Source organism: Rhipicephalus microplus, chromosome 3 (genome assembly GCF_043290135.1).
Source record: "Rhipicephalus microplus isolate Deutch F79 chromosome 3, USDA_Rmic, whole genome shotgun sequence".
Classification (NCBI taxonomy): Eukaryota; Metazoa; Arthropoda; class Arachnida; order Ixodida; family Ixodidae; genus Rhipicephalus; species Rhipicephalus microplus.
Genome location: NC_134702.1, coordinates 159,044,543 through 159,171,077, shown reverse-complemented (window position 1 = coordinate 159,171,077; position 126,535 = coordinate 159,044,543). Strand labels below are relative to the sequence as shown.

General features: G+C 45.7%; 2 protein-coding genes across 2 annotated transcripts; one reads left to right on the top strand and one right to left on the bottom strand.

The window, feature by feature from the left end:
- Positions 1-9,140: 9,140 nt before the first annotated feature.
- Positions 9,141-10,360, bottom strand: LOC142803409 (uncharacterized). The gene is made up of 2 exons (XM_075888530.1): positions 10,053-10,360; positions 9,141-9,745 (listed from the first exon to the last, which is right to left on the bottom strand). The coding sequence occupies exons 1-2, from the start codon at positions 10,203-10,205 to the stop codon at positions 9,173-9,175; spliced, it is 726 nt and encodes a 241-aa protein (XP_075744645.1). The 5' UTR covers positions 10,206-10,360; the 3' UTR covers positions 9,141-9,172.
- Positions 10,361-59,298: 48,938 nt separating this feature from the next.
- Positions 59,299-120,145, top strand: LOC119170003 (LisH and WD40 domain-containing Lis-1). The gene is made up of 12 exons (XM_037421018.2): positions 59,299-59,427; positions 60,370-60,531; positions 69,317-69,395; positions 75,227-75,301; positions 75,752-75,958; positions 80,473-80,569; positions 86,836-86,907; positions 87,709-87,811; positions 88,766-88,862; positions 102,858-103,118; positions 115,377-115,533; positions 119,763-120,145. Exons 2-12 carry the CDS (start codon positions 60,494-60,496, stop codon positions 119,834-119,836), a joined length of 1,260 nt encoding a protein of 419 aa, XP_037276915.1. The 5' UTR covers positions 59,299-59,427; positions 60,370-60,493; the 3' UTR covers positions 119,837-120,145.
- Positions 120,146-126,535: the final 6,390 nt, after the last annotated feature.

Here is a 126,535-nt window from a genome sequence, read left to right as displayed (position 1 = left end):
GTTGTATCATTTTTCCCCCTTCTGACACATTTCCCTCCCACATTTATTTGATTGTTAATAGTCTGGGTGTAGTGCTAGTCAAGTTACTGTGTGTTGCTGTGTGACCGGTGGCTGACTGCATTCAAGGGGCCGGTGTGCCTTGTCAGTGTTCATGAGTGAGCTATACGAGGGGCCTTCTGCTTATGTTGTGTAACCTCACATGCGCCGTCTTCCTGTCTCTGCATAACCCGTCTTCGATGTGCACGTTCCTGTGTTGTTTAGCGCTTTAACAGCGCACACATTTTCGTTAGAAACTGCAGCGGGGCTCAGAGTTGTTTAGCCCGACACGTGGCGGATTAAGGATGTCACTTTGTTTTCAGGCATCTTTAAAGTGTGTACGATGCTGCTATGGCTAACTTTGTCCTTGTACTTTAGCGATACCTGGAAGCCTGAGTGCTTCCTTTTTTTTTCTTATTAATTTTCTGTGAACTTCGCTATTATTTAAGCAGTTTTACCTTTGCTCTTCACCCTTTGTGAAAGAGTCTACAACAAACCCATTCCTCTCCTTTAGTTTCTTTTTTCTCCCTCTTCGAGGCAAGTTGTTAAACGGACCTTTTTTGCTCCATTTTGCTGAACTGTGCATATTGTAAACACATTGTTTCACAGTGTCATTGCAGCCCTGTGCTTCCACTAAAAAGTCTTCATGCTGACCGCATCTTTGCGCGATTGCTTTATTCCATGTGTCAACATTTGTGAGCTCTTTCTATATTTTTACATGTGACATTTACATTGGCCGGCATTTGGAAGTTTTCTGTTACGGAAGCACGGTTCCTTAGTCCTCGTCGTTTGAGCGCCTCCCATGTAGGTTGTTGGCGCCGTGTTGAGCTGATCGCCACGGCAATAACTGTTTGTGAGACTATGTTGCTTTTGTCAGACAAGGTTCGCTTTACTTAACACAAGCCCATTATGCAAGGTTCTTGAAAAGATTGAGTGGTGGGCGAAGTCATTGTGGAATGAAGTGTAGAAAAAAAATCGGGAACAGGAGATAAAAAGTGTGTGGCATTACCCTGCCTCCTGTTCCTGGTCTTTCAGTGCTTCATTTCATGAAGTCATTGGAAGGATGTGCCTGCCGTTGCATTTATGCTGGTTAAAGGAGTTGCGAGGTGCTTTTGTGGCTCTTTCTTTTCCTTCATTCACATAGAGACTCGATGCTCTCCGAGCATTCATAGCGATGCACCGCTTGTGAGCTTGCGGCTCACAAGCGTTTCAAGCTGTGCCTCTGCCCATATATAGCGACTGCGGCATTCATAGAGCACTCGCTTGGGAATGTGCGGTTCACAACATATCTCGGGTTTCCTGTCCACTGAATGTGCACGTACTGGAGCTTTGTGCAGAAAAGAGTTCTTAAAAGGAATAACTTTTCCAGTAAAAAAATTTTAATCGAATTTTATTGCCTTCGATCATGAAAGTCTGCACAAATACGGCTTGTGTCTAGTATAGCGAGAGAATAATTTTGTTTGACAAAATAGTGAATGAAGGAAATAGTGAGTGGAACGGTTTTTCTGCAGTTCATCTAACTACACCGCAATTGAAAGCACCACAAAAGTTGCAGTTCCACAAGTACCTCCGTGACCGTTTTTCGCAGCAACTCTGTTCAGCTCGAAAGATTGACAAATGCGTGCCGGTAAGCGAGCGGTTAAACTGCAAACCAGGTCCATATGTAAAAAGAAAATGGCCATGCCAGTCGGAAAATGTGCCAGATGAGAGGCCTTTGTGGGACAGATGCACAGCTGAAAGGGTGCGCCACTATCTATCCTCTTGCCAGCTGATAGTAGCAGTCAACATTGCAGAGAATTCAGCTTTGTTGCTTCCAGCTTGCACAATCCAAGTACAAGTTGCAGTTGACTGCCATTGTTGATGAAGACCTTACTTGAGCGAGAACATTCGTTTTAAGCATTCTCGTCCACGCGGTGGGTGGAAACTGAAGGAAAAGCGGTCAAAGTTCGGCCCGTGTCGCTTTTTGTTGAAAAAGTCTGTTCTCCGAACCAGGCTCTACAGTTCCTTTTTGAAAGTGAGCGTTTCTTCACAGCACATGCTGAGGGACGTGTTAGGCTAGCTCAGATGCTGAAACGTAAACCTTGTAGCTCATTCGTGCATGGCTATGTGTAAACTCTTAGATGAGGTTTAGGTATTAGGGGCTCTTTTTACATCTCAATCCATCGCCTGACGTGCTGCCAACTTGTGGGCAAGGAGTGTGTGCGTGGCCCTAAGCTGATTTGCACTTATTTTTTTTAATGTATCGAGAACCGAGAATGATAAACAAAACGCCATGGCTGATAACAGGTTGATCCTTTAGACGTTTGCATGTAGTAGCACGTTTCTCCTTCCCACTGTTATGATGCCTCCCTCCCCCTTCTTTTTTCACGTTATTTACATGTAGTTGTTGAGTATTAGCAGTTACATGCAGCTGGGCTATATTTTCTTGTTGTTTGAATAGATCCTAGCATTCCATGTGTTTCATAGAGAACAACCTAGCCAGACTGTTGTACAAAATGAGTCAGCTTGTAAGGTAGCCATTGTTAAAAAAAATAAAATGTTGCATCACTGCTGATGTGTTGCCTGTTTTACAAGGCCATGACTGAAATGGAGTGGACCTTTGCCTCATTAGAACATGACTGCAATGTGCAATATGCCCTACACACAAGTCGTTCATGTGTGCATTATGCATTGTTCAACAAGAAAAGCCCGATTCTTAAAAATTCGGGAGATCCCACGCCTATACGAAGCAGGCAGTCAGTAGTTCTATACTGCATTTTTTTATATTCTCAGCCAAGCGATTTTCTTTAAGGAGTAGTTGTGGGCACATGCCAACTACACTTACGTCTACAGTCTGACATCGGTATCAGCACTCATGTTAGAGCACAGATGTCTGCGTTATTGAAAAGATGTGCTCTTTACGGTGTGGTGAGGTGAATGACACAACCTTCATTAGCGTATTGCTGCATTGTCCAGGAACACATGGAATATTGCTTGCTGAATTTTAGGAAGATGCATTGTCCAGGAACACATGGAATATTGCTTGCTGAATTTTAGGAAGATAGGTGTAAGGTTTATTAGACTGCTATAAAATCAGAGCCAGCACTAAAACCACAATTGCCGTCAACTCGACGCGTTAAAGGATCACTGACATTAAATTTACGTATGTGAAGACTTTTGCATTCACAAGTAATACGACCCTCCAGTTCTGATCGGCGACCTAAAGCGCAACTGAGGGATGAATAACTACATTTTATTGATAGATATTGCCGATACTAACACGATTCAAAATGGCTGGCAAACCAACCGTTTTTAGCGCTTCTTCGCGGTCACCTCCAGATCGCACCCCAGCCGACTACTTCCCACAGAAAGGAGCGAGGCGAGGCTGATCCTTTAACAGTTCGTCTGCACATTGTCATGCCTTGTCACCAGCATAGCATGCAGTCAAAAGGGTCTACTGGTGGTTAGTACATCAGTCTGAAGCTTAGAATTGTCTTGAATAATTTTTGCTTCTATAAAACCTTTGCAAATCGATTCAAAAATAGACGCTGTATCCAGCAGCAACGACGAGGTGCCTGGGTATGCACGCTTTGGCTATGCTTGCTGATTGGCGAGTTTCGGTGTGCACAGCATTATGAATATGCGAAGAGGTTTATGGAATATTGGTACAGACAATGCACACCAGCAGAGAAATAGGATAAGTCTGATTTTTACAATAACAATTCTGTGCTTGCCAGGTTTTTCTTCGTGCCTCTAGAGAGAACTCTGGCGCTAGTGTTTATGGGAGCTGCAACACATGGCACTTCAGCGAGAATGGGAATGATGGGTGGTACACGGATTTGTCTAATCTTCGTACTTCCGGCTGCGCATGTGTTCGTGTGGCTTGGAGCTGTTCTGTCATGAAACAAAAATCTGCGAATGTTCAACGGTTACGTTTCACCACCTTAAAGCTTACCACGTCAAATTGGGTCACAAAATTCAAAAGGGTTCATTCTTTCCTTTTTAATAAAACCAAAACACAGCAAAAAACGAAACCGCAAGTGCGATTCGCCCCCCACAAGTACGAAGACCAGGCAAATCCGTGTACTACCCACCATTCTTATAGTCGCTGAACAATCGCAGCCAGAGTTCCCTCTAGTTAATTTTGGGAAACTCTGTGAGATGGCCCAACGTATCCAGCCTCTCACAGTTACAGCAGGCGAAATCCGGTATCACAAGAGCAGGAAGAAGTGTATGGGCAAACTAAAATTCACTGTTAACGATAGCTGCGTGTTGCTCGTTGGCAATTATATTTTCGCATTCGCTACTCCACGTAGCGAATGTGTAACTTGTGGTACTCCACTTAGCGAATGGTAGCTTGTGGTAATGTAGGCGTGTACTACAGTACACACCTATGTCTAATGAAACGACACACTCGCTGCGCTTTTTTTTGCGCTTCTATCATGACTGCAGCTTGCAACAATGCCTCAACACGCCGACTGAGGAACACGCATCGAATCATGCTCTTTTGTTTTGTCAATCTTTTATTGGTGGCTTGAGTCTTGTAATTTCATGAAATCGTTTGAAGTGTAACGACGAAGATCAGACATGAAGAATGAAAGCATTTCCAGGCGTCGGTGCTAGTTGGCGCCATGATAAGAACACCTGGATTGTCCAAGTCGTCGCTACTTGCGCATCGTCACTCTGGATGGTATGTGCCACACCGACACAACACAGTAGTGTCAATGTCCTGATGTGCTAAAAGCCCCCTTTGAACTTTCTCAGGCTCTGCCCTCGAAATAAAATAACTTCTAGGTGACGTATGCCACTCAAGATTGTCCAAAAATACTTGTGCATACCGAGAAATCGAACAAAGGACACATATCACGCTTACCGACAATTATGTCGAGGGAAGTATAAGGGATGTCACAGAAGTAAGTGTAATGTAAATGAGAAGAAAAAAAAGTGTACTTGCCGCTGGCAGGGAACGAACCTGCGGCCTTCAAATAACTCGGTAAGCTACGGTGCTAATCATCCCTCCGTAAAGATTGTCTAACAAAGAAAATGAGCCCTTAAAATTTACTTTCTTTCCTTCACTCGTACCAAGGTCTCCTTGATGCGGACTCGGTGCATTCAGGTAGTATATGAGGGATTATTGGCCAGCTGCCACCTCGGAAGATCACATGTCACGCAAGGCCAACAAGCAAAAAGACTGCTCAACACATGCTATAATGGCTACTGGCGGAGCTGACCGAAACTCTCACATTTAAAACATTTAAATGCGCATGTGCCCCATATAGAGAGTATGAAAGAATGACCGCCGCCGTAGCTCAGTGGTAGTGTCGGACGCGTCATTTAAAGGTTATCTACTGTTCAGTTTACACCTACCTTCATAAGTGGAATCAGTGAATGACAAGTAACAATGAAAGGCTAAATAATGTCCAATAGTTTGTTTCTATTGCCAGACCAGCTCTGGGTAAGTAAGTTTAGGACACTGCATTGAAATTTAATAATAATACCTTCAAACTTTCTCAGCTGACTATTGATTGATTGATTTGTAGGGTTTAACATCCCAACACCACCATATGCAGCTGACTATGCTGAGGCTTCCATGGAAATAGGAGGTGCTAATATTCTGTTCATTTAGTTATAGTTTCCATCATATCCATAAAGATTACTAACTTTTTTATCTGATCCCATCTATATGTTCTACTTCTGGCAGTACCGAAATTATATGACCATCAAGCGATGCTCGTACTAAAGAATCGGCAAATTCATGTAATTGTAACCCGCTGCGATTTGGGACTCGCTATAATTTCAAGAGTTTCAGCTGTGGTAGTACTAATGTGTGGAAACTCGCTAGGAATTGTGACTGCTTTCTACTACTTCATTTTCAAGCACAATATCTTCGTCCTCCACTAAGTTTGCTTACACGCAACGCATAAGAGCCTCCTCAAGGGACTGTCTAGCGATCGGAAAAATTTCCCCACATATCGCTTATCTTGCTTGAAAACATATATTACGCTTAAAACTGCACATTATGCAGTTTTGGTAGCTTTCCCTGGTAACAAACAGTAATTTTAGCTTTTTTTTCTGCATGTTGAAAAAGGCACTCAGTGGTGCTGCTGGCACCCCTTTCGCCTGCCTGCCTACCACAAAAAGATGAGAGCGTGCAGCTCGGAAAAAAAGGTGCAGCTCGCAAAAAAAAAATGTAACACATCTAAACGCACCTAAAAAACTGCAAGAACATCCTCTTCTCAGAAGCACTTTTCCTGTTCGTTTCAATCGTACGCTTGGCACCAGTGGAACCACTGCAGTTTGTTTCACAACGCCCGCATACGCGTTGCTAGAATACACGAGATTTTCCACTGACTGCGGTGCTTTTTTAGGCTAACTAAACAAAAGCTTGAAAGAGCACAGTAATATTTTATTTGACAGTTTACAAGCTTTAAACTAATAATATGATAATCGTTTGATTATTAGAGAACCCTTAATTCAGCCTTCAAAAACTACATGTGGTTCTACTTTTCGATTTTCACCAGTACAACTAATTTCATTGCATGCAGTAACTGGTGTTTGTGGGCGTCTTCACACCAATAGAAGATCACAGAACGTAGGTTGCAAAATACTGTTTTAAAAGCGTCTACGCACTTTCCAGAGAAACAGCTGCAGGGATGGACATTTCAGACAATCTGCATTCTATTTCAACACAAAACGTAACAACAATAATGCACGTTACACAGTCCCAAAAGTCCTTACTGCATCATTCGAGACCCTCCATGAGCATCTATTAAAGCTGCATAGGCACAGTAACCTGCAACTTATGTCATGGCTGAAAGGCTTGGTCTCGAAGTCCTCAGCATTTTACTTCTACGTTGGAAGTTCTGCAAAATGGCCTCGTCATTTTTCATTGGAGGAGTCTTTGAATCATCTTCAGGGAACACTTGGATGAAGCTTGCATTCAAATTCAAATACCAGCCTAATAGAGACATGCATGATGTTGAGATCCAGAAAGTTGTACCTGCGAAATCTTTTCTCTAAACAATCCATTTCGAACTTTCTCAGGAGCTCGTGGTTAAATCCAAGGTCTTCGAGGCAATGCGTGAAAAGCTTAACCAATGACTCTGTACTTAGTCGAGAAGCACTGTGACTCTCCCATGAGAGAATTCCATTATTGAACTTCTACTGCTCCAACATGCGTCGCCACTGCACAATGCTTCAGAGGCATTCCACTCGGCACAGTAATAATGATGTTGAAGTCTACAGTGCCATACGAAGCAGCTGTCCTTTTCTAAGAGACTCAACATTGATAATCTTCCATCAGTTTTCAACGATCTTTAGGAAGTCTGCAGTTACAGTTTCGTGCTGTAAGTTATAGCACTTAGCATATGCTCATAAAGCAGCTGTCATAGATCGATTGAACACTTTCAGGGCAAGTCTAACATTCTGCCTCTGCAATTCAGGGATGTTCCATGCAGGGAATTTTTCCCTTTCTTAGAGAATTTTCGCCTGTCATTTTGAGCCAGATAGAGAAAGGGAATCTTTGTGATATCGTAGGGCATTTCAGGAATGGTTTTAATTCTCCTATGATGACCAATAATTGGTGGTCACAGTGCACCTTGATCTGCTGTAATCGGTTTTGGGCACATGCACCCCACAAGCACAGCCCTTCGAATTTGTTTTTGATAACTACGCGGAGTGATTTCTAGTTCACTGTTGGCGTTAGACTTATAGCCCACAATGCGGAGTGTACTAACAGTAAATGAAATTAACAAAGTCATGCTTTTGTTGTGTGGCAGTAGAGGGACTAGTCATAATTTCAAAAATTGCCGGTATGTAAGACACGTGTAATTATAGTGTATGTGGATGGCGGCGGAAATTATTACTGTCGTGAAAGGAAATATGTTGGGAATTTCGTAAATATTTTCAGAGAAAAATCCCCAATACAGGGAATTTTCAGGTCTCTGAATGGGAATTCTTTGGCGTAGTACGGAACATCGCTGCTTGGCATGCGGGAAGTGTTGAGAGCTCTTACTGAGAGCAGTGGAGCAGTTTTTGCAAGTTATTTTGCTCCTTTGCCGGAAGGTGATAGAGGGTTTTGAATGATGATGAATAAACTTTATTTCCGTATCCGGCATCTTTGTGGTCCGGGCTAGAACGCACAAGGAGGTACCAGGAGACCTTGTCTTTGTACAGCCTCCCTGGCCTGCTGGATAGCCCATTTTTGGTCTTGAACCTCCGAGCTGAGCAGCACAAGCCGCCACTGCTCCCGGAGGACCTCAGGAGAACTTGTTAGTGATGCAGTAAGGATTTTTTGGTTGCTCAGCAGGTCCGTATCAGAAGGAGAAAACATGCACATTCTTTAGTTCTTTTGGTCAATCTACTTGTTCTGGACATATTTTAACAGGTGAACAGGATAAATAACAAAAAAAAGGAGGACGTGTCGGTTCTGATGGGTGTGGTGTGAGCTGCTGCTGGCTTTTGATGAAGTTTCAAAAAAAGACATTATTGTGAGATTTATAGGATTGTCTGCGATAAAAGCAACAATGCAAAGAGCTAAATTTTCGAGCTTATTCATGATGGTCCGGGGGGGGGGGGGGGGGCACTGTGATGCTGTTCAACATTGATTTTAGCAATTGGCAAAATGTGAAAACATTTTCTTGAGATAAAAGAAGGATTTGCATCCTAAATACATGTGCTGTCGGCTGCATTTGAAGTGTTACTGGCAACGCCGACAATCCTGCCACCTTTGTAATCCAAATACAGTTGTGTATATATTTGATTCATGATGAGTATCACAGATTTCTCGTGATCCTACACTGTGGTCACGAGCTTTTTCACATACAGCATAAATGAACTGACCAGCTGTTCAGCTGCCAGATTCACAACAGAAATGCAAGCAGCATACCCTTCTGATTGTTGACCCAAGAGGCATTTTCAAACCTCTTTAGTTCATTAAGTAACAATAGGCGTGAGGAGTGATAATATATAAAACACTCAAAAATACCTGAAAGTCTGAAGAGTAGTGGGGTGACATGCTTAAAAGTAGGGAGCATGAATTGTTTCCTTAGAAAAATACAAGCATTACGCCGCTCTTTATTTTGTATTTCTTGATTCAATGCGCCCTCAAGAATAGAGACCACGGCCTTTAGTATGTCCTTCATCTTGTCCTAAACCTTCAAGATGTCTCATCCAATTGCTCAACAGCTTCCAGAAAACGCGCCAAGCACCGCATGTCATTCACCGTTTCTGGAATGTCTATGCCATCAATTTTGGTCACCTTGACATATTCAAAGAACAGACTTAAAGAAAGGTCCTTTGTGATTTTTACAGATTTTCTGATTGCAGGTGCATCGTCGACAATGAGGTTGAGAAAGAGTACACAGTCATGCTGTGTAGCAACTGTCCAGAATTTCGAAGCCTTCATACGAGGGAGGCAGTTCAAGAGTGCCTTAAAAGTATCAACTTTGTTATTTCGCTCTTCCTCGTTATGCATCGCAATGGACTGGTCGATGGCATCTTGGAGCACAGCTGCTTCTCGACGAGTTTTCTTTTCATCCGAGGCCTCCTGAGATGCAGTTGCAGCACGGGCAGAAGGATAAGTGGGACAGTTTGGCAATATTCGGCTTGGAACTGCGTCAGGTCGAAGACGTGTCAGCTTCAGCTTTGCATCAATTACTTTGCCGGTCCTTGTATCCGTGTAGCTTGTCGTGTTTACCATGTCGGACGGTTTGAAGTGGCGTTCGCATACCTGGGACATTGAAAAAGACATTAAAATAACGTACTGTTTCAAATTCAAAAGCAGTATCTCATGCTCGTGGCAGCAAAGCGATGGGCACTTCGCATATTCCCCGAAAAATTCAGTGGTGCCCAATTTCACCTGTACTGTGCCACTTCGTATTGGCTTAAAATCTGACAGCGCAAGAGCATATTGGCTATACAAGTATTCTAATCAATCTAGAGTAGGTGCGCTCGTTACCTCGCACATTAATCCACGAGGTGTTATTCATTGCAGAGGAAGTGTAGTCAACGGCACTTGTAAGAAAGGTTAGCCTTACCACCGATCGCTTTCCTGGTGTGAAGTCCGTACGACGAATGGCTTTGATCCACTGAGTTTTTCTGGCTGGGTCCAAGGGGAACGTGAACACGCGCACACATTTTCCACCATCATAGTTCCCGCGACACTTCGGTACGCAGCAATGCCCAGGCATCACCACAGCTCGCTCACTCGACGCACACACTTTCAGTCTCGCTCTCAGTCATACCATCGTTAATAAATACATACACAGTCTTGCCGATGCTCCTACCACACAGAAAAATGCAACAAATAATGCAACAAAGCAACAACTTGAAAGATTTGACTACTGTCACAACAACCGCGAGGCCACTGATGTCTATTTTCATACAGATATGTGTGAACATGGAGCACTGCAATAAGAGAAAAAAGTATATATATATATATATATATATATATATATATATATATATATATATATATATATATATATATATCATCGAATGCGTAATCCAAGGCTCGGATGCTGCCCACGACAAGTTATCTTTTCACCCACTTTTCTTCATATTTACATTACAATTTGGTCTAATATCTTCCCCTATACTTTCCTTGGCATTGTTGTCTGTTAGATCTCATTAATATTGTGTAAAAACACGGAAAAACGAGCCCTTAGGTATACACTTCTTTCCTTATTCACTATAACTATAAGCGCCAGGAGGGTATCTGGCGTCGACTACCCGTGCCTGTATATTCATGCACGTATCTCTACCCCACACAATTGATCCGCATTTCTCGCATTGTGTGTCAATAGCCACGCTCAGTCATATTCTCTGGGGCTGCAGGGAGTATCCCTTTCTCCCGATCTCCTGGCCACTTTGTCACCAGAGGGGTGGGAGGTGGTTTCGCCTCCACCTGCCTGACAGTTCAGCTCCAGGCCATACAGAGAGCAGACGAGGTGGCCACCAGGTTTAGCCTGGCGGATCACCTACCTCCTTAAATCCCACACCGATAAAGCTGCGTTCTCTCTTTCTCGCCACGCACTCCACGTGCCGACCACAAAATTGTATTCTTCAAAGAAAAACGTGTCCCACAGTTTTGTAATTATTAATGTAATCCTTGTATATAATTTACTGATATGTAAATGATTACATCTTGCGTGTATACAAGCGTTTATAATTGCATCGATATGTGAATAATAAATATCGTGTATATAAGTATATATACAATTAGCCCTACATCAACGTGTAGTCTTTATATGATGTGTGGGCAAATGTCTTGCGGTTTTACCGTTAAGCATAGCAGCTTCGCCCCACTCATCATCACTCACTTTGTAGAGATGGCGGATAATGTCGGGATTTTTTTTTTTTTTCGAAAGGTTTTTAGGGTGTATGTTTGCTTAAGTCCGTGTAGTATGCCTACGAAAAGGAGTAATCCTGCTTGTTAAGCCCTTTACGTTGGGTGTATGGGTGTGAGCTATAGAGGAGGCGCTGGTTATAGGCACCAAGAAGCACACATATATATATATATACGTGTAATATGGTTTACCGTGTATAGCAACGCAAAAGTCGCAATGTTCGTCCTTTTAGACTTCGATCACAATGTTGACATGGCTCAAGATCTACGCGTCTTATATCATTCTCACATCCGTGCATTGCTAATCATGACCGAACCAGATCAGTATTGTCAAAATCTATTGGCTGCCCTCTGCAGCTTGGGTATTCGGGATTGTGTGATTCGATCTAGATCAGGCCTGATCGCGATCGGATGTGACTGTGTGACAACATGCTCTGAAGCCTCAAGCTTCGCCTTCACTTGCAGATGTCAACCACAGCCCACGGCTAGGCTACCACGGCTGTTTCAGCTGTCCGCAAGCACCGCTTTCGCTCCTTTGCATCGCACATTTGCCACACGTCGCGCTCGGCGTGCTCCGAGCATCGTCCGAATTTAACAGGACCGCGGCTAAGTACAACAGAATTAACAAGAGTGCACTAACATTTTCTTTGTGTGGTCAATTTATGCAGTCAGTCAATCTTTGTACACAATAAGTGTTTTTATTGCGTGATATATTCCTCGTTTCATTACCCAGCAAGAGCTTTAGCGGACGTTTTAGCACAGTGGCTACCTGCCATTTACCACTGTGTGCATAGGTTGCTTGGGCCAGATGAGGACTAACTGAAACAGCTTTCCATAAAATTTTACGTGCTCACAAGAAATGCTATTTGGTATCAATTGACATCCTTTTTTATGCCAAGGTTGCTTATCTTTTATTTGGCCCACTGCCAAATTTTAAAGGGGGTTCACTTATTAAATGTACCGTTTTTCGGCAACTACCGAAAGGAATGTAACCATATTCAACGGTATTGATGTAGATACTCGTAGGTGACATCTTAACTAAAAAATATATTACATTTTTCAGAAAGCTTTTGTAAAAAAAAATACTGCTTGCAAACGCCCCAGTGGGTGCGTATTTTTTTCTATAGCTTCGCTTTTTACGAAATCAACAATTTTGTTGTAGCTCACGCATGCAAAGTTTCATCGAAATCGATTCAATAGTTTTTTAACAAAAGGTACATTGCAGTTGAAAAAGTTACAGAAAACACAAAACGCAAGTTTACGTGTGCATACTGCTTACGCTAGAGGGCGCGTGGCGCACTTCGGCGCGGCCATTAAACCACTTGGAGCGGCCACTCGACGTCGGGCTCCACACGTTTGTTCCTCAGAGTGCAATGAATTTTTAGTGTCAAATGTGCAAATTTAGTTTTGCGAGTGAGGGTTTACCCAACCATACCATTTTAGCAAAGTGACGATCCAGGAACAAACAAGTGGAACGTGGATTCGCGTATACGTCGACCCTACACTGAAGAGGAGTATTCTTTTCAGCTAAAACTACGTGGACACAGTTCTTTCTCATTTGTCTATCAAGTGGAACGCAATATGTAACTTTTTTGACACTTCAATTTTACTCCCAGATAAAATTTTCTCTCAAAAGAAGTACCTCTTACTAAGCGGAACTTATGTGCGACCAGATTAAGAGTGCAGCAAACCGGTTGCAAAAAGGTTAGTCACGGTACAAGAAAGTCAGTAACTGTTACAGTTGCTACCATGCAGTTTTCTTGCAGCTACTGACTTTTCCGTTTTTCTTAAGAATGCCGTAAATGTAGACAGCACTCGCCGACCACCATTGCAGCTATCACCGACCCGTCTTCGGTTAAGCGCACAGAGATAGCACCCAACACCACCTTTCCATCACCGCTTATGCGGTATAGCGGTCTTACTTGAAGGGGCCCGGTGAACAAATTATAATGTGTTTCGTCCACCGAGTCGGAAAATATTAAGACTATGGACGAAGGGGGTAAAACGAGGCTGAATTTATTCGTATTAAATATTGAAGCTGTAGGCAGCGTGGGTTTCATCGGAGGCTGCATGGTGGGCAGCGTTGTATCCATCGTCGTCATTCACAGACAACTAGACAAATGTTATGTCGATAACATAACCAGCAGCCCACGTCACGCTTTCGCATAGCATGCCTTGAAGACATTCGTCCAGCGTCGTGAAGAATGGCAACGTCTCAAGACGCCTAATCACCTCCACAGTGATGTGGATCATGACAGAAAACAACGCGCCTTGTATGGTCTTCATGCCTTTGGCACACTCACTGCCAACAGATGATATGATGTCTTTCGTGGTCTTCTCGACGTCACGAGTCACGTTGTCTGCGTACTCCAGCTTCTTCAACTTGTCGACCAATGCTTTCAAAAACTTCGTCTTCGCGGAGTTGTAGAGTGGCTCCATGTCGGACTGCTCTTGTGGCCGCGCAACCCCAGATCCAGCGCAAGTCAGCTGCTGGGTCTTTTCTTCGGGTTTCTCGACGACCTTTGGGCCAGGATCAGAAGTGGTTGTTGGAGAAGCTGTGTTTGGGTTTTCACCTGGATCCGATGGCGTCCATTTTATCTTCTTGACCTCGCCAACACGATCGCATTGCGGATCACTTGCCTCTTTCCTGTTCCTCTTCTTTTCGAGGCTTGAGCCTGGTGCCCTAGTGACATCAGACCTTACGGTGTTCACTTCGGTGATGACGACGTTGCCAATGTTGATGATGATGGAGGGAGCCGTGAGCCTTCCGAGCTGCGGCATGATGGCGTGGCAGGAGCTAGACGAGTGGCTCTCGCCGGATGCTAGAGCTCGAACTCTCGCGTGACTCACGACATCAGACTCCTTGCTGTCGCTCGGCCGTTGACCAGCCCCGGCGAGCTAAGGCGACGCTCGCCAAAACGACCCGCACATGGATACGGGCTGATGCTGATGCTGATGACCTCAGATGGATGGCGCTCACCGACAGAGGGGGATGGGCCAAGAACTGGGCGGCAGGATACTTAAATGAAACTAAAGTGAAATTAAAGCCAATCTGAAAATTTAGTTTAGAGATAACACCACCAATAAACAAAAATGTTTGCTGAGCAAGCGGTCAAACTATCTCTTGTTTTTGAGAGACATCGCTACGAATTATAAACTAAAGAGCTGAAAAGGTTAAAGTTTACTATTACGGTAATCTTTTAGTTGCGTTGATGTAATCAAACACAGTGGAGCATATATCCCTGTGGCAGTAACCAAATGAAGTGCCGCCAAGTGATAAAAGTACTGGTAGATTCGTCGCTTGTGATTTAATGCACGCACCAACCTCTTGCTCGCTTGCTCGAACCTATGTTTTGGCTCGTACCCACTATGAATTGGCTATTGAACTGGTGGCTAATATAATGGGCGAAAAGGATTTAGAGCTTTTTGATGAAGAAAAAAAGAACTATTCTATCATCTATATATAGGGTATATAAATTTAGACAATCATAACGTTACGTAAGGAAGGTACGCAAACATTAATTGAAATGAATAAATATATGAGAATTCCAAAGAACTTCTTGGCACGCACCAGCAAATTGTTTTGTCATTTACCCGGAGTCGAGCATCCCTCTTATGCAGTGCACTTACGACTGATTCCAACGTAAGCCAACGTTTATTACCCAGATTGACCTCTGAACATTTCCCATAGATTTCACGAAAAGCCCTGCATTAACTTTTTAATGTCATTATTAAGTTTGTGCAGCTACAACAGTCTAAAGATAACTCGATCCGTGACCCATTTTCTGAATCTTATGACAATAAACAGCATCATATTAGCAGCCATGATGATCTCTTTCTTACATTTCCCCTGGAGTAATAGGCGGGTAACATGGTGGTGGATAGCAAAACGGCGTGTCGTCAGATGCGGTACTTCCGGTTCGAGGCCTATAGGATTTCGCGGCTTCATAGGAGTGTGCTGTTCAGTGTAATCGGGGAGGAAACACGCGTTCTTGTTGGGCACATTTGTTGCAAGTTGTCAAGTTGGATTGTTTCGTGAATGGATACAATATATGAATTTCGCATTTTACAGAACGAAGCGGGAAGTGGAAATGGGCAAACACGGCAACAGTGAGAGGCGGGTCTCGAGCACAGTTTGCGATGGAGGAGGAGGAGGAGGAAGAAACTTTATTCAGAAAAAAAATTTTTTTTTGAAATGCAGGCAGTTTGGTCGGGTTCTCAGTCCAGGGCTCCGCTGGCACGAGCGGCTCGCTGGACCTGGTCAAGCAAAGCTATTTGGCTCTGCTTGTCCTCGTCCGCAAGCCATGCCTCCCACTGCCTGTGAAGCATGTGTGGTTGCTTCGTGATGTGTGGGCTGTCGATGTGTGTGGGCCTCTGGGTGCACTCCCATGTTATGTGGCTGAGTGTTGGTACTTGTGAACACCACGGACAGGTGTCTTTATATCTTGCGGGATATATTCTACTTAGATGGTACAAATTGGGAAAGCTATTGGTTTGTATTCGTCTCCAATCCCTGCTTTGCTGGCTATCCAAGTCCTTATGTGGAAGCCCATATTCCTTTCGTTGTTTCCTTTGTTGGAGGAGGATGTCACGCGAATTGGAGAGAGGTTCAACGTCGTGGCCTGCCGCCGCTCGGTTGGTGATGCCTCGAGCTATACGGTCTGCCACGACGTTCCCCTCCAAACCTTCGTGAGCAGGACACCATACAATGTGATGGTCTCCTGTTATGGGTTTATTCAAAAATTTATACGCTATTTTAGGTAGCGTTCCTCGGAGAAACATTCGGCATGCCGCCTGTGAATCGGAGAGCACAACCACTGATTCTCCCCTGATTTCTGCGTTGGATATGGCTATGGCTATTGCTGCCGCCTCTGCCACTCGTGTGAAACAAGTTTTAACCGACGCCATTGTGGTGTGATTTTGTGCTACAATTGCCACTACATGTGACCCTCTGCTCGCTTTACTTACGTCTGTAAAGATGGCTTCTGAGCTATTCTGAAATGCTTTGCGTAAGGAGTCTGCTCTCGCTTTCCTCCTTCCTGCGTGATACGTCGGATGCATATTTCTGGGAATAGGCGCTACAGTTAAATGTGTGCGTTTTTCCGCATCTATTAGCACCGTTTCCTCGTCACAATATAACGGTCGCAATGTATATCCCATCTTTTCCAGAATTCTTCTCCCATGATAGCTTGAATTGAGCCTTTCCTTTTGAGATAAAAGCACCGCATTCGCATACTCCTCAAAGGTATTGTATATGCCCAATTTCTCTACCCTCTCGGTTTTGGCATTTTCCGGAATCCCCAATGCTGCTTTGAATGCTTTCCTTATTATTGTGTTTATTTGCTTTGTCTCCTGGTTTGTCATTGTCTGGTACGGTAGCGCGTACGTAACTCGGCTGATCACAAATGCATGAACGAGTGCAATGGTTTCTTTCTCCTCTAGTCCCATTTCGCTATTTGCTATCCGCCTGATCATCCGGGCCACATTCGCCGTTGTTCCCCGTAGCCTTTGTAGTGTGTGTGACGTTCCCGAATTTCCTTGTATCCACATGCCAAGCACGCGTATTACATCTGCCTCCCTGATTTGTCTCCCATCCAGCAGTACTGCTACCGGTATTAAGTCCTTTTTCTTTGCGTATCTTGCCCTAATTCTAACCATTTCAGTTTTTTCCGGCGAGCATTGCATTCCTGCAGCTGTCACGAAAGCTTGTATTTTATCTACTGCCTCCTGGAGGGCGTTTTCTTTGTCCGCATAAGAGCCACCCTTTGTCCATAAGGTGACATCGTCTGCGTAAAGAGCTGCTCCTAGACCTTTTATATTTTCCAGCTCACATGCGAGCTTTCTCAGGCCGATATTAAATAGTATCGGGGATAGCATGGCTCCCTGGGGGGTGCCTCTATTTGGGTAGTCGAAGGTTTCAGATGTAACCGAGCCTAAAGAAATGGTAGCTTTCCAGCTTGTCAGAAATGACCGGACATACTCATATATTCGTTGGCCGCAGTTAATCGATTCGAGGCCTTCCATTATCACCTTGTGTGATATTGTATCGAATGCTTTCTTGATATCTAGTGCTAGTACGAATTCGTCGCTTGAACCTCTGTTTGGGTTCATGACGTCATTTTGCAACAGCAGGAAAACATCCTGGGCCGATACATGTGGTCGGAAACCGAACATATTCACCGGTAGCAGACCCTCTCTCTCTACATAGTCTGTCAATCTAGTCAATATTGTTTTTTCAAAAAGCTTACCCAAGCATGAGGTAAGGGAGATTGGTCGGAGGTTCTTAATATCTCTTGGTTTCCCTGGTTTTGGTATTAACATGATGTTTGAGTCCTTCCATTCTACTGGAAGGTTTCCTCCATCTACCCATACCTTTTCATTAAAGAAATCCGTGATTCGTCGAAGGGCCGCATCACTCAAATTTCTAAGCATAGAGTTTGTTATTTTGTCTCGTCCTGGGGCGGTATTCTTTTTGAAAGACTGGGCCGCCGCATAAACCTCTTCAAATGTTATGGGAGCGTCTAACTCTGGTTGTTCTTTTCCTGCATATTTGCCATGTACCACTTCACATGCGTCTTGTCCGACATATAATTTCTTGACTTCGTAGATAAGTGCGTCATCGTTACCTTTAAATTCATTCTCCAGAATTCTTAAAGCCCTGTTCGTCATTGTTTTTGTTGCCCCTGGATCGATCATACTCCTCAGGATGTGCCAGGTCTTTTTGGTTCCTAACGTCCCTCTAAGTGAGTTACTAAATTGCCTCCAGTTACTTTTATTTAGTTGACGTGCGTAGTCATTGGCTTCCTGTGACAACTGAGCTATCCTTATCTTCAATTTGCGATTAAGCTTTTGCTTCCGCCATCGCTTTGTGAGGCTTCTCCGCGCGTCCCACAAATGTAGCAGGTGCTTGTCGACTGCTGGGATTTCCACGCTTGTTTCTATTTCCTTTGTCACTTTCCTGTGTGCCTCCTTTATCTGTGTCACCCAGTTACCTAAATCTATTATTTCCCCTTGGTCTCCTACGTTCTCCCTAAATTTGTTCCAATCAGATATTGTCGCTTTCCCCATTCTTCTTGTCGTGGCGGCATTAATAGTTATTCCGAGAATGTAGTGGTCGCTGCCCAAGTTTTCTCCGAGGTGCGCCCATGAGACGTTTCCTTCAGAATTTGTAAACGTTAAGTCCGGTGACGTGTCTTTTGTTAAGCTATTCCCGACCCGTGTCGGTAGGTCTGGTTGTGTAAGTTGGCAGAGATCATACCGTTCAACAAGGTCTACAAGGAGTTTGCCCTTAGGGCTGTCCTGCTTATATCCCCAATTTCTGTGTGGCGCATTAAAATCCCCCATGATAACTAACCTGTCTTTCTCTTTCAATAAACCCATCGCATGTGCTATAATGTTCTCAAAGTCGGCTCGTCTCTCCTTAGGTGGGCTATATATATTGACCCCCACTGTTTTTGGTCCTCCACGTTTTTTGGGCCACACTGTTATTATCTGGTGTTGCACTGCCTCATTGCTCACGTAGCTGACACTCAATGCGATATCTTTTTTGGTAAATGTCGCCACTTGTGGGTACTTTGGGTTAACATGTCTTATGTACCCTCTCAGATTTATCTGAAATTTGCCTACTTCCTGAAGGCAGATTATATCAGGAGGGATTGGAGATGCTCCAATAAATTGTTTGAAATTTTCAAGTTTTGTTCTCAATGAGCAGCAGTTCCACTGCCATATTTCCGTTTGCTCGGTCTTTTTATTGTTACGGTGTCTAGCCATGATTGGTATTCTCGGAATCTGTTATTCCACTTTCTTTAGGTTGTCTGGTGGGGGCACCCGGGGTCTGACAAGATCTCTTGCGAGGATTCTGCGCCTGACTCATGTCGCTTATGGTGCGTTCCATCTGGCCTAGTTTGGCAAAAACAAGTTGAATTTGTTGAACTAGGAACGCTATCGGCGGTGTTTGTGGTGGTTGCGTTGCCACGGGCTGCGCAACGGGCTGCGAGACAACAGGTGTGCTCGCCGGGCTTTGTGTGTTGCTCGACTGGTTTAGTAGTGACTCCAGGCGCGCCATTCGAGACTTAACCTCCTGTAGTTCTGTTCTAAGTTGTCTGTTTTCAGCTACTACCCGCTTGTATTCTGGGTGTTCTGTGATTGTTGGTGTAACGGGTTTATGTTTGGTAGTGGGAGATACGGCTTGCGCATAGCTTACCGCGTCCGCCTGTGGGTTGCTATGTGCAGGACACGCCCCCGGTGGCTTGCTTCTCGGAAGGGCTTGCGCGTTCGGATTGTCCTGGGAGATTGCTCTCGGCGTCGAAGTCGACTTTGGATGCCGCTGTCCTGGTTGTCCTGTCTCCACGGCACGGTTTTTCGACGGCGTGCGGGTTCTGGAACGGCTCTTTCGGGTCCCGCCTCGTCCGTACTCCCATTCTGATTCCTCTTCCTCCGACTGAAACCAGCGAGGGGCTGGCTTGTGTGGTTTTTTGGGTGGTTTCGCTGCTTGCTTGCGAATAGGCTTGAGGCGTTTCAGACAACTGCGGTCTCCAGTGATATGGTTTCCCGTGCAAATTGCGCATGTCGGAGTGCAATTATGGTTTACTTCGGGGTTGCGCATTCCACAGGTATGGCACACGGGTGAGTCTGGCTGCGGACACACGTCGGTGCGGTGGCCAACCGCCCCACACGCCCGGCAGAATTGGACGGTGTTACGAAAAGGAATACACTCCTTCTCACCTCCTCTGTAGTAAACATATCTTGGTAGAATGTCCCCGAAGAAAGTCAAGACGGCACTCTGAGAGTCTCCCAACATCCGAGCGTCGACCAGCGTCACGCTCTGGGTGCGAAAACGGATGCTCGCTTTGATGGTCTCAGACGAGGTGTGCGGCTCTATACCGTGAATAACACCTTTTTTGGTTCCTTCACCTGCCGTAACGTAGACGTTGACCGGGTGTGGTCTTCCGTTGATATTCAAAGACGTGACGCCTCTCATCGCCATCGCGACGGTCGTGTCTGGAGTCGACGCTAGCGCAATGTTGGACCCCGGTCGGATGCGGAGAATAAACTGATCCCACCTGACTTTTCCTTGGCAAGCCTCCACTATAGCGTCGGAGATCGCTTGGGTGGTCACATTCTTCAGAGGCAGTCCCTGGTGAGGTCGGAAGACTACTTTCAGATCGTCCTTGGGTAGTGCTGGGGCCTCCGTCTTGTAGGTCGACCCCGGCGCTTTGGCTGGTTGTCCGTCGTAGGTCTGCTGCCTGCGGAGAAGTCCCCTCCTTGTTGAAATTTCCGCTCCTTCGCCTGTTTCTTCTTCGCTCTGAGCGATTGGGATATTTGCCATCCCTCCTCTGTGCGGTCGGTCTCCGTTGGGGCGGAAAAATCTGCGGCGGCGTGCGTGGACGCCGCGTTGCAGTTCCCAGGCAGTGCTGCTTCATCCCGGTTTTGCGTGGCAAAGTCCATGACTTCTTCACCCAAACCTGGTTCGGATTGTCGTACGGACGCTGTTTGCGACTCCCCGGTCGAGTCCATAGCCGTCAGCAACCGCGGCAACGCCGTGGTTGTCGTCTTCGGGCGAGCGTCTCCCGGCGTCGCGCCGCCGCTCCTCTACTGGACGCTAGAGGTAGCGAAGGCTGCACACGGGCGAACGAAGAAGTGGCCGTAAAAACAAGAAAAATGGTCCGATTTCAGTGAAACTGGAGTCCACCGATACCGGAGCATCTCCCCTACACGCCTGTGGCAATTTCTGGAAGATTAAAGGGTTGAACCATACAGAAAAGACAAGAACATACGGAGCTCGATGTGCACGCGTCTGCACTCATCGGCATCCCAGCAGCGTCTCCAGTTTGCGATGGTACATATGTGTACGGTTATGCTCTAAAGCACGCAGTGATATTTTGCAGGATTAGCATTTTCCAGCACACATGGGGGCTATACCTCTGGATCACTCACACGTATATGAACCCATGGTGCCAAATCTCAACATGCGTACGTTCCCTGGTCGCTTAGAGACTTCCAGCAAAAGCACATGTATTCAGCCCGATTCATGTACTTACATTGCGCCAATGCCTTGTACTTTCATTGCATATATTACATTGCGTGGTGTCTGGTAAACTTGTGGAAACTGCATATATATAGCACATAGAAGGTCAACAGACCAAAACGGCCGCCCGCTTAGTACACCGGGTGTCAAACGATCGGCGCTGCTTTTGAAGAAATGAGCGAGTTGCATGGTATGGCGTCAGTATTTCAGAGACTACATTGCCATTACCTTTAAAAACATTTCGAAGATGTCGAGTGCGCAGAATTTCGCATGGATACAAGTACAATGTTCGAGTATGCGAGGGAACAACACGTCACGTAAAGTGAGATTTAGGCTTGTAATACAAAAGCGGAAAAAGTGCTAGATTTCGGACTTTAAAAAAGAAATGTTTTACTACTACCATTCACCATTTCGAACCAGGGGTGTTATCTGTGCAACAACAAAAAAGTCACAGATTTGCCGCAAAGGCGAAGGAATGAACGCGATAGCAACAAATTGGAAGGTCACGCGAAGAATGGCAAGCAGACCGAAACGTGCGCCGCGTTTCTCATGCACAAATGGTGTACAAAACTTACTCACAGAGTCGCAGGTACAGATGAACGTGAATAAGCGTCTCAGTTGTTACTTAGGTGTGTCTGAAAAGCGCCCCCTTTTCGCAAACGGAGACTGTGCAGTGATTGCAGTGACCTTTGTGCACCCGGTAACTACAACAGAATTGTTCCGGTGAAAGCCCAAGACGTAGATTCTCCCCACCCGACATAGGCATGCACACGAAACTTCCTCACAGAGTCGCAGGTACAGATAAACGCGAATAAGCATCTCAGTTGTTACTTAGGTGTTGTTGCGAATCCCAGGGTGCCGAGTCGTATCCCACCTCCGGTTGACGAAGGAAGAAGCAGGACGTTGGAGGATGCGAAAAACAGAACAGGGTTTAAGCATGAGGTTATGAGTTCGCAAACCACGAACGTGGTGGTTGAACCGCTACACAGTTCAGAGCCATCACAAACTACGAACGTGGTGGTTGAACCTTTACTTGGTCCAGAGCGACGTCCCGCACTCAGCGGCGTCCTTATAAGCCCTGTCGGGCTCCTCCTTCTTGCGGGGAACACCAATCACACACACACAACCGGTGCAAGGTACGAGCAGGCACGGCGCACGTGAACATCCAATTTCGAGTCAAGATCACTGCACTTAAAGGTGGCGCCAGAGAGGCTCTTGCTCGTCGTGTATGTCGCTGTTCGAGGGGTCCCAAGCTTCGGACAGCAGACATCAAACGGTCCGCCAATCTGTCCGCTCAATTAGCAGGGCACTTTGTGGCGGCGGTCGCCGTTTCTTCAAAGGAATATGCTGTCTTTGTTGTCCCCTCTGGAACGACTTACAGCTTCGTGGCGACATGATGTCTCATCCGCCGGCTAGCCGGGACAATACCTGGCGGGCATAGACAAGCGGCGAGTCGGCTACTTCTTTGAGGATTAAAAGAGCGCCGCTCCTCGACGCTGGTTCCAAGAAAACCTGGGTTCCAGGCGGGGGAACGCGGCCCGGCTACACTTCTCAGCGACAGCATGGCGCCTACCGATGACGGTCATAACAGCTTCCCCCTCGCCAGATGAGTCACGGAGGGCAGCGGTCAACACTGCTGCTCGCAGGGACGACGAAAGGGTCAGTGGTTGAATGCCAGGAGCTGGCCTTCGCTTGTGGCATGGTCCGGGTGATTGCCGAATCTTCGACACCGTTTCTGAAACTGGACCACATGCACGAGCAAGCACTCGGCCCCCTTCGAACAAACCAAGCTAAAAGAGGGATGACAAACCAATTTTAATTACTAGCTTTAACAAGAGCTCACTCTCAGAACTCTCAGGACTCACTTGAGCTGAAAAACCAGACGTGCTCCCTTACAAATTTACATGATAAGATGCACGACAAAAAAAAACTAAAATATCAATTTTAATACACCAAGAGCACTCCAGAATGGTTTAGAAAGAGCGGCTGAGCGCGTCCGCGTTTCCATTCAATTTGCCTTTTTTATACTTAATATCAAAATGATATTGCTGAAGAATCAAGCTCCACCTCAAAAGGCGACTGTTCTTCGATGTCGCAGTTTTCAGCCAGGTAAGGGGACAATGGTCTGTTTCTACTGTAAATTTAGCACCTCCGAGGTAACACTGCAACTTATGAATGGCCCACACAATGCAAGCGCACTCCTTTTCTGAAGCGCAGTACGCCATCTCACGAGAACTCAATTTCCGGCTCAAATAGAGCACGGGATGTTCTTTACCATCGTCATCCTTCTGACATAGAACGGCTCCTAGACCTCGATCGCTAGCATCACATTGGACCGTGAATTCGCGGTCGTAATCAGGAGCTTTCAAGACCGGACGGCTGATCAATGCTGCCTTCAGTTTTAAGAAGGCAGTTTCTTTCTTTTCATCCCAGGCCACCTTCGTAGGCTCTGTCCCGCGGAGAGCATCGGTCAAAGGGCTTGCCAACGTGGAATAATCTCGGATGTAATGATTGTAGTAGCCTGTGAGTCCTAGAAACGCCCTGACGTCGGTCTTTGTTATTGGCCGGGGATAGTCAGCTACTGCTGAGATCTTTAGCTCGCAGGGTTTCCTGAAACCTTGTCCTACGTTGTGACCTAAGTAGTCGACGGTTGCTCTCGCAAGACAACACTTCTCAGCCTTTACGGTAAGCCCTGCTTGACGCAACCGGCCGAGCACCTCCCTTAAATGCATCAAATGATCCACCCAAGCATCGGAGAATACCGCGATGTCATCCAAGTAAGGTACAGCAAAAGCCTCGCAGCCCCTTAAAACCTTGTCCATAAGGCGGGAAAAACAAAACGGAGCATTTTTGAGACCGAAGCTCATCATAGTGGGTTGATAGCTGCCCGCGGGAGTAATGAAAGCCGCGTATCGGCTGGCTCGCTCAGTGAGCGGCACTTGCCAGTAACCTCGAGTAAGGTCCAACGTAGTCACGTAAGCTGCTCGACTAACCTGTTCCACTCTCTCTTCAATGTTCGGAATCGGATACACCTGATCCCTTGGTGAGAGCATTTAACTTTCGATAGTCAACTACAGGTCTCGGGTCTTTGCCCGGAGCTTCTACCAAGATCATTGGGGAAGCATATTCGCTCTCCGAGGGTTTAATTACTCCTAATTCCAGCATGCGCTTTACTTCTTTATCAAGAATATCTTTCTGTCGTGGAGATAAACGATAACAATTGGACTTCACGGGTTCCTCGGAAGTCAACTCAATGTCGTGCTCAGTCAAATCAGTCCGACCCGGCTTGTCAACAAAGCAGTCGTCAAACTCTCCTATCAGCTCGCAAAGATCCGAAAGCTGGGATTCTTTTAGTTCCTTTCTTTGCTTAGATTTACTAAGGAGTTCTTTAGCGCTGCCTTTCCCTCCGTTTAGACAAACAAAGTTGTCCTCCATCTCTTCAGGAAGATTCAGGGTCATATTCACCACAGCCTCTCTTTGCACATAAGGCTTCATTAGGTTGCAATGATAAATGCGTACCTCTTTACGTCTACCTGGAATTTTCACTGCGTAGTTGGTCATAGATAGCTTTGCAACTACTTCCGCAGGCCCTTCCCACTGTACTTCGAGCCTGTTCTGCCTTGACGCTTTTAACAACATGACCCGGTCCCCTATATTGAAAGTTCGTTGACGAGCTGTTCTATCATAGTAAACTTTTGATCGGGCCTGGGCTGACTTCATGCTGACCTCCACAAGTTCTTTGGCTTTATATAGCCGCTCCAGTAGATTGAGAATGAACTCTACCACGGTCGCATCTTCTCCGTGTCCTTCCCACGCTTCGCGCACCATTCTCAAAGGTGAGCGCAATGACCTACCGTACACCAACTCGGCGGGGCTAAAACCAGTGGATTCGTGGGGTACCGTCCGCAAAGCAAAAAGTGCCGCTGGGAGGCATGCATCCCAGTCTCGTTTGTTCTCGTAACACAATCCTCGAAGGACGCGCTTCAGGACGGAATGCCATCTTTCTACGCTATTGCTCTGAGGGTGATGAATAGAGCTGTGCACTATTTTTATGCCACATCTTTCGAAAAAAGAGGTCATGAGGACACTAGTGAATACGCTGCCCTGGTCACTCTGTATCTCTGTAGGAAACCCTACTCGCGAAAAGACGGACAACAGGGAATCCACAACACTCTGTGACGTAACCTCACGCAGTGCCACTGCCTCAGGAAATTTAGTGGCTGGGCATAACATAGTTAGAATGTAACGACATCCTGTCTTTGTCACAGGGAGTGGTCCCACTATATCGATCACTAACCGTTGAAACGGCTCGGTAATGATCGGCACTAACACCATAGGTGCTTTACACTTATCCTGTGCCTTTCCAACTCGCTGGCATGTGTCGCACGACCGCACAAAATTTTCCACGTCTTTGAAACAGCCAGGCCAGTAATACTCTTGTAATAGCCTCAGCTTAGTTTTTCTGTGTCCTAGGTGACACGACCACGAACTGCCATGTGAAAGTTTCAGCAGATCTGCGCGATATTTCTGGGGAACGACTAGTTGGTCTCGTTCCACTCCGCGCTTATCCCTGTATGAGCGATACAACACGCCATTCTTCAGATGGAAAGAAATATTTTTCCTGGCCTGTTTACTAGTTCTTTGGCGCTCTCTAATCTCCTGAATGGTGGCATCTTCTAACTGTTCAGTGGCCAAGTTATCCCCGTTCGCACTCAGAAGTAAAGTAAAGCTATTTGATGCTGGTGGCAGTAACGCACACTCAAGTTCATTATCACGAGATTCCTTCTCCGGCTGACCGATCTCTGGTGCCTCGCTGCCACGGTTGCCTGAAATGTCTTCCTCTGTTTGCACCACTGTTACGTCATGCGCTTGCTCAGTGTTATTTGGCTCCGAGGATAGCTGAGTTGCTAATTTTCGCACCTTAGAACGGGTTAATGCTTGAACTACCCTGTCACCGAAGAGAATGCCCTTCTCTCGCAATAACATATCCGACTTGTTTGAGAACAAGTACGGATAAAATTTAGGGAGTTTTTCTGATACTGCTGCCTCAGTTGTTAGTTTACCAAAGGGGCCCTCAATTACAACGGTTGCGACAGGCAAGCATACGCTCTGCTCTTCCACCACCTGGCGGATCCACGAGCACTGTCCTGTGTAGTCGGATGGTGACACATACGACGGGTGGACAACATCCATTGTTGCTGCCGAGTCACGCAGCACTTTGCATGGCTTTCCATTCACCACCAGGTCATGCATGTAAGGCTCCAGTAACCTCATGTTTTCTTCGCAGTCACTGACAAATGAAAATGCCATCTTTTCCTTTCGGCAGTTCGCGGCTATGTGACCAGTCTCATTACACTTGAAGCAAGCGAACGGTTTCTTAATCTCAAAAGCATTTTTCGCTTTTCCCGCGTTTTGCCCTTTTTCGCCAGTTTCACCATCGTCCTTATTTTGAAATTTGTTAGAAGAAACACTTCTTTCCCCTTTTTCATGTCGAGAGCTCGAAAAATGTTTTACGTAACCTTTACTTGAATTTGGCTTGGAATTGTGGGCTCCATCTGCACCCAGGTTATTGCTAAAATATCGTCGCGACGCATACTCCTCCACGAGTTCAGCAGCTTTCGTCGCAGAACTTATGTCACCCCGGTCCAGTAACCAGTTTTTTTCCTGCTCTGGGAGACAATTCAAAAACTGTTCTAATAGAATTCTCTCTACTACAGCGTTCTTGTCACTGTATGACTCTGTGCTCTTAAGCCATTCTGTCAAATTCGCTCTCATTTTGTACAAAAAGTCGGGATAGCTCTCACTTTTAGATTTTCTAGCGCCCCTAAATCTTTGTCTAAAGGCCTCTGCGCAAAGTCTATACTTTCTTAGAAGGCAAGCCTTGACCTTCTCATAGTTGTCTGCGTCCTCCTTGCTGAGTCGCGCAACAACCTCTGCTGCCTCGCAGGGCAGAACCGTGAGTAGCCTTTGGGGCCAGGTGTCCTGCTCAAACGACATTTTCTCGCACATCCGTTCGAAATTTGCCAGGTACAGACCAATATCCCCTGACACCACGTATGGCTGGATGTACTTAGACATCTTGAACTCTGCCTCCCTGTTGGGAAGAGCTATCATTTCCTGGGGACTGCTACCCGACCTCTTCCCCAACTCGAGTTCTAGTTTACGCATCTCGATTTCATGCGCTTGTCTTTGTGTTTCACGCTCTCGGTCTAAGCGACGTTCCTCTCTCTCAGATTCCCGTCTTTTTGTTTCACGCTCTCTTTCGCGCTCACGCCTCTCTTCCTCCTCCCTCTGCTGTCTCTGTCTCTGACTGATGAGGTCCCATGCTTCACTGAGCTCCTCATCCTCAGCCCCCAAATCATTAATGACTTGTATGATTATGGGTTTCCGTGCCAAACCCTTTGTATTGATCCCCGATTCCTCACACAACAGCAACAAGTCCGGCTTCTGCAGCTCCCGTAAGTTCATGATCGTACTGAGTGCTCGCTACTTCCAAAAAAAAACTTTCCGAAACGGCGAAACTGAGTCTTTCGGCAAAGTTAACTACCAGTTCTAAAATTTAATCCTCTTTTAGAACCTGGTTCACTCAAAGGAAAAGCCAAGCACTCACCCATACGTGATCCATGTCTCGAGCCAACTGCTTCTCTTGGGCCGACTGTTGTTGTCACTTGTAGCTTCGAATCCCAGCGCTGCCAACCAGTTGTTGGGAATCCCACCGCTGCCACCAGTTGTTGCGAATCCCAGGGTGCCGAGTCGTATCCCACCTCCGGTTGACGAAGGAAGAAGCAGGACGTTGGAGGATGCGAAAAACAGAACAGGGTTTAAGCATGAGGTTATGAGTTCGCAAACCACGAACGTGGTGGTTGAACCGCTACACAGTTCAGAGCCATCACAAACTACGAACGTGGTGGTTGAACCTTTACTTGGTCCAGAGCGACGTCCCGCACTCAGCGGCGTCCTTATAAGCCCTGTCGGGCTCCTCCTTCTTGCGGGGAACACCAATCACACACACACAACCGGTGCAAGGTACGAGCAGGCACGGCGCACGTGAACATCCAATTTCGAGTCAAGATCACTGCACTTAAAGGTGGCGCCAGAGAGGCTCTTGCTCGTCGTGTATGTCGCTGTTCGAGGGGTCCCAAGCTTCGGACAGCAGACATCAAACGGTCCGCCAATCTGTCCGCTCAATTAGCAGGGCACTTTGTGGCGGCGGTCGCCGTTTCTTCAAAGGAATATGCTGTCTTTGTTGTCCCCTCTGGAACGACTTACAGCTTCGTGGCGACATGATGTCTCATCCGCCGGCTAGCCGGGACAATACCTGGCGGGCATAGACAAGCGGCGAGTCGGCTACTTCTTTGAGGATTAAAAGAGCGCCGCTCCTCGACGCTGGTTCCAAGAAAACCTGGGTTCCAGGCGGGGGAACGCGGCCCGGCTACACTTCTCAGCGACAGCATGGCGCCTACCGATGACGGTCATAACAGTGTGTCTGAAAAGCACCCCCTTTTCGCAAACGGAGACTGTGCAGTGATTGCAGTGACCTTTGTGCACCCAGTAACTAGAACAAAACTGTTCCGGAAAAAGCCCAAGTTGTACAATTCTCCCCACCAAACATAGGTGTGCACACGAAACTTACAGAGTCGCAGGTACAGATGAACGCGAATAAGCGTCTCAGTTGTTACTTAGGTGTGTCTGAAAAGCGCCCCCTTTTCGCAAACGGAGACTGTGCAGTGTTTGCAGTGACCTTTGTGCACCCGGTAACTACAACAGAATCATTCCGGGGAAAGCCCAAGACGTACGATTCTCCCCAACAGAGGCGTACACACGTGTGAGCGTCCAACACCCCCCCCCCCCTCCCCGTCCCCGGCGGCTCTTCGCGGGGCAAAGTACGCGTGAGAAATGAGAGCGCGCTGCCACCGCGTCGTGATGCTCTGGCGACGCGCGCTCATTGGGCTATCTCGCTGGTAGTGATGAAAACAAGTTCCCCGAGGTGGCCATTGTCAGTGTTAAGCGGTAGATATTAATAGCTTGCCGTTTGGGTGTCAATAGAGGTACTCTTTCGTGGCTTAGTGGCTAATGCTGATTGATATGTGGGGTTTAACGTCCCAAAACCACCATATGATTATGAGAGACGCCGTAGTGGAGGGCTCCGGAAATTTCGACCACCTGGGGTTCTTTAACGTGCACTCAAATCTGAGCACACGGGCCTACAACATTTCCGCCTCCATCGGAAATGCAGCCGCCGCAGCCGGGATTCGAACCCGCGACTGGTCAGCAGCCGAGTGCCTTAGCCACTAGACCGCCGCGGCGGGGCTAGTGGCTAATGCCTAGCACTCATAAGCAAGATGCCTGACATTCGATTCCGCGCTCTGGAGTCTTTTTTTTTTCTGGATAATTTTTCTTTCTTGCGTTTTTATATATATATAGATACGTATACATATACGATGAATGACGTAGACGACGGCGGAATAATCTAGCCGAGAGTGTCCATATAATTCATATCGCAATAAAAGTACAAAAAGCATTTGTAACAAGAAAACAATTTCTATGGATATTTGAACACGCTATAAATGTGATGTAATTTTTAATACCTCACAAAACATCCGCAAATACACCCTTTGCTGCGGAACAACAGGCATGTGTTCGGAGAGGTAGAGAAAAAAGTTTTATTTTTAAAACCCAAGTCCGTGCCTGATACATGTGTGAGGTTTAACCTCCCTTAATTTGGTTAGTATATGGTTCTGGAGAATTGCCCACGTTTCGCCCAGATTCACAACCCAGTCCTCCTATGTATACGTTAGACAGGAGTGATTGGCGTTGTGGCATACTGATTCTGGGGCAGTGCCATTACGTGTGGGATACAGGCGGTATGGAACCGCACTCTAAGCAATGAGGTGCTTCTGTCCTGACCGTGATTTTTTTAGAGGAGTGTTTGTGTGATGGCTTGCATTATGTCTCGTATTTCTAATATTATGGGTTTTAGCTTGTACGTAAGCGCGTCCAGAAGAGAAGCTGATGGTGACATAAGGGGCAGATTGGTGGTATCGTGTCCCGACCACGAGCGAGCTCTGTCTGAGGGGCGCGGAGGCGAAGAACTTCGCCTCGGCGTTTTCAGGACCCTAGATTTGGAAGAGTTAGAGATGAGAGTTAATTAATGGAGAGTATCTTAGTAACCTGCAATTCTATTATGACATTGCCTTGATGAGTAACTCAAAGGACAAATTACAGCTCATGATTACAGAACTGGACACAAAAAGCAGAAAAGTTGGCCTGATAATTATTATGCACAAAGCTTATGTAATGTGCAACAGTCTGCAGAAAACAGCACTTCGCTATATGTGGAGAGATGCTTGAAATTGTAAAGGAATATGTTTATTTAGGACAGGTAGGAACCACGGAGCCAAACCATGAGAGTGAAATAACTAGAAGAACAAGGATGGGGTGGATCACATTTGGCAAGTATTCTCAAACCATGAATGTTAATTTTCCACTAATCCTCAAGAAGAAGGTATATAACAGCTGTATCTTGCACCACTGAGCAGAAACCTGAAGGCTTACAAAGAGGGCTTAGCTTAAATTGAGGACGACGCAGCGAGTGATGGAAACGAAAACGATAAGTGCAACTTTAAGGTAAAAAGCCGAGCGAGACTTCAACATAGAAGGACGCGTGTTTTTGCGCTTTCGTCCTAACCCTCTATTCTCGCTCCACGCTTTTAGTGCGCATGGCGCCTGAGAGAGGCAACCAGAAGAAAACGCCGCTGCAGGATGCCATCGTGGCAGCTTCGGTATCGTCATCAGTGCCAACCCAGCAGCAGCAGACACAATCCAAGCCGGCACGCTCTAAGAAAACCCAGCCGCAGAAGGCTAGCAGCCATCACACTGTCACCATCTCCCCGGCTTCGAGCGAAGCGAAGGTGCACACCAACGCTTCCTAGTCTCCTGCCATGGCTGTGGCTTCATGCAAGGGATACCCCCCTGGCAGCAACACCTCCTCATCTCGTCTTTCAGCCACTGCGGCCGCCGAGCAAACGGTGCCCGCCCCCAGCGCGTGCATGCCACCAAGCCCGTCTCCGCGCTCCGATGGCCCCCACGTCGTTGGCGACCTTCCTCCGAGTGAATGTGCGGCCACCATCATCTCTCGGCCTATCGGCAAGAATGGCAACCTTCTGGCTGCGTCGAGGGATGCGATCACCGTCTTCCTCTGGGGGTTCCCAGCCACCCAGTGAGTGCGGTTGAATTTCCGGCGCAACTTCGTTGTGGTTGTTATGATCGGCCTGCTTGGCTTGACGCCGCTTTGTCGCATGAAACATTGTGGCTGAGCCTACGCTGATTTCTTCCGAGTCAGTGTTCCCAGAGATGCACTAAGAGTGGCGACAACTGAGAAATCGTTCTTCAAGTTATCCCAGGTCGTCGGTGCCCCTCGTAAAACCCTTTGGACACGCCTGACCGACTGACAGATTAGGAAGAGTTGTTAGCCATCGAGGTGACTTGCTTTGTCGTCAAGGAGCCCCGGGCAAAGGGCCCAGCGTCTGAGAACCATGTGCGGATGTATTTCCCACGTTCTCCGTGGCGCCTTGAACCGCTGTTTCCACAATTTGTGGTCTTCCTGGCGGCGCGTAGCCATCAATGCAACAGACTGTGAAATTGACTTCCAGGTAAGACTCAACGTCTTCGTGCTGTGCTGTGTCGTGCGCGTTGTGCAATGTTTTCTCCCTCGCCATAGGCTAAACTGGGCGTGCCTCTTCCCCCCTTTCGTGGGTTGAGAAAGAGGCGGTGTTTCACCTTCCCTTTTTGGGGGTGGAGGGGAAGATGAGAAACTTAATTCATTGGGCTGTCCTGGCCTCCATTGTTTTTTTTTCCTCCAGGGAATCCTGGGAAGGCCAGGACATAAAATGCGAGCGCCGAGGTGCTCTCACAAGCTCCCAGAAGCTCCCATCACGCTTCCTTCGAGAGCTTCTATGATGCTACCACCATCATGCAACACGCTACCTGTAAATAATGTAAATAAAAATTACTGTTAACAGCTCCGGGCTCCTCTCCTCGACATATCTCCCTGAGACTCTGGTTGGCTCCGGGGGCAGACCCCTGACTACATCATGGTCGACACCCACCCTACCGCCGATCTTACCGCCCTACTGCAGGTTGGGACGATCTGCGAGACCAAGGTTCGGGCCAAACAACTCAACCTGAACACCTGCGTTGGCGTGGCTTTCGGAGTGGACGCAAACGATCACCTTTGAGGACCTCGCCGACAACATGGCGTCACCTGTACCACTCGTGTCTGGTGCCCGAAGAGGCAACTGCCTCACACTCACCTTCGTGGGTATACCATCGTCCCGCCGGATATACTGTTTTATATAGGCAGGGCGCCCTGTTCGACCTCGCCTGCCCCGGCCCCTGCAGTGCGCCCGTTGCGGCCGCTTCGAGCACGCAACCGCCACCTGCTCACGAGGCGAACGGTACTTGCGCTGCGACATCAAGCACGCCACAGGATCCTGTGCAGCACACCCTCACTGCATAAACTTTCATTGGAAACATCCCGCAGCCGAGCCGCGCTGCCCGTCCTGGCAACTCCAAGGCCACGGTCATCGTGGCCTCAATCCGACGGCATCGTGACTCACCGCCAACCCTGGAGCACGCTAAGATCCCTGTCAGTAGCGCTACCATAATCAAGGGACGCTACTTCCGAGATGTGCTCGTCGGTACCGGCAACACGACCTCGGAGGCTGCACCTCGTCGTACAATGAGTGCACCCGTCGTCCCCACTACAGCGACGACAGCCTCACGCTCATGCACACCTCAGCCGGCCCCTACCGTCGTCAATAAGCGCTCGACGACGACGCAGACACCATGCGCTTTTTCACAACCATCGGTTCCTGCCGCCGTCCTGCAGGAGTACGACGACTAAGCCCACTTCCTCGACCTCGCGGGAACCTGACAACACAACCAGGAATAACATCTTGACCGGTCTTGCTTCAGGACTTCGTATGGCTCTCAGGGCCTTCCCGATTGGCGCCCACGAGCGCAATCTTTGTGTTGTGCCCCTGCTCGCCTTCGAGCACATGGCTCATCGGTTTGGCCTCTCAAGTGAGCTCTCCCCGGACGAACGGGGCGCACTTCGTGAGTTAGTCTTTAACCCGTGTTCAAACATGCACATCACTGTTACCCCGGCTGTCTCGGTGGTTTTCTCGGTCATCTGCGTGTGGCGTGCGAGTGTTTTCGCGCGCGTATGTGTGGCAGATCGAATGCGCCACTTTCTTTTTTTTTCATACCCTTCTTTCACCTTTTTTCTTTTGTCCCTTTATTTCCCATTGCCCCATCCCATGCGCGGTGATATGGAGGTGCCCTCCATTGAGAGGCAGTAACGACAGCGTGCTTATTTCTTCCCTTTTCCCATTAAGAACCTCTACGTGCAACTATATAAAAGACAAGAAGAGAACAGAGGGGGCCTGGTAACGAACCGGGGTTAATAATGTAATACTTGAAATCAACAAAGTTAGGTGGGCCGATTAGAATAAAAAGTTTGCAGGTATAATGTGGAAAACGGAAAACACAAGACCGAGTTGATTGGCGGATCATGGGAAAGACCTTTGCCTTCAGTGGGCGTAGTCAGGCTGACGATGATATTTCAAAAAATGTGGAGCTCACTTAGACTCACTCATGAATTATTCAAAAGTAATGACATATGTCATACTTCCGTGAAAATTTGGTTATAAGTAGACGACAACGACCACTGCTCTCCACTAGGCCCAGACGCACAGCGCTCAGGCGTACGCGTTTATACGGATAGAGCAGGCGCTTGAAGTGCCTTTGATAACTCGCAATGAAATGCTTCCTATTGAAACTGAGTAAAATTTATTCGCACAGAAAGTCTACAGCAAACAAAAGATGAAATTAAAGGTCCTTGTGGTGGTCGGCCCGACCTTGGGCCTGTTGCACGGTGGTGGCGAAGACGGCCATATTATGGTTTCAGTGTACTAGATAGTACACTCTACTACGGTCCCTAGAATATTCTAGGGACCATAGCCATTCGCAATACCCACGGCCTATACACTCCGTGTGGGACCTATAGGGGGTGCAGACCCGCTCGCTGGATTCCGTGCTGACTGATAGTGACCTCGCGATCTCCGACCACAGGGCAGCCCTGGCCAACTGGGTTGGTCCTATACGCTATCTCCTGACGCTGGTCCTCTACGACGACGACCGCGTAGCTCTGGCCGACTGGATTATACCAACGCCATCTCCTGTCGCCGACAAGAGCTCTCGCCAGTGCTGCCCCGTCCTCACACTCCTGCAACCGTGTCCATCTTTCTGTCTTCTCACTTCCGTCGCTCCCTGTCCCTGCGCCTCGCTCTCTCCTTCCTCTCTCTCTAACTCTCTACCTTTTAATCCTATCCTTTTATTCCCTTCTCTACCCATTTTCCTCGTGAGCTACTGTTGAGGTGTCCTCCTCCTGAGAGACAGTTACGGGGCTCACTTTTCTCTTCATTTATAATCACTTCAGCTATAGGGGGTGCCTTGAAAGGCGCGCGCAGCGCCGCTTGTGGTGTGGTAGGTGCGCAACGTTGAGAGTCGGAGCAGACAGCAGCGCCTAATTGCTTTGATATCTGTGGTGGCACAAGCGCCCGTGGCCGGCGGATTAGTGCGTGCTTCGAGCACCTTCCTTGGTGTTCGAGCAGAATTTAAAGATATCGCAGGGGGAAAATCTTCCGCGATGCCACCTTGAATAAATGGGAAAACCTTCACGAAAGTGGACACGTTTTTTTGTTTTTTGTTTTTTTTTGCATTAGTGAGTGCTTTGCTGCCCGTCGCCAGGAATGCCGGCTAAACGCGTGTGTCGGGTGTACGTAATGCATGAGGCTTAATTGCTGCACAACTATCGCGGCAAGCTGTCATTCTTTCGAACTTAGATTATTATCAGTGCTTGCCCACTGCCCACGTACTTGCAAAATACTCGGAGCGTTTAGAAATATCGATGGCTCCACGGCCACGCGTCTTGGAAACTGACTTGCTCATTTGTTCCGGCGTCGTGCAACGGCGATTTTCAGCCACTGAGTCTCGCGAAGTGCGTTGCTTGAAAATGTCGCGGCATCATCGTCGCTCATCATGATCATAGTCTTTACCTCGCCGCTCGCGCAGCTCATGCTAAGAGCTTGATGCGCGCGCGAGAAAGAAAACGCGAGATTTAGTCCAGAGAGGACGGCGCATGCCCCATTCCGTCTTTCGCTTCACCCTGTAGCGTGCTGACGACGACGGCACAGTCACTTCGTCCACCGTCACGTGTCTCTCATTCAATATAACCTCTTGCGTTGTTTATGTTGCTTTCCGAAACAAACACCGACATGCACGTCCGTCGCTACTGCTTTTGCAAAGCATCGTTTCTTACCGTATATAGTTCTGCTATACTCTACGCCCTGCATCATTTCTTCCTAACAAGCAGATTGTCTAACCGTCAAAGAAAAAGGCTTTTGAATGAACCGAATCCGAAAGATGTAATTCAATTTATTTCTTCCGGCGGTTATTTCCTTTGAAGCTACAGCACTTAGTTTTAGACAAAGGAGCGTTCGTGATGCCATATGCGATTTGCTAGGCGAGATGAAACGAAATGAATTGTAAGGTCATGTAAGTGAAACTTATTCTTCAGCGAAATTACGTTTTTTTCGTGAATTAAGCTAATTACTTATTTAGAAAATGATCTATTGCTAAATATCTTGAGATTTATTCATTTATATAACAAAGTCATTTATATAACATTTATATAACTGTCCATTTCATGGCCGATCCCCCATGGTGCATTGCGCCTGTTTAATAAGGACCAACCAACCAACCAACTGACGTGCTAGCTTGATCCTATCGAGTGCACATACGCTGCTGGGTGGCTACTTGAGTTTACGGTAAAATGTTACGTAATTCAGTTCGCCCCTTCACAGATGGATCAACTCAGGTAATCACTAATTGACCTCGCATTGCATTCCTCAGAACTGTGAACGGTACACGGCAAGGTAGTAATTATTAAGGTTCACTAAAATATCAGATCAGCCTTGATCTGAAATAAAACTTCTTGCATGCGTTTCTTTTCTCACCAGCTCTATGGCAGCGAGAACATCACGCAAGATCATCGCTCCTGCAGAGGGTGTGTCAGACCAATTCAAGCACGCATCGGCAGAGGAAATGGGAACTAAACACTTTTTACGTCCCACAGCCGTGATCCACTTATTTTGCTGCCCAATAAAGCTGGAACAAGTCGAGAAACTATGAAATTTCGTTCTCACAGGACACGGCGTGTACCTGTTGGTACAATTGACTACGCAGCAGTTCATGATTCAGATAAACTACGTGCTAGCGAGCGTTAGGGGAGTGTTTCGTTTTGCTCGGGCTCTCAACGTTTGTCTTCTCTGGCGCGCCACCAGTCTCAGTGCACGGAGTCTATAGGTGGCACTCCGTGCAATCTAAGATCGCTGCGGAGGGATGATCAACCCGTGAACTCGCATAGGAAAATATGGGACGCGCAGACGTTCTCCCCGTGCCGCCTTCACCGGGTGAACGCTTGATCGTCAATTGAATGGATATCGAACCGAAGTACTTTCCCAAACTATAGGAACTGCTTAATGTTGGCTATACCTCATTTCTTGCCGCAGTGCGAAGGGTGTTGGTGTCAGCTGATCGTCCGTGTATCAACGATGCTTTACGTAACCCTGTACGTACGTGGTACAGAAAACAGTGCAAACTGAAATTCACGCATGAAACGAACGGCACTCCGACATCATTAGTGTTGAACCTGTCTGGCGGCATTTGCCGCAGTACAGTAGGCCACTATATAGTAGCGCGCCGTTGCGGCTGCACAGGACCAAATGTCTAACGTAGCGATGTTTTGCAAACATATTACGCCATCGTCATTACTAGCGCTGTAAGCACCATGCAGCTGCTTTTTCAACGGAACACAAGCATTTAACTTCCCATTAAGAAGCGCTTGTGACACAGCCATGATCAGACTCCAGCAGTGCGCAATTCCCTGCACTTGCATGTTGCAGGTTCCATCAGCGCGATTGAAACAAGGATATCGAAACGAATACATGCGTGCTCTTTTCGCAGCGTCAAAATTGTGAGAATTTGTAGAACAACAACATCGTTCGGACGGCTCCGGTGAAGTGTAGGAGAAGTTAACATGAACTGTAGTCGTAACTGCACGTATCGTTGTTCTAACCATTTCACTTCTCTGGTCAAGCTCTAGCATATTGGCGGCATGCGGCGTTTTGTAATACTCACTGTAATTGGGCTACATGCAATGCACAAGAAAAACTATTTATTTATTTTGAGTTCGCTGAAGCATATTATACAACAATTACAATCAAAGTGACTTACGGGCGTGAAAAAAAAAAACATGAACTCAGAACAGGACGGCAAGTGCAACTCGCTGCTCGTGAGATAGTAGCTCATCGTCGCTGTCACTCTCAGCGCGTTGACAACCATACGTCCAGTGAAAAATCCTCAACGTCAAGGCAATTTTTTTGAACATCACTGCTGATCGAATATCAAAGCACATAGAGAAGACTAACCTATTCCCGTACAACATGGTAGGTTTTAGACCACACCTATCTACTCAGGACGTCATGAAAATGCTGAAGCATCACATCATAGATCAGGAGACAAAAGACGTTAGAGCTATTCTCGGTCTGGATCTTGAAAAGGCCTTTGACAATGTCTCACACTCACACATACTTGCCTCCATCTCTTCTCTCAACTTAGGAGCCAACTTTCACAAGTTCACCAGCTAATTCCTCAGGAATAGAAAAGCCACTATACAGCTTGGGGATCTCAAGTCTGAGCCCTACGATCTCGGTTCTTTCAGCACCCCGCAGGGCTCAGTCGTCTCCCCACTGCTTTTTAACATTGCAATGTGTGGCCTTGCTGCAAAGATCTCAAACCAAGAAGGCGTAGTTCGCCATCTACGCGGACGACATCACCATATGGAGTGTCGGTGGCTCGGTGTTGACCGGTTGTGTCCTCGCGATCTCCTACGACAGCGTAGCTGTGGCCGACTGGGTTGGTCCTACGCCACCTCCTGCCACCGTTCCCCTACGACGACGACATCGGAGCTCTGGCCGACTGGATTAGCCCTAAGCCATCTTCTGTCGCCGACAAGAGCTCTCGCCAATGGTACCCCGTCCTGGGACTCCGCCAACCGTGTCCATCTTTCCTAGCTGTATTCTCCTCAATTCCGTCGCTCCCTGTCTCGGCGCCTCCCTCTCTCTCTACCTTTTAATCCTATCATTTTATTCCCTTCTCTACCCCCCCTTTCCCTCGTGAGCTACTGCTGAGGTGTCCTCCCCCTGAGAGACAGTTACGGGGCTCACTTTTCTCTTCTTTTGATTCAACACAATTGGGTTGACGATGCAGCCTTCAGCGAGAGCACCAGACCAATGCTTTCCAATCGTTACCGTCGCGCACGGAAACGGCTCACCACAGTCTCCAACATCAAAAGTCACCAGAGGTGTCGTTCTCTTCTCGGAAATGTATCCTTTCATCGCGGAGGAGTTCAGCAGCACGGTGTCGAAAGCAAACAGCGATGTTGCGACTCGAAGCCTTCTCGGGGAAGCTCTCGTGGGCTTCGAAAACCCCTCGCGATGGCACGCTGAATGCTGCGCACGCAGCATTCAGCGTGACATCTCTGAAAATAAAAAAATACTTCCTTGCAATCATTAATGTGTCTGTGTAACCCCCTTAATAGTAACAAAATCGTTCAATCCTTGTTTATAAGTACCACTACGTCCCATGAAAGTTTACTGCGTAGTTGTTATTACTCATTACCTTTCTTTTGTCTGTGTATAAAAATTACATGTTTCACTTATCTTACCCAAGTTCGAGTATCTGAATATATACGTCTGAACAATGCCTAACCTTCCTTACTATATCCGCAATGTTTAGCATCTCGTATCCTGGTTCAATGCCTTGTTCTATTGTTTTGCTACATGTGCTATTGTTGCCTTGTGCTATCGTTTGGATACTGTGCCATTTTGTATCGCATCATTGGACCCTATTCTAGCCTTTGGCTATGGGTCCAAACAGTTTTTTGAAGTATCATTTCGGAATTGAAAATAAAGTCAAATGAAATGAACCGTGACGACATACACTCACTGTAGGAGGAACTTCTAAAACCTTTCGTCATCCGCGAACACAACGATTTCATAAAAATGCAGATTCACAGACAACAAGCCTATCAAAGGTGTGTTTTGCCGACGGGGCATCGACGGCGAGCCCACATTGCCATAGCAACCATTTCAAAAAAAGCGCGTAACTTCTGCCACACTTTTTTCTCTGTCGCTTGGATAGCGAGGGCCCCTCCCCAGTTTTCCTTCCTCCATGTACTGGCTAGTGTGCTGAGCGCGGGCTAGGAGATGGACCCGCAGCTGATGACTGCCGGCGGCTCCCGCATGGTGCGCTGCTGCGCAAGTGGGCAAGAGGATTCCTGCGCACTGGCGCGAAAGTAGAATGAGTTTGATCTACAAAGGCAAGGGAGAAAGGGACAAGGCGAGCTCTTACAGGCCGATTACAGTCACGTCAGTGCTCTATAGATTTGCTATACAAGCCATCAAAGCCGAGTTGTTGAAGTGGGTTGAAAGTAACGGTATTTTAGGGGAACTGCAAAATGGATTTAGGCCAGGTCGACGCTTGGAAGACAATCTTTTCGTCATAACTCAGACCATCGAAATTTCGGCAGCACAGGGCAGACCAACATGGCTACTGTTTCTGGACATAAAGGGTGCCTATGACGACGTGGACAGGGGATTGCTGTGGCATATACTGGAAGAGGAGGGGATTGGGTCGGAATTCGTAGGGCTGCTAAGGGCAATATATGAGGGTAACAAGGCACACATTACATGGGAAGGGCGTACATACACAGAGCCCGTGTACATTCGAAGAGGTTTAAAACAGGGGTGCCCTCTTTCGCCATTGCTGTTCACACTGTACATTAGAGGAATGGAAAGACGACTATAGAGGAGAGTGGATTGGGCTTTGATTTGTCACACCGAAGCAATGGAGTGTTAGTGGAGCAACGGATTCCGGGATTGATGTACGCAGACGATATAGTGCTGCTGGCGGATAATGCGGAAGAACTTCAAAAACTGGCTGACATTTGTGGTGATGAGGCAACGTACCTAGGCTTACATTTTAACCCACAGAAATCTGGAGTCATGGTGTTCAACGAGGAAGCTCATGTAGCACCAATAAGGATACAACAGGAAGCCATACCATTAGTAAATAAGTACAAATACTTGGGGATCTGGCTTAATGAAGGAAAAGGCTACCTGAATGCTCATGAAGAACACCTCAAACTGAAAGGGAGACGAAATGCAGCAGTAATGAAACGTAGAGCACTTTGGGGACACAATAAGTACGGGGTAGTACGAGGCATCTGGAAAGGGGTAATGGTGCCGGCGCTCACGTTCTCTAATGCCGTATTATGCTTAAAGTCAGATATCCTGTCGGGGCTGGAAATTAACCAAAAGGCAGTCGGCAGGTTAGCTCTGGGAGCTCACAGTAAGACTACAAACGAGGCTGTACAAGGCGATATGGGTTGGGCTTCATTTGAGGCGAGGGAAGCACAAAGTAAAATACGGTTGAGGAGCGACTTTCGACATTTAGATGAGAAGAACTGGGCAGCCAGAGTGCACAAATACCTGTACCTGAAAAGTGTGGACACCAAATGGCGGAAGAGGACGCGAAAGCTGGCGACTAAATATAACTTGACTGCGGCAAATAAGCAAGGGGGGCCAGTTAAAAAGCAAGTGAGGGAAACAGAGACGCTCATGTGGAAAGAGAGGATGGAAAAGAAGGGATCGCTGGGAATCTACAAGGCAAGCAAACAAGAGATCCGGAAAGAGAACTTTTATGACGACAATAAAGGTAGTGTGTTGCTCTTTGAGGCGCGGGCTGGCTGCTTGAGAACTCTAACTTACAGGAGCAAATATTCGTCACAGGATGAGACATGTGTTGGATGTGGCATAAATAAAGAAACAATCGACCACATAGTCATGGAATGTCAAAAGATTCAGCCGGATAGAAATGGGGGGAAGGTCACACTTCCTGAGGCGCTGGGCTTCGCGGTTGATGGAAGCATTAACTGGTCAGCAGTAGGTATTACTAAGCAGCGGCTGGAGTATTGGTGGAGGAAAAAAGAGAAGTCGATAAAATAACATCCCAGCCAAGAGTAGCGGCTGGGCAAAATTAAAAAGACATCCGAGTTGAGGGACAGAATTTAAACTCGAACTATTAAGGTAGGCTAGATGGCGCATGCCGTCACCCCGATTCAAAGGGGAGGCCTTTAATCATCATCATCATCATCATTTGCGTTCAATCCTTGCGCTCCGCAAGCGCTGCGAAGCTTTCAGGAGGCCGAGCCGCACGAGGCCTACTTTCATTCTTTTGTATTTTTGGAGTGTTCTTTAAAAAAGCTTTGTTGTATAAGAATCACTCCATTGCTTTCACAGTATTGGAAATTTGCAATACCGAATGAAGATCATTTCGTGACATACTTTTCGCCATCCGCTACCACCTGCAAAAGAAAACAAAACAAAGAAAACAAAATGGCAGATCCCACGTAACTTGGGAATCAATGTTGTGCAAAGCATGCTGATGGAAGGTGACTGTTGTAATTTTTATTAAGCGAAAAATTAGGGAGTGGCGCTAAATATATGCAAAATTTTGAATAGCCAACATTGGAACCAGAATATCCGTTTCGCGATTATTAGTCCCTTTTTCAAAATATTTCGGAGACCTGGCGTGGCTCTGTAGTAGAATACTTGATTTCCACGCAGATTGCTTGGTTTCAATTCCTCTGCTGGGACACAAATGTTTATTATTTGCATTCGTAGGGTCAACGTTGCCAATGCCACCTTTTTCTTAATGCTCACGCATTGAAAAAAAAGAAAGGCGTGGCGTGAAGGGTTTGATGGCGCACGTGACGGGATCGTGAAATTATTCATGTCAGCACCAGCGATTCATATTCATCAAACCATCTTACCCGTCCACACTAATTTTGGTGTACCCTAAGTTAAGGGGGGTACATCATAAACTTACTTACAGCGCAACACCAGAAAAATACTGGACAGGGAAGGAGCAAAAGAGAAAGAAAAGACGACGCTGACTCACAACAACTCTAGCCAAGGTTCGCCAAGGCTCTAGCCGTTGAAGCTTGCTCTCGGGGTGTGGCCAAGAATTAAGTAGCTGTTGTTGGTTAATTGGTCTACCATCGTTTCTTATACTGCAATAGTTGTTTGATCAGTGTTTTTTGTGCAGTTCAGACAAGACAAGATGCCCTTATCTTCGCCAGGGCCAGGGACTTTTTTTTGGTCTGCTTCTACGGATCCAAAGGAGGTGCCAGTGGATCTTTTTTTGAGCAACGGAATATCATCGGTTCCAGTGGCTCTAGTCCCGAACAATGACGGCATCATTCGAATGAAAAACCCGAAGATCATTCAGGCGGAATTACGGTCAGTGACGGCCCAATACCAGTCCATAACGGAGGTTCGCCAGTTCGGCAGAGGAGGTATACTGTGCTTTTCGCAGGACCAGTCCTGTGTCCTAGATCTGCTAAAGTGCTCAACGTTTGCATCCCAGCCGGTGAGCGCGTTCATACCTTCTCATTTAGCATGTACCCGAGGTCTAGTGCGTGGCGTCGATGCCAATATGCCACCCTCCGAAGTACTAGAGCTGTTTTCGCCAGCAGGTGCTATTTCTGTCTATCGGTGTGGACGGGTGGTTGATAACAAGAAAATACCAACTGAGTCTGTAATTGTGACCTTTGCGGGATCAGTCCTACCATCAGAAATTAAGGCTTGGCCTTTAATTTACAGAGTAGAGCCGCTCTCTGCTCGTCCGCTCCAATGCATAAAGTGCTGGCGTTATGGTCACACAATGAAAGGTTGTAGGTCAGCGGTCAGGTGTAAGGTATGCGGGGAAGGTCACAATTCTAGCGACTGTCTGAGTGATAAAGAAAAGTGTTGCCTATGTAGCGAAGCTCATGCGGCCGATAGCTCTATTTGTTCGGCAAAGGTACGTGAACTGCAAATTCTAGAGATAGTAGAACGAAGACGGTGTTCACGGAAGGAAGCAGCACTTGAAATACAAGCACGAACACAAGGCTACGCCGGTGTTACAGCTCGTAATATGCCAACAATGGAAGCACTCTCTGTCCCTATTGCGGAAGCGATTGAGAAGGCAGTGGAGAAGGCAATGGAGCGCATCGCTTGGAATATTTGTGAGTCCTTGGCCCAGATTCTATCGGACCAGATGGCTCAAATGTTGGGTACAGCGGAAAACAACCACAGTGCACCACGTAACATTAGTGACTCCTCGGAGTTTGCAAAGGAGTATGACTCTGCTACGCCACATCAGACTACGGAAGCCCTTCACATTCGTGACTCCCCTAAAATTTCAAAGAAGTATGGCTCCGATACGCCACAGCAACCTATGGTAGCTGCAGATTCAGTAGAGGAAGGTAGCGTATCTCAATGCGAGCTTACCAAGAAAGTGGGGGACTCAGACGAAATGGAGATGGATCCCCAATCGCTAAAGCGCTCGAGATCCCCTTTATACAAAAAAGGCATCACACCTGTCGATTCAAAAACCAAAAAGTACCAGAAGAACAACCTGTCTAGAGCTGATTTTCTTAAAGAAAATATTCTAAACAAGGCCATCGCTGAGGCTATTTTAGAGCAAAAATAGGGTCACTTAAAATTCTTCATTGGAACTGCCGATCAATTCACTCTGCAGTAACTGATCTAATATATTTGGCATCGAAATTTTCTCCGGATATTATTGCACTGCAAGAAACTTGGCTTTCAATGCATCAGTCTTTTCAATTAAATAGATTCAGATCTTTCCGTCTAGACCGTCCATCGAAAGGTGGAGGTTTGGCATTTTTTATTAATAATAGAATAAGTCTCAAAGCAAAAATTGCGTATAAGCTCATGTCACCAGAGAGTGAAATTCTCGCCTTAGAAATAACCTTACCAGGCTGCATGCCTTTTTTGGTGGTGAATGCATACTTTCCTAAAGGTGTAATAGATACTCGATGTTTAGACGCTGCAGTGACTTCTAGTTATCAAAATAAAATTCTAATCGGCGATTTCAATTCTCATCATACGTGCTGGGGTTTCCGAACTGATCAATGCGGTAAGAGATTGTGGGAGTGGACAGCGGATAATAACTTGTGTTGCCTGAATTCAAGAACACCCACTTACATTAGTGATAGGTCTCGTTCAGTCTTAGATTTAAGCTTTGTTAGTTCATCACTCACTAGTTTGTCGTGGAGTGCGTGTGATTGTGCAACTAACAGTGATCATTTGCCAATATTATTCGAGATTGCTTGCCAAGTTATAATGTCAGGCTCTCAGACTCGAGTGTTTATTAATTACACCAAATTTAGGAAAGATTTAGAATCTGCTTTGGCAACTCATTCTGAAGAGCAAGAAGATACAAAAGCCATGAGACTAAGTGCACTGATTAAAAGAACATATAAAAATGCAGAATTCGTTGTGGAATCCGCAAAGAGCACAACCCACAGTCCGTGGTGGAACTCGGACTGTGCCCGGGATTTCCGACGAAGAAAGGCAGCTTGGAAAAAACTTATGTATAACCAGTGCCCTCAAAACTGGTCTGATTACAAGTATCACGCTGCAATTTTCAAACGCACGGTCTCTTTAGCTAAGGAACAATATGATAGAAAACATTATGATCACCTTTCAAAATCTTGTAACAAAAAGGCGCTGTTCAGGTTTATGAGATCACGTAAAATGATGCCATCTCAAAATAATGTAGGGTTTGAGATTATGTCCTTGGAAGAAACAAAGAAATCCTTAGAAACCATGGCTAAAGGCCTGGAGTGTAGATTTACATCAACTAAGCCTTACGATCCACAAAAACCAGCGTCAACGATTGAAGTTACTGAAGTTACAGAGGAAGAGTTAGCACAAGTGATACAAGGTTTGCCCTCGTCAGCTCCTGGTCCGGACGGAATCACAACTGCCATGATAAAAATATTATTCAAATTATCACCATGTGACCTACTAAACACTGTAAATTATTCGTTAAAATATGCCTGGATTCCGTATGAGTGGAAATTAGCTAAAATAGTGCCGATACAAAAAAGACAAGGATTCGGATATGTCATAGAAAACATTCGACCCATTTCTCTTACATCTAATATGGTGAAGCTCATCGAAAGAGTGCTCAATAAAAGAGTTATAATATGGATGGAGGAAAATTCAATATTAAATCCAAATCAAATTGGCTTCAGAACAGATTGTTCAATCTGGTGTGCACACGCAGATTTAGAAAGCCGCATTCAGCTTGCTCGCAAAAAAAGACAACATGCGGCACTAGTGACATTGGATATAGCTAAGGCATACGATAGTGTAGAACATTCAGTATTAGTAGACATATTAGAGAGCCACAATCTCCCAAAATATATATTGGCGTGGGTGAGGGAATTTTTGAGAGGAAGGGAGTTTTATTGCTTTAAGGATGGTTGCGCATCGTCAAAGTGCAAACAAACACGTGGTGTCCCCCAAGGCGCTGTATTATCGCCAGTTCTATTTAACATCCTAATGAGCACTATACCGCATTGCCAGGACGTGAAGGTGTTTGTATATGCTGACGATATTGCATTTTTCACGGCACATAGTGACATATATTCTTTATATCAAACGCTACAGAGATATGTCAATATGCTGGAGAGATGGCTAGATGCAGTCTGCATGACCTTAAATGTAAATAAGAGTGCAGTATTAATATTCCCGTTATCCGATCCCATCTCAATTTCAATATGTTATAAACAAGAGCCCATTCCACAGGTGGAATCTCTTAAATATTTGGGAGTAACTTACAATGCCAACCTAAACTGGACTCCTCACATAGAAAGCATGGCATCTAAAGCACAACGCGCCTTAGGAATTCTTCGTAGACTGAGCAGCCGCCGATATGGTCTACGCAGAAGCACAATGGTGATGATCTATAAAATGTATATGCGACCAATCCTAGAATTCGGGTGCGTATTGTTCTCAGGTGGCCCTGCCTATAAAATAAAGCCTCTGGTCATGCTGGAACGAGATGCCTTGAGATTGTGTCTAGGACTACCGAGGTTTGTAAGAAACAATGTTTTGTATCAGGAAGCACGATTACCTACATTGCCTTGCCGTTTTCGTATCCTAACGGTTCAGACGTTTCTGAAATTTCAGAAACAACTAGATAGGTTAAATGTAAAAATTCGAGATGTGATTGCTGCGCAGGATACAAATCAAATTCTTAAGATTGAATTCGATGACATTTTTCCCTCTAAGGCTAAATTACAATCCTATAGGTTATTAAATAGCCGACTGCAGGATTATCTTGCACACGCGAAAACGAATAACATTATAGCCACAGATGCTTCAGTATTGGATGAAAAGACAGGTGTAGGTATATACTCACATTCGCTTGACTGGTCTTTTTCATTAAGATTACCGGATTTCACCCCAGTTTTTGAAGCTGAGCTGTTGGCAATAGTTCTAGCGCTGCGAAAGCTACCTTTGAATGCCGCTAATGCGATCATAATAACGGATTCCCTGTCAGTATGTACGTCGATTACGGCGTCAACAAAATCGATGGCCTTAAAGACGCTCCTTATGCTAGTTCCTCCTCAGCTGCAGCTACTGAAATTAGTATGGGTACCCGGTCATTGCGGCTTAGAAGTAAATGAAATCGCCGACTCTCTAGCACGAGCAGCATTGGAAGGGCCAGTACTATCAGTCCTTCCCGAAGTGGCCACTATAACGGCGACAAGATACAGAAAGCTTGCGCTCAGTGCAGACGCTATGGAAGCAATATTGTCAACACCAGAATTTACTCACTTAAGATTTCCATGGAAAAGTCACTGGTGTCCTACAAAACAGTTGGAAACCATAATAACCAGATTTCGATGTCGTGTCCCCCCGTTAAATTTCTATTCACATAGGGCTGGTCTGGCGATATCACCACTATGCAACTTTTGTTCAGAATTGGAAACAATAGAGCACTATTTTTTATCATGTCGCCGATACAAATTGCTTAGGAAAACATTCTTAGCCCTCCCATTCGCTAGCCTACGGTTGAACTTATCTGCAGAAAACATACTTTCCTTCGGTGCTTGCGATCTGGGCTTCAGCCACGAGAACGTTTTCTACGCAGTTTGCAAGTACCTGAATGAAAGTAAAAGAATTAAGCTTTTAATTGCGTGATTATTAATCGTGTAAAAAAATAATAATAATTCCAACGAACACAAGAGCATTGTTTAACTATCCTGATTCTTATTCAAGGTAATGAATAGTTGTCTTATCTGCACGAGTGACAAGCAACTATTGCATTCCATTCATTCTGACTAGGGTGTCTTTATTTTTTCATTCTTTTTTCTGGTGGGTGGTTTCGATATTTAAAAAAAACTTACCTAATTAAGTCATCGATTCTTGGCCAATCCCCCTGAGTGGGTACGAGCCATGTCATCATCATCATCAACAACCGTGAAGAAGAGGCGAGCGAAAGGCGAGCCTACGATCGGGTGCCTGCGGCTGCGTTCCTTGTTCCATCCTCAGGGTTGCGGTCAAGTAGCCGGCGGTTACTTTTATTTTATTTTATTAGATCTACCTCTTGTTCCGCAACTGTTTTAGTGCATTGATAAGTGTAGCTTCTTCTTATTTCATGTCTGTTTCTTCTCCGGGCCAGAGGCCTGCCCTCTGGTCAGCCTCTGTTCCCCCTCAAGATCTTCCTCTGGAGTTGTTTCTCCGCAATGGAACCCGTAGCGTTCCTGTCGCTTTGGTGCCGACCACCGGTGGGTTCATCCGCATGAAAAACCCCAAGAAAATCCAAACGGAACTTCGTTCGATCACTCTCCACTCTCTACTGATAACAGAGGTTCGTCAGTTTGGACGCGGGGGGATACTATGCTGCTCACCAGACAAGGCCTGCATCCAAGACCTTCTGAAGTGCACTACTTTTGCATCACATCCGGTGAGCTCTTTTATCCCACCTCATCTAGCTTGCTGCAAAGGATTGGTTCGAGGGGTAGACGCAAGTCTAAGCCCAGCAGAAGTCTTGGACATCTTTTCCCCAGCAGGTGTTATTTCTGTTTACCGCTGTACCAAACAGGAAAACCAACAGAAAGTTCCCAGTGAAACTGTAATTGCCACATTCGCTGGAACTGATCGCCCTTCGGAGATCAAGGCATGGCCGCTTATCTATAAGGTCGAAGCTTTGGCTCCCCGTCCGCTGCAATGTGCTAAATGTTGGCGCTTTGGACACAGTACTAAAGGTTGTCGATCGGAGACTCGATGCCGCATATGCGGAGCCATATACGGGGCTGGTCATAGTACTGCTGAGTGTCAATCAGACAATAAGACATGCTGTTTGTGCAAGGCAAATCACACTGCAGACGATCCTACCTGCCCTGCAAGATCAAAGGAACTTCAGGTGATTGAAATCATTGAAAGGAGACGATGCTCTCGTAAAGAAGCAATTGCAGAAATTCAAAGCAGGAGTCAGGGTTATGCCGGTATAGCAGCTCGTCCACCTCTTTCTATGGATGCATCACTTTCTCAGTCCATTTCTGCTATGGTAGAAAAGGCCGTAGAATAAGTATTAGAAAAAAAGTGCCGCCATATCCACGAAGTGAATGATGATGAGTGGGCGAAGCTTCGGAGGTAAACCTGGTAAACCATGAATCCTCTGTACATTTTGCCCACTCGATTTTACTACATCGCTCCCCCTAGCGTACATCGCCGCACTAAATCGAACGATTGCCTTCAACCAATGACACGCGCCATATGTGACATCATACCTATTTTATAAGATCTCGCGTCTTTCATCTACTACAAGTACCGCATTCTAGTTTATAACATCTTGCATCTTTTCATCATCAGCTACAAGTACCACCATCTAGTAAACACTACGAGAACTAAACGAGAGGTGGCTACATACAGGAGACGGTACCGCCATCTAGTGAACACTGCAAGAACTAAACTAGAGGTGGCTACATGCAGGGGACGGTACCGCCATCTAGTGAACACTGCAAGAACTAAACTAGAGGTGGCTACATACAGGGGACGGTACCGCCATCTAGTGAACACTGCAAGAGCTAAACTAGAGGTGGCTACATACAGGGGACGCACAGCCCACGCCCTAAGGAGCTTCGCCCCTAAAATTTTTACTCAATCTGTCCGACTCACTCAATAGTATTATGGATTCACAGATGTCGGGTGCATCTGATCGAATAACTAAGCGTATCCAACCTCCTAGTGTCTCAATTAGTAAACCTGCCGAACATCAGTCAGATGTCTCTATCGATAATGAGGCAATGCTTTCCAGTCCTAACACAACTGAGCAGGACGGTATATCTGATTCAGAATCAATATTTAATCGGGATGTAGATATGGATGCTCGCCTTTTGAAACGCACCAGATCACCCACTAGCAAACTTAATAATTCTTCTCATCCGAAAACAAAAAAGAGTGTGAAAGAACCTAGGACTAAAGCGGACTTCTTAAAAGATAGTATCTTAGATCAAGCAGTTGCTACTGCTTGCTTATCATCATAGGGTACCTTAGAGTACTTCAGTGGAACTGCCGTTCAATTCTCTCTGCAACTACAGACTTATTATACCTAATTTCTCAACAATCTCCAGACGTCATAATTTTACAAGAAACTTGGCTGTCTGCTGATCAAAACTTCTATCTAAAAGACTATCAGTGCTTTCGACTGGACCGAGACTCACGTGGTGGAGGATTAATGTTTTTCATTTCATCCAAAATTTGCCATAAAGCACACTTAGTTTACCAACAAATATCACACGATTATGAAGTATTGGTTCTGGAAATTCACTTTCCCGGATGCGCGCCACTATCTATAGTCAACAACTACTTTCCGGCTGGAATACAAGATGAAAGAGCCCTTGAAGTGACTGCGAGTTTTTGCAGAAACAGTATGCTATTTGCGGGAGACTTCAATTCCCATCACGTTTCATGGGGATTCCGCACTGATTCATCAGGAAAACGATTGTGGGTCTGGACTAACCGGAATAACCTTATTTGTTGGAACTCCAGAGTTCCGACATTCGTTCGATGTAATTCGAGGTCCGTCTTAGACTTGACATTTGCTAGCTCAAGTGTGACAATATCGTCGTGGACTGTTCTTGATACTGCTACAAGTAGTGATCACTGCCCCCTGGTATTTGAAGTCAGCATTCCTTTAGTGACGGTAGATCGCCAGGTGCAAAGTTTTGTAAACTACTCTAAATTTAAAAAGAACTTACAGTCAACGCTGTCTTCCTTGCCCAATATGAAAACAAATATGAAAGCTATGAGCCTTTGTTCCACCCTAAAGTGTACAATTAAAAAATCACAGTTCACTATATCTTCAACAAAGGGAAAATTCATATCTGCCTGGTGGAATGCGGATTGCGCCAGAGATTATAGGCGCCGCAACGCTGCATGGAAAAAACTCCTCACCAACCAATGTCCGACTAATTGGAGAAATTATTTATTTGCTAAAGCTACCTTTAGGAGAACAGTTTCATTAGCGAAAGGCGATTATGAAGAGAAACGGTACACCTACTTATCCAAGAGTGGCAACAAGAAAGCTCTATTCAGATTTCTCCGTAATCGTAGAGCTATTACAGCACACGTAAATATTTACTCAGTTATTTTTTCTCCAACTGATTTGGAAAATACATTAACGGAAATTTCAATAGAATTGGAGAAGAGATTTACATCACAAATCAAAATAAAGTGTGCAAAACCGTCATTCGGAAATGATTTTATTGAAGTAAGTAGGGATGAACTTGCGCACGTCGTTCATATTCTGCCAAACACAGGTCCTGGACCAGATGGCGTCACTTCAGAAATGTTAAAAATGTTATTCGACATCTCTTCTGAAGACCTCCTTAACGTTGTCAACTATTCACTTGAAAATAATTGGATACCTCCTGACTGGAGACTTGCAAAAATAATACCGCTTCTTAAAAAACAGGGACTAGGAATGCAGATAGATAACATTAGGCCAATCGCTTTAACATCACAAGTAGTTAAGTTAATAGAAAGAATACTTTACATTGGAGTTACGAAGTTCATAACAGATAATGCGATACTCAGTGCGTGCCAGATTGGATTTAAACCAGGTTACCCTATATGGTGGGCGCATGTTGATTTAGAGGCTCGTATAAAGCTTGCTCGGCACAGACGACAATATGCGGCCCTAGTAACCCTTGATTTAGCCAAGGCATATGACAGTGTTGAACATGCTATTCTTATCAATGTCCTAAAAGAGCTTACGTTCCCGCAGTACATAACAAATTGGATATACGAATTTTCAAAAGACAGAAAATTTTATTGCTTCCAACGAGGTATTTCCACGCCGAAGTATAGCCAAACGAGAGGTGTTCCTCAAGGCTCTGTTCTATCGCCTGTGCTATTTAACATTTTGTTAAGTTCAATACCACAGAGTGATAAGGTACACGTATATGTATATGCAGATGATATCGCGTTCTTTGCATCTGACAACGATATTTATTCACTACATTCGACTTTACAGTGTTATTTGGCAACATTGGAAACCTGGTTTCAGAAAATTCATATGAACCTGAACGTAACTAAAAGTGCTATAATAGTTTTTCCGTTGGACGCACCAGTTACTATTTCTCTTCAGTACCATCAAGAAATAATACCCCAGGCTAATTGTATTAAATATCTGGGTGTACTGTACGATCAAAAACTGAGCTGGCGTGACCACATTGAATATATTAAAATTAAGGCTACACGCGCTGTTGGAATGATAAGTAGGCTTGGCCGCCTCCGTTCCGGTCTTCGCAGAGATACGATGATCATGATTTATCGCATGTACGTTCGTCCGGTTCTTGAATTCGGATGTGTACTATTCTCTGGTGGACCAGCATACAAAATAAACCCCCTCATTCTCTTAGAGCGGGAAGCCCTACGTAGCTGTTTAGGTGTGCCAAAATTCACAGCTAACAATGTTTTGTATCAAGAAGCTCGGATACCCACCCTTGCTTGCAGATTTCGTATTTTAACAGTAAACACCTATTTAAAATTTACTGAATCCACTTTAAGAAGGCGACAATTTGTATTTTTTGCCGAGCCTGGTGTCTTTTTCAATGAGCATTGGTCCCGTGTATATAAACCCCAAGTGCTATTTGTTCAAACACTTCTAGATGCTTTATATGTTAATATATTCGAGATCACACCATCTGTCAAACCAATCGGCCAAGTGCAAATAGAATTTGACGATATCTTCCCCATGAACGCTAAACACTTGCCCTCTGAATATTTGATTGGTTTATTAGAACAACACCTGTCTCAATTAGGTACTAATACAGTAATTGCAACGGATGCATCTATGAGTGGCGAGAAGGCAGGTGTGGGTATTTTTTCTCTCTCATTATTCTGGTCATTTTCATTACGCCTCCCAGATTATACACCAATATTTGAAGCGGAATTAACGGCCGTTATACTAGCTATTCGTAAACTTCCTGCGACTCATTCGACAGCTGTGATAGTGACTGACTCGTAATCCGTGTGTTCATTCTTATCATCGTCGTCGACATCAGCAGTACTAGAGACTTTTAAATCATTAATCCCAGCAAACATTCGTCTAGTGTGAATGATATGGGTGCCAGGCCATCGTAGTATATTTATAAACGAGATGGCTGACAAACTTGCGCGAACATCTCTTGATCTTCCGATTGTGCCAATCATGCCTCCTACAGCTTATGTAACAGCAGCGAGGTTTAGAAAACTTTCCCTTCTTGAAGACTCATCAAAAACCATGATACCGAATCCAGATTTCTCGCACCTGCAATTCACATGGAATAATAAATGGTGTCCCACGCGTAAATTGGAAGTCTTGGTAACAAAATTACGTTGCCGTGTACCACCTCTTAATTTCTACTTAAACAGGTCTGGTCTGGTGCCATCCCCTCTGTGCTCAAGCTGTAACGAACCTGAACATATCGAGCATTTTCTTATCACATGTCACCGATTCAAAAATCAAAGAAAAAACTGCTTCGAAACTTTATTCAGAAAATTAGGAATATCACTTAATACTCCCAATATTTTGTCTTTTGGGGCCATTTCATTGGGACATAGCGACAGGAACATCTGCGGGGCTCTCTGCGAATTCATATATAACACAAGAAGATTACCTTGCTGAGTGAGCCATCAGCTCTCGAATTTTACTAGTCACACTACCACTTATTATTTAGCTGATACACTGCAATGATTCAACTTTCAGGAGAATTTCATATAACGACTCCACCACAGATATTCAACAAATTCTATTATTTCTCCCCCCTTTTTCTCTTTTTTTACATTGCGCCAAATTAATTTCACAGTCAAAACACAGTAATCATATTCCCCTAATCTAGAAAATCTATAGGTATTTACTTGCATTAACCACCGGCTTCTTGGCCAATCCCCCTTAGTGGGTGAGAGCCACAAAAGAAAGGAACAAGCAAGCAAGCAAGCAAACAGTTGTTTATTGGAAAAAACGGGGTGAAAAGTATATATATATATATATATATATATATATATATATATATATATATATATATATATATATATATATATATATATATATATATATATATATATATATATATATATATATAGGTACTGGCAGCCTACATCACATCATGTGCAGAATACGAGATGCACCGAGGTAGCGCTGTCACACTCATGGCAATCAACAAGATTGGCCTAAATAACTTAATTATTTTTCATGCAGTGTGACGGATGGTTCACTAAGGCACTTGCTACCTCTAATCTTTATATGATATATGAAGAAGGGTATCGTGTGGGTACCCAGGCGTAGGCGATTTGACAGACAGATGCTCAAAGTGGTTGCAGTACGCAAAGAAATTAATTTTAAAGACCATTGACAGTAGAACCACCAGAGTTATTTTTAAAATGTGCTTTGTTTTTGAGAATAAGAATTATCACAGGAGACCCAAAAACGTTTACCATTTAGCCTGCATTCCACTAGGATTCGAGTGAAAACAGAGAATGATAACATGCCAATGGGCAATCTGACACTCGAAACATATGATACTCAATACGTTGTTGCAAAGGGAGTCCGACGTTGAAATGGGGAAAAAAGTGTGTCTGAATTTTGAAACGGTATTTTCAAATTTTCAGATAAATATTGATATTCGAAATTATGCCTAAACGGCGATTTCATTCCCGACACCGTTTACTCAAATTTGAAAAGATAGTTTGATGGAGACACTCTCCAAATACCTTTTTCACACGACAGCCTTCGGTGTCAGCCTTCTGTCTGCTGAATCTTGATCCTAATTTTCCATTCAGGAAACCGTGCTGGATCTGTTGGTGCGGGGAACAAGACACCTTTTCCTTGTTCGACCAATAACTTCTTCGACACAGCGGCACAAAACACGTCCTTTCTTTGCATTTCCACTTAGCTTTTAACATCTCAGGATGTTGCAGCCTACATATAGCGTCGTCGAACTTCACAGTAAAACAGATGCTAGCTGTCACACACTGATTTTACACGTGGCGAGGCTCCGGCAGCAACAGGACGAGAGGAATTTCGCGCGTTCGTGCATGGATGAATGGATGGATGGATGTGGCTGTACCCTTTAGATCGGGCGGCGGCTAACGCCACGTAGCCGTAATACTTAGTGAACTAACCGCTATATTTATCTTTTTTTCCCCTTTAAATAGTAAAGTTCCCCACTCGACACGCCCTCGACACGCAGCGCCGCTTGTGGCATCTGAGCGCAGTCATCACATGCGGAGCCACCCTCTCTCCTACGGATTGCGCGCGCTCGGTACACTAGCCAGTATAAGTGTAAAGGTGTTCTGTGCCAGTATATTTCTAGACACTGTACAAATAGGGCAAGCCAGCTAATGGTATATGTGTCGAGCAGCTAGCTCTCGTTCTTTCACAAATTACAAGGTCATGCACTGGCCCACAGGAAGTACAAATGCATGCACTGTTTCTCGCAGCCCACAAAAGCTTGTCACAAAACTCTTGGGCACAGCTGAAGGTTAAATACTTATAAAAATTTCCCTAGTTTGCCAAAATACGTACTGGTGCGCGTTTGAAACGGTTGCGCTGAGCGCGCGACATGGTTGAGCGTACAACATATCAAAATGAAGAAACTTAAAAAAGCCAAGTTGCGGTCCGACTTCGCTGTTTTGCAAATGCTGTCCTCGCAATGAAAAAAAAATGAAATTCAACGTACACGCTATCAGCGCGCCCTGAGACAGTTTCGAGACGGCGCGTCAGTTTCGATTGATTTTTGTGGACTCTCGCTCTTGATCTCGGCCATAGCCTCCTCTATAACTTTGTGCCCGAGCGGTCGGTCCCTCAGCGCCGTCCCCCGATTCTCTCGTTTTGCGCCTCGGCACTCCGCCAGGAGCACTCGCATCCCATAATAGCTCGCGCCTCGCTTGCTGCAGCAACAGGCGCACACCGCTACGCCGCGGTTTTCCCGTCGCGCGCAAATTTGGTTTGCCGTGCTCGATGTAAAACTGTGCTTGGCCCATTGTGTTTTCTGCTTGCCCTTGATGTTTTTTCTGGCACAATAGTCTCCCCCAAGAGCTTCGTTAACTGCAGCGCTCGCTGAGACAACCGTGACTGTATCAAGTGCGATTCGGGTAAGTTCTTTGTTAAAAGTGTTACATCGTTAAGACATCCGCTTGCGGCAAGGAATCGTGCCTAAACGCTGTATTTTTGTTATCTGCAGCACTACCGTAAAAAGAAAGGCGACTGCCCATGCATGGTCAGAAGTTTGGCTGCGCCCCGAACGCTCCACAATGCCGTACTGCTGCGTACCACGCTGCAAATCATGGAGCGGCCGGAAAGAAACCGGAGTATCTTTTCACGAAATTCCGAGCGACCAAGAACTTCGCGAAAAGTGGCTTAAGGTAATCTCGAGAGACAACTGGACCCCGAACAGCACATCTTGCTATTCTACCGTTTGCAGCCGACACTTCGTCCCGTCCGACTTTAAAGAAGGGTGCACGACGCGAAGACTGAAGAAAGGCTCTGTGCCCAGCGTCTTCCACGAGTACCCGTCGAATTTGCAACCTTGCAAACAAACCGAAAGAAGCGATGCGGCCCTCAGGAAGCGTGCTGCGGCTGTAATAACTGACGAGCCAGCAAGAAAAAAAAGAGCAGTCGGTGGTGGTGCACCACATGTGTTTACGGACTTACGACATGACCAGTCGTGCGCGTCGGACTCCCAACTTGTTGAAGAAGTGCCCAACTCCAGCAGCAGGACTGACCAAGGCTTCGTACCGAGAACGGCGCAGGTGGATAGAGCAGTGCAAGTAGCCTCACGCATTTCGTTGCCAACCATCGAAAGACGGAAGTGGAAGCGTAAGGAACGCGAACTGAGGGTGCAGGTTGAAAGGCTCAAAGGAACTGTTGAAAAATATAAAAGGGAGCTTCAGAAACTTAAAGAAGACTGCTATGTCCCAGCGTTTTTGCAGGTTGTCGAGCAGGCAAGTGAAAATGAGTTGGCTGCCTCAATACTGCTGGAGCAGGTCAAAAATTTTCAGAAGGTGAAACCGACGTGGTCCGAAGTTACAGTCCGCCACGCAGTGATCCTTCGTAACCTCTCAGCGAGGGCATACGAACACTTAAGGAGCTCAGGGCTACTCCGCCTACCCTGTCGAAGCACGCTGGAGCGCTTCCTCGGTTCGTCACGCAATGAAGTAGGCGTCACAGACTTGATTAAGCAGAGGCTGTCAGCTGAGCTCGCTTCACACACGAGTGCTCAGTCACAGACGTGCTCGCTCATTGTGGACAAAATGAGGGTCAAGCAGCGCTTACTCTATCTCAAGCAGAGAGATGCCTTCATTGGCGAAGTAGACTACGGTGACTGCTTGCCGCAGAAGCAACCGAGCAAGCCAGAAGAGCCAGTTCTTGCAAACTCGCTGCTTTGCTTCATTTTAAGTGGCTTGTCAACGAGATATAAGATTCCCGTAGCCTATTTTTTTTACTAGAAATTGCACCGGTGAAAACCTTCACCAGATCATGATGAACGTACTCAAAGAAGTTGAGAGTATAGGTTTTAGAATCGTGCGGATCGTTACCGACAACCATCGGATTAACGTGAAGGCGTTCCAACTGCTATGTGGGGGTAACCTCAAGCACTGCATACCACATCCAACAAATCAAGATGGCAAACTTTTTCTCGCTTTCGATCAGTGTCATTTAATTAAAAACGTACGGTCACAGTTTCTGTCACGCGATATCGGAAAGGATGGCGAAATAACTGCCCAGTACCTGAAAGACCTCTACAAAATGCAACAGCGCAGTATTGTCAAGCCAGTGCGGTTCTTGACAAGAAAGCACGTACATCCGACTAGCATGGAAAAAATGAACGTCAGGAGGGCAGTGCAAGTCGTTTCGCCACCTGTGACCGCGGCCCTGAAGCTCTTGAAAGAGCAGGCAGGTCATACATGTGACGCAAGCTTCGCCCACGTTGGTCCAACCGTCGTATTCATGGACACCATGTACCGGTGGTTCACCCTCATGGACGTAAGCAACTGCACCCAGCATTTCCACCAGAACAACCCGGACTGCAAGCAGTACGAATCCGAAGACGACGAACGGCTAGGTTGGCTTGAAACATCATTTCTTGACTACCTGGCCGAAATCAAGCGGCAGAGCCCGGCTAAGAATTTTCTGACCAAGGAAACGTACGAGGGCTTGCTGATAACAACCATCTCAAACGTGGAGTGCGTTCGGTACCTTCTCACGGTCACACGCTTCCGTTTCGTTCTGACTAGGAAGATGTCCTCTGACCCAATAGAGGCCTTCTTTGGGTGGTTGAGGAAATCTGCAGGCTCGAACGACCAGACAGACGTGAGGGCAGTTTTGTCTGGGATTGAGAAAGCACTGAAGACTGGCATAGCCTGCACGTCCAGCAGCAGCAACGTGATTACTGCAGACAGCAGCAGCTGCTCCACATCAGCACTCCTACAGCGATCGGCAAGAGCAGCGCAGAATGACGGTGAAGCATTTCCAGCAGAATCAACCACGATCCTCGAGGAGAGCCTCGACAGGGGGAAGACGTTGCTCCCAACGCCAGATGTTGCTGCACTAGCAATGGTTGGTGGCTATATTGCAAGAACAGTCCACGAAACCATTTCCTGTGATGAATGCTTCACTTTGGTGACTAAACCAAACACCTCTGCGCCATCGGATGCATTAATTAGGCACCAGGACAGAGGTGGACTCCTGTATCCGTCAACTGAGCTCGTAATGGTTCTAAATTCTCTAAAGAATTACGCGGAAGTTTTCCTCGCATGAGCGAGAAAGATGAATCAGCCACTGAAGGCTGCCGTTGACAACGCCGCGCAAATACTACAGAAACGTGACAAACTCAAGTGCTCGACCCCGGGACATCATAAAAAACTTTTGGAGGTTGTGCTCGTGAAGTTTCTCCGCCCACTTTTTCTGAACTTCGCGACGAGTGTGACTGACAAACACGACTTGGCAAAAGATTTTCATGTCAAACCATTGTCTCGAAAAGTGCTCAAGCTTTGAGCGCGAAATCAAAAAAAAAGCTCACATTGCATTCTGCATACAGTGCTTGTGTTAAAAATTTGGTGTGTGCGCACTTCTTAACGTATACGCATAATCCAATGCAATGTAGACGGTTTCTAGACCGTCATAAACGCAAGCGTGCATAGGCCGCGTCGTCTGCTGTTATTATGGGATTGGTGCGGCATCTGGCGGCGAGCGCCAAAACTATAAGGGACGGATGGCGCGTATGTATTTAGCGCTAATGCGCGGGCACTCTCGGCAGACGGGAGCAGACGAGATTTTGCGCGCTGGCTTGTTTTTGCTGGCACCGCTGGCTGGCGCCGCTGGCGCTGCTACTGGTCGCGGAGCGCGGAATTGTGGGAAGTGTGGTGGTGACAAACGAGTGTGTTCGTCTTTGAAACTCGCTGTTTTTGGGAATGAATGAATTACTAAGCACAGCCAGGTGAGTGGAATCCGGAGACGTTTGACCGCCGTTAGCGCTCTCGAGAGTTCAGTGGTCGTCAGACAACGGGGTCGCGATGTTTCGGTTCCCGACCGAGACCCGTTCGCTGGGCTGCCCGTCTCTGCCCCTAAGCCTAAAGACAGGCACCCGGGCAACGGGCTCGCTGTCGAAGAGCATCTCGGGGCCGTACCCGTGTCAATTAGCAGTGCGCGAAGGCGCGTCGTTGTCGCTCGAAATGACGGGCCGTTCGAGTTTAGCCTGCTTGCCACGCCGCGGCTGTCAGCGAGTCTAGGTGGCGGTTTCGTTGTCGACGGGGAGTGCTTCGCGAGAAAGGAGAGTTGCCGTGCAGCCCAGGCCAACCTACGCAAACAGGAATTGTTTTTTCTTGCTGATTCTGAGCCCCCCGCGTGCGAACAATCGGTTTTTCTCGGCCAGCGAACGTCTCGCGGTGTGCTCGTTTTCTCGACGCCGCCGCCGCTGACAGAGCGTACCGCACTGCGCGTGTGGTTCTCAGCGCGCAAACGTTACGGAAGCGCAGTCGCGAGCTGAGGTCGTGGGGGAAAGAAATCGAGATATACTACTATACGGGACGGACGGAGCGGCAGCCTTCTCGGGGTGGCGTTCGCTCTTGACGTCACCGGGATTCGTTATAGAGCAGCTGTTGGCGGTGGCGTGGAGACGACGAGCAATAACACTTGCGTAACTGAACGGTCGTCCCTCGAGTGTGGGTCATCTTGTCAGGGTAAAAAATACCGTCTCGTGTGGGAGGTGGGGGGCCTGCCAACCCGTGGCCATAGTTTGAGTGCTCGGCATGGTTCTACGCCTAATTGGCGACGGCAGTGTGTGTGTGCGTGTATGGCGCGCGGTAGGCGTGCGCCAGCTAGAAGTGTCGCTCGGAATCGAGTCGCCGGCTGAATGTGTCGTCCTCTCTGGTGCTCCAAGGTGGGGGCAACAAGAGCCTTGAGCCGGACCGTCCTCCCGACTCGCCGAGGCCGCTCGTCAGGTTGACAGGAAGAAGCGAAACAAACCGCCGGATTACGTGCAGCACCAGTTACCTTCCCGGACTATGAAAATGGTGTTGTCCCAAAGGCAGAGGGAAGAGCTGTGAGTACCTCTCGTGTTCTTTGCTGTTTAAGACGCCTCTGCTTGTTCCGTGTTTTTTTTTTTTTTCTCACCGCGATGTCTGTCTCGGGTTGTTTTTGTGTCCGCTGGGCATCTCTCTAGCGCCTATGGATCCCCTGTGGCGATGCGTTCGAGCGTGGTCTGCTTCTCTCAAGAGCGCGATGACTCTGGTGTGTGCCGTCGCGCTTGACTTGACGGCTTCCCGAGTGTGTATGTGTGTGGATCACGCGGTTTTTTCTTCTTTTTTTTTTGTTCCCCACCGGGGGCAAGTGACCTCTGCAGCGCTTCTCGCTGCCTTCTTACTTTAAAATGTATTGTCCACAGGTGTTTTCTTACTTGTTCGGATAACTCAAAGATTACTATAATCTCGCTCGACAAACTCTTACGAGATTATAGCAATAAAAAAATAGAAGAAAGGATAAACTATCGTCCTGAACCGGTTACCGAAGGGGGAAGGAAGGATTAACGAACGAGCCGAATGAATTTTTTTTTCGGCAGTGTGCTGGTGGGGACATCGCAGCATTCTTTCCCCTCTAGACTGGACGCCTCGTTAAAAAAAAAAAATTGTGATCGCTCACGCGTGAACGATGCTTTCAGGCGTGCGGTAAACCTGCCTGTGTTTGAGAGGGAGAGACGGGACAAGAAATAAAAAAAAACGCGAGAAATTTGTGGTTCCTAGCGGTTGCACGGTGAATATATACTCCGTGTGGTTGCCCTCTCCAAGGTTATTGTTCCGTGTTCCCCGAGCGAGGGTCGATTCTCTCGAACGCGCATTATTGCTTCTGGGGGGGGGGAAAAAAACGGAGAAAGCTTTGTGCGCCATCCTTTTTTGTTTTTATTTTACCTTTTGGTCGAGAGGTGTCTGGGCAAGGCTGTGCACTTTTTTTTAAGACATCCATGTTGCGGCTTGCGAACAAAAAAACAGTGGTATCTCAGCACTAGCAGGCGCCTGGGCCAGTTCAGTGTCGTTAAGTGCGGTCGACGCATAAAGGAAAACTGAGCATTTCCGAGGTTATGGTGGTTTTAACGGCTTGTTTCTCGCATAAGTGGCGTAGTTTGCCAAGTACGTTGGCAGGAAATCAATTCTGCTACATTCTAATTTGAAAATGAAATCTGGTCTCGAAATGCCATCGTAATCATCGCCAAGTGACGCAGTGGATGAGCCAAACTTGTGTGCGACACTGATTTCCGGTAGCTGCAGCAGCAGTTGCAGGGACTGGTGTATTGTGATTACATGATGCATCTCTATGGTCTGCATACGGAAGTTTAAAGTCCATAACAACAAGTAACACAGTAAATTATATGCAGGTTACTCTGAGGGCTGTCAGCACTTTACAGCAATTTTTGAGGTCATGTGTGGCAGGATTTAACGGGAAAGAATGACCTGTAGAAATCTCACAAGTACTTGGATTGCCTTGTAGCGGCTATGAAATTTTACCAACTTGACATGGCAACAGAAATAGGTTTGATATGTGCAGCCTTCCTACAGTCGTTCTGTTAGTGTGCGCTTCGTCTGTCTATATGTGTTCCTTCATGCGTCCTGTATTTTGAGCACATCACTTTTCAGCAAGATGATTCACCAATAAGCCCAAGGTCAAACCCTCCTGAATTTCTTCAAAGTACTGTAGGCTCACTATGCCAACAGAGAACTGTTTACCCTAGCGTCAATCACTGCTCTGTCACTTGTGGAGTCGTGCACTGGGAGAAGTCGGTCCTTTTGATTTTTTAAAGTAGAATGTGCTGATTAACTAATGTTGGTGGTGAATCATCATGTTTCATGCATAATGGAGAGGTGGCTCTTAAGGTCTTGCATGCTAGTTGGGTCATCACACTTGCCAGTCGAAGGTGATGCTCTTTTTTTGTCATAAAGGATTATTTGTAGCTTGATGGAAAGGGTGAAGCATTATTCAATCCTTCTTTTGCCTTCTCTACATTTTGCTTGCATTAATCAAAAATGGTTAAATTATCAACACATGCAGTGTAAAGCTGGGAACCTGTGTCATGTTGACTGCCTTTGCAGCCTTCAGTGGTAAAAGACTTTGGGGGGTTGACTTGGGAAGCAGTTCTCGCTAGGAAACTCTCTCGTCTACTCATCCATTTGAAAAATCGAGGTTACCAGCTGGGATATAATATGGCAGACATTGATTTTGCATTTGTAACCATGTTTAAATGGCTTTTATGCATACGAAGACATTCAAAGGGCAAATTTTTGTTCCTCAGTAGCAATGAATGGTCTTGAATTGGTGATTGGAAAATGCAAATCAGATGAGCTAGTGAGGTTTGAAAAGCCACAGCCTCCTTTTCATTTGCTTTTGTTTTGGGGTTTTTCGACCCTTTATGCCCGGTTATGCTGACCTTTCCTGTGTTCGGAAGCATTGGTAAAACACTCCAATTTTAACATCCTTTGAGAAGCAATTCATGCATTGATGTGACACGCAGTGTGGGTCAGCTTCCTTTCTTCTTGGGAGGGGAAAAAGCCATGTTGGGTGGTAGCACTAGAAGTCTTCACTGTACTCAGATCCAACCTAAGGAGGAATGTAGGCTTCGCCCTCAAAACCACGGTATGCATACCATTCACCTGTGAAAGATGGTTGGGCTTGCTTATTTCCGCTCGAACTGCAAGTACTTTTTTTCAGCTATTGTGAATGCAATGCACATTAAGCGTTAAAGATAGGTTGTTACTACTTAAAACATTGCGTTTGGCAGTGGCAGCTATGTCAGAATAACTGGTAAAATTTTAGTTCTAAGATGTTCACATTTCCGAGTAAAAAATGGACACAAAATGTATTTGTACTGAAAAGTCAACTATCTGAAACACATGGAAAGTGCTCGGCATCACAAGTGTGAGTAAACTCTATTAGATGGAGCACTTGTGCAAATTATTAGGCATCATATTTTTTGTGGTTGTATGTAACAAAGTATACCCTCTTGGTTCATTGGTGGCCTTCATGGTGGATGCATAGACGCTTCATTCTTTCCTAGCCACTTGTGTGAATTTGGATGGCTCGATGTTTGGACAGGCCGGTCTCTCACCTTGCAGAAGGCGATGGGAGCAGAGGGTGCAGTTTGCTTCTAAATTGTTGCAAGCCAGTTGAGCCCCTCCAACAGAAGCACTTGGCTCATTTTTCTTCCACTGCCATTGTGTCGTGACACAAGTTGGGCTCCCTGCAGTGTCTCCTGGTGAATCTCCCTTTAATCTCTCCATGGCACATTTCCTTAGGTTTTTTGCTTTGCTTGTTGTGGGTGGTCTTGGCTCTTCCTAGAGTGAGTGGAAAATTGTTTGCTGCTTTTTTTTTACTCTTTAATGGTGGACAATGGCAAAGTGCTCAGAGGTGCTTAGGTTCAAACACCTCAGGTTACACCCCCTTCTCTAATTCCCCACCATTCACTGCTGCCTATCTCTCTATCCAGAGAGCAGGTAGCGCTTCACAATAGGATTGGAGTGTAGGGTCGCTAGACAATTTATTTTTTGACTCTTGCGTTGGCCAAATGTTTTTGTGTAGCTACTGCTTTCTAAGGGCTGCCTCACTACAGAACAGTTTGTGAAACATTTAGTGCTCCTCTTGCTGGTTATCCTCATTTATGTTAATCTGTGCATGGATAGCTTGTAATTTCATGTGCACTGATTAACATCAATGAGAATAACCAGCAAGAGGAGCACGAAATGTTTTCCAAACTGTGTGAAATGTGTGCATGAAGCGTGCCTTCACATTTTCTACATAAGTAATTGAAGCATTAAACAAAGTAGGGTGCCACATTCAGGTTCAACAACACTTAGCTAAATGTCTTGAAAACCTCATTTTGGTAAGTTTATAATGCAAGTAGTGTAATCTCTTTAGGTCTGATAGCAAGCTTATATGATTTGTGTGGATAATATGTATTGCAATCTGGGCATTTGGAGCTGCTTTTATTCCTTTTTTCTATGAACTAAAACTCTTTATGTCGTACAGTAAAAAAAATCTTTTTGCTCAGAGTTTAAAATTTAGAGTTCAAATTCTGGGCATTAGTTTTATATTGGGCTTAGATACTTTCAATATTCTTTTCTAGTGCCATTCCTGCATATCTATTAGGTTTTATATAAACAACAGAGAAGCTTTGGGAATAGTATAAACAAGAGTTCTTCATTCAATCTTTCCGGCTTTTTTTATCGAGACACCATTTTGCATCTTAGGCCTTCCAAAGTTTGCTGACTACCACTGTCTTGATGGAATCGGCAGTATTGTGACAAAAAAGCAACAGTGAATAAGATGTGCAGCAACAGTGAATAAGATGTGCCAGCCTTAGGAATTGGAGGGTTGGGTCGAAAGTTAACTTATGTACAGCATGTGGGGGGGGGGAGTGGCAAGCTTGTCGTAAAATTGATATGTGCAGCTATGTTGGAACTCCTTAACAAAATGTAGGCCAAAGGACTGTGAATAGTTGTTGCCGGTGCCTGATGTGTGCGATGATAGTGTTTTGAAAAGCAGCTGCCACTATCGCAGTTTGTGGGCGAGTTAGCAGAGGTTCATCGCCTTTTTGCGTGAGTCACCACGCCCGCATCCTGTGTCGTTCATGTGGGCTCATGAACTAGCTTTAAATCTTGCGGCAGCGGCCATGTGGTAGGTGGAAATAATTGCTTCTCATGTGTTGGTGGCTTGCTTTTTGAATCGACTGAGCAGTTCCGGCTTTTCAGTGATGCAGTGCTGCGAGCATTTGCAAGTTCTTGGCATTGGAATTCTAGAATGCCAAAATTTTATCATTGTAATAAGGCAAATAAATGCTTTCTATGGGCAGCCTTTAAACAAGCGTTTGACAAATATTTTTCACATATGGATCAAGCAAAGGAATTTCATGAGCTTTTGAGAGTTGCAGAGAGGGGGCAGGATATATGGTACAGTTATTTTATTCATGTCTCATTCATTTTATTTCAGGTGTGGAGTGTCATACATTTTGCTTATTTGCCAGAGAAAAAAAAACATGCATGCATAAGCAGAATGTATCTAATAACGATAAAAATAACCCAATATAATCATAAAAGTGTCCAAATAACAACTAAGAAACTGTGCATTGCGTCTCTGTTATGCCTGCACTGGGCTAAATAACCAAACGGTTCTTTGCAGTGAGGAGAGCTTCAGCATTTTTTTCTTGCTGCTTTTCCCGTAAGCATTCAAACGTGACAGCTTGATATTAGAGCAGACTTGGCAATGTCCCATTTTGAGGCCTAGGATTTCAATACAACTACAAAAATGAAATGCATTGTGTTTTGTATATGCTCAAATATTGATACTGTAAGCATTTTTTCAGCTAATGCTCTAAGCGATCAGTAACATTTGTTTGAGCATGCAGTACTGCTACCAGCACAAGATGTAGTACAGGGATGTTATAGTGATGGCAGCAAAGCCTTATGAGCGAGTTTTCACACCCTTTGTACGTACCAGTTTGCTGGCAATATTTAGTAGTGATTCATCTCAAGGGGGGGGGGGGGGTCCTCCGCATTACGGCACTGTGGTGATATGCTGCATGCTTCCTGCTTACACCGTGTGGCTGGTTGCTCTTTATCACTGTACAAACACAGTGGAGCTTGTAAAATGCAACGTGAAAAAAAATGCTTTACTGGCTGAGGAGGGCTTTGCAGGGATGTCCTATACCCATGCAAGTTGTACATAAGGTTACTTTTATTCTATAATTGATGATCTCTCTACAAATTGGAAATTCAGCACTCTGGTGCAGTTTGCATCGCCGAAATTGCTGTCATGTGCATGAAAATAACTAATATTTTTATGGCCATTATTGCTGCAAAATGTGGAAGGCATGCTGTGCTGTCTAGCTGAAAAAAAAAATGTTTCATTGTTTGAACTTCATCAATTCGAGGAGCAGACAACTTACATACAATGAAAGAAGTTGCGTGTTGGGCGAGTTTTTACGTGGTTATGCTTGGAGTATGCCAGTAAAGTGGGGAAAGAAAGTCGTAAACATCCAGAGCACCTGAAATATTTCTAGACTAACAACCAAACTTTATCATTGAAGGACTGCTTCTAAATTTTGTATAGAGCATGCAAAAAGGTTACATTACCTATGCACATTGCCACCGTTGAAGGAATGTTTCTTAGTCGCAAACAACACAGTGCTTGCGCGCTTTCTTGGTAAGTTTACAAAAGTGACTCGGTTCGATGGAACATCATTACCGCTGCTGCTTCCCATTTCCCACAAGTGGCATACTGCCCACGAGTAAGAGGTTGTTGCCCATGCCCGTGAGTAAATGATCAGCAAATTACTGCACGTGATTACTACCACAGCGGACCGGTTTGCCTTATGTGTACTCCTCGTCACATTTTAGCGGGATGCTATACGCCTGAGCAAGTGTCACTTGGGCAGTGTGCTAGCACTACCATTTTCATCCATATTCCACTCATAAGTTTAATGGAGTGGGTGTTATGTGAAAGGATGTTGTGATGTGTCATTTCATTATATTTTGCTTCTTTGTGAGACATGCCATTTTCATTTGTAAGAGACATGACACTGGCTTCTAAATCATTGTCAGCAATGTGCAAATTACACTGCATACCATTTCCTAGCTATTGAAAAAGTTGTGAAGCCTTTGCATAGCCACAGGGGCGGTTATACAGTCAAGGTGCTTGTGTCTAATGTTTTGTTATAGGCAGTACTCATGTCCTGTTGTAGACCACTTGCATTTTAGTTGCCTGGCACATGTGCGGAGCATATGGAGAAATACATGAGTGGTACTAAATTGCGTCATTGGTGTGTTGTGCGAACTTACCTGAAGTTGCGATTCAAAGCAGACTGTTCCATATGCAGCAACATTCTTTGGAGGTCGTCTAACCGTGGCAATCAGTTCACTGTCACTGCTGATGGATCATCATTTCAGCTGTGCCTGCTGTGTCAGTGAAACGGCTTGAAGTTTTGCTTGTTAAAAACTATTGCTCTTTAATCTGGTATACAATTAGTGCCCACTGCCTGTACATACAGGGAAGAAGACATCAGCACTAGATGTTATACGTTGGTGGGTTAATAGAATGCGGTTTAAATTGTGGAAGTCTAATTTTGACATTTATTTTTGAATGCTGTGTTGTGTACAAGCTAGTTTCATTCGGTGTTACAGGAACTGCAGGTCACCCACTGGTTAATGACATTTAATTGATGTGCTTCTATGAAGCATGGTGCACAACCTCTCTGGTTATAGCAGAATAATTGCACGCTAAATATAACAGGCACTTGTTTCTGACTTCTCAAGCTTGTGTTGGCACATCCCTGCTCTTTTTGGCGAACACATTCACATAGCTTAGCGAGTACTAAGATAAATAGGTGAAATTCGCAACTGCTTAAATGTCGTGTGCCGAAGTGTGGCCATGCCCCGACACACAGCACCAGGGTATTGCGGGGTAGTGGTGCGCAGTTGCTATATTATTTTTTTTAGTAGTTTCACTAGCTGCCAGGGCTTGCATTCACCAAAATTTTCTTGTGCAACAGAATTTCTGCAGTATATAAGATTTTTTGCACCTGCCACACTGCTTCCTAGAGTCGAGACAGTTTCGATAACTAATCCAGTCCGTGTAATCTACGAGTAAAAGAAAGTTTTAGGAATGCTGGAATTGATCATAAGATCAAGTCCAGAGTTCTCGCATTTATCGTGTTCTAACTTGAAAGGAACTCTAGGAGATTTCGGTTCGTGATTTATTCTTGTTTACATTAAGTGGTCTTAACACTTTATAAAGGGCAAGAAAAGTACTTGCTGACTGTGCAGGTGCACGCCTGTGAATACCAGGTTGTTTAAGTTATTGTCTAATCCTCCTCTATGGTGGGCTTCATCAATGTATGATGGTTTCTACATGTGAAGCATAACTTTTCTAGCAATCATCAGGGCACCTTAATATTCTAGTACATCTGTACTCATCAGTTCTTAAATACACAGGAGGTAAATGTCAGAAGTCTCTCGAAGTAATGATATGTTGACGGCTCCTGCATTTATCACACCTGACACACCCGTATGAAGTGTTTGGCCATTTCTTAATGATCATCGTGGAAAGTTATAGTGGTAATGCTATGCAACGAATTTTGCCCAATATAGTTTGCCCTGATGTTATTGCAGTCCATCATCTGAAAGGGAATATTAGCACTAAAGTAAAATGTCTGATTGTTGTGGCCCGGTCCAAACACTTAGGCAAATAAGCAAATTTTATATATTGTCTTGTGAAAAAACTGTAGCAAAAGATTTGAGAAGTTTAATTTCTGTTCTAGGCTAGTAAAATATACATATAAATGTGTTATATTGCCACCTGGGTGGGTTTGTTGGTGTTGTTTACAACATTGCAAATGACCTTATAATCGCACATAGAATACAAAGCCCAGGAGCAAATATGGTGGCTGCCAAGTTGAAGCAATTACAATTTTGAGTTGAATTCTTCTATAATGCAACTAAAGGATAGCATGAGACTTACCAGAAGTTACATATAAAGCATATTGCACGTGATAGAAACGATTACGTATGTTTCATGTACTGCACTGAGCCAGCTTTGGCATCGAGATTACCCATTGCTCGTTTGAATGAGTTCTGGCAGACATCAAGTGATAAAGGGCATTAACACAAATGCTATTTGTTTTGCTTGTGTGGCACGGCACAAACAGCATTAAGTCTTATAATATTAATCTAGGAAATCAATGTCATTACCTGAGTTTAAGTGGCAGAAGAATTATTCGCTGTTGTGCCAAAGAGTGCGCGATAATGTTGTAGTGGTCATCTCTCAATGCATGTTTCTGTTTGTGTGTGCAGCAACAAGGCGATTGCCGATTATATGGCATCCAATGGGTTCATGGAAGCCCTTGAAGCCTTCAAGAAGGAGACAGACATGGTGAGAGAAGCCTATGTCTGACATATCTTGAAATGCAAAAGCCAGTGGGAGACTGGCGTTATTGTTGCATTGAAAAAGATACACTGTAGAAGATAGTCAATGCTCTTTCTTGGCGATGTTGCTTTGTTCTTTGAGCCGAGGCGAAACTCGAAGCAAAGGTGTAAACACTTTAGACAGTGCTGTGCGGAATATATACTTTTGAGGTACACCTGAAGCCAAAATTGATGGCATGACAAAATATTGTTCTAAAATAGCCCCCCAAATTGTGGCCAATAAGGCATTGCATGCAGAGTCATTACGAAACATCGGAAAAAGTGACTGCTTCAAAACTGCTTAGAACAACAACATATGCCTGTTTTCGGAAAAACTGATTCATTTTTCATTGCACTTGTTTCACATGTCGCATCCCTTTATCGTTACACTGGCTGTTGCAAGGATTCCATCATTGCAAAGTAAAGGAACCGGATTACTCAGGAGTACCTCGAGTGCTGTGCTATATGGTCTATAGGGAAGTGGATTGCAGGGATGGCAATCTTCCGCATGCGTACTTGAAGAGCCTTGGTCGACTGCTAAAACATGTCTAAGCTTTCATTTATGAAGAGTTCACCAACAGGGAAGCTTCAATGGTAGTCTTTGTGTATGTTAATTCCACGCAACAGCCGGATGAATGCTTTCAGTGGGAAGCATCTGAGCTGTTCCCCGTTACAGTGACAAAGCAAAAAAAAAGTGTGATGGCTGTATGAATGGGGAAGAAGCAATGTACAAAGGCATCGTGTTCACTAGACCAAGGAACTTTAGTAATTGGGCTAGTTGAAAGATACTCATCACAATCAGCGCATAAAAAAAAAAAACATAGGAAAGTGCATGACACAAGCGCTGTCTAACAAGTGAAAGTTCAATGGAAGAAACTTGTGGTAGATATGCGAACATGAAGGCATAAAAAATCTTGACAACCTTCACCAAGGAACTTTCATGCACGAAACTTTGAAACTTTTTTCATTTCCAGCATTCGCTATGCTGAGGGTCAAAAAGCCTCCAATGGGCTTTGCTAGAACCGTTATCCCTCTCAAGTTGGAAGCAAGGCAACATTTTTATTTCAGTAAAAAGTTGAGCTAGCAATCTTAGTACCATAGCACAAATCTGTGAAAGCAGAGTGAAAAAATCAAATGAGAAGTTCAAACTTGAAGGAAGAAATGATTGTAACGACTCCCTTGTACATGTGAAACAAGGCCTTGAGGCTGCACAACAATGCAAGAAATACAAGATTATACTGTGCATATGTCTGTGTACATACAACACACAATGAATTATAAAATGGAAACAAAAAAAAGAAAGGCAAAAATAAATTGATAATCATATAAGATGCGAGTTGAGTAACAGCATATTGGATATAATCATGCAGTAAATAGAATAATGAATTTGTGTAATTTCAGTTGTACTGTGGTAAGGTGCTGACATTCCCTGTAAAGTTGTTTGTGCCGTGTGGTGCATGTGTCTCGCGCAGAGGTCTCATTTCGGGTTACAACTACCAGGCGGTAGATGGTGTTGTGCTCGTGAGCAGTTATCGCCGCCATCATCATCATGGTTACTAGAACGTTAATGCCAGCGGCGATGTCTGGCGGGAAGCCTTGGTGGCGGTGTGCAAAAAATAAGCTGGTTTCCTCATTGGCGGGTGCTGGTTGACGCAAATGGTTCTCTCTCGCGTGGGTCCCCGGTGGGCGGCACCGGGGGCCCTCGTGGTAAGTCAAGTGTCGGCGACGCTGCCTGGAGTGTGTTCTTGTGCTTATTGTGTTGTCGAGTATTTAATATTGTGTAAGGATGTCTTAGCGTGTCGATCACGATTGTTGTTCTAATAATTCGGCTGAGGATATTGTCAATCAAAAAGTAGCTACCGTATTTACTCGCGTAATCCTCGCACTCGCATAATTATCGCACCCCCCACATCGCCCAAGAAAAATACGATTTCTCTTTTTCCTCGAGTAATTATCGCACCCCCAAAAACTGCCACAATAATGTCGTCTCCTCGTTTCAACCACTGATGATGATAGCGTGCGGCATCTCTTAAGCATCAAGTTACTATTATTGCACGGATATTCAATGCAATCCAAGCCAGAGTGGCTAGTGTGCATTGCGGCGCGTTTTGTATGTTGTGTCGGTAATCTTGCCACATTATGGGGCGATACTGAAGCTACTAGGCTGCTTTCAAGTTGAAAGTGATCGATCATGATGTAAGCAATGGCAACAGGGCCGCCGATAGGCCTTTCGGAGCATACTAGTTTTGTGTTCGCTACTGGTGACGGCAGCTGAAAGCCACCAAGAGGCGTTGGGCCTGCCGTGTGCCTAAAACTGGGACTGATGGTAAACTTTATTTCTTCAGAAGGGAACTGGGGATGATTCTGTTTAGTAGTTATTAGCCCAATACTGACGCCCTACGCTTACCTTTTGAGGGCTCCAGTTGAGCAACGAACGCTACTGCCATGCCCGCAACGCCCACAAGCTTTGTGTGTGGTATTCTAATTCTCGACTATTTGCTTGCACTTTTTGTGTCTCAAATAAATCTTGCCTTGTGTTGAACGTGTGCTTTTATTGTTGAGGTAAATTTTAATTAGTAGTTCTCAAAGCTTGCGGTTAGTTGCTGGTGTGAGAATCTCGATTTGCAGCCACTTCGTTTTTTTTTTTCCAGATTTTGGTGGAAAGTTTTCCCCGCGTAATTCTCGCACCCCCCAACTTTGCATCGGTTTTCCGCCACAAAAAGTGCGAGGATTATGCGAGTAAATACGGTAAATAAATGTGTGTTGTTTTTTTTGTTCCGAACGTGTCTACTGTGTCCGTTGACTCCAAGAGCGTGGCGTGGCACTCTCCTTCTCGAGACCCTACTCGGGCTGCCCAACGTGGGGCTCTTGGAGCATCGGACGACAGTTTTCGCGGTTCGGTACAAGCTTTTGTTAGAGCCGGGGTAGAGTAGGCCTAGGGGGACTTCTTTGCTAGTGTCGGTGGTGAGGGAAGCAGAGTGCAACACCTCAACGCCACAAATCTACCTAGTTGTGCCATGTTTGTTGCAAGTTATTGCGGGTTACATCACTCCCGTTGCGTTCATTCAAAACACTAGAAAGAACAATATAGTAGGGCAAAGAGAGCTTTGGGCTCCTCGCCCACATGATGCGATCGTCAGTACTACTAGCTAATGCATCGGCACCGGCCGAGACGCCAGCTCAAACAACAACAAAAAAAAACGTCACTTTTCTTAACTCATGCATTGCAAGATGAAAAAAAGGTGAGGGGAGCAGAGTACAACACCTCAACGCTACGGTCTACTTAGTTTTGCCACGTGCGACAGGTGGCTGCGCAGAGCCTTAGGCCTAATCAATCGCTTGACATGAAGCGGCATCCACCCAGCCCAGGCGTAGAAGAGGCAGCCCCAAGGAGACATCCACTCTGTAAGGTGGCCTTATCGCTCACCGCACACAGCAGCTTACAAAGCGATCGGCGTCCACCGTCCTGGATGGTGTCACGATGCCCGGGCGTCAAGCCGCAATACTAAACAGCAACGACGCCCGGCTCCCTGAGCCCAAAAGAGAAGCCATTTACAGAAAATCGGTCCACCCACGAGTCTTCCGTACTCGCTTCGGGCCTGGCCCACAAACCACGAGATCTAAGCTTTGCTTGCCCCAGGATGCTGGCCGCATGGTTCCCATCCCAACTCAACAACATTCTTGAAAATCAAATACTACAAAAAACCACTTGCGAGAAGAAAAAAAAAGACCAACTCAATGTGACGACAAGTTCAAACGTGCCACAAAAAACGATCTCTCCGCTCTCAACAATATGTCCAATGTGACAGGGGTATAACACTGTTGCCATAAGTGCTAGGCTCCATGAAGTGAATACGGCAGTGCTTTCGCACTTCAACATAATTTGGCTGAAAATTATCTGATCTGTTTTTCAACTGCTATCTCTGGAACTAAAATTTGGTTCCTGTTGCATGTCAAATGATGGCCTTGCAATCAAATGACTTGAGTGTGCACCTCAGTAACTATTAGAATATAGTGTCTATTCAAATCATAGAATTTTTTGTGCATGCACAAAAGCAATACCTGGCTCACTAATGTGCAAGCTTCTGTTGATGCAGTTGTTAAATTTCTCAGTGCAATTACATTGCCCGTCTATTTCATGAAACGAATCTGCCATTTCTACCACAATATTAGCATACAACGCTTACAAAACGCTAGCACACAGGATTAAAAACTGACAGCTTTTAAGAATCATTGTCAAACTTGACCTCTGCAATATCTTTATAGCACTTGTTTCATTCACACACAGTTTATTTCACTCACATGCACTAATTATGGAAAAAAAAAATGCTGTACTTTCTCTTGGTATTTTACTGCATCAACGGAAGCTTATGCATTAGGGAGCCAGGTATTGCTTTTGTGCATCAACGGAAAAATTCTACGGTTTGAATAGACACTACATTCTAAGGTGCACACTCAAGTCATTTTATTGCAAGGTCATCATTTGAAATGCAAAGGGTACAAAATTTTAGTTCTAGAGATAGGAGTTGAAAAACAGATCAGATAATTTTCGGCCAAATTGTGTGGAACACGAAAAAACTGCTGTATTCACTTATGGTGCCTAGCACTTATGACAACAGTGTTATACCCCTGTCACACTGGACATTTTAATGTCATTTGAATGAAATGACATTCGCTTCTAATGACATTTCACGGTGGCAACACGTCGATATAAAATGTCATTAGAATTAAATGACTTAAGCAGTCGAATGAGTTGAGAAACATATTCGCTATCATAGTTGAACCGAATGCATACTATACCCCAGAGACCACTTAAAAAGAGGCATTATCAGTTTGACCTGCATCTATAGAAACACGCTTTTTTTTTTTTAGCATCTATCATTTGAACGAAGACAGGAGTATGCAAAGCTGATGTGGACAAGCAGATGCCTCTTTGCAGGTGTATGCGTGTATCTGCAGCAATGGCATCAGCTGCGTAAATGCGATGAACCCAGGCAGAGACGTTTGCTCTCGTAGGGCTACGGCAAATCTGTCGCAAGCTGTTTGCCTACATGGACGCATGCGAGACTGTGCTATAAAGCGGACTAACACTGAACGCTTTAGGTTTCTAAGTGTGTGGTCGCGCTACAAACTATGCTATGTAAACATCTGTTACTTTGCACTGTAGAAAACCTAAGTAGACTCCTATGTTTCTTTAACCATTTTTTTTTTCTCGTCATGTCGCACTTGTCATGGGGCCTGTGTTCATTCTCTCGGCTGTGGCTACTGGCTAAGCATATCCTACAGGCTTATGCTGGCCATATATTCACAGTACACCATTTCTGTGAATATTTATTTAGTGGAGCGACTTCCCGCATGCCTTTTAAAATGAATAACTTCACTTTTCTGTCACTTTAGATGTACCTTGCTTAACTTTTCTGGCCAGCTTTTTTCTAATTATCAGCATCAATATCGTGAATGAATGACACTACTTTTTCCTGTATAGCACCACTATGTATCAAGTGGCATTCGTTGCTCCAAATGACATTTGAACCTAATGAAAGAAGACCCCTTAAGTTGAACCTATTTCTTTTGCTTCCTTAGGTTCAGTTAGATAAGGTTTTGCCTCCTACACTTTGTTTTGTACATGAAGTTAGTCGGGGCTGCTCTCATTTTCTAAGGAAGCATTACGTATTGTTGCATATCGTAAGCAGAGCAGAATGATTTGTCGGGGTTGACTTGGGGGGGGGGTGTGTGTTGCTTTTGCTGCGGCTTTGAATGTTTGCTCATTCATTTTCTTCTCTCCTCCTCGGTATACAGCCTGGCGACATAGACAAGAAGTACGCTGGCCTTCTCGAAAAGAAATGGACGTCTGTAATCAGGTTGCAGAAAAAGGTACGTCTTTTTCTGGATTCTTTCTTGAGCAGTAGCGTTCTTCACACACTTAAGGGCTGTTGGACTACTTCAAAGGATTTGTTCCAGTTAAATTGAAGGTTGATGATGTTTTGAACTTGCAGCGATGACGGGCGAAAGGATTTTTTAATTTGGGAAAGTAGTCTAAAGTGGTCGCTAACTGTACTGTCATAATTTAGTCAAATATGTGAACTACACAAGGTCCATGCTCACAACAGTTACAGCAGTCATTATTGGTGGATGCCAATATGACCATGAAAGTAGCCTGAAATGGCCGTTGTTGTAAAGTCCAGGCTGTATGAACTACCAACCTTTAACTTTGTCATAAATGCAGATGCATATGTCTGTAAAGAAACTTTTCCTGCTTTTCTCTCGCATTGTGCTGTTGCTGTAGTTGGTTTCCCGTAGTGTGCTTGTCATTGCGCTGTGCAGGTGATGGAACTGGAGAGTAGACTGGCAGAGGCCGAGAAAGAGTACATTTCGGGCGCACCCACACGGGAAAAGCGGTCCCCTACAGAATGGATTCCCAGGCCTCCCGAACGGCATGCCCTCACGGGCCACCGGTCACCAGTCACTCGGGTGGCCTTCCACCCTGTCTACAGTGTGGTTGTCTCCGCCTCAGAAGACGCCTCTATCAAGGTCGGCCCTCAATTCCTGCCCCATTCAGACAGATTACGGATTGATACTGCCAATCTGCAGCCCCACTTGGTGCACTTACTCTAGGATAATTTTCTGTCGAGGGGAGGAAACTAAAGATATTTGCAGTTCCTACACGTTTGCTGAACATTGTTTTTGGGCCATATGGGTCGCATAATGAGGAAGGGCACACACACAAACCATGAACTACGAAATGAGTTCATGGTTGTGAGGCTAGAATGGAAGCCATAATTTTTGTGTTCATGAAGTGCAAAACGGAGAGGTTGTCAGCGCTAGTGCTCTATCACATCAATAAGGATATATATTATCCTCAAACCCGCGTACCTTAGTGAATTATTATACTTACTCTACTTTAATGTGACTTTTTATCCAAAGATTTGTTCTGCTCGGCCCTCGCATCATAATCGAATATAAGCATTCCCTTTCAGTCGTTTTGCTATGTTAGCAACATGTGCACGAACGCCACAATCCTAGTCCATTACAAGCCCAAACTTCTCTGTTATGTGTGCCTGCACATCCGAATTAAGAAACCTCAACTTCTCTGCGGCTGCTGTCCGGACAATCCTGCAGTTGGTGGCAATTGGACTGATGGTTCTAGTGGTGTACAATGCCAATTTTTTAATTAGGCAGTTGTGTTTGTGTGCTCTTTTTGGAATAAGGAACATACATTACCGCCAAGTACAGTCTCCACTTCAAATGGGAAGCCATTCTGATAGTAGAAGAGGTTAGAAGTTCTGAAGTTGTCAGAATTGTCATGTCGAGAAATCCTCAATCTGTGGCTAAAACTAACCTGCTGGTGAGGCTCTTAAAGTTGAAACAAAGATGTCATTTTGGAAGTTTTTTTTTTAAATGCAATGTCTTATGCATGTATCTTTGTCTTTATCGGTGCTTAATATTCCCACGAAATATCCTAAGCATGTTAATAAATTACAGTCAAGGTATTGCAAGCTGCTTCATGTAATTCACAAGTGTCACCATTTTCTCCAAAGAAGGGATACTTTAGTACTTTTGTTGTAAGGAAGCAATTGCAGTGCAAATAAGCAAAAGGCGGGACACTATACCCAGGTACCATGGGAAAATCTTGGCACCCAGTAGTCGTGCGATTTCGTTTACTTGTACTGCGGTCGGTTTAAGTGTTAACCAAGGTGAACGACAAGTTATTTTAGAGTATTTTGATGCCCTTGAGATGTTTTTTTCTATCTTCATTTATCTTGTGGTGCCTTAAGGGGGGACGCGGCACTTCGGGACCGAAAATCAGCCAAAAAATCGAGTTTTCGCGGACCTTCTTTCCGCGTTCCCGACATCATTGCGCACCTATTTACAAAATTTCATAGCCGAATACCATCAACTTTTATCGTTATTCAACTTTAAGAAACCGAAAACGGGCGTCCTGCCCTTTAAATTGAGGGCGAATAGCGCAGGTTTGGGCTCTACGATACGCGGGAACTACGCGCTCGATCGGCGCCATTTTGGTCTTGTTTGAAAGAACGCGTTTTCAGCTGTTTTTTTTTATTCAGTAAGCAACATTGAGCGTTTCCTCGGCTCGAAAAACGGGGCCTCAAAGACGAAGAGCCGCGCTCACTGCCATTGGCTAAACGGCGCACGTCACTGAAATGGCGCTTTCCGGTTGGCTGGAAGCTCGCGGCTTGCGCCTGCATACGCGACCCGACGCCATTTTGAAAGGGTTACCGCTGTGACGCCTCGAAATCGGCAGAGCACTCTGAAGCTTCTGATCGTATCGCCATGCCTGGAAACGCAAAAAAGTATCGGACCGTGCACGCATTTGGTCGCAGGAAACGCAAAGGTCGTGGGAGAAAGTCTACGAAGTCATCAGAGCCCTTGGTTGACTCCGACGAACGATGTGTCGACGCTCCGCGGCCGTTCAGCGATGGTGCGACCGAGCGCGTTGCCTCCGACGACGATGACGGTGAAGCGAACTCCGGACGACTACGAATCGACGCCAAGGTGGTGACAAACGCCGAAGTTGAAGAAAATCATGCCCGGGAGAAAGCGACGCTCGACCGGCTTTCATCGGCGCCAGCAACTGCACGGAAAATTGACTTTTTCACCGCGAGTTGTAGCGAGGCAACCGCACAGGACTCGGTCCACGCTGCTCCTTATCTGCGTATGCATCTAGATATCCTAAACGCGATAATGGGTGCCTTGTGTTGCAAAGCCTGCCACGGACCGGCTACGATCGTCAGAGGGGATCGGGACTACGGACTTGCCGTGAAAGTGCTAGTGCAGTGTGAAAGGTGCGGCGAGATCGCGAATGAATGTACTTCGCCCCGCGCGAACGGCACGAAAACGAGCAATCCGTAAATCTTCTCGCTTCGAGGGCGATGGTGGCTACCGGCAACGGCCAAACGAAAATGAACGATATTTTCGCAACAATGGGCATCTCACACCGCGGTATGCACCACAAGACGTTTCAGCGGCATTTGAAGAACACGCTGGCACCCGCTGCAACGCGAGCGGCTGAGTCCGCTATGAGCGAATGTGCGGAAAAGGTTAGAACAATTTATGATGACTTGTGCTTCGGCCACCGGGGCAATATTGCCGTTAGCTACGACGGCACGTGGAAGACGCGAGGCCATTCTTCCCACATCGGCGTGGGCACAGTTATCGAATTATTTAGTGGCTACGTGTTGGACTACGTCGTTCTTTCCAACTTTTGCCTAGGCTGCGAGGTGGGCCCAAAGCCTAGTAGTGAGGGCTATCAAGAATGGAAGGCTAACCACAAATGCCAAAAAAATACGAACAGCAAAGCGGGGCAAATGGAAGTGGAGGCGGCTCTAATTCTATTTCAGAGGTCGCTTGAACGCCATGGCCTGCGCTACACAACTATGCTGTCTGATGGAGACTCTAGGACATTTTGCGCCATACAAGACGCCAAGGTGTATGGTTACATTGACGTGCAGAAGGAAGACTGTATTAATCATGTACAGAAACGGATGGGCACCGCATTGAGAAACCTGGTGCAGAAACAAAAGTGCGATGGGAAAAGAGGCCTTGGTGGGAAAGGCAGGCTCACAGGTGAGCTGATCACCAGGCTGGGCACATATTATGGCCGGGCTCTGAAATCGCATGAAGGTGACGTGGGCGAGATGCAAAAGGCTGTGATGGCCACATACCGCCACGTCACCTCCACTGATGAATGCTCGGACCACAGTCTGTGCCCAGCTGGTGAAACTTCATGGTGTCGGCACAATGCCGCAAAAGCAAAGGGTGAGCCCGACCCCAGGCATGCCTACAATCTACCGAAAGACGTGGCAGAGGCATTACTACCGGTTTATACCCGGCTTTCGGAAAGAGCCCTGCTTCAGAGGTGCGCACGCGGCAAAACGCAGAACTCCAACGAGAGCCTACATTCGGTAATCTGGAGTTTGGCCCCCAAGGAGCACCATGCGTCCCTGTTCGCTGTTGAAGCAGCTGTTGCAGAAGCAGTGCTGCGCTTCAACATGGGCAATTTGAATTCTGCAACGGCAGTCTTAGGTGAAATGGACATGAATGCGACAAGTACTGGTGCCAGGAGAGCGAGAGAAAAAGACCACCGTCGCAGCATTGTCTCCAACAAGAAAAGAACAGCCTCATTGGAACTTGAAGCTAGTGAAGAGGAGGCATGAGCACAGAATGCATTCAGACTATGCTTCTGGTGCGTTTTGAGGTTGTCTTGTTGCATCTTCTGCAATAAAAATGTGTGCCCACGTTTTTTCTCGATTTCTCAAAACGACAATTTTCATGTGCTTCCCATTATGCCGGAGTAATATCTCTTGTTCTGTCTGGGTTATCATTACGATTTCTTTTTTGTTTCGAAGATAAATGCAGGGGATGTGTCGTAATGTAAGTTTTATTGTAATAATTTTTGGAGAAAATTCTCTAAATGGATCTTTTGTTTCAAGTGTAGATGGGGAAATTTTTCATGTCATACTCAACATCCCACAACTTTGCTTCGAAATAGCCCAGAACAATGATTTATACTTTATTGCACACTGTGAACATATCGAATTGGTTCTATAGGTTGCACATCAATATCCAAGTTACAGTTATTTAGCTAATTAGGCCTTAATTGAAAAAGTCGCAGTTCATTATATCTTTAAAACTAATTGTCACAGCAAAAAAAGAATTAGATTTTTGAAATCAGCAGTAAAATCTACATAGGCTCTCCAAATTTGACTGAGGTACTCGCAAAAATAAAAGTTTTTGGAAGGTGTAGCATCCCCCCTTAACTCTGCCCGGGACTGGCAACAGCTGGCACCTTAGAAATTGGATGCCTGCAATACAGCAAGTGGCAGGACACCGGTTGCGTGAAAAGCAGCAGTAATGATTTCTTGTTCCCATATTTTGCTGTGGTTTTGGTAAACTGCTCTTGGTGCAGAATGATTTGGAACTGTTCATACTTTTTGTTGTTGCCTACCTTTGCTTCTGGCATTTTAGTGACGGGTTGATGTAGTGCGCCCATGTTGATTGACCTTTTTCTCACCGGATTCGCCTAGGTCTGGGATTACGAGACTGGAGACTTCGAACGAACGCTAAAGGGCCACACGGACTCCGTGCAAGACTTGGGGTTCGACCACACTGGGAAGTTCCTAGGTAGGGTTCGGAACTGGTTCCTTTTTTTTGTGCACAGCAAAAGTTTGTTGCCATGTGTGCATTGTATGACTTGGTGGGGTTAGTTGCAGTGATACTGTAGTAAGTGCTTGACTGCTGACCCGAAAGTTATGGATTAGAATCCCAGTGGCAGTAGTTGCATTTCAGTGGAGGTGCGGTTCTAGAGATTAATAAGTTGTGTGATGTCAGTGCTCACAAAAGAACATAATTGGGTCAAAAATTTCTGGAGCCCTCCACTGCAGCATGCCTTATAATCGTGTCGCGGTTGTGGCACGTAAAACTCAAGACATTGATTTCTATTTGTGAGGCAACAGTTGCCAAAGTGTGGGCACAGATGACAAAGCAGGAACTTTCGAGTGGGTATTAGCTTAGAAAACAAACGGTGCTAAGGTCCCAAGGGCAGGACAAAACCGGCCATTTTTCAGTGTTGAGGAGCTGCCATGGGTAAGCTTCGGCAACAGAATGTAATGTGAACCGATTATCATCTGTAAATGTAAGGTGGACTTGCTTCATCAAAGTTTCTGCACTAAAAACAACTGATTTTGTACAACATTTTTGCAGCAAGGCTCAAAGGATGCCATTAAACCGCGGAGTCTTGACATTTTGTTCGTGATTCTCGCTTTGATCATTTCATTGCACAACTGTGTTCTGCCCTGCCTTACATTGTAGCAGTTCTTGCATTCATGCTGCCTGATAAGGCTTGTTTATTTGCCCCTTTTTATATTACAGGTAATCAAAAAAAATTATGTGGTGTTTTCCAGAGATCTTCAAAAAGTGTGGGGTTGTTAAATTTATTCAGTCTATGTGGGCACACATCAGTGATGAATCAACTCGTCAGTGATAGAGGAATGTTTAATTAAACCTTTTTGTATGGGGGTATTATTTGCAATTAGTGACTGCTTTTCCACTGTGAAGGTCGCATTGAAAAAAAATCGCAGCATATCCACAAAATGAATGGATAAGTGGGGTTAAGTGGGGTTAATCCATCCGTGCTTGCGTCCGTCTGTACATGTGCCCGTTCGTGCATTCACCCGTCTGTGCATCAGTTCATCGTTCATGCGCCTGCCTGTGCATGCATCTGTCCGTCCATCCGTGTGTTTGTCTGCTTGTCAGTCTGTCCATTCGTGCGTCCATCCGTCCATCTAGTGAACACTTCAAGTACCGCCATCCAGCGGACAATCTAAGGACTAAACGAAAGTATGCACCACATTTCTGCTGCCAGCGCTTCGTTAACGCAAAGACCGTGATAACGAAACCATGGTAAGTTAACATGTGGACATGCTGATATGTGCCCGAGAGCGGGTATGTGCCACTGGTATGCAGGTATGTGCCACAGGTTACGCACTACAACGGAGATGCACGAGCCACGCCATAAGGAGCTTTGCCCTTAAAAGGAGGTTGGTTGGCTATCGAAATTTTGACAAGTGCAAGGGAAACGAAATCTGTGTCTCTAGTGTTAGTGCTCCTTTGCACTTGTTACAATGTCTAAGATCAATTACCACTTACCAGCCTTGGAAATTAATCTTGGAAGATGAGACGCAAAGCCCGATTATTATTCTCAACTTAAGTTTGTAATATGCAGTACTTCTACAAATAAATCTTGCTAATGCTAAGGCACTGATTGTCAATTTCTAGAGAAGCAAGGCCACACTGCTTATTTTTACTTTTGTTTTAGGTTAATGATGAAGCATTTGTTCTGCATGCTTGATGTTAAGTGAGCACGTTCTACTGGCTTCAAAAATTTGAGAAATCCAAACAATTATCAGATTTAAGGTGAGTTAGTAAACAAGTAGGAGCTAAAGGATATATTGTGAAAAAAAGAAAATTGTGCTCGACTATGAAGAACCTTAAGATGCTGCAACTGCCTTTTCCTATCCCAGTGACTGAGCCCCCATAGATGTACAGCAGGCCAGAATTAGAAACGCGGGTCAGGGAAGGGGCTTATCAGTTTCTCGTTTTGTAGCGTATGTTTGTTTGTGATCCTCCAGTTAACACAGCTGGGAAGTGGGTTTTTGGGTTGCCTTGGCCTTATCTGCCTGCTTCTTTTCTGCATGAATGTATGTGGCTAGTTCTTATAGCGTGCGCTTCAGAAGCTCTCTGATAAGTGTGCTGCCATCAAAAGAAAGTGTGCAGTTGCTATGGCTACTTGCGCATATATATATATATATATATATATATATATATATATATATATACACACACACACACACACACACACACACACACACACACACACACACACACACACACACACACACACACACACACACACACACACACACACACACACACACACACACACAGTCGAGCCCGCTTCTAACGAACCTGAGCGGGACGTGGCATCCGTTCGCTGTATCCGGAAGTTCGTAGTAAATGAAACACAGCTTTTAAAAAAAAGTTGCGAGTGAAAACAAACTTTTTTGCCCCAAAAAGTCCGTAATGCACGTGTTTCGAAGAGCAGAAACGATAAGGGCGGTCTCGAGTTCATTTAAAACGGCAGGCTGCTCGTTCGCCGAGGCCCATTGCATAAGCTGCATGAGGCGCTGGCTCCAAAGCTTCGTCGTTCTCGCAATCTGATTCCTCCAAATCGCTCTCGCCATGTACTTCATTCACAATGCCCCAACCCGTGAACGGTTCCGCAGTGTCGGCATCATCAGCCGTAATTAAATCATCGCAACAGATATCCCACCCGCTCTCCCAGGTCGGAGTCGACGACACACTGCCACAAATCGCCGCCGCAGTGGTCCTGTTCGGAAGCTTCAGGCTCGGCATCGGGCCCGACGATCATGTAGCCGTCCGTACATGTGCGCGTCACCGGTGGCGGTGACGCGCACATGTAGCCGTCACCGCCACCCACGAAATATTCACCATCTCCACAGCTGAATACCGGGACGCCCGAAGTGGCAAGTTGGCTGCCAGGTGGTCAACAGCTATGAGCGAACGCTCCGCAACGCGGCACCTAACACGCGGATTATGCTTAAGCCAAGCGGTCACACTTCCGACATTTTTTTTTTTTTTGAGCGGCACGAAAAAAACGTGCTAGTCCTCCCGTCGGCCATCATGACCACACATACACACCAAGAGCGGGCATGACGCGCGCACGCGTTGAACAGCTCTGGGCGCGTTTCCAGTTGGAATCGGCGGCAGTGATCAAGAAATCGTTTTGTTGCGCCAGCGGGTTTGCGTGGCCTCGCGAACTTTCATATTTCGCAATTCGTTCCGCGCAAATTAACACCCATTATCGCACGTGCGCAAGGCATGCTGAGTTAAGTGCGAAGTGAGCGAGAACAAGTCTTAAACACGAAACGAATCGCAAATTATCAGAGTCGGTGGGGTAACGTACGCACGTGCACTAGACGCAGACTTTCGGATACAGTCGGTGGCCGATGATGTTGGCAAATGGTCCGGTCACTCCAGGCCGGTGACGTTAACGACAGTACCAGCGATCAAAAACAGGATACATGGCCGACCGGTCTTCGAAAGATCGGTGGCAGTGTGAAAACACGGGCCTCGTCTGGTGATGCAGGGTGCTCAGAGTAGCTGGGGGACAAAGGACGGAGGGGTGCGTAACAAAAAGCGGTCGGGGAGAGCAGCAACTAGAGGGGCGCGGAGGGAGAATCAGCGCTTAACAATAAGAATGTATGGGCACCTCGCCGATGCCTGATCGGTGGTCGAAATTGGTTTCCCGGGAAGTCTGCAAATCGCTGACTCCGATCGCTGTAATTGATCAGTGGCGCTCGGAGACGTTCGTTGTAAGTGCGATTTTGTGCCATTGAACCAATGTATATTTTGACGGTCACGCCGATATTGTTCATTTTAAGCGAAAGTTCGTCTTAAGTGGGGCCATTATATGGGGCGTCTTAAGTGGGGCAGGAACTGAACCTGTCTACGGCAAGTTATCTTTTCACACACTTTTCTTTCTTCACATTTACCTTACAACCTTACAATTTGGTCTAACAACCTTCCCTATACTTTCCTTGGCAATATTGTCTGTTAGATTTCATTAATATAGTGTGAAAACGCGAAAAAAATGGGCTCTTAAGTATACACTTCTTTCATTTATATATATATATATATATATATATATATATATATATATATATATATATATAATCACTAATCCTGAGGAAGACCGGTTCACTGGTAGAAACCGTTGGAAATAAAATTAAGACAAAACCGCAAAGTTGTGTCTCTTCTCTAAGTACACTTGGCCCATTGGAAGAACTTCTTCAGTGTGTGTATATATATGTATATATATATATATATATATATATGAGTACGCACACACACACAGTAGACTCTCGCATAACGAAAATCTGTTAAACGCAACTACTGCCTAAACAGAATTGCTTCTGCTATGTTTGGTTTCAGGCATGTATTCTGTACCTATGTTCACCACTCAGTAAACGGAACTCTTGCTAAATTTAACATATTTTCCTGGTCTGTTCAGGTTTCATTAACAAGAGTCTACTGTGTGTGTGTATATATATATGTATATATACTGTATTTTCCCAATTCCAATGCGGGCCTAACTTACGTGACCCAAAAACAAAAAGTACAGCTATGGGCCAGTGGAAACATCTGTGCCAGAATCTAACGCACGTACGATATTAAGATCTATTTTTCACGAAAAAAGGTGTGCGTTCGGAATGGGTAATTACGACATATGTATATACAATACCCACGTGTGTGTATAAACAGGCTTTTGGAGTGCATTAACTCATAATACCTGTTACCAGCCTCATAGTTTCGAATGGGGTGTTCAATGTAGAAAACCGGGCTTTACAGATTTGATCGATCTCGCTGCCTTTTCTCTCGTTTCATTTCATTTTGTATGTCTCAATGGGATTTCGATATAGCCAGTAATTCAATATGCACTCATATCTTGATATAACGAACCTCTATATAGTGAAATATTGTTGAAAACGAAGTAACTGAAATATAGCCTTTCAATAGCTATTGTATTGGGAATAAATTTTCGTATACAAACTTATTTTCGAGTTCGATGCAACTTTGTTATGTCGAGCTTTGAGTGTATGAGAGTTTGATATATCCGGGACGGTCTGTAATAAAATCACCATTTCAGAGCATGTGCATCAGTTCACTGTTGGCTGCAGGCATTATTACAAACAGAACTACTTGTTTGTTTGCTATTGCTATCATAGCAGCACATCAAACACTGTGTTAAATGCAGTATTGTGCCTGTAGAGCACTTAGTATACTGCCAGCCCAAGGAAATGAAAATTGGAGAGTGCTGGAGTCACCTGAAGCTCTGTTAGCTGCTTTTTGTGTGCCATCACTCTTCATAAGCAGCAGAAAGCAAATCACTGATGATACCAACATGTACAAGTGCATATAGTCGATAATAGACGTGTTGTCATTCTTTTTTCTCCAAGTACATGGTGTTGTGTTGCTGGAATTTTTAAGCAACAACTTTGATTGGTATTTCCGATCTTGTGGGCAGGAAACGTTTCGAGATTGACATCTTGAAAATTGTGCGCGTACTGTACCTTCACGTACTGAAAGCCTTTATTTATTCCACTGGTATTAGAAGTTATAGCGGCCTTGGCATAAGTAGTCGTAGTAGTAGTTAGCTCTAGGGGCAGTGTGAGAGCATTATGTTTAAGGTTTATGTGCAGACAGTGTACACTGCACAAACACAAAGAAAAATTTGACTTCTTGTTTAGCCATGACACAGTCAAGTTTTTTAGGTATGTGGGTAGTTTCAGCTACTCTTGCAAAAAAGGTTGTACATAACCATGTTTTTTGATTGCTTTTGAGAACAGAATAAATGCCTAACTTGGGACATCACTTTCATGCAGATGCTTGTCCATTTTGTGAGCCGCTGATGTGTCGTTTGCAAAATGTTGCTCCATTCAATCTGTGGGGAACATCGTACTAATTGACAGAGAATGGAGCCACAGGTTTCCAGAGCAATGTAATCGTTATGTTGACCTAAAACAGTATAGAAGTACAGCAGACTCTCGTTAAACGGAACCTGAAGGGGACAGGAAAAATGTTTAGTTTAACAGGAATTCCATTTACTGGGTGCAGAATTCCGATGCAGGGGTGCAGAACTCGGGTACGAAATCAATTGTGATAGAGGCAACTGTTCCATTTAAGCAGCAGTTCCATTTAACAGATCATAGTTCACTGAGAGTGCACTGTAATCACATTAAAAAGACTTGTTGTAGATGGGCACTGAAGCCGCACCGCCCACAGTAACGTTCTTCTTTTTCTTTTTTCAGTGTCTTGTTCAGCAGACATGACCATCAAATTGTGGGATTTCCAGACATACGAGTGTATTCGTACAATGCACGGTGAGTTCTTTTGTTTTGGTTGTTGAGTTTCATTTAAAAGGCTACTCTACGGGCACAAACATCAAGCATTTGCCTTTCTCACTAGCTAGTTTGTTTGCTACTTTCACTTGCAGCATGCTGACATACCCAAAATAAACGTTAATTAAGGACTGATAAATATAAGTCCTGCTCTCGCGGGAGACGCTTCATTTCTACCGATTAGGAACTACGCAGGATACAGTAGGCACTGTCAAAATCGATGACATCACGGCGACTTGAAGATTGTGTCACCAGCCACATTATCACTTCGCCTGTTTTCTCGCTTACCAAAAATCCTCTTGCAGCAAGCGTAATGTCTTCAAAATCATTCTTTTTAGTGTCCCTTTAACACTTGCTTTAGCGTCAAGCACACACAGCTTATGAGGGGAGCCTATTGCATCTTCATTGTAGGATTTCGTAGGATGAATGGTTGTCTCTCTACACACCTGCGAGGGCCTGGGCCAATTCTGTATGGGTGCTCGTGGCACCCATCACAGAAACAAATCGCACATGAGTTTCAGCTTTTTAGGCATTCAAGATGCATGTTTTTTTTCTTTTCGGCAAGTTGTCATAGGATCTTCGTAGTGGCACATTGATAAGAGTGCTTTATGGTTGTGAAAAGTGTAATATCGAGGTTGTTGCTGTGTAATTGAAGCAACCAATGTTTGTTACTTTGTGAGTGATTTCTGCATACTGGAATGCTGTAAAGTTAAAAGCCATTTATTCGTAGAAAGTGTTTTCTCTATTCATGACTTCGTTTTGTCTCCTTCACTCTTGTCTCAGGACACGACCACAACGTGTCGTCAGTGTCCTTCCTGCCGAGCGGGGACCACGTGGTGTCCTGCTCGAGAGACAAGACCATCAAGATGTGGGAGGTATCCACGGGGTGAGTGAGCTCGTTGAGGAGTGCCTCTTCCTGGAGAAAATAATGGCTCCCGTTGTTTCAGTGGTGTCTGTTCATAATTGCGTGGGCCGAGGCTGTGTGAAGCATACTGTTTGTTGAAGTAAATGCCGCCATACTGCAGCTTCAGTCTGAACCCAGGTACAACGAAATTGACAGGGGCTTCAGAAATGTTGTAGCTGTGAAGGTAAAGATCCTAAAGTTACAAAGGTAACCAGGTCAAGTGGTGAGAGAGTATTTTGAAAATGTTGTAATCTCGGCTTGCTTGGATTTGCTGTCGAGCTGCAATGCAATGTGGCTTTCACATTTGGGGTCGGGCCCTCGCTTTGAACTGTGTGCCAAAGGCGTTCGTAATTTGCGATTCCACTGAAGTGGGTACTCCCTCGGTCGCATCGTCATTGTAAAGTGGAATTGTTGCGAGCCCTCCACTGCATCAACTGGCAGTCTTAAAAATTTCATCCCCAAGTGTCAGTGGACACCATTAACCCGAACTCCGACTTCTCGAGTTTTTTGCATGCTTTCTTGGTGCGTACCCTGGTATGATGAGGCTTCTTGCTCATAAGGCTTTCATAGTTTATATCGCAAACAGCTCAGAAGTTGGCCTCGATAACTGTGTATTGGCCAGTGAAGCAATCACTCATCTGGAGAAATGCTGAAAATGTGTAACATGGCCTTGTTGCCACTAGTCGAAGGGTTACCTTGAGGATTATTGTGATATCGGTCATTTTGTCTGAGGTGCAACAAGTTCTGTTTAGAAAGTACGTTTTATTACTTGTCTAAATATCCTCCCAGCAGTCGGTAACCTAATGTTTTTTTAATATTGGCAGACCTGAGGTGCCAGTGCTCGAATCTTTTGCTGTTAAATCATTTCTAAACTGTCCGCGTCTTTTGTGCGCTTTCAGTCTCCCAACAAAACGTGGATCTGTTGTGTGTGTGCAGGTACTGTGTCAAGACGTTCACAGGCCATCGGGAGTGGGTGCGCATGGTCAGAGTCAACTCCGATGGCTCCCTCTTGGCCAGCTGTTCTAATGACCAGGTCTGTCAAGCATTTGCAATCCTTTTCATCCCAGAATTAAACTTTTTGCGACATGCATTATGGTCCACTGCCTAATGTACGTGAAATTTGTATGATTTGATGTCGAGGTTATGGAGACCAAATTTAGTGTGAGTGGAGGTATAGCATGTCATAGCAATTAAATACCATTAGTGCAAAAAATCTATTCATTGTAGTGAGTCGGTCGGGCTTTATTCGTAAACCGAATGCAACGACCCACTCAAATTACAGTGGTATGTTATCTGCTTATAGTGAGCATTCCTAATAAGTTAAACATTTTTTTTTACATTCCTACCAAATTGTCCCATTCTTAACAGCTCATTAAACATAGTGCTTCTTTCAACAAAGCGATCCTGTGTGTCTAGATATCTCAACTAAAAGTGATATTAAATTGTGGGGGCTGCATTTTCGATGGAGGTGAAAATGCCATAGGCCCGTGTGTTCAGATTTGGGCGCATTTTAAAGAACTTCAGGTGGTGAAAACTTCCGGAGCCCTTCACTACGGCGTCTCTCATAATCATATGGTGGTTTTGGGATGTTGAACCCCACATATCAAAGTGATATTAAGGAGTATGACTAATTAGTATTAGTTCAATGTGGCTGGTCTCTTTCTTGCCGTTATTAATATTGTACAACAGCAAAAGTTGGTGGGGTTTCCAAATGAAGACACCATGTCGCAAAGGCGTGAAGTTCACAGATCAGCTATTTCGACTATGTAGTTTGTTGCAGGTCGAAATTCGGAGATTGACCAATGTGGGGCGTATACCTTGCATCTACAGCTTTTCTTAATGTTAAGGGGGTTCAAAACTCTCCTTACTTAGCTGCTGCACGTGTGTTGCCTCATGTAACCAATGGAACTGTCGCGTTATTCTATACTTTCGCAATCCCAGACCATCCCCCACTTCTTTCGCTGTGGCATGTTCAGGCTGGTGCAGCTAGATGTGGTCGGAGGATGGCTTCAGAGACTGCAGCAGCTACGCCTGGTCGAAGCGTGGTTTTTAAAATTGTGGTAATCTCAGAAGTTTGTCTAACTGCATGATGGTATGCCCAGCAGTAGAAGGGCAAGAGGTGAATGCGATGATGAGCGATTGCTTGCGTGGTGTGGTGTGGAGCTTGACTGCTGACGACTGACCGTCGGGGCAGCAGCCGAGTACCGTGACCGCTAGACCACGGCGGTGGGTAAATGCTTTATGGCGTGATCGTGGCCGATATCAAATGCACCAGTACAACTTATCTCGGAGCGTCTTCAGTGATCGGCTCAGCAGCACGATTGGTGTATGACTGTTGTTGCTGATCGAAATTGTGTTGTGCACATTACAATGGCATGCACCACGTACACTGCCAAGCTGACAGGTGAAGGTGCTTATGGCCACATATCGTTGTTGAAACTCGCACATTTGTCAGTGCAGGACCATCTTGTCAGTTTTATGTGTGAAAACAAGATGAAAGCAATTTTTGGCTTGGGCTTCTTTAGATTAAAGCATGTGCAAATGTGACAATGCTTTGTAAATGTTTGTGGGGTAGCTCATGTGTCTACTAGTATACAAAGCTGTTACAGTGGAACTTCAATTATACATCCCCCACTTTTGCAACAACCTGCATTTTGCAACGAATTGGTTTGGTCCTGGCATAATCCCCATACAAATAATGTATTAGAAACCTTGGTTATGCGTCGGAGTTCTATGCCGACCTCTCATATTATGACTTCCAGATTTTGTCTGAAAGAAAAAACCATCTTTACTTCAGTCAAACGTCACGAGGGCACAATATGAATGACAATTGGACAAGTAGAGAGTGGGACAGGATGTTTTCTTCAGTTCGTGCTTTTTTTACATACGCCTCGATCGCGTGCATACATATCCGGTCTTGTTGCCAGGTCAAGCTCTGTTTACATGGTGTAGCTTCAGCCGGTCGAAAAGCTGATATTTTCACATTTTGAGTCTGTGGAAACTTTTCCTGGTCGACGTAGAGCTGATCTTCTGCCTTTGTGGCACTCGCAGTCACAGGCTTGCGCTCGCATAGGGGCGCAACACAGCTGAGTGCAAAACTACTTCACTTGACGGCAAGGTTCATAATAACAGCGCGACACCACTAGTTGTACTTCACAAGGCAACAAATTACAATGAGCACAACTCTGTATTGCACCAAGGCATTCTATGCAAACTTGTGGTTCATCACCATTATGTAATAGCGTTCACACTGTCTCACTCTGCTGGTATGGGGCTGTTGCTAACACGGTTTCGGTATCGTTTTCATGCCCAAACAATTTTCAGACTATATATATTTTGGTAGAAAGATGTCCTTTGGGTTCGATTTTTTTTAGGGTTGAGAATAAGATTCGCTCATATCTCCCTCAACCAAGTAACACTGCCATTAGATGATCAACCTTCCTTACAGAGGCACAAGGTCGTGCCCTGGGCTTATTCAGGCGGTCTGTACCTGTTTTCCAGGCAACGCTGAGTGCCCTTACAAAAATCCTATATATGGACTTGTATGAAAATCCAGATATACGGCTACATCAGGAATTGGGCATATCAGGCTTTATATGGAACCCCCATATATGGGCTTTATATAACCGTACATGCCCAATTCTTCATGTAGCCATATATGGGCCTTATACAACCTGATATACCTAATCCCTTATATACCCACATATGGGTGTTGCTGTATATGACCATATATGGCAATAATCTATATATGGCTCTATATAGAAACATCTATATAAGGTTAAACATGGCCTTACACGGATACCTTTATATATAGCTATTCAGACGATACATATATAAGAGTTCAGCTTGTGTGAACGGCATAAATTATAGCCCCACAAATCATTCTTCAGCTAGAAATATAGCTGTTTTTTTAAGGTCTGCATGCAGTCGTCATCGTTTCCAAAACAAAGGCAGTACATATCCCCTCAACATTCTTGTTCAAGTTTTTCTCATTATATCTTGGGTTATTCTCAAGAAATTATTGCTAAAAAGTGTAACTAGGCAACATATTTAAAGTTTGTGGTGGGCACATGTCACTGTTAGTCCACTTTCCGTAAAAAGATACATTCTTTGTGCCTAAATTTATTGCTTATTTATCAACATTTTATTTATTTATCTATTTATTTCATTACCCACGGCACTAATCGGAATTACAGTGGGGGAGCATTTACAAAAAGTAGAACACAAAAAAGATGCATGGTCAGCCAAACAAATACAGTAAAAGCTTGTTAATTCAAACCGCAAGGGGAAGCTGCCTCAGTTCAAATTAACGAAAGATCGAACTAACGAAAGGGAAGAACAATAGTACACTGCGAGTAGGGCATAATTTATTTTTTGAAAAAATCTGTGATAGCGGTTTGCCTTCTTTCCTTGAAGGCGACAGCCAGCACTTTTTGCTCTAACGACCGAATTTGGCAGAAGGCTTCTTCTCCACCTTCTTCAAAACTTAAGAAAAGACTGGCGGCATTCAATCCGGCCATGACTTCGGCAGCAGAGGGCCGCACTGGTGCTTCGTCTTCCTCTTCGTCATCGTCACTGGTAGCGACAGGTTCTGCACTTCTCACCCGACATATTATGTCGCAATCCGTGAGTGCACCACACACCACTGCACTTGAGTCCACATCGACGTAGTCCGCAAAGCAGACGTCTTTCGAAACGTCCGCCATGGGGGCGGTGACGCCGTGTTCAAGCACTCCTGGCTCATCAGCTTGCAGAGCTTCGGTGCTGAAGCCACAGTGGCGAAAGCAATTTGATATCGTAAGTGCTGTCACTTGCTCTCAAGCACGCACAAGCATGTGTTGTGCACTTAGGAGTGTCACTTGCTAGTTATTGCACAAAATAATTAATTTCAATATATGACGCCGATAAAATGACCTTAAAAGGGGAGACGCGGGTCGAAAAGTCGCGGTTTTCCGGAAAATTTCCGCTTTTTTTTTTCCGGCTGTATTGGCATCCTTGGACTATAATCTATTACTTCTGAAAATATCAAGCTGAAATTCGCACGAGAAATTATCAAAAAATGCTTCCAAGTGGGCAGCGGTGACGCGAGAAATGCGCGAAAGTCGCGAAAAACGGCGAAGTTCGCGTCGTCCTGTCGCGAAAACGACGCGTTGGCCGCCATTTGCAATCGTGCACGCATGCTGCGAAGGCCGTATCCTTCATAATCCACTAGTAGCCAGTCTCGTGCCTTCACGCAGAATAAACAAAAAACGAGAAAAACAACGCGTACGTCACGCGTTTTGAGTATCGCGGCACACAGCGCGAGGCCGCCATTGGACGGCGGTGCGCTCCACGCTCCTCCCCCTCCTATCTCTCCGGCAAAAGAGCGAAGCCTCGGACGTCGCGATCGAGAATTTCTGCGTTTCTCTGCATTTTTGCGTCATGGCAAGCCCGAAGAAGTGCAGTTCAGATAATCGAAAGTTCAGAACTCGCCACAAGTATCGAGGGAAACGGCGTAGGATGCTTCGCAAAGTGACAGCGAACGACGATGTCGCCCCCGACCAACGCCCCGACGCTCTGACTTCGGATAGGCCTAACACCGTCACCGAACCCTGCGACAGTGGTTGTGAAATAGCCGCTGCCGTGGAATTCGTCAGTGCATCCCAAAGGAAGATTGGATTCTTCGAGAGTGAACGTAGACCGGTAGATGCTGCTACTGCGAACATGCTGCTTTGTGAAATCGATGCGCTGACGGCACTTGTGGCGGGTGCGCAATGCCCAACCTGCCGCGAACGGAAGCTCGGCGTGCGAGAGGCAGCTGGAAAGCGCAAAGGACTTTCGGCATTCCTCGAATTGTGCTGTCAAAATTCTGAATTGCCCTGAATCTGCACTTTCGTTCACGCACACGTCGAGACGTACTGCTTCGGCCGGGGACCAAGGAACGAGCGCTCGTTTTGACAGCGGCAGCTTGCGTGACAGCTTTGCTGTAAACGTGAAGGCAGTTCTGGCAGCACGCGCTATAGGCGCAGGCCACGACCAACTTTCACGATTTTGTGCGATTCTCGGTCTTCCGAGCCCGATGCATCACAAGACATTCAACGGCATTTGCAAGAAGCTCCATGGTGCGGCGGTGACGGCAGTGAGCAAAAACTTGCACCAGGCACGAAACATCACGAAGGATGCAGTCGGCGGCAGAGATGTGCCAGTCATGTTTGATGGCACTTGGCAGAAAAGAGGTCATAAAAGCCACAATGGAGTGGGCACAGTCGTGTCCCTGGACACGGGGCTCTGCCTCGATTTTGAAGTTCTTTCGAACTACTGCCATGCTTGCAGTATACACAGGGACCTTGGGGAGGATGAAGAGATATGGTGAGCTTTTCATCTTCCAGTTTGCCAAAAAAACACTGACTGCTCATCCCATGCAATGGAACCTGCGGCAGCTGTCAATATATGGCAGAGGACCTTGTCTTATGAAACTCCACTGTGATTCACCAGCTTTCTAACTGATGGTGACAGCAAGGCCTACACTGCAGTCTGCGAGGCAAATGTATACTGTGACACCCCCATTGACAAAGAAGAGTGCACGAACCACGTTGCAAAGCGCTTGGGAACTGCCCTACGGAAATTGGCAACGCCACTGCCACGAGGCAAAAAACTGAAAGATGCGACAATAATAAAACTACAAACATATTACAAGATCGCCATCACGAGCAACAAGGACAGTGTCCGAAATATGTACACTGCCATATGGGCATCGTATTTTCATTGCTGCTCCAGTGATGGTGCCAGTAGCCACAACTTTTGTCCCGCGGGACCAAATTCGTGGTGCAAGCACAAGCGTGCGGAAGCACTGGGGGAGCCTGCACCACGCCACACCCCACTGTTGACGAAGGCTCAAGGATTGGCAATTATGCCTATCTACAAGCGCCTTACAGAGGAGAAACTCCTTATTCGGTGCCTTCATGGCAAGACACAGAATGCAGCCGAATCGCTGAACAGCAAGATATGGCTGCTATGTCCAAAAACAAAGTTCGCCTCCAGAACAACTGTGGAGACAGTCACCGCTCTTGCTGTACTCTGGTACAACAAAGGCCACAGGGGCTTTGAAGAAGTGCTCGAAGGCATTGGAATTCTCCCCTCAAGATCTGGCCACACATGGTGACCACTGTGACGTCATGCGCATCAGGAAGATGAACCTGAAGCAAACTGCAGAAGCGAGGGCACACCGTCGCAACACAGCGAAGAGAGCTCGTGTTGAGGACACTGACCGCAAGAGCCGTGAAGGACCAAGCTATGGTGCAGGGGACTTCTAGACACTTGCAGTGCATTCAAGGCAAGGTACTTTTCATTGTGCCCCAATTTGATGCAAAAAGAATGATTTCCTAATAAATGCCAACTTTGCGAACTTTCAAACTTGTTTTTCTCATTTTCATTTTTTCTGACAGTTTCACGTTTTCCGTGCAGCCTTTTAGAAACTTATAAACTTATATTCATTGTATAGTAACGAAACTTGGCACACATATTCTTCAACACATGCAGAATGCAAATATCTACTCTAAATTGCAATGCCTACCAGCATTAGTTGTGAAAATATTAGCTTATTGTTTCAAGGGAGATTGAAAATAATAAGTCATTCAATACAATTTTTTTTTTCTTGGTTCCAATATTTCTGTGACATATCTATATAGATATTTGCACTTTTCAATCTACCAAGAGTCAAATAAGATCAGACACAGTGCTTTTACTGAAAGTTTAGTACATAAAAGAGTGCCCGCAAAAAATGTAACTTTTTGCTATTGTTTATGGCATAACTCAATAATTATAGCAGCTACACAAAAAATGATTGCATATTTGAAATCTGCATGAAAAACTATACTAATAACAAACTTTTCGAGGAGCGTCTCCCCTTAAATTTCTAATTATACCCTGGTCCATGGGCTGCAGTACCGCTGTCGTGTTTGCTGGAAGGAAGGCCAGCTTGTCGTGCTTGCTGGAAGGAAGTGTTTTGGCACGGTATTTGCCGCAGGCACATGCCATTAGGTCGGAGCAGGAGAATCGCGACAGAAGGGAAACTACTGCCGATGCTACCACAACAAGGTTAGCCGAGGCCTAACACCAACACAAAGAATCGCGACAGTCGGAAGCTACTCCCAGCACCAACAACCGAGGTGTACGACGCACGCCCGAGACATAGACTGCTGAAAAGGCTCGACGAAACTACGACGTACACGCTTTGCTGTGTGCTGGTAGCGACAACCTCGCAGGATTTTCAAAGGCTCCGAGATTGGTGATTAAAAAAAAACAAATCTTGGAGGTTACTTAGGACGGAGAGCAGGCAGCCGCAGAGACAGATTGTGAGGGGAGAGGGGCGAAGAGTAGGTGGCGCTATTTTTTTGCACTCTGGCCTCCGTGCCAGTTTCTCCGTTTTTCACTCCGCTCCCTGTCAATACCGCCTTGTAACTCGGCAGCCGCACTATCGAGTGACTAGCCAAACCGTCGGCGCGTAGTTCGAATTATCCGCGGCAGAACCTACTGGCGTTCGAATTAACGGGCTTTTTTATTCATAGGCTTGTATGAAGCTTGACCGGACCATAACTTACAGTTCAAATTATCCATAAATTCGAATTATTAAAGTTCAAATTAACGAGCTTTCACTGCAATCAAAGTCTCTTCAATCACAATCTGCAACACAAATACATATATTAATAAATATGTAACACACCGAAGAAAAATGCAGCACACTAATTCTAACATGGAATAAAACGAATAACTTGAGATAGTAGAGGCAATGCTAGAAGGCAGTTGGTTCCGTTCTGTAATTCTTTTGGTAAAAAATTTTTTTGAAATACGCCAGTCTTACATGCGATTTTTCTTATCTTGAACCTATGGTCAACAACATAGTATGGTGCAAGTAAATATTTCGCTTTATTGATTCCGACTTTAAAATAAAGAGCATAAAAGAAACAGTTTGAGTTTCGTAAGCAAATTTTCCACAGTTCTTTTACTTAAAACTTTTCTGGCGTGCCGATGGAGCAACCAAAGTGAGTCGAAACGAAATATTGACTTGCTACTGACCGTATGAACTGTGTGTGCATTGAATAACTTAAATGAGTTGATAATCAACCTTTATGGAGTTCGGTCAAAAGTGATTGGTATGCAAGCTTGTCATGTACGAGTATTGTGACTACGAATGGCCTATAGCGCAACTGCTAAAACTGGTGTCAATAGGTCTCTGTGCGCGGGGGAACGGAGGCTTTTAGCAATATTTCTTGCCTACAGGACACTAAAAATTGTCTTTTGTAAACTTAATCCACTTTCCGTTCTGCCAATAATGCATAATTAACGCAACAGCGGTAAACAGCTTGTTCTGCAGAAATTCCGGCATAGGTGTCGGTGGCTCAGAGTGAAAAATCGTCTTGTCCATGACCGAAAATTGAGAGAATGCAAATAAAACAAATATAAATTTTCGGCTCTGAGTGATGATAAAAATCACGCAAGCTATTTGCATGGCAAGCGAGTGCTGTACCTGACAGCTAGGCGTCTGCTTGGAAATAAAGCGTGAATAACTTCCTCTGTCATGCTTAACAAATACACGCATCCTGTATACAGCTTTCACAGCACAACATTTAATATAGCAGCAATATTGCATGATAAAAGCGTGCACTGTCATCAGGCATCATAACACGTTATTACCAACGTAACATGGCGGTCTGAAAACAGCCAACCATTAAAAAAGGCACAAACGTTACTGCCCGTATTTCCTCACGACTGCGTAGTGGGTGCATAAACTTCTAAAACATTTTACACACGCAATATTGAGAAGCACGGTCTGTTGGGCGAGTTGGTAATCCATCTTAACTAAGTTGCGCGAAAAAATTTGAAGTGCAAAAGGAAGACACCTGGACACAGCGCACACTAACTGAAACTTTATTGGAGAAAATAGACATATATGCCGTTACAAGAACACGTGACGTGGAAAAAAATTATTAGATGAGCAGACATCTAATCATTTTTTTTCACTTGAAAAAATTTGAAGTGCAAAAGGAAGACACCTGGACACAGCGCACACTAACTGAAACTTTATTGGAGAAAATAGACATATATGCCGTTACAAGAACACGTGATGTGGAAAAAAATTATTAGATGAGCAGACATCTAATCATTTTTTTTCACTGGGTGGACATTGGGCAATGTACGGCACTGCGCTGTCGTGCGGGAAGTATTATTTAGGATTCAATAAACTAATTGTGAATCGCAAAGCTTCTTTAAAGGGAGAACCATGCTCTAAGCAATCATCACATTGTAGAGAGTGCGGCTGCGCGCCCTTGTTTGATGATACAGTAGTTAAAGCTAGATTCAGGGATACGGTAGTGTGGGAAATTGAAGAGGCGTATCTCATAAACAAAGCTGGTGGTTCATGTGTCCTGTAACAATCAGTTATGTTGCTTGCCACTGAGGTAGCTTTTCTGGAAGCGCATCACTAATACAATATGTAAGCTCATCTAATCATTTTCTTTCACTGCACATGGTCTCGTAACCACATATGTAGGTCTGTTTTCTCCAACAAAGTTTCAGTTGTCAGTGTGCGTTGTGTCCAGGTGTTGTATTTCAATTTTTTCACGCAACTCAGTAATAACGTAATATTGCTTGTGCTTTCAACTATACTAACCTTTTTTTTTATACAAAATGCAGCCATGTGCGAAACCTTCATTGAGACAAGACACTCAACTTTCTCAATTACACAGTACTATTCCACAATTAAAATTGTTCAAGTAGCATCATACAATGAAAAGTACACACTGAGTGGTTGAATCGCGCAGAAGAAACAGGATATTGCTATCCCGTTCAACTCTGAAAAACGGAGCTTAATGGTCACCCAGTATTTTCGCACAGTAGCAAGCCCTAATGCATCAAACCAGTTCATTTATCGGCTTGCGTAAAACTATCAATAGTGCTCACGGGTTAAAATGTGACATCACATTATTTTGTGTTACTATGTATGCGGGTAGTGCAGTTACTCAAGATAACCACGCAATGTTGCGACATCTGTAACGATATTGTTGCCTGTGATGTATGCATTCCAGTCAAATTTACACTTATATCACCCGAATTGTGGATGGTGGAAACCAAATTATGGGCTATTCCTAAGTTTTTCCATTTTGATTCGTGAGCATCGCACCTTGCTTTGAAGAACCAAACTAGCAAAAATAAATTTTTCACTACATGTCCTTATTAAAACACACGTAAATATAGTAATGATAATAATACACTCATATCATTCTCACATGGCCTAAAATATCTGGCTACATTGAAGGAAATGCTAGTGTCCTGGTGTCCATACTGTATATACTCGCATAATGATCTCACTTTTTTTTTTCAAAAAAATTGACTCCAACTTTGGGATGCGATCATTACGCGGAGTAAATTTTCCGTGAACAAATATTCTGAGCACCGGAAACACAAATAAACGTCGCTAATCAGAATTCTTACGGTAGCTATCATGAACATAACCAAAAATAAAAGTAAATTAAGGCTTACCTTTGTAATAAAATGCACGCATTACGCAAGAGCTGCATGCATCGCACACTGCCCTTTTATTTTTTATCTCTCTGACCTCCTAACGTCCATTCAGACTTTGAAGCATCACTAGCGTCAGTGTCGTCGCCGCGCGATTCTCTGTCGGAACCGGCAGTGTATTCACTCTCCCACAGAGGGTCATCTTCCGTTCCGCCGAGCGCGTTGAAAATGCCAGCGACAGTCCATTTCGCTGCATGAAGCTGTCATCCTGCCGGAACTAGCGCGGAAGTCCTTTCTGGCTATTCCCAGCTTCCGGGAAACTGCACGCCTGCGTCCGTATCATGTCTAATGACACTGCATAACCGTCCTTGCGCATGTCCTTCACGTATTCGAGGACTGCCTTTTCATTGTCAGGGAACTTGCCAGATTTGGGTCCGCGGAAAGCCCATCGCATGCTGTAATAGCCATGAGCATGTCGCGCTGTTTTTTCCAATATTGGATCCAGATTTCGTTGACGCCGAAATGCCTGCCGGCAGCGCAGCTGCCGTGCTCTAGCGCATAGTCAAGCGCCTTCAGCTTGAACACGGCAGTATAGCTCGCATACCGCCCCATGGTGAAATGGCGCTTCAACAGACGATCACAAAGCACACCAAAAAAGAATTGGTCTCGGGAAAAAGAAAACATTGCTGTCGGATGAACAGAGGTCGGCCAACAGGCGGCCGCCGCTGTAATAGTGCGGGATATCAAAACAAACATGGCGGCTGACGGAGCGAAGCACTCCATGGAGCGAAGCCGCCGCATTTTGTTTCTCCTTTGCGTCACTTATGGAGGTTGTGAGTACGTCACGCGCATCACAACAGTTTCTTTCATCTAAATAAGGAATGGTTTCATTTAAATCGGTAAATTTACAGCATTAGTATAGTGATGCCCGCTTTCAGATCACAGAAACAATAATAGACGCGTTCAGCTAGACTTGGCACATGACATGTTGATGCGGTAAGTTCAGGGTGCAATCATTACGCGGAAAAAAAAAAGTCGAATTTAGACGACAAAATTTGGGGGTGTGATCATTATGCAAGTGCGATCATTACGAGAGTAAATATGGTAAATTTCTTTACGCGAGTGTGTAATAGCACATTTTGGTGGGTATGTACTGACATACATATTTTATAAGTAAATGCACTACAGTTTTAGTGTTGAAAGGATATGTTCGCAAGCAGTTTTAATTATTATGTGCCTGCACAGCGAGGGGCTGTTTACATAATGTAGAGTTTGTCTTAGGCATCACGCCAGCCCTTATTCGCAAAAATGTGTCATAATTGTGTATTTGCAAGGTAATGTTTAAGCTAACCCTGATGATGGCACATGTGCATTAGTGACCTCGACCAATGACACACTCACACAAAATAGAAGTTTTGTGAATTCGGCAGCCTACGTTAAATGTTGCTATAAGGCTTCAGCGTTTCAATACATGGTTTATTAGTTAGTGGCACTCTTCTTAACGTATTTGTGCATGACGTGAGATTTTGACGCTTGTAAACATTACACGAAATTGTTTACTTGTGCAATCATAAAATTTTTGATAAAATTACTATCTGCACAGCCAAGAACGTTATACATAACCAAAGGAAATGCAAGATGTATTTTTGCAATGAATTAGTACAACTTCCATATTGAATTTATTCATATTTCCTGAAAGTTGCATTCACATGGGCTCTTTTTTTGTTTTTGAAGATACTCCCTTAAACATCGCACTGTGCATGTAATGATGGTAAATGGCCAGCTAATGAATCCGCCAAGGTCGCGGTGCAACTGGCGTCTGGCCGGTCTGCAGAGACGCTCTGGCTGTTGAGCCCACAAGCGGCGGCCATTGAAGCCGATAAAATGAGCACAACTCACGCGGGCTCCATCGTCCTTTGGGCACCCATTCCACTCGCTAGGCTTTAACGGTGCCTAAAAACACACTAATCGCAGATGGGGGCGGGGTGAACAGTGTTAACTGAAATCTTGTTATATGAAGGGAGGATATAGCCATCAAAGCCTTCAAATAATTAGCAATTTTGTCCACCAATGTGGAAGCTAAAAATGCATTGAAGTAACTATTTCTTGCTGCCACTCCTAGCAATGCATTAATGGGAACAATATAAGTTGTGTGCATATCGTTGTTACATAATACTATATTGGATCGCTCTATAATAATAGCGAGGTTCGGGAGCTTCAATATGTTTTGTGACCTGACACGATTCCTTCCTTGTAAAACATGTCTTCTCTGATATACATTATTTACGTTGTATTAATTGCAACTTATTGTTTCAAACCTAAATTCTATGGAAAATTTGTACAAACTACACGAATGCATGCATAGTTGCAACTATCACGTACACAAGCTGACCTATAATTTTGTTTTTGCGTGGCAGAAACAATATATTTAATTATTACTCTTGTAGAAAGTAAGCAGGTCACCTTTGTGTACGAATCGTTATATATGACAATCCGCTTAAGGTTGCGATCATGGTGCTATATATATATATAGAGAGAGAGAGCACTTCCACATATAAGGATTCACTTTATATGTTATATATGGTGTGGCGGTGCCTTATAAGGCCGGATTTGACTCCTAATATGGGCCAACTGCTCTATATACCGCTGTATATAACCCCATATATGAACCGACCCTGCCAGATATACATCTATATATGGTAAACGGAAGCCACTTATGCTGACATATATGCTTATATGTGGCCACATATAACTTACATAAGTGCGATATATGGCATTTTCGTAAGGGTTTCGCTGCATTGTAATCATAGTTTTTCAATTATACAATGCCCGGATTATAAGAATGTTTTTTTATGGTCCCCTGAAAGTCATATAATCGGGGTTCCACTGTATTGATATTTGCAGCCGGTACTTCGAGGGTTGCTTTCAGCAGTGCAGATTTAGCATTGTAAGGAATCAATTGAACACTGATCCTCTCGAAGTATGCAAAAGTGCAAAAAAGACGGAACACACAGAAGGACATACAGGTACAGGACTGAACACAGCTATGTTATTGCGTTAAATGCCACTATTCCTTGATTATCCTGTTCTTGGCATGTAGTATCATCACATGATTTCATGCGTTGCTCTGATGCATGCTTTGAGAAAGCTTTGCGTTTTAAGCAATAAAGTAGTTGAGTTTAGGGATGTACTTGTGTGTCTTTCTGCATGCTCCATATCTTTTTTGGGCTGCTTAATTTTTCCCTAGTATGCGTGGCTGCAGACCCGAAAGTCGCAGTTTCGATCCTGGTTGTGGCAGTCGCATTTCAGAAGAGGCAAAATTGTAGAAATCTGTGTGCTGTGCGATGATCAGTGGCTGTCAAAGAACACTGGATGGTTGAAATTTCTGGAGCCCTCCACTACAGCATCTCGTAATCCTACCGCAGTTTCGGGACGTGATAATCCAGATATTATAACTTCCCATGTTTGAGCCGACTCACCCAAGCTTTTGTTTTAGCCAAGTGTTCACTGATCCTTGTGTTGTTTTGTGCAGACGGTTCGTGTGTGGGTGGTAGGCACCAAGGAGTGCAAGCTGGAGCTTCGGGAGCACGACCATGTGGTGGAGTGCATCGCGTGGGCACCCGAGAGCGCCCACCCGCACCTGGGGGGCAACGGCAGTGGAGACAGCAACCGGCGGCCGGCTGGCAGTGGCGCAGGCCGGGCCCAGGGCACTGGACCCTTCCTGGCCTCGGGCTCGCGGGACAAAACCATCAAGCTGTGGGACGTCAGCACGGGCCTGGCCGTCTTCACCCTGGTGGGTGGTGCTGGCACTTATCGCAATTCAAAGCGTTCTGTGTGGGAAGCAAACTGGCATTTCAAGACTAGTCTTCGTCCAGGGCATGTGAATATTCAAACTTTCGATTGTTTTTCACATAGTGTTTGCTATATTGAATTCAATTGGCATGGAACATTTACAAGTTGAAGTGTTAGAAGTTCCTGAAAGGAAACATAATCATTTTATTAGGTGAAAATGTAATTGCAGCACTTCAAATTAAGTATGCATGGTAATGCAAAGCTCCTCGCGAACTTCAATACATCTAAAGGGTTTATTGCTGCCACCATGACCTGATGCTTTATTAGTAATGCTGTACGAATAGCGAAATTTTGTGTGCAAAACAAATTAAAATATTTAAGTGTGACTGCTTAACTGTCAATTGATTAGAATATTTCTTGAATATTTCTAAAGTATTTTTCAAATACATTGAAGCGAAATTGCAGAAATCAAAGTTGGAGAGGATTCCTAAGCATATTGTCACGGCTAAAGGCCGGGCAAGAAGACAGAGGACGACAAAGTGATGAGCGTGGACAGCACCCACGATTCCTCTGAGAAAGAAGAAGTCGAAGTGGCTGCTCTTTTGTTCTGTTAATACAGACCTCGTTTTTCTGGTCGCACCGTCGTCCTGTACTCTGTTATTTTCACCTAGCGACATTGGTGGAGGTGCTGGACTTCTCCAACTGATGCTTGGGACACCTCCGCGCCCTAGCACATCGAGTCCACCACCGCAATCCGTTCCTGCAGTGGATACTCCTGTCCACCGCTACAGTCGCCGACAGCGAGGCCTTAGTCCCCAGGTGATCCTGCTCGAACTTCTCCAGCAACACACCGTACCGGGAGAAATGGCTACCGGAGGGCCTTCACAGCTTACTGTTGATTAGCCTCTAATTCCCGAGACCTTCCACGGTGAGGTTTATGAAGACGTCGAGGACTGGTTAGCCCAGTATGAGCGAGCCGCCAAAGCCAACCGTTGGCCAACTGAACAAAAGCTATCGCGCGTCTACTTTGCTTTGGCAGACAGCGCTCGTACGTGGTACGAGAACCGCGAGTCAACGCTGTCTTCGTGGGAAGAATTTCGGCAGCAAATTCTCGGGACATTCGCAAACACCGACCGCTGTGATTCTGCTTTGCAGCTCATAGAGGCACGCATACAGAAACCAAACGAGAGCTTCGCCATGTTTGCGGAAGACATGACCCGCCTATTTCAGCGGGCCGACCCCGAGATGCTTGAAGGTAAAAAACTCCGACATTTAAGGGGGGACACGGGTTTTAAAAGCCGAAAAATCGTCAAAAAGTTGATTTTTTGGAAATGGCAGTTTTGCTATTTCCATCCAATATTCTACCATTTCGCCAAGTTTTATGCAGTTTGAAACGATATCTTAGCCGTAATATCAATTTTAGCACCAGTGCCAGCTAAATATGAGCCAAGAATTTGGTAAATAAAGCGCCTTTTCCGTGACACGCGACGGCCGTCATATTTGTCCGACAGCCGCGAATCATATATCGTTTGAAAGCGCAGCCTCTCGTCTTGATTTTCGCGCCATTTTCGGCTCCGAGCGCGCGTTGGCTGTGAAGATATCCCGATTCAAAAAGAAGTCCCAACACGCGCAGTAATTGGCCAGTTACGGCACGTGACCCGCAGCGGGTCACGCCATTGGCCTGACAGGCATCGTCTGCATCACTCCGCGGCGACTGTGCGCACACCGTACGCGTCAACTGGTTTTCGCACGTGAGCAACGATGTCGACGCCGTCGCCGAAGTTCGCTACGAAGTACAAATTCGGAACAAAAAGGAAGAGGAAGACTCCGTACAACTTCCAGAAATGCGCTGCTGTGCCACCACCAGTTCCTGACCATGCGGAGAACGGCGTGCTTCCCGAGTCGAGCGGCGCCGATGCGGGCGTGTTAGGCCTAGTCCCCCAAAGCGCTCTTGACAACCGCCGCGGGTCTTCGTCGTCGTTTCGGCACGACACTGCAATGTTGCAGCCAGAAGATTTGCGGCGTATAGAGAGTGAAGCTCAAGAAAAACTTAATGTACTTGCTTCAACTCCTGCTACTGCCCGAAAATCTGACTTTTTGGATCGTGATGACGCTGCCACACAAGCTAGCAACGATCTCGCTACAAGTTTTTTCATCGCTAGTTACGACTCGATGAACGCGCTGCTGGCGTCTACCAGTTGCAAGTGTACAATTTGTGGTGGTAACCTCACGGTGCGAAAAGGTGAGCGGGATTTTGGCCTTGCTGTGAAGTTTGTTGCCGAATGTGCGATCTGCGGCGATAATGTGCAGGGATGGAGCTCGCCGCGCGTGAGCGGCAAAGCAAAGCTCAGGCCTTTTGTCATAAACATCCTTGCGGAGCGTGCAATGCAGAGCACCGGAAACGGGCAAACCGCAATGAACGACATTTTTGCGGCGATGAACATTTCGGAGAGAGGAATGCACAATAAAACATGGCAGGGACACTTGAAAACGAAACTCGTCCCCGCGGCAACCGATGGGGCAGAAAAGTTGATGGGGACATGTGCACAATTAGTGCGCGATTTGTACCGTGACCTAAATATAAACAGCCCGGACAACATCGCTATATCGTTCGATGGCACATGGATGACGCGCGGCCACTCGTCTCATATCGGCGTCGGCACCGTAATTGAGCTCTACACAGGATTTGTGCTCGATTATGTAGTGCTCAGCAATTTCTGTGCTGGGTGCGCACGGGCACCAAAAGAAGTTGACCCTGCCTACCAGGCTTGGAAGGAGGCACACGCATGCCAGAAAAACACGGACAAAAAAGCTGGGGAGATGGAGGTGGAAGCGGCACTGATCCTCTTCCAAAGATCGCTGCAGAAGCATAAGCTGCGGTACACGACCTTGTTGTCGGATGGTGACAGCCGCGCTTACCTTGCTCTTCAAGATGCGAAAGTCTATGGATACATACCCGTGGACAAGGAAGATTGTGTTAACCACATTCACAAGAGAATGGGCACAGCACTGCGAAATCTAGTTTCCAAGCAGAAGTCCTCTGGTACAGAGAGTCTCGGTGGGAAAGGAAAGCTGACTGGTGAGCTTATCACCAAGCTCAGCAGCTACTATGGCTGGGCCTTGAAATCGCACAAAGGTGATGTCAAGGCCATGCATAAAGCAGTCATGGCCACATACTACCACATCACCTCAAACGATGTCACTTCTAACCACACTCTCTGTCCAGAGGGCCCAGATTCATGGTGCCGCCAAAACGCAGCAAAGGCCAAAGGTGAGCCTGCTCCAAAACACCGCCACAATCTGCCACCCCATGTATGTGAGGCGCTTCTTCCAGTTTACAGACGTTTGTCTGATGAATCGCTTCTTCGGCGATGCCTAAGAGGGAAGACCCAAAATAACAACGAGTGTCTCCACTCAATTATTTGGGCACTGGCGCCGAAGGAGAAACATGCATCATTGTTTGCTGTGCAAGCTGCTGTGGCAGAGGCTGTAATGAAGTTCAATTCTGGGTATGAAAAAGCTTCTACAGCCATACTTCAAGAACTTCAGCTAAACCCTGGCCAACAGTTGACCAAGCGCATGAGTGAAAAAGATCGCCACCGTGCTGAAGCATGCGCACGCAAGCATGCTTCTGCAGAAAACTTGCAGCGTGTGCTACGAAAACAACACCGAAATGACTCTAAACAGACAGACTATGTTCCTGGAGGGTACTGATGCTAGGCCATTTGTGAACATTGTAAATAGTTTGTGATTTTCTGTATTAAAATATGAGCCTATTTTGTTTTTTGACGTTTTCTCAGAATGTCATTTTCGATGTTTTTGAAACTTGCCAAAGCGATATCTTGGTCTTGAGGTCACATAGAGCCACAATTCTTGTGGTGGCATGTAGCTACATATGTCTCCTACACAAATGTAGGAACAGATTTTTCAATCTAGTCTTTCTAAATTTTTATTCTTGGTACTAATTTAATCGCTTGATAGAGATATCTGGAGATTAAACTTCAAATTGCTATAAAATTGGTAATACTTGTAATATTAAAAAAGTAATCCTACATTTGTGTTAATTACACTTCATAGTATCTAGCCATATGTCAATATTAATATTCTGGCCAATAATTGCCTTTCCATTGTTCTGATAAACAATATAGGATTAATTTTAATTATCTCTGCAACTGGCCAACCAATTTCAAAAGCAATTATATTTTTGAAATCAGCTTGAAAAACTCTGTCTGGGTTACAATTTTCATTGAATTTGGTCAAGAAATATAAAAAAAAAATTTAAAACCCTCTTCCCCCCTTAATGAGAGGCGTCAAGGAAGAGCTGTTTGCCGGTCTCCTACGCAACCCACCAACAAGCGTAGCCGAATTTGTCAAAGAGGCTACAACAATCGAGCGAGCACTGCAGCAACGGCGCCGATACCATGACCAACCAATCAAAACATCTCCCAGTCTCTCTTTGAGTGCCGGTAGTGAGTGTTCTCTGCGCGAACTCATTCGTGAGGTCGTTCGGGAGGAGATCTGAAACCTCCTTGTGACTCTGCAAGAAAATACCATGGCTTGCGTTGCAGAAGTTGTGCGGCAAGAACTCCGCCAGGCATTTTCGTTGCCCGAATCGCCCTCAGACCAGCGGTCTGTGAGCTACGCATCAGCTGTCCGTCGACACACTCCAGTGTCCTACAACTCGTCACCACTGGCTTATCGTGACGTGAGCCAAGGGCCTTACAACGAGCCGTGGGCCCCAGCTCCCAATCCGCCGCAGCCGTATCCACAGTCCAACGTGCCTATGCAAACGGCGCCAATGTACACTCCGCCGACATCTGCATCTTGGTCGCAAGGTATGCCCACCAGTCGACCATTCATCCGTAAGACGGACTTGTGGCGCACCGTCGACCGTCGACCACTTTGCTTTCATTGCGGAGAAGCCGGCCATATTTTCCGCCATTGCCCGTACCGTGACCGTAGACATCATAACTTTCTACAAACCTCCCCTCGTGCCTATTTCGATAACCGCCGTGACAGCAGTGCAGGCCCGCAAGCACAGCAACCCGAAGTGCCGTATCGTCGACCCCGCTCTCCTTCACCTGCACCGAACTCGCCGCCGCAGCGCAGGTACTCCGAGGTGGTCCGGGGCAGATCTCCAAGCCCTCGTCGGGGAAACTAACAGCTGCGACCTTTGGGGGGAAGGTTGCCGCCCGTCGAGATGCTAACACACCCCTAACATCTTCTCTACGACGTGATATGACGAATGATACCACGGATCGTACGACGCACGATACCAAGGACGATACGATGTCACCGACATCAACGGAAATCGTAAGCGCCAATCTAGACATTTGTATAGACGGACGCCCAATAACAGCACTGGTAGATACTGGTGCGGACTTCTCTATTATTAGCCGTAAACTCGCCGACTGCCTAAAGAAAGTAAGAACAATATGGATGGGACCAAACATTAGAACCGCAGGGGGTCAATTGGTGACGCCGACAGGCAAATGTACAGCTCGAATTAATATCGGCAGTTCAGATTTCGTCGCTACTTTCGTAATTTTACCGGTGTGCTGCAAAGACCTGATCTTGGGCATGGACTTCTTGCGTGAATACGGTGCCATTATCAACATTCCTGAGAAATCGGTTACGTTTTGGACGGCCCCAGATCAAGTTTCAGATGTGCCCTGTACAGACCAGCGACGTCAGCCTTTGCGTGTCTTCGAAGACGACGTGACCATACCACCACGGTCGAGTGCACTCGTGGCTGTGACATGTGACACGTCGAGCGATTCTGAAAACATCGCCGAGCAAATTCTAACACTGCTATTCAGCCATGGTTTATCTATCGCAAGAGGCGTCGTAAGCATAAAATGCGGACACACACACGTCCTTATTACGAACTTCAGCTCTGAACGCCGACATCTAACGAGGGGCATGGCAGTCGCGTACGTGGAAGAGCTCGTCGAGATGACAGACTGCCTAACTCTTGAAAAAGATATTTCAACTGATCTCACCCCTGCACCTCTATCTGTTGATATTGGCCCAAGTTTGCTGCCGGCGCAGAAGCAAAGTATCATGCAGCTTATTAACAAGTTTGAAGATTGTTTCTCTTCGATTTCCAGGGTCCGTCAAACGCCGCTGACGAAACATCGAATTATAACGGACGACATGACCAGACCCATCAGGCAAAACCCGTACCGGGTAGCTCCGCGACAACGTGAAGCCATCGAAAAGCAGGTGCGACAGATGCTTGAAGACGACGTTATTCAGCCGTCGAAAAGCCCTTGGGCTTCGCCGGTTGTATTAGTGAAGAAATAAGATGGCACCTTACGTTTCTGCGTGGATTACCGCAAGCTGAATCAGGTGACAAAAAAAAGACGTCTACTCACTTTCACGTATCGACCATTCACTCGATCGACTACGGCACGCGCGTTATTTCTCGTCGATGGATCTAAGGAGTGGGTATTGGCAGATTTTCGTGACACCCGATGGCCTTTTTGAATTTAAGGTACTTCCATTTGGCTTGTGCTCAGCACCGGCAACGTTTCAGCGGCTAATGGACACCGTACTATCAGGCCTCAAGTGGCAGACGTGCTTAGTGTATTTAGATGTCATCGTATTTTCTGCCACATTCGACGAACACGTCAGGCGACTGCACTCAGTATTTCAAGCTATCCATTCCGCCGGACTAACACTTAAGCCGGAAAAATGCCATTTCGGCTTCGAAGAGCTTCTGTTCCTGGGGCATCTTGTCAGCAGTGAAGGTGTGCGGCCTGACCCTGAAAAAATAGCTGCCGTTACGAATTTTCCAGCGCCAACTGACAAAAAGGCCGTCAGACGGTTTTTAGGACTGTGTGCTTACTACCGACGCTTCATTGAGAACTTCTCGCGCATTGCCTCGCCGTTGACTCGTCTTACCAGAGAAGACGTCGCATTCGTATGGAATGAAGAGCAGCAAAAATCATTCGACGAGCTGCGGCAACGCCTTCAGAAGCCACCAGTCCTCGCACACTTTGATGATGACGCACCGACAACAGTGCACACCGACGCTAGCAATGTCGGCTTAGGAGCTGTACTTGTGCAGTGGCAGGATGGCGCTGAACGAGTAATTGCTTACGCGAGCAGAACTCTTTCACGTGCGGAAGAAAATTATTCCACTATGGAAAAAGAGCGCCTTGCGGTGGTGTGGGCGGTTATAAAATTCCGTCCATACCTGTATGGTCGTCCTTTTAATGTTGTCAGCGACCATCACTCCCTCTGCTGGTTGACGAATTTAAGAGACCCTTTAGGTTGGCGCGCTGGAGCCTGAAGCTTCAAGAATTTGACAGGACGGTGGTCTACAGATCGGGGAAGCGACATTCAGACGCCGATTGCCTTTCTCGTGCGCCATACGAACCTGCGACGGCAGAAGATGACGATACAGCCTTTGTCGGAGTTGTAAACACGGCAACTGTCGCACAGCTGCAACGAGACGACCCCGAACTAGAACCCATAATACGTTTTTTAGAGGGTCACACTTCAGCTGTACCTAGACTGTTTGCGAGAGGGCTTTCGTCATTTTGCTTGCGCAACAACGTCCTGTATAAGATGAACTTCACGCCACATGGAAACGACTACTTACTCGTCGTCCCAACATCTCTAAGGAGCGAAGTATTACAGGCATGCCACGATGAACCAACATCCGGCCACCTGGGTTACACGCGTACGTTGTGCAGAGTGAGGCAGAAATACTACTGGCCACGACTGACGGCAACCGTTCAACACTATGTTCGGACGTGCCTTGATTGCCAGCGCAGAAAAGTTCCACCCGTCAAACCAGCAGGCCTCCTCCATCCTATTGACGTGCCTGTTACTCCATTCGCTCAAGTCGGAATGGATCTTTTGGGCCCATTTCCAACCTCATCAGCAGGTCGCAGATGGATTATAGTAGCCACCGACTACCTCGCTCGTTACGCCGAAACCAAGGCTTTGGAGAGGGGCACGGCAAGTGAAGCAGCCCGATTTTTCGTAGAGAATGTGGTGCTGAGGCATGGTGCTCCATCAGTGGTAATAACTGACAGGGGAACTGCATTCGCAGCCGAACTATTACAGACAGTTTTAAGACTTAGTGGCACATCCCACCGGCGAACAACGGCGTATCATCCGCAAGCGAATGGTCTTACGGAACGTCTCAACAAGACACTAGTGGATGCCCCACTTGGAGCATCCACACTAGTGGATGCTCCAAGACACTAGTTTATGCTCCACATCGACGTACATGCTCTGCATGTACGTCGATGTGGAGCATAAAAACTGGGATGAGATCTTGCCGTATGTCACGTTCGCCTATAACACGGCTTATCAAGAAACAACAAGAACAACGCCATTCCGCCTTCTTCATGGTCGTGAAGTCACCACTATGCTGGATGCTATGCTGCCGCACGAGTGCGAAGACGCTGAAACGGATGCTGATTATATCACTCAGCTGGCCGAAGAAGCCCGACAACTTGCACGCCTACGTATTAGTCGCCAGCAGGACTACGATTCAAGACGGTACAATCTTCGTCACCGACCAGTCTCCTACGAGCCAGGAGAGAAAGTTTGGATATGGACACCTATTCGGCGCTGTGGCCTCTCAGAAAAACTGATAAAACGGTACTTCGATCCCTATAAAGTTCTGCGACGTCTCAGTGACATTAATTATGAGGTTGTTCCTGATACTGCGCACTCTTCAAGGCGTCGAAGGTATGCTCCAGAAGTTGTGCACGTGGTACGCATGAAGCCTTATTTCGCCGAATGAACTCATGCGTTTCCAACGAGTACAAACCGCTTTGATTATAAAGCATCGGGACGATGCTTTCTTGAATGGGAGGCTAATGTCACGGCTAAAGGCCGGGCAAGAAGACAGAGGACGACGAAGTGATGAGCGTGGACAGCACCCACGATTCCTCTGAGAAACAAGAAGTCGAAGTGGCTGCTCTTTTGTTTTGTTAATACAGACCTCGTTTTTCTGGTCGCACCGTCGTCCTGTACTCTGTTATTTTCGCCTAGCGACAATATTCTTATGAGATAGCAACACGAAAGTGTGTTTTTTTTTGCTAGATTGATGAAGCGCCGGCGGGGTGGTTTTTCAGAGTTGTCCTATCGAGATCTTATGAAGCTATCCAGTGGCTGAACCGTACTTATGTACAGCTGCGGCCATGTCTGTGTACAGTGCGAGCAGCCGGTTATTGCTCTGCGGGGGGACACCTTGCGGTAGTCTCTGGTTCTGACATGGATCGAACGCATGCGTGGTCTAGTAGTCAGTCTGACCACGTCATGGCCCGAACCTGCCGCAAAGTGTCAACCCGCTGAGCGAAAATCCGCTGCTCGCGCGCTTTGTACAGACGTGGCCGCAGCTGTTCATTTTGGTGCATCTAAAGTGTTGCCGATAAAACAACACTTTACATGTGAAAGGCGAAGACGCTGTTTTCTCAGCCTCTCCTCCTCTTTCAACTTCTGTGGAAGCCCAACTGATGTTGCAGACAAAGTTGTGCTCCCTTCAAGTTAAGTTATAAATTTGCCTTGTAGATGTCAACGTACAAAATAATTTGAAATTTTGGATCCTAAAAACTGTCGGCTTCCGTTTTTTCGGATTTCCTGCCAAAATTTCAGGTCTAAAGCAGCATTAATTAAGCCCCCACCACATCTGTCACATGTATCATCTCTATGTGGTCTTGAGTCTAATTCGCGATTGTGGCGGAGTCTGAAAGGTGGCTATAGAAATTTCACCATTGAAAGAAAGCCCAAGATAGCTATGCAGTTTATCCTCGGCATTGCTGTTGTCGAAGCTGTGATGTCGGCTTTTTCCATAATTATTTCGCACTTAACCAACAGAGATTGATCTTATTTTTCAGTCATCAAAGGCGCAAGCTTTGGAATGCATTCACTTTTCATCAAAACTTGTTTTAAATAACCAGGAGACTGTATGGTCAAAAAGAAAGCATTAAAAGTTCATGTCAAGACTTCATAAGTTCTGTTGTAGCCAAATGTGCTTGGGTTAATGTCCTGCATGGCTAGAAAGTCAATCAAAAGAGCTTTAGTGTCGCTTGAACAAGTACTATAACATTGCATAGAAGTGCAGGGAACGCAGAAAAATACCACAGGCAATTGCCTAAGTCGGATGGCTCCAAGCAAGAGTAGCAGCTACATTTAGTGTATGTGGAGTTCTAGTGCAAGGCAGTACAAAGAGACAATAAGTGTGATGTAAGCGGTTGCCATTTCGAAGGCATTGCCACTTTTCACTGCTAAGTGTCATGCACTGGATCCCAAAAGTAATGGAAGCAAGTGACACTCAAAACAGTCATTGCATTGCACATGCGCTGTCCAAGCTTGCTATACAGTGAAATTTCGATTATACGGCTCCCGCTTTCCTTACGACTCTCATTTTACGACGAATCTGTTTGGTCCCAGCGAAATCCCCATGGAAGTAATGTATTAAACACGATGGCTATACGACGCAATTTTATGCTGACGACTTTTCAATTCTGGCGAAGAGGGAAAAAAAACGTCACAGTTTCGCCACAAGGGCAAAGCAACAAACGCGATAGCAACAACTTAGAATGTAACACTGAGAACAAAAAGCAGATAAAAACCTGCAGCGCTCAGCTCACTCACAAATACGCAGAACAACACTTAGGACAAGAGCGAACTAACAACGTTTACAGCTCGACGCTTAACGTGCTGGAACAAAAATGACTGTCGAAACGTAATCACAGGTACAGGTATGAGGGATGAACTAACGAGTGTCCCAGTTGTTACTTCGCTGTGTTTGAAAAGCGTGCTATTTTTGCAAATGGGGCTTGTGCAGTGAGTGATCTTTGTGCTCCCGGCAACTTAACGCAATCGTTCCAGTGAAAGCCGAAGACGCATGATTCTCTCTCACCACAGGATGAGCACGCGGATAAGCCCCCTCCCCTTCCGCGGCGCAAACCACTCATGGGGCATGAGCACGCATCGGCGCATCGTGACAAGATGAGTGCCGAGCGCGCTCATCGCACCATCTCGCTGGTAATGCTGAAAACGCGCTGTGTCCCCTTGAGATAGGCTCTGCCAGCGCTGTGTGGTAGATATAAATAGCTTGCGGTTTCAATGTTGAAGGAGGTGCTTCTACGTGGCTCAGTAGCTAACGCTGCGCACTCAAGAACGAAAGGTCAGACATTCGATTCTGCGTGCGGGAGTCTTTTTCTGGATTATTTTTTCTTCTTGTGTGTTCATATACATAGATACGTGTACCTATTCGGTGAATGACAGCTGGTGCTGGCGGCAAAACCAGCTGAGAGTGTCCATATAGTTGCTATCGCAATAAAAACTTTTTACTCGAATTGAATGGCAACCACCAAATATGCGCAAGTGCTAGGTAAGAACCTGTGTTCTCTTTCGTTGACTATTAGAAAAGTCCAGTGAGTTGAGACAGTAAGTTGTAGAGTGAAAAATTTATTCTCCTGACACTTCGGCGCTTCTGTTTACATGCCTCGATAGCTTGTGTGTCTAGGGTCATTACCTACACAAGCTGTATCCACATGGAGTAGTAGCTCCAGCTTGATGGAAAGGTCATCTTTGACATCTGGATATTTTTACTTTTTTAATCCATGGCATCGTTTCCTGGACGATATACTGCTGATCTCCTGCCTTTGTTTGTGGCACTCACAGTCACAGGCCTTGAGTATGCAAAAGGACTCAATGCAGCAATTTTCACGCTGAAAAATAACTTTGGTTAGATGTAAACATTCGTAATAACAGTGGGACATCACCAGCTACACTTCAAGGCAACAAATTACAAAGCGCACTGCTCAGTCACGCATGAAGGCATCTACGCACACCCACGGTCTGTGGCCATTATGTGTTGGGAATCTTACTGTGTCACTCTACGGACGGAAGGTTGTTGCCAATGTGGTTTTGATTTCCTTTGCATGCACAGGCAATTTTTTACTCTTCTCTCTGGAAAAAAAAAATGAATGGATTAGACATTCTAAGTTTGAGAATGAAGATTTGCTTACGGCTGCTTCAACTAAACAATGCCGTCGTTAGCTTTCATTTTTGAAGATAATTAATCTACCTTCCTTGAACAAGCGCAAGATAGTGCTGTTGGCTTTAGGCGGTCTGTCCCCCCCCTTTTTTTTTGGCAAGACTGAGTATCACTGCCTATATTCCTAGTTTTTCAATTATATGATGCCCCGATTACGCTACAATTTTGTGGGGTCTCGTGAAAGTCGTATAATCGGGGCTCCACTGTATCTCTTGTGAATTTCAGGTGGGCCACGACAACTGGGTTCGTGGTGTCAAGTTCCACCCCGGTGGCAAATACCTGCTGAGCTGCTCAGACGACAAGACGTTGCGTGTCTGGGAGCTGGCACACCAGCGATGCTGCAAGACCTTGGAGGCCCACTCGCACTTCTGCACATCGCTGGGTGAGCAGCCTTTGCTCGTCTTTCTAATGCTATGCGTGACACCATCTCTGTGGCAGTGGGACTTCGCTCCTGTAAGCGAGGCTACTGGGCTTTCATTTTGTGACCATTGCAGCTGTACTCGATGACGATGGCCTACCGGTGTGATGTCGGTGCATGTTAAAGAACAGATGGTCAAGCTTTTTGGAGCTCTCTACTACGGCGTTTCTGATAATCGCGTGAGGATTTGGGACATAAAACCTCAGATGTGATCGACGACGATGGCCTGAAGTGCGAGGGTGCGAACACCCTCTCTGTGGCCGTGGGACTTCGCTCCTGTAAGCGAGGCTACTGGGCTTTCATCTTGCGACCATTGCAGCTGTACTCGATGACGATGGGCTACTGGTGTGATGTCGGTGCATGTTAAAAGAACAACAGATGGTCAAGCTTTTTGGAGCTCTTCACTACGGCGTTTCTGATAATCAAATAATGAATTTGGGACATAGCACCTCAGATGTGATCGATGACGATGGCCATAAATGCGAGGGTGTGACACTTGAAGAGCAAGGTCCTGTGGAAACTGCTTGCCAGGTTTGTCTGAGGGCCAGAGCAGTTTAGTGTTAGTACAGCTGTTGGTCCTTTCTTATCGTGAGCGTCTCTCATAATGATATGGTGGTTTTGGGATGTTAAACCCCACAAAATCAATTTTTTATTGTAAATGACAAAAAAGAAAACTGCATGTTTAAGCGAATAGTGATTTTGGTCAAATAATTTTCAAATTGAGTTCCAATACTATATATCACATATTAAAAAGAAAAATGGGCATAGTTGACATGACCTAACTAATTCTTAAAAATTGAAACAAGGCCTTGCATATGTCCTTTTTTTTCTTTACCAGAAAAAGTGGGAACAACGTTGAATACTGTATATTGCCCAATATAAATCGATCCCGAACTTGCAACCCCTTTTAGGCAAAAAAAATTGATTCAAAGTGCAGCCTCATGCTGTGGCCATAGCACACCAGTAAGTCTTTCAGAAGGGGGAGTGATGCAAATAAACATCTATTTGCCCGTGAAACATCGCTTATACTGGTCGCTTGAGAGAAGGATGTGGCGGTCAGTCATTGCCCATCGTGTGAGCCACTGCTGCTGCTCGCTATTGGAAGGGCTGCTGGTGGTACGAGATGCCGCATGTGGAAAACACCGCATGGACCATGTCGACAGTCCATATTAGGCATCATCAATCCTGTTGTGTACATGTATCCCGAAGGAGTATGGCCACTAGCGTGGGTCCGGTCTTAGCGAGCTGCAGAGCACGCGTTAATCATCGCTGTGGCGAGAACACGGTACTGCTCAAGGTCGCAACACTTTATTGCCTGCAGCAACACCAAAAGCTCAGTACAGAGCCTGTTGCAAAGGCACAGTTGGAAAGCAAATGGGCTTATCCACGCCACGGGAGAGAAGTACTACACAGGGGTGTCGCGAGCATGTCTCCATAGGCAAAGGTGATTCACGGGGACACCGGAACAAAAGGCCCGGTTGCTCGAGCGAGGGCAAAGGCGCTCGCGTTGGCTTCGAAGAGATACGGGTTGGCATAGCCTGGCCACTCACTAGGGCACCGCACCGTTCTTCGGCCTAGCGTTCGGAAGGGGGGGCGACAACAGGTAAGCGTTCGCTGCAGGTGCAAGGCGTTGGTGAAGTCCGAATGAGCCCCAAATAAATGGAGAGCCAGAGTACGGAAAAGAAATGCGTGCTTACACCTTGTCCTCCCAGAGAGGTTCTCTCTCACTTCCGACGCGCATGCGCAAAACGTTTTGAGAGACTTTGCGCGTGGCGCCACAGTCATCCGTTACCCGGTGAGAGGGGTTAAACGTCACTTCCCGCTCTCCCAGCACGAAAGACCGCAGAAGAGAGGAGAGTCATGTGAGGACATCAGAACGCAGAAAGAGGCAGCAAAGCCCGCGCAAAGGCAGGGGGCTAGCCTTGATTCCCACAATCTATATCGCTCACCACTTCGCTTCGGTTTTAACGCGGTTAGCGGGTTGCTCATATTCTTCGCGATGGTACACGCTTTTTCTTAAAAATGATCATAGCTGTCTCTCAGGCTTTAGCTTCTCTGGTTGTGAACCCACTCTTGAATAAGCCTCCACATATAGGTCCGCGATACAAACGGTGTGTCGCGGTGCATGCGAAGATTTAGGTCCTTTGTTTTCTTTATCCCCTCACGCACTTTTTGCACACATCGAACTTGCACCCAGCTTTATTGTTGTTTTCCGGCTGTGCACAGAGGATCGCTTGACGCTTCAAAGCAGCGCTGTACTGTTGCTCGTGTAGCGGTGACACCTTGGCGTACGTTGAGCAGCTTTGCAAATGGCACACAACACTGTTCGCAAGCGAGCAAAATGCAAAAATGGTGAACACAGGCGAACAGCGGTGAGTGCAAAAAGGCGTGAAGACGCTTGTGGGTGCATGTGGCTGGACATGTGGATTACCGTGAAAACCGTAATGTAGGTTGACCACCCAAAGGTTGCATCTCTGGAAAAGAAAATTTTAAAAATCACAAAGTATCGCGGCGCACCCTTACCTCAGTAATTACGCGACACAACCAACTGCACTGCGATGACATTTCTTTTTATTTGACACTAATCTTGCGTAGTTAAACGCCAGAAGGCCACAAAATGCTGTCGCTCATACTGCCGAACTTGAGTCCGGCGACGTCTGTTTTTTACTAGTAACGTCCCAGAGTGCATCGTCCTCCGGTCCATCCAATGCATTGCTGATGCAACATTTGCGGAAAAATTGAAATATGCCAGTCATTCTGTTTTATAAGTCGCCGCACCAACGATGGTGATCCCTCGAATTGCACCTTTGTGAGCCCAGAGTTGCACGCGCTCTCAAGAGCTTTCATGCGGCTGCACTCTGCTGTTATGGGTAGCGACCTTGCACACAGCTACTGGATGAATTGAATGAGTAGTGTTTCCAGTTTGGGGTGCACTGCAGTCCGTCTTTGAAGCGATGCTTTTTTTTTTGTTACTGCAGGGTGTGATGTGCTGCTTTTATTGGCTCCTCCAGTTTTCTCTCATGCATCGAATTCGTGTTGTGCCGCCAGATCGCCGTGCGCTTCTGCATACTTAATAACTTCTATCTGAAAGTCTATCGTAAAGTGCTGTCGACTACCACTCATTTCTGAAGGAAAAAGACAAAAGAAAACAGGGGACTGACAGTAAATAACCAAAGCAAAATGGCGTTGCTAAAACACTGTAGGCCTTGCGTAGCCTTGCCAAATGGCACTGCTGCTGATGCTCATGATGGCAATGGAGGCTTTCAACTTCATCTGCCCATTGTTGCAAGACTTCTACATTTTTTTCTGCCAATGATTGGTATATAAGACGAGAGTTGACTTTTCATTGCTTTTTTTTACATTCGACCTATATTTTAACATTTATGGTAGTTCTCTGCGAAGTGTTGCCAGCCCACACGTCGCTGCCAGCTTTTCCGAGAAATGCCCATGGTGCTTAGCGGGAAATCTGAATTTTGTAATTGCCTAGTGAGCAAGTGCTGTTAAGGCACCCTGTCCACTAAAGTGAAGGACACGTGTCACGTCTCTCGCGAACGGTAAACATCACATTTTTAGCGAGAGAGAGGTTCATGTCAAGTTTTTCGCAACAGATGGATGTCTGTCGCGTTGTTAGTGAGCGATAAACACGTGTCGCGTTTTTTGCTAGTCGAGTGCACCGTCATGCGGCGAGTGCTGGTGTTGCTGATCTTGCCCGACAGACACGCCGATACGGTGGCACTACCATTGAAACAGTGATGTCAGCAGTGACGCTTCTCGAAAAAATGATGCATCTTCAATGCGCTGTTGCTGACACCTCCTCCTCTAGCCAACATAGCTATACTGTGGTTTCGCGATCAGTTTCCACGACTCCATTGCTTCTGCAGCTGACTTTATTAATGTGGCGAATAGCAGTGAATTCTAGAACGACGACCGTTCGTCGGACCTTTCAGAAAAGTCAATTCCAAGTCGACTTTACGATTCCCTGTATGGTTCGACTACCTTTGAAAGGCTGTTTTATTGGAAAAACGTAGACTTATAATCTGCAATAGTATATGGTAATAGCCTTGTAGTCTCAATTCCAATTGCATTGCATATGTTCCATTTAAATGTTTATTTTTTGCTGCATAGTGGGGCAAAGTTCCTTCCAGGCACCTTTTACCAACCGTTCGTGATGGTGCGCACATGTCTTGGCGCAGATTTCCACCGCACAGCGCCGTACGTAGTGACGGGCAGCGTCGACCAGTCAGTCAAGGTGTGGGAGTGCCGCTAGACGCCACTGACCGCTGCGAGCATTCACGGTGGCGCCCTGCTGGCCGAGGACTGACGACCGCAGCAGCAGCAGTCCCTCCTGCAGACAAAGCCTTGGCAGTGACTCAGCTCATGCTTCCAGAGTCTCTCCAACTGCTGCACTGCACCCAGACAATTTTTTTTTTTGTTGCCCCCACTTTGATTTCAACAGCCCTGCTGCCATCGCTGCCGCTGCCACCACCACAAGTCCGCTCGTTAACAGTTTTTGCTGCGGATCGTTGTGCACCGGCTGCACTGTTGCTGCTCCCGCTACCGCTGCCGCAACGCTGCATTGTTTACATACGAGCCACTGCCCGATGCACCACCAAGTGGCTCAGGAATGCAGGATTCTTGCCTACGTTTCAAGTGGACGCCATGGCTGGTGCAGAGGGTGGTGCCTGTCTGGAACTTTTTTTTTTTAACCAATTTTGCCAACCCGAGAGCACATGTGCCTATATATGTTTATTTCCTAAGTTGTAGGCATCCTGGGAACTTTTTGTGGGAAGGGTGACCCAGACTGTTTGGTGTTGTGATGTCTTTGGTGACCGAAAGGGTGGATAGCGGCAAAAAGGGTTAGACAGCACCACCTCGGTGAAACTTCAGTGCACAGTTTGGAGGATTTCCAAAACATTGCTGTACTCTGTCGGGGTAACGTTTGCCAGAGAAATGAGTCTGCTCCTGGTGGAAAGAGACCACATGTTTGTTTCGTTTGGTTGCGCGATTGTCACTGGCTGCTCGTAGTGCGGCTGACTGAGCAGTGAGATAAAGCTCGTGGCTATAGATTCAGCCCGTGGCACGTGCCAGCTATGCGAGAAACTTCCAGGGTGCTTGATGAAGCGATGTTTGTGCAACAAAAAAATCTCTCAATGCGAAGGAGTTCGTATCATTGCCAATGGGACAGGCGGGTTTGAAAAAGATGTGGTGCTTCTGGCTGTTAAGGAAGCACCAAAGGCTATACATATTGCACAGTGTTGGCTGTTAAGGTTTATAGAGCTTGTTTGAAAAAATCGGTACCAAACTACAAAAAAGCCCAGTGAATTAGGCTGTGGACCCTCCTCACAAATTAGAAAGGAAAGTTTAAAAAAAGAAATTGATGGATACTATTTAGTGAAATGCTAAGTGTCTGATTCAGTCCTCTTTTTATGAATATGCGCAGAATGAGGGGGTATGGATGTATTGCTACACATTATTAGTGACAACCAATATAGGTTTTTTCGCTAGGTGACCTTCTTGCAGAACAGGTTTTCTTCTGTGGTGTGCAGAGGATAGGCGTTGTTTTTGGCTGAAGTTTTTTTTTTTTTTCAGTAATGTTTCTTTATTGCCTCTAGTGACCACAATTGAATCCACATTTCAGTACACTGTTTTCTGATTTTTTTTTCAGCTCTGCTATAAAAAAATGCATCCGTTGTTCTCTCCACTGAACTGATTGGGGCTAGGTGGGCGCGTCTTGTTTTTAATCCATAGCTTTTGAAGAATTGTAAATACATGTTTCTTTTGTTTTCTTTGAGCCCCAGCAGAAAGGGAATGTAATAAACGATGTGGTCCGCTATTTGTGTGCATGCTCCTTGCGTCCTGCATTATTCCTCCCTGTGAATGTTCTCAAAGAAAACTGCGTTTATGCGAGCACATTAAACTAATGCGCGTTTTATTCTTTTTTTTCAATTGTTCAACTGCGAAGACTTTTGCAAAAGGTAACAGGTCTAGCCAGTTACTGCTGCGATACAAGGTTGAAGTAAAGTCGGCCTGTGGTTTCTATTGCATCTTGTATATTTTTAGTGGTGCCATCGTAATGAGAGTGTGAGGAATGTTCATCGGGTTTTCTGAAGCTGCATTGTAGTGCCGTGAATTGACGATTGAGCACCATTGATTTACTTCATGGGCTGTTTTTTATTTCATCAGATGTGCTTGCCGCTGTTCTAATGCATGCAATGATTGAAAAGAAAGGTGTTTTTAATCTAATGTTTGCAGCCACTGGTGGTTTCGTGGGCTTGCTAGGGCAGAAAAGGGGGTTCGTAGCAAACGGTGCAGCGTCAATGGAGCTTGCTGATCCCGATCAGAGGATGGAAACACATTCACGGCTTTTTTCGAGAGGTGCTCCGACAATTTAAATGAGCGTACACTGTTGTGCACGGAACTTCAATGCTCATTCAGGCGGGCAGATCTAATTATGGCGACTTTTCAAAGTGTTGGCGACATTGGCTGGATGTTGCGTTCTCAGCTTTTGTGTGCGGGGACCTCTCACACGAAATGCTCCTTTGAATGTTGTGGCAAGCGTGACGATACAGCTTTTAGTGCAAACAAAGTGACGCTTTTTGAACCCTGCTGCCATTATGTGCGGCACAAAAAAAAAATTGAAACAAAAGTGACACTGTAGGGTGGGCAAGAGTCTGTGCCCTTCGCTTGTTTGACATTTGCCGTGAGATGCATAGTCTTACTGTAAACTCACATTTGCACTGGGCGCTTCCGTCAAGTGACTTGCAAAGTTTTAACTTTTGACACACCGTATTTTTTCATTTCCATAGTGGCACCGTCTTCTTGGAACCCTCTATATACAGAACCAGTCATCTTGAGACTTGAGGGGTTTCTGAACTGCTTTTATTGCTTTCAGTCTCTGGCCGTGGCAAACTGGCTAATACGGCTGCTGCATGGGCCAGTGTTCAGCCCTTCACTTTAGGACACAGTAGGAGTGTGTGTGCGTGTGTGTGCTGCTGAATCCTATGTGTATACTACATACGCCTCCAGATATATATTTATAGGGATGCTCGTGAGCGAAGGCATGCGGGTTAATTGTATAACTGTTTGTGAGGCATTCCAGTTTGTTCATCTGTGTTTGTGGAACGCTGCTGCCCTCTGAGATCTGGTCGCTTCAGTCGAGAACATTGGCTCTCGTCTTTCTTATCTCATTAGAACGCATCTGGCGGCTGCCAGCTAAGCTTTACATCTGAAAATCAAAAAAGTCACGGTCACCGTTTGGGCAATTACAGACAGTTATACAATGCCCAGTATACATAGAAAGTGCTGCTCTGCAATTTTTGGAGCCATTGGACACCTTTGTTATATATAATATTTTAGAATCCTTTCTCATGGTGCCTTTGTTTTGCCATTAAGAGGTTTTTTTATTGTGCCACTCTTTTCTTGTACAGTACTTATATATGTGTACATGTGACTATGGTGACCTAGTGTTCTTTTTCTGGTTTCCTCAAGTCGCCACCCCTGTTGTGAGGTTTATGTGATGCCCTTCTTCATATTAAGTGCAATTTGCCTCTCTTCTTTTTCTTGGACAAAGCGTGGCGGCGGATGTCGTTCATTGGCTTCTCTATTGCACCGCCTGCCTCGTCTTCGTACCATTGAATGTCGCTGCTGTACCGCTGGATGTAGGAAAGCTGAATAAACAAATTAAGATGCACTGACGCCACTGCTGTGTGCTCTCTAAAGCAGCCGCTCGACCAAATGTGTGGCTGCTTTTACAGTTGTGCTTTGCAAAAAAAAAAAGACCATCTCCATGGGTTGCGTCATGGTTTGAACAGCGCTAAAGCAGGTGCTGCGGTGAGCGCTGGAAGATTCGTTTGATGCGATGGCTGGTGTAGGTCTTGTAGATGACACATACAGACATGTTTCAATGTGTACGTTAAGCATGCAGCAGGTGATGCGGGCTAACGGACGAAATGGCAAAGCACCTAAAACTTCGCAAAGTAGCGACACACATGGTTATTCATGCGCCTCTTTTCCCCCTCCTCAGACCTCCAGAGGTCGATGATGTTGACCAGATGCCGTCGCATGGGACAGTTCCCAGTGTTTATTAGTTTAGTCGCTCACGACAACCATTTTTGCTCTCGAGGCGCAGACTCCTTGGGGCAGAGCGCATCTGTTTTGACGGATACGAACTTGTCCTTTCGTGCGCACTGTGCTGTCAAATATGTTCATCCGAGAATGACTTCGCTGTTCGTTGCTGTGAGTGGTTGTAGCTTTTGATGGCAAAACAAGGCTACTGTCGAACCCTGCTAAAATGAATTGCGCTTCAACGAAGTATCCCCTACAACGAAAAATTCGCGGTTTCCGGTCACCAGTCCATAGGTGTCAATGCATAAATATTGTCGCCACAACGAACACTTTTTCTTCTGTCATCCCGCTTTAACGAAATTTCACGATGCAGTTATAGGCTCAGATATTTATTACTATACAGTAAACCCAATCTTTAACATTTTGATGCATTTCCAGAACCTGAAAATATGTCAACAAAGTATACACGCGTTGGCACCACCAAAAACCACCACTGCTCAGCAAGCATGGGCGCTGCTGTTGCTCGATACAGATGGCAGTGAGACTGCCCTGCTTTAGTCACTGGCTGACTTTTGAGCTGCAGACCATTTTAACCCCACAGCGCCCAACGTATCAATAATGATACGGCGAATTCAAACGTCCCTTTTATGGAAGAGATCGAAACTGAATCCTCGAAGGCCACTGTAGGGCGCTCTGGACATGTTGAAAAGTGTTTTCGCTTATAGCTGCTTCCGATTCTTACCACCAGAGGTCTGCGAGCCGAGTTGGAAAAATGGCGAACGCTAGCAGCGCGCGTGTTGGAATACCATGCCGAAATTTCTATTCCACGAAAGGTAAGCAATTGTTCATTTATGGCAGTGACAGTATCGATGCTGTTCTGTGTACGTTTCCGGATCTTTATACGCAATTGCCTGCCCTAGAATGTACGCTGCATGACAACGTCGCGAATTCATACGTATCATATATGATACAGTGGGCTTTCGTGAAGCCTTCTTTCTTGCCGTGGGTTTCTTGCCCTGGTGACTCGCGTGCCTTGATCGCGACGCGATATCGCCCTTCCTTTGCATTTTGAACGTAATATTTTTCTCTGCACAAGACGAAGTGATACAATTTGACCGCGCAGTTACATTAGTTGTGATCACAATTCACTGATATTCTCAAAGACACAAACTGCGCTTCGCCACGTATGTTCACCATTGATCACAGTTTGTTTTTGTTTGTTTTAGGTGGTCCCATGAAGGATGTCCTTGAACGTGTCGCTCCAGGGGACGATGTGAGTGACTTCAGCGACCTTTCAGAAAGTAACGAAGAGGAATGGACCGCACCAAGTCCCAGCGCCCCTGATCACTCAAGTGAAGATGAAGAGGCGGATGACTTTTGTGGCGGTTCCGCTGTCGCATCTTCTCCTCCTAGAAGAAACTGGGAGAAAGCCTTGCTCGAGATAGCCCTCCCAGAGTTTTCGGGGACATTCAGCGAACCGAACGACTTGGAAACCCCGATCATGATTTTCAGGCGGCTTCTAACAGACGACATGCTGGCCATTCTGGTCGACCAAACAAACCTTTACAGCACACGGAAGTATGGCAAATCTGTGAACACAAGTGTCCCCGAAGTTGAGCAGTACATTGGCATGTACTTGAAAATGGGCCTCGTCCAAATGCCAAACGTGAGATGCTACTGGGAGCAAGGCAGCAGGCATTCGCCCATAGCAGATACCATGCCAAGGAATCGCATCCTGAAGTTGATGGCGTGTCTACATGTTGTTGATAACATGCAAGTGCCTGAGCAAGAAAAAAAAAGTGTGGAAGCTCCGACCTTGGATTGTGGCATTGCAACGAAACCTTGAGCAAATTGAGCAAGAGGAATATAATGCAGTCGACGAAATGATGGTGCCCTTTAGGGGAAGAAGTAGACTAAAGCAATATATGCCGAACAAACCGGTACCATGGGGCTTCAAGCTGTGGGGCCGGGCTGGAGCAACAGGTATCCTGTATCAGTTCGATGTGTACCAAGGGAAGGGTGACGGTAACTTTACATTTGGACTAGGTGGCGATACCGTCCTGAATATGTGTAGCAAGCTGCCCTCTGATGAGGGCTTCAAGGTAGCTGCGGATAATTTCTTCAGCTCTATGGAGCTGGTGGAGGAGCTCTCTGGTCGCGGGATTCAATATGTCGGTACGCTGCGCCGAAATCGGCTCAAAGATTGTTGTCTCTTGAGTGAAAAAAAACCTGAAGCCACTCGGGCAAGGTGCCTGTGATCATCCTGTTGACAATGGCACAGGTATTTCTGTTGTGCGCTGGTTCGATAGAAGGGCAGCGACATTGATGTCGAACTTTGTGTCATTGGAGCCTGTCGAAAAAGTCAAGCGGTATGACCGCAAGGCCAAAGTACATGTTGATGTACCGCGACCTGCTATCATTGCTGTGTACAACAGTTTCATGGGTGGTATTGACCAGCACAATTATCAAGTTGCCCTCTATAAGTACAACATTAGATCCAGGCGCTGGTACATGTATATTCTGTACCACACGTTGTATCTCTGTGCGGTAAATGCGTGGAATATCCACAGGCGTCACTGTGGACAGCTGGGAAGAAAGCCAATGAAGTTGAGAGTATTTATTGCAGAGCTCTCAGAAAACTTGATGCTCTGCGGAAAGACTAGAAGAGGACGGCCCGCTAGCCTCCCATCATCTGCCTCAATGAAAAGAAAACTAGCGCCGAAGCAGCTCCAAAATGATGTAAGGAAAGATGGTGTTGGCCACTTTCCCATCATTACAACCAAAAGGCTGCGATGCAAGCACTGTTCTCCGAAAGAAAACACATTCAGTTCTGTTATTTGTTCTAAATGCGAGGTGACACTTTGCCTAAACAAAGAAAGAAACTGCTTTTTTGATTTCCACA

Bases quoted from the DNA above. Each gene is read 5' to 3' on its own strand.
- LOC142803409 (XM_075888530.1), bottom strand. From the start codon at position 10,205: ATGCCTGGGCATTGCTGCGTACCGAAGTGTCGCGGGAACTATGATGGT. The intron at 9,746-10,052 runs GTAAGGCTAACC...TCAATGTCCCAG, and splicing joins CACCAGGAAAGCGATCGGTG to GTATGCGAACGCCACTTCAA.
- LOC119170003 (XM_037421018.2), top strand. From the start codon at position 60,494: ATGAAAATGGTGTTGTCCCAAAGGCAGAGGGAAGAGCT. The intron at 80,570-86,835 runs GTAGGGTTCGGA...TTCTTTTTTCAG, and splicing joins CCACACTGGGAAGTTCCTAG to TGTCTTGTTCAGCAGACATG. The intron at 115,534-119,762 runs GTGAGCAGCCTT...GTCTTGGCGCAG, and splicing joins GCACTTCTGCACATCGCTGG to ATTTCCACCGCACAGCGCCG.